The 107,276-nt window shown below is 36.0% G+C and overlaps 2 protein-coding genes and 1 long non-coding RNA gene across 3 annotated transcripts; 1 reads left to right on the top strand and 2 right to left on the bottom strand.

The window, feature by feature from the left end:
- The first annotated feature begins 9,115 nt into the window (after positions 1–9,115).
- Positions 9,116–9,997, top strand: LOC123677124 (thrombin-like enzyme ancrod). Its single transcript, XM_045613633.1, has one exon. The coding sequence runs from the start codon at positions 9,116–9,118 to the stop codon at positions 9,995–9,997; it is 882 nt and encodes a 293-aa protein (XP_045469589.1).
- A 13,202-nt stretch (positions 9,998–23,199) lies between these two features.
- On the bottom strand, positions 23,200–94,923 carry LOC123675872 (RNA-binding protein MEX3B). The gene is made up of 2 exons (XM_045611412.1): positions 94,303–94,923; positions 23,200–26,420 (listed from the first exon to the last, which is right to left on the bottom strand). The coding sequence occupies exons 1-2, from the start codon at positions 94,565–94,567 to the stop codon at positions 25,414–25,416; spliced, it is 1,272 nt and encodes a 423-aa protein (XP_045467368.1). The 5' UTR covers positions 94,568–94,923; the 3' UTR covers positions 23,200–25,413.
- A 9,534-nt stretch (positions 94,924–104,457) lies between these two features.
- LOC123675873 lies at positions 104,458–105,746 on the bottom strand. The gene is made up of 2 exons (XR_006746822.1): positions 105,454–105,746; positions 104,458–105,041 (listed from the first exon to the last, which is right to left on the bottom strand). It is a non-coding gene; the product is annotated as an uncharacterized LOC123675873 (long non-coding RNA).
- Positions 105,747–107,276: the final 1,530 nt, after the last annotated feature.

Here is a 107,276-nt window from a genome sequence, read left to right on the forward strand (position 1 = left end):
GCACCATTTCTCAAGAAGCAACCCTTGAATAGGGTCACAAAAATAAAATTTAATTATATCCAAAAGGCCAGTTTATACAGCAGGTGGAAGTAATCACATTTCTTTGGAACGAAAGAACTGAAAGATTAATATATCCTGGAGTATTTTAAAATATTCCTTTAAAATTTCAACTCTGAAGATGGATCTTATATCTCTCTGAGCACTTTCGTTTCGTTGCAGAGTCTGAATGCGTTGAAGTTCAGTAAAACATGACGAATGTAGAGAGAGCAGAAGATAACGTCTTATAATATTCTTGAAGCCATCTCAGCTTCTGGAGTTCATTAGAACTTTGGAATTGGATAGGGAGTTTTAGCTAGAGACATTCTGAACCTTCTGAAGACAGGGGTATTGTAGATCACCAGGTCAAGGTGCTCTAGACACCCCTAATTTTGAAATGATTGTAAATAATTTATAACTAACCTTGCCTTTGAAATTGATGTGAAAATTTTATGTCATCTCACAACCTGTGTAATTATTGGATCCTTTCGATCTCAATGTGATCTAACTTCCGATTTGATGCCATTTTATAATAATCGTTCAAGAAGACTTTTTTCAACCCACTTTGCAATTTTTAAGAGAACTTAGGTATCAATGACTCACATGAACTCCACAAACCCATAGAATAATAAACATAGATAGAGGGAGTATACGCAATTTTTACATGTCCCCAACATGGTTAGATTACGTTGTCGGATTGTGATATATTTCAAATCCACAATTTCATTATATCGTTATGAATGTACATTATATTAAATGAAATATATTAATTTGAGTGATTCTCGATTGAATATGCAAATTTTAATATTTGGAATCCGATATTTTTTATTAATTGTCGAATTTGTAATAAGCAGAAAATTTAGTATTTTCTGTATCTACCTATCTATACAAGGTTTGGCAACTTTTGCTCTCCTAGTGTCATCGGTTGTTTCACGTCGTTTGGCGCGCTTGAAGTATGTTTTCTGAATTTTGGATATATTTAGGTATTTATTTCAATATATTTTGAGTTAATATGAAACGTTGATTCACTATGGGACATAAGAAATGTGTTCTTTGTGGAGAAACTTGTGAATTGAGTGAAATATCGTACCACTGATATGTTTTCATTTCCGCACACTTCATGTCAAATTTGATAGTTCATGTTGTGGACAAAATTTGCTTACTGAAAATGACATAATATGTTACCTCTATCTATGTTTATTACACTGAGCAAAAACCGGACATCATACCAATAAAGGTTTTTGTCAAGATGTTAAGTTATTGAATAAAATAAGGGAATTAATATGTAGTCTCCAAGAGCGCAATTGATGGATAGCTTAACGTCAGTATTCTCATCATGTTTTTTCGAAATCCTGCTTGAATTTTCAATGGTTTTGATGTCGTTTTTAACACGAATTTTACACGAACTATGAATTGTTATTTTATATTTGTCGTGTGTTCAAACTTCGTTGTCTAGTAAGGGAATTTCAGAATCCCTTTGAGCTAAAAAAAATGAATGGTACATTTTCTGGCTCGATTTTTAAGAGAAGTAATTTGGTGGAAACCGCACCACAATTGAAGAGAAAATTGGAAAATGGTGTGAAATGAAAAGTGACGAAATAATAAAGCGATCAAAAAGACCTATCTCACTACTATTCTCAAATATGATAAATGCAAGAATAACCGAGTTTCCTTTCAGAGAAAACCCGGGAAAATGAGCCAACATCACCAATTTCCACGGATCAAAGGAAACACAGTGGAGAGCTTTCCTCGTCTCATCAGAAATCTGGCGTCTAGACAGCCGCTGCATATCAATATTTCGAACAGAAACTTCCTCCAGAAAAAAGTAAAAAAAAAACTTTCTAATTTGAATTTGCAGGTGTATTCGGCCCTTTAGAGCCACTAAATGGATACAGCTCCTTTCATACAAAATCCTAATGAAAAGTCTCGCCGTATTGCAAGCAAGGGAACCGTTGCCATGACTACGCTGCAGCGAGGTTGTTCTGGGGTTGCTCCAGCGAGCTGACGCTTTGAGGGGCAGCTCTGCAAAAGGGAGGAGGCAGCTTCCAACGTTCGTGCTGTTTGGCCACATCGGCAGCGCGTATTTCGAAAAAGGTGGTGTTCCTAAAGAACTGACTAACATCTAACTAACTAATAACAATTTATTGTAACATCGCAGTTGACTTTGAATTATTTTGTAACGTCTATGACAATTGTATTTTTAATTAAATTGATTTGACATTCAAAATGTGAACCAATAATAAGAGCCAATCTCATTCTACACTGTGTCTGTGTATGGAACAAATTCATTTTTAGCTAAACAGACCATTTTAAGAATAAATCGTGAAACACGTCGATTTTTTATTTTAATTTACCGTATTTTAAAATAATAATTGTTGATTCCAATTGGTACAGGGTGGACAAAAATACAATAGTTTTGTGTGTGCTCATAAAGTAACACGTAACATTCTTTATTAGTTAAATTGACAATATTATCAAAGATACTTATTGTGATGCGGTAATTGGTTTGAATGTAACACCCTGTAGTTTGACATTTTTAGATTAATATAAATGAGCTGTTTCCAAAAATATTTGGTACTTGTGGTCTAGCAGACAGAATATGAAAGAAATTATTTCTTATTTTTATACATTTTTATTAATCTGAAAATGTAATAAACTGCAGGGTGTTACATCCAAACCAATTGTTAGTATTTTTGATATTATTGTTGTTAATTTAACTAATAAAGAATATTACGCGTTACTTTATGAGCACAAAACTATCGTATTTTTGTCCACCCTGTACCAATTGGAATCAACATGTGATACATTTTTCGAATCAGCTCAGCTAGAGTAATCGGAAAATTGAGACAAAATGGGGATGTTCCATTAAAAAAAATGATGGTGACGTCATTACTCGAAAGTAATTCACCCTGTATATTAAAATAATATTTTAAAACACGGTGAATTAAAATAAAAAATCGATGTGTTTCAGGATTATTTTTTAAAATGGTCTGATTAGCAAAAACACTTTGTTAAATGAACAAAATCTCAGAAAATACGAATACATATTAATAACGAGTGTTTTTTTCGAGGTATATAACTTTAAGTTGGCATTTCTGTTCAAGATGGCGACTCACGTCTGAACGACGCTTGCAAATAGTGCAATTTTATTTCGAAAATAATGGTTCTGTGCGAAATACGTATCGTTTAGCGATAAAGCGCACTTCTGGTTGAATGGCTACGTCAACAAACAAAACTGCCGCATTTGGAGTGAAGCTAATCCTTAAGTGTATGTCGAAACACCGTTACATCCAGAAAAACTGACTGTTTGGTGCGCTTTATGGGCTGGTGGAATCATTGGTCCGTACTTCTTCAAAACCGATGATGGCCAGAACGTTACAGTCAATGGTGATCGGTATAGAGCCATGATTACTAACTTTTTCATTCCTGAATTGAACAACCATGATGTCCAGGAGCTGTGGTTCCAACAAGACGGCGCAACATGTCACACAGCTCATGCCACAATCGATTTATTGAAAGACACGTTTGGTGACCGCCTAATTTCACGTTCTGAACCTGTGAATTGGCCTCCAAGATCTTGTGATTTAACACCACTAGACTACTTTCTGTGGGGCTATTTAAAGTCATTGGTCTATGCGGATAAGCCACAAACCCTCAACCATTTGGAAGACAACATTCGCCGTGTTATTGCCGATATACGGCCACAAATGTTGGAAAAAGTCATCGAAAATTGGACGTCCAGATTGGACTACATCCGTGCCAGCCGTGGCGGTCATATGACAGAAATCATATTTGAAATGTAAAGCCACAAGATTATCTTGCGGATAAATAAAATTCATGTCAATCGAATAATCCATCGTTGTTTTATTGCAATTTAAAGTTCTATAGCTCTAAAAAAAACACCCTTTACATAATAATTAATCTTCAAATTTAGATATTGAAACTGAGGTATCTGTAGTGCCTTGATGATGAATTATTCGAATAATACGTCAGAGAAAATGAAATGAACTTTTACCTATGAAACATCATTGCGCTCCGGGCGTTTTCGAAATACGCCCCCTGGCGCATTTGGCAACAAACTGCGTTGTCGTTTTCCGTCGATCATCTATGCCGATTCTAATCAAACATACCGCGTTGGAATTTTCGCCCTTTGCGAAATACCTACGAATAGAAGCTGTGAATTTACGAAGTAGCTAAGCACCCCGAAAGGGGAGGATTTTAACGTGCCTGGAAAGTATAACAAGTTCGAGCATACTTCATCGAACACCAATATTTGCCTATTGGCTCAAGTTCTCCAGCTTCAAGCTTGGACCCACCAGTTCCAAACTCCCTCGGTTGAACTTTTAAAGAGGATTGTAGCAGTCCCTCTGGATAGCTGGAGTTAGAACTAAATAAAGTTTACTCAAAGATTTTTTTGAAGATTAACAATAACTAATAAATTAGGGACTAAATTTCAATCGTTCAAATGAAGAATTAGTTTCATTAGTGAGCAATTTTATTTTTAATGTTAAGACTCTAGTCTAGACTATATAAAAATTTGCTTTTCTTCAATAGAAGGTTTTCCAATGAGAGGTTTCATTATCATAGTGAAAATGATAAATGATTTTTGGAGAAATAAATTGATGTTCATTGAATATTAATTCCATCTTTGCTCTTGAATCGATTGTGGGGCGTTAGCATAGACCTCATTCTTCAAGTGGCGCTAAAGAAAAAAGTCTAAAGGTAGTAAATCACAAAATATCAATGGTCAATTATGATCACCTTTTCGAGAAATACCACGGTCAGGAAACTTTTCTAGTCAAATTGCGATTGATTCGTTGCTTATACGTGCCATATTGTTCAAAATAAACTTTATCTACATCAATATTTTCCAGTTCCGGCCATGAAAAAACATTGAACATAGCTCGGTAGGGCAATCCATTTACCATTACAGTTGCACCAACCTCATTTTGGAATAAGTAAGGTCCAATCACACCACCAGCCCAAAGACAGCATCAAACAATGACACCTTGAGATTGTAGAGGCTTTTCAACAATCATTCTTGTAAAGGGTGTATTTTTTAGAGCTATAGAATTTTAAATTGCAATAAAACAACGATGGATTATTCGATTGACATGAATTTTATTTATCTGCAAGATAATCTTGTGGCATTACATTTTAAATATGATTTCTGGCATATGACCGCCACTGCTGGCTCGGATGTAGTCCAATTTTCGATGACTTTTTCCAACATTTGTGGCCGTATATCGGCAATAACACGGCGAATGTTGTCTTCCAAATGGTCAAGGGTTTGTGGATTATCCGCATAGACCAATGACTTTACATAGCCCCACAGAAAGTAGTCTAGCGGTGTTAAATCACAAGATCTTGGAGGCCAATTCACAGGTCCAAAACGTGAAATTAGGCGGTCACCAAACGTGTCTTTCAATGAATCGATTGTGGCACGAGCTGTGTGACAGGTTGCGCCGTCTTGTTGGAACCACAGCTCCTGGACATCATGGTTGTTCAATTCAGGAATGAAAAAGTTAGTAACGTTCTGGCCATCATCGTTTTTGAAGAAGTACGGACCAATGATTCCACCAGCCCATAAAGCGCACCAAACAGTCAGTTTTTCGGGATGTAACGGTGTTTCGACATAAACTTGAGGATTAGCTTCACTCCAAATGCGGCAGTTTTGTTTGTTGACGTAGCCATTCAGACAGAAGTGCGCTTCATCGCTAAACAAAATAAAATGGACATAGTGCGCGGTACGTATTCCGCACAGAACCATTATTTTCGAAATGTAATCGCACTATTTGCAAGCGTTGTTCAGGCGTGAGTCTATTCCTTATGAATTGCCAAACCAAACTGAAAATAAATCACTTGACAGCTGTTGAATCGGTCGCCATCTTGAACAGTAATGCCAACTTAAAGTTATATACCTCGAAAAAAAAACACCCGTTATTTTCCTAGCCCCAAATGCGACGTTGCTGGTCGACCTGCTTGAGTTTCTGTGTTAACTGATCATTTAAAGCCTTAAGACCTAAATCTTTATGAAAAATAGGAAGTTCCTAATCTAGTTTGTGGAATGCCTGATTCCCAAGATCGACGAGGGAGGACAAACCTTGATTTTCATCAACACAAATGTCAGCAGCTGCAATGTTCTCAGTTGTTCTTGACCGATGCACACTGTTTCGGTTCTTCACATCATTAACTCAAATTTTGCCATCAGTTTCACTATTGCCGACAGAGAAGATGCTTCAAGACAACCCAAAAGTGATTTAGTTTTGTGAATTGCTACTGCAATATTTTTTTCATGTTTGTAGTGAATAATAACAATTTCAGTGCGTGGTTGAAACGAGTATCATTCCATTTTTAATAATGCCTTAGGTTTTAGTGTCAAATGTCAAAATATGACAGCTCCAAAAGTAACAGTCGCCCAGATATCGGGATATTCGAAATGAAATGTTCTCTTGTAGGAAAACCAGTATTCCTAGACGTCTTTCACAGAAAAGGAATCGGATAAAAAACCTAATAATTCAATGAATCATTGTATTCTTGTTCTTGTTCACTGAACGAGCGCGTAAAATTTTCTGACTTGATACTTACTTAATAGAATGTAAATTATCCAATGAAAATTTAAACGAACGCTGTATGGTACGGTATGATAGGATTTCATCATTTAGAGGTGTGTAACAGACTCAGAGAAGAGAATAAAATTGACTGAATTTTATACCACATTGTTGGAATTTATAGTTTGAAGAAGAAGCATAGAATTTCGTATTTGTGTGGATATCCGTCCATTCAATATGTTATATGTCCATTGTTGTTAAATTATCCGAAATGAATTCAAGATAGTACAACAAAATTCTTCAACTACGCCTCTCATTCCTGACCACCATCCCATGAAAAACGCCATCAACACCCTGCAGAGTTATTCGAAACCACTCAGTGACACACGAATTGTTAAACGGACCAACTCATGTGAATCCCCGTCACTCTAATCTCCCGAAATTCCTCAGTGGCAATAAACGACGGGAAAATGTTTTTCTCCTTATCTTCGACGTTGAGAAGGATCAAGTCATTCCTTCCAGAAGTATGCGATTTATTTCCCTTTTAATAACCGCCCCCCTCTCTCCCATACAAGAACTCATGCTCCCTGATCACGACAACAGACAGAAAACCCATTATAATCCCCTCACGTAAGAGGGTTATGTTTCCCTCCAGTCTAGTCCATCTTATTTCCTTAATGCAATCCTTCAACCTTTCAGTACGTAAGCCTCTACACGCAAGTGCTGAGGTTGGGTGTATATCAGGACGTAATTGGGATTTTGGATTCATATAATGGAATTTCTGAATTATTTTCATTGTGCCAACCTTCACGCACATAGAGTTTGCGTGCTCGTGGCTATAGCACGCTCGAGTGCTGCTTTTCTTCTTTCCAGGCGTGTTTCGGTAGAAATTCGATTCCGTTTTTTTTTGGGATCATCTGAGAGGGTGAATGAAAAATATGCTGGCACTGTCGTAAATTGTAAAAGAACAAAAAAAAGGCTTATTTGGAATAAGGAGCGCGTTTTAATGTTGTTTTGGTATCAGTGAATATCTGACATGAACGTCTAAAGCTAAAGTGAACAAAATCAAGTACTTGGGATGCTGCATCACTGACAGTCTAGACATTGAAATAAGATCAAGAAGAGAGAATGCCAGAACAGCATTTGAGTGAATGAAGATACCTCTAAGTAACGGTGATCAGCATCAATTGCTCCAGTTCATGATAAAGAGAAAAATAGAGAGAAAATAAGAACCACGAAGAAGACAACATTCTTGGATAAAGATTACAACTGGATAGGGATGAATGTCTAAACCTTAGTTCAAAAGTCCCAAAAGAGGGATGAATTTGCCATGATTGTCACCAATATTCATTAGAAGAGGCACTTAGAAAGAAGAATTCATCTTTATGTTGGGTGATGATAAAGACAAATGTATATCAACTAAAACTATAAAAAATTTCCTGCACTCTGCTATGAGTGTCAAAGCTAAAAGGTATTGAAGGCATGAAAAACGCTGATGAACTAGTGAAAAGGATCTCAAGGGTAACATCAGCTAGAGCTGAACCCTTCTGTGGGCATGGCAAAAAAAAATACTGCAATGAGAATTCGGAAATAAGGAATCTTTTGTGATGAATATACTCGGACTCACTCAAGCTGAAATATTATTGGTCTTTTCTCCATCCGACACAAAAAAGCTGCTAATGGAGAACTGTCGATATACCTTCTGTATCAAAAGCAAATAAAATCAAATTTGCAGACACTATAAAATGAACACATACTGTACAAAGGACCAGATTTGGCTAGCCTAACAACCAAACTTTTGTATAAGCTTATAAATTAAATTCTCACTAAGTCAAAACTGCAATGGATGCTCTTAGATTTGCCAAAATCTATCTCTGTGAGAATTGCTAAGCAGAAAATCTCAAACTGGTCGTAGATCTTGAAGGCTGCTTCTATCCAGATACATAAGAGTACCTTAGACTGTATTTGCTAGGGTTGCTAGAAATATTTCTATTTTTAGTGATTCCATAGCCAAAATACCATTTGAATTTCAATAACATTTTAAATTTCAAGTTATATACTTCAAGATGAGTTTGTTTTGGTTTTTAGGGAATATAGATGAATTCTAATTTTTTTGCTAAGCATAATCTCGCTGTCCTAAAGCTACTGAGAGAAGAAGTTTTTCTATAGTTGAAGTTTTGTATTGTTCAGTGATGAAAATTCTTCTTCAAACCACAGAGGGTGCAAGTTTCTTCAAAGAATGTTAGATAATCTTTTCTGGCTAGTATCTCAGCTTGATCAATCAGTTCACATGAAAGATATTTTTCGTTATCTTGTAGAAATAACCCAGGTTAATCTTGAAACTACTTATGTTGAAGCTCATGTTGGAATCAATATTATTTTCTAGGCAATAACGGGAATGTATCAAGCAGGGCTGAAGATTTTCCAAGCCAGAAATTATGGAGTTCTGAAGAACTCTTCATTTCAACGGGTCCCCCAAAATAATTATCTAGTTTTATGACAATTACAATTATTGACAAAATTTAAATATGACATTCAAAAGTCTATGTCTTAAACATATCAAACTATATATTTACTCAGTCCTTATACTCAAGATCTCAGTAACAGCAACAATATCAGAAAAAAGTACAAGTTTCAAATGCAACGTATCAGACTACCCATTCTTAGTCCTACTCAAATCCAACAACCCAACATCTTTTTGTGGAGGAGCACTGATAAAGAACGACACAGTTGTAACAGCCCCATACTGTACCTCCAACTTCATACATTCACCAGAAAAATTGGAAGTGCTATTCAACGTGTCCAAGGACTTCCCAAATGGAACCGAAAGAAGTAGAGCAGAAAAAATTTTTTTGTATCCCAAAACCGACAAACTCCCAGTCGATAATATCGCAGTTATCGGTTTGGAAAGACCAATTGCTGGTGGTAAACCAATTAAACTACCGCAGACCGATTCTGGGAACGGCAGCGAAATTTGCGACAGGGTCTTAACAATGGCTTATACCTACGAAACAAATATGGAGAGCTGTGTGCTCGATCCACAGCTTTACTGCCTGAATTTACCGATCGTTAACGAAGACGAATGCCGACAGATGAACAGGAAAAACACAGATGCATTTTCATGTAGATTTCCCGGGGCCAACGGGTCCGGGAAATCCTGGAAGGATTATCCAGGATATCCGGTTTTTTGCGGGGATACTTTTTACGGTGTTGTCGCCAAAGCGGACAATTTCAGTTTGTCAGATTTTGCGAATTATCCCATCAGGGTTGACTTCGTTATTGACTTTTTGCATCAGAGAACTATGAGGAGGAGAGTGAATAAGTTTGTACAGAGGAAAACTAATGGGTCTTGCAGTTTTTTTGGAAGCATCGCGGTGTGTTTGTTTCTGATTTGTTTTTCTTTGAGATGAAGAAAGTTTCGCAGAATGATTGTTCATTTCGAATGTAACATAATATTTCATTAAAATTTTAATGCATTTGCCTTCCTGATGTATAATTCAACGATAACTAGGTCTATCTACGATCAGAATCTGAATTAGAACTCGAAATTTGTTAAAAAAAAAATATTTGTACAATAATTGTTATATTTTTTGAAATATGGGTCATAGCCCCCTCAAACAAAAACGTTTTCTATAGATTGAGCTATGATCTAAAAAAAATTGAGGTTTCAGGTCCGTATCATGCCTCAAAGAGAGTTGGAAGCATCGAGAATATCATTAAAATTTTTTTGAAAATTTCAGTTTTCAACCTATAATTTCTGAAATAGACTAATCGCTGAACTGCAAGCATTTGCGTGATCTACGTTATCGAATCAATTGATATGATGGTATAAAATTCACATGTGGGAACTTTCGTCAAAAAAATTTTTTTCAAGGTGTAGGTATGGAAAATTTGAGACAAATTTTTCGATTTGAAAATTTGCGATTTTTCGATCTAAAAATTTTCGAGTAAGAGTGAAATTTGGCTAACTGAAGATTGTTTATTCCAATATCAATCACTGATTCTTCGTAAAACTGACAGTTCATGAAAATTTCAACTCGAAATTTGGGAAAAATTTCCTAAAATACTTGCCACATCCCCCCATCAAACTAAAACGTTTTCTATAAATCGAGCTGTGATCTAAAACATATCGAGGTTTCAATTCCATTTCTTTCTTCAAGGAGAGTTGACAGCCTCGAGTATATTATCAACATTCATTTATAAAATTTCAGTTTTCAACCTACAATTTCTGAATTAATAGATTAATCGCTGAACTGCAAGCATTTTCGTAATATATGTTATCGAATGAATTGGTATAATGGTATAAAACTCTCATGTGGAAACTTCTGTTAAAAACAAAATTTTCAAGGGGAAGGTATGGAAAATTTGAGACAAATTTTTCGATCTGAAAATTTTCGGGTGAGAGTGAAATTTGGCTAATTGAGGATCGTTCAATCTGATATCACTCACCGATCATCCGTAGACCAAACAGTTTATGAAATTTCCAACTCGAAATTTGGAAAAAACCGTAAAAACTGAATCTCTACACAATAATTGTTAAAGCTCTTAAAATACTGGCCACAGACCCATCAAACACAAACTTTTTTTTAAGATCGAGCTGTGATCTAAAACATATGGAGGTTTCAAGTCCGTATCATGCCCCAAGGAGAGTGGGCAGCCTCGAGAATATTATCAAAATTTTTTTGAAATTTCTGTTCAAAAACCTATAATTTACAAAATAATCTGAAATATCCCTGAATTGAATCGATTGAGATGTTAGTATAAAATTCCCATGTGATAAATTTGTATTTGTATGGAAAGTTTGAGACAATTATTTTGATCTAAAAATTCTCGACTAGTTGGGGTTAGATTTCTCTTTACAAGCAAGAGTCGTCTATGGTAATAAAAACATCGCTCCAATCGGAAAATCCCTTCAGGAAGACAGATTTCCCCGTATTCCTAATCGATTTCCGCGAAAAAGACGACTATCAATACAACTCGGAATGGGTCATTGACTCAGAGACAGCTGCACCTTTTCCATTTCGGTTCAGTGATGCATCCCAGCTATTATATTCAGAACATAAACGCATAGTATTTACCAGTCTGGTGGATTTTGATGCTGGGAAAGATATCTTGACTACATTCAAACGAAGTGTAATGAATATTCTCAAGGATATACCTTCTCTACGCGAAATTCACTTTGAAATTTCGCGCGTGGATATATAGTTTCAATCCTTAAGCAAAATTTTAGTGAATAAGTACTTATAAAGGGTGTTTTTTTTAGAGCTATAGAACTTCACATTGCAATAAAACAACGATGGATTATTCGATCGACATGAATTTTATTTATCCGCAAGACAATCTTGTGGCATTACATTTTAAATATGATTTCTGGCATATGACCGCCACGGCTGGCTCGGATGTAGTCCAATCTGGACGTCCAATTTTCGATGACTTTTTCCAACATTTGTGGCCGTATATCGGCAATAACACGGCGAATGTTGACTTCCAAATGGTCAAGGGTTTTTGGCTTATCCGCATAGACCAATGACTTTACATAGCCCCACAGAATGTAGTCTAGCGGTGTTAAATCACAAGATCTTGGAGGCCAATTAACAGGTCCAAAACGTGAAATTAGGCGGTCACCAAACGCGTCTTTCAATAAATCGATTGTGGCAAGAGCTGTGTGACATGTTGCGCCGTCTTGTTGGAACCACAGCTCCTGGACATCATGGTTGTTCAATTCAGGAATGGAAAAAATAGTAATCATGGCTTTATACCGATCACCATTGACTGTAACGTTCTGGCCATCATCGTTTTTGAAGAAGTACGGACCAATGATTCCACCAGCCCATAAAGCGCACCAAACAGTCAGTTTTTCTGGATGTAACGGTGTTTCGACATACACTTGAGGATGAGCTTCACTCCAAATGCGGCAGTTTTGTTTGTTGACGTAGCCATTCAACCAGAAGTGCGCTTCATCGCTAAACAAAATAAAATGGACGTAGTGCGCGATACGTATTCCGCACAGAACCATTATTTTCGAAATAAAATTGCACTATTCACAAGCGTTGTTCAGGCGTGAGTCTATTCATGATGAAGTACCAAACCAAACTGAGAATAAATCACTTGACAGCTGTTAAATCGGTCGCCATCTTGAACAGTAATGCCATTTTAAAGTTATATACCTCGAAAAAAAACACCCGTTATATAATCATTTCGGACATATCCTATACCTTTTGTATTCATACATGTAAATCTGTGGTTTTGAAGGATAAATATATTTTATCATTATTATTATAGTTTCAAGCCTATAGCAAAATTTGAGTGAATAAGTACTCGTATAAACATATGCTGTCAGTTTTCATACACTGAAAACAAAAATTCGTGTCACTCTACGAACAAAAATTTTTTTGTTGACCAGTGTAGTTGAGAACGCCCATAAATCGATAAAAAATACAGTCTCCAGTGTCCCTTATCGCACATAACTTGAGAAAACCGTTCCCGGGCTGTCCAAACTAACCATTTTTTCTCCCTTACGCGACAAATAGATTATAAACGAGCTGTGATTCCGCAGGATGTAGGATGAGGACCCCGGAAAAAGAAGGTGATATTTCAACAATAAAGCCATCTGCAAGGGCAGGTTATTCCGGTCCACAATTCACACAGTCCCACGAGCTTTCGTCTATGAGAAATCGCCATCAACGGATTCTCACTATTCGAAGGATTTGCCCGTTTTGAATCATTTTAACTTGAATAGTCTAATTTATAACACATTTGAACAGATAATAATGAGGCAGTTTTTCGTGGAATATCATCATCATATTATTCAAAACTTTAACTTAAAGAACATCTGTCTATTATTAATTATTATTAAAGGAAAGAAGTACTGAAGTGAAGTCAAAAACAATTGACTCATTTATGACGAAAGTTCAAAAGCTCCTGATTCCATATTTAATTTTTAAGGGTGTTTTAGGCATTTCCTTTTCAATAATTTTCTCGATATTTTTGTGGTTTTGATAATGTAAAATGTAATGTTCATTGAGCTTGAAATCACTATTTATCACATTTAGTTTTGTGTTCACGTAATTCTTGAGTTTTTTTGTTGATATTCTTAAATTTTTCATGGTTCTTGTTTTGCAGTCAATAGTTCTGCAAGAGGCTTTTTGCACCTAAATTCAATTTTTATTTTTGGCAAAATCTGCAGTTTTGAAATAGACAGATGAACAACGTTGGAACTGCTATATATACGGAACTCTCAGTCAGATTTGGTCCATATAAAGGGAGTTTTTTTTAGAGCTATAGAACTTTAAATTGCAATAAAACAACGATGGATTATTCGATTGACATGAATTTTATTTATCCGCAAGATAATCTTGTGGCATTACATTATAAATATGATTTCTGGCATATGACCGCCACGGCTGGCTTGGATGTAGTCCAATCTGGACGTCCAATTTTCGATGACTTTTTCCAACATTTGTGGCCGTATATCGGCAATAACACGGCGAATGTTGTCTTCCAAATAGTCAAGGGTTTGTGGCTTATCCGCATAGACCAATGACTTTACATAGCCCCACAGAAAGTAGTCTAGTGGTGTTAAATCACAAGATCTTGGAGGCCAATTCACAGGCCAAAACGTGAAATTAGGCAGTCACCAAACGTGTCTTTCAATAAATTGATTGTGGCACGAGCTGTGTGACTTGTTGGAACCACAGCTCCTGGACATCATGGTTGTTCAATTCGGGAATGAAAAAATTAGTAATCATGGCTCTATACCGATCACCATTGACTGTAACGTCTGGCCATCATCGTTTTTGAAGAAGTACGGACCAATGATTCTACCAGCCGATAAAGCGCACCAAACAGTCAGTTTTTCTGGATGTAACGGTGTTTCGACTTACACTTGAGGATTAGCTTCACTCCAAATGCGGCAGTTTTGTTTGTTGACGTAGCCATTCAACCTTAAGCGCGCTTCATCGCTAAACAAAATAAAATGGACGTAGTGCGCGATACGTATTCCGCACAGAACCATTATTTTCGAAATAAAATTGCACTTTTTGCAAGCGTTGTTCAGGCGTGAGTCTATTCATGATGAATTGCCAAACCAAACTAAGAATAAATCACTTGATAGCTGTTAAATCGGTCGCCATCTTGAACAGTAATGTCAACTTAAAGTTATATACCTCGAAAAAAAATACCCTATATTAATAAAAAATAACCACCCCCAACTCTCAAAGCCTTCACGAGAAGGATCCATAAGCATATGAATATCCAAATTTATGCCCATCAAATAAATTAATACAGCCGAACATTGCCTCACTAAATTTCATCCCCTTCTCCCTCCAGAGGCATATATAATTCAAAGAAGAAAAAATCCACCCCTGCCTATAAAGGTAAGATCCGAATTTAGTTATGAGCTCGATGGAAGCAGTCTCCCCTTAGGTTCTGAAATATTTTATCCATTATGAAAACGGGTTGGGGCACGTGCTTCCACCCTCAGTTTTCGACCACCTTAATTTATTAGCATTTTATTCGGAATCGTGATAATCCCTGGCAAGGACAGGCCTACCAGGTGACTTCAGCGACAGGAGCGTGACCAATGAACGTAATCAGGATTTGGTCCTGGCACCGCTTGATACCAACGATGGTAACATCGGGTTATCGTTCGTTTTTGTTTTTTTTTTCATTTCGAGACAGTAAGGGTTTCTTTTAACCAATTTGGGGAGGAAAGTTTCAAATCGATCAATATCAGAAATTCAATATCTTCATATTGTTTAATGGATTCAGACTTTTCTTGATGGAAATTCATTAAAAATTAAAATAGAACAAAGTAATTTCCACAAATATTCTTGGATACTATTTAATTATATTTCATTTTGCATATTGTAACATAGGATTTTAAATAAAGTGTGCGAAGTCTCAAATAACCAGAAAACAATTCTTCATCTAGGTTAATTACAATATTTTATGCTGTTTCTGAAGTAAATAGGAATTGGGATTCACGGCTTGACTTGATATTCAAACTACTTGACTTGATATTCAATTCAATTGACTTGGTCTTGACTTGGAATTAACTTAAGTTCAAGTCAAGCAATAATTTTTCTATGTCAAGTTGAGTACTTGATTTGACATTGAAAAACTACTACTTGACTTCTTTGTAACGTCCTATTTCCCAGCTAAAAACACTAGGACTTAATTGCTCTGACAAGGCTTTTGTCATCCTTATATCCGAGAATCCAAGTTGGTCCCATTGGTAATAAGATTTAGCATTTGTGTCCTTTCATAAAATTGCTACCCTTTCAATTGAACCATAGAGTAATAAACATAGATAGAGGGAGTATAAGTAATTTTTACATGTCCCTAACATGGTTAGATTACGTTGTCGGATTGTGATATATTTTCAAATCCAAATTTTACTATATCATTATGAATCTATGTTATATTGAATGAAATATATTTGAGTGATTCCCGATTAAATATGCAAATATGAATCTTTGGAATCCGATATTTTTCCTAATTGTCGAATTTATAAGAAGCAGAGTATTTATTATTTTCTGTACCTACCTGCTGAAATCCAAGGTTTGGCAACTTTTGCTCTCCTAGTGTCATCGGTTGTTTCACGTCGTTTGGTGCGCTTGAAGTTTGTTTTCTGAATTTCTGATATATTTAGGTATTTATTTCAATATATTTGAGTTAATATGGAACGTTGATTAACTATGGGACATAAGAAGTGCGTTCTTTCAGACGAAACTCGCGAACTGAGTGAAATATCATATCACTGATATGTTTTCATTTCCGCGCGCTTCATGTCAAATCAGATAGTTCATGTTGGGGAAAAAATTTTTGCTCACTGAAAATGACATATGCTTCCTCTACTTATGTTTATTACTCTGAGGATTGAACTGAATCTGAATATATCTCAACCTTTTCTGTATCGGATTATGAAGAAAGATTTAAACATATTACATAATATTTATAATACTGAAAGTGGCCTGAATCGATTGAATTCGATAGTTGAATTTTATAATCGAATTTATATTATAATTGAGAAAATATTCCATATGCACACAATGCCTGTTATTTTAGAATTTTGAGCAAGGAATGATGATAAATACATGTTCAAATTCGATTCTGTCCGTCCGACAGTATACACAATAACTTTCTGACAGAAGGACCTAGAAACTTGAAAGTTCTAGGTTATTTATAGATCTTGAATGCCGCAGTGTGTGTGCAAAATTTCGTAACCAGAATCATTCAAGAAGAGTATCGAAAATCTACTTGTACCTCCCTTCCCTCGAACAGATGTTAGAGTTCTTCAAATGACCTTGTACCTACTGTCTTTATCTTTGTTCTTCGATATTCGAATTCTTAGATATCTAAACTATCGATATACGTATCGTTGCAAATAATGTAAACGATATTTGACGGTTGGTAGGTAAGTGCTCAAAAAATAATGTTTCCACGCTCACGATAGAACGAAAAATTAGGAATGTGAAATCAAATCTAACTTTATGAACTGACTAAAAAGAAGTCTACATATTTCGATGGAATATTCTTGGAAAAATTTGTTTTGCTTTCGCTCAGCACTTTTAGCCCAGGGCTCAAGTTTTGTGTCCCAAATTTCACCAAAGAAGGCGAACAAATAATAACCTTCGTTTCCTTTGCAGCTGCACTTTCAATAATAAGGAATTCCAAGTTGAGGACAAACTTTTACATCCTTTGTTGAAGGGCTCTCAAAACGAAACTGGAATCCATTGTGAAATAAGCATACAATGACCAAAACCATTCGTAATTTCTTCTCGAATGAAAATGCCTACAGAAGCGTGTGTACCTTTTGAATTGGGGATATCAATCTTTTTTTCCACTGGAAGAATTTCTCCTTTTCAAGAGGATTATTGCTTATATAATCCAGTTTTGCGAGATTCATTGTTGGTTTTATTGGGTAGTCAGAAAAGAATATTGGGGGAATATCAGGAAGTGGATATTCTGGAATTTACGATGAATGAGCTTTACAGCAACATTATTAGAGGTTGTTGACTTTTATCCAGTTATTGCGTTATAACGAAAATGGTTTTTACTAAGGAGTCTGTTGGAATTTTATCACAAATAATCTTCCAATCAATTTGTTTACCCATTCGAATAAGTCCTCTATGAAGTATGCAACAATTTTGGCATTTTAGTTGACAAATTGCATTTTCCACTGACACATTGAAAGATTATAACGGGTGTTTTTTTTCGAGGTATAAAACTTTAAGTTGGCATTAGTGTTCAAGATCGTGACCTATTTAACAGCTGTCAAGTGATTTATTCTCTGTTTGGTTTGGCAATTCATAATGAATAGACTCACGCCTGAACAACGCTTGCAAATAGTGCAATTTTATTTCGAAAATAATGGTTCTGTGCGGAATACGTATCGCGCACTACGTCCATTAGCGATGAAGCGCACTTCTGGTTGAATGGCTACGTCAACAAACAAAACTGCCGCATTTGGAGTGAAGCTAATCCTCAAGTGTATGTCGATTGTCGAAACACCGTTACATCCAGAAAAACTGACTGTTTGGTGCGCTTTATGGGCTGGTGGAATCATTGGTCCGTACTTCTTCAAAAACGATGATGGCCAGAACGTTACAGTCAATGGTGAGCGGTATAGAGCCATGATTACTAACTTTTTCTTTCCTGAATTGAACAACCATGATGTCCAGAAGCTGTGGTTCCAACAAGACGGCGCAACATGTCACACAGCTCGTGCCACAATCGATTTATTGAAAGACACGTTTGGTGACCGCCTAATTTCACGTTTTGGACCTGTGAATTGGCCTCCAAGATCTTGTGATTTAACACCGCTAGACTACTTTCTGTGGGGGTATGTAAAGTCATTGGTCTATGCGGATAAGCCACAAACCCTTGACCATTTGGAAGACAGCATTCGCCGTGTTATTGCCGATATACGGCCACAAATGTTGGAAAAAGTCATCGAAAATTGGACGTCCAGATTGGAGTACATCCGAGCCAGCTGTGGCAGTCATATGCCAGAAATCATATTCAAAATGTAATGCCACAAGATTATCTTTCGGATAAATAAAATTAATGTCAATCAAATAATCCGTAATCCGTCGTTGTCTTATTGCAATTTAAAGTTCTATAGCTCTAAAAAAACACCCTTTATTTGCAATATTTTTTTGTGGAAGTTTGTTCGAAACTATTCTGTCTTCATGAAATTGACTTCAGTTTCTATCAGATTCCTTCAATTTTAATTGAATAATTCCAGAATATCGGATGAAATACCCGAACGAATGGCAATTGTTGCAATAAAAGAAACACAATATTGCATACAAATACATTTTATTATCATAATATAATTCACTAAATATATAATATACCTATAATGTATATATTCACTGGTGTATGATAAAATAAATTAGGTAATATAATGGTTTTTTAGCAACATTCAATATATGTATTTAGTATGTAGAAAGATAATATTGAGAAGAGATTATTAATATTACTTCCCAAAAACGTGTACTCGTACAAAATACTATACGCATAATATTAAGATTATGCAACGAGAATACTTATTCGTCGATAGATATTAAAATATTTTATCGGGTATATAACACCACGAGGGAATTTTTATTTCGATTTTAATACTTATTAACATCCTCACAATTAGATAAGTAGGTCATTTAAAATGAAGAACCTTCCTAAAACTTTACAGAGTGTCTATTCAACAAACCTCCTAACAATTTAATTTATCTAAGTACTCAAAGGAGTTCAATTCTTGTTGCAATTTTTTTCTATGTTATAGATGAACCTCTGAAGCTTTGGGAAAGTTCGAATCATGGAGTATTTTGTGGAAATACATATTGTTACATATTACACATCATAAACATTCACAATTTAATAATATTTTTTCGAGAACACGTTCAGTGGAACTCCTATTCATGATCGAAACCATCATAAAATCTAATAAAATGAATTCATTCAAAAATATACTCTAATATACATTTAGCCGAAAATTTGGAAATCAGGTAAGCGATAAAGTCCAGTAAGCGAGCTCAAACAAACTATTAAAAGACTTCACGACATACTTATAATGAAATATATCAGATGAATTTTTATATTATTAATTTTATTACGAGATTATCTTGACGCACTTTTAAAAAATCTCGATCAAATATGAAAATATAACGATTTGACTGTTTTTTTTTACGGGTTCTATAAAATTACTAATGTGATTTGCATAGTGCGCATTAAATTTTAAGGATAGACACAACCTATTTGGATACTTAGGTATATATATTTTAAGTACATCATGCAAAACTATATGTACGTAACCCTGATACTTCTCTACATACTAGCTTCATCATAAAGAAATGTAGTCAGATGATGAAAGCTATAGTTTGATGGAATATGAAAATTCATTTGATTTAGCTTAGCTTTCACTACCAGAAAAGAAGATACAAGTTGATGCCAATTCCCAGAAAAAATCGACGCAGTAAGAAGAAGATGGAAACAGGAAGAAAAAAGATGAAAGCAAAGTACTTTACTGATCAATTGGTCACCTGAAGGTTGTAAATATTATCACTTTGCTATGTGGAATAAAATTAAGTATATTGCTGTTTTACACTTAATATAATAATACCAGTTTTTGAATCTAATTCTTGATTATTGCTTCGAATATACATAAAATTATAACTACATAGCAAATGTTTAGTAACTTTTCACTTTGGCACCAAAATTACAATATCAGGTTTTTAGAATACATATTAATTATGTCGATGTTTGATACTGTTCCCCGAATTTTAAATATTCTGTCTTTGTGTGGCCATTTAAGTAAAAACTTGTAACTATTTGATCTGATTGAAAGCAACAGTGATGATACAACTTACATAAAGCATTTAAATATTTCATATTATTATTAAATTTCAAATTTCAATATAGTATACTTATCAATATATTGTGATAGAAACCGTATCTAAATATCTCTATTTTTTTTTTAAATTTCAGTAACCTGGAAAAATATGCACAATCACACTCAAATCTCATTTTCAGCTACGCTTTACCGCCGTTGATTTTCAACTGATTGAATTGAAATGAAATCAATATTGTTTTTTGGAGACTTTCGTTCTTTTTTGTTCCGAAATAACGTTAAGTCAGTCTTACGAATCACAGTGAAGCTTTGATATGATCAAATTATTGTGCTAAGTTTGTTCAGCTTGCTTCCATATTCACCCCACATCTGGTTCTTATCGAAGCAGATTTTCTTTTTACTCTGTCAATCTCTCGTATTGAAATCGTTAAAATATTGATTGGTCTTTCCAAACTGTCCAACAGTTGATATAAACTGATTTATTATCTTTTGATGTGATTATTTCCTTTTGTTCAACTATTTATTTTATGGGGAAATGATTGTCGGTTGTAATTCTCTCTTATAGTTAACTCATGTTTTTCATCCAGTATATTAGTTTATTAGTATTTTTTTTAAACCTTCAATAATTATTAATTAATTATTAATATTTTCGCCTGAATAAACAACAATCAAGGAATCACATCATCATTGAAATTTTAACCTGAATTTTTTCTATTGATGTATTTAATTTGATTTAGTTTATTATAAACTAATTTATTCAAAATTTGTCAATTATTATTGAGATAGTTAAAAAGAGGAGAGATCAACTGAATATCTGCAAGAGGTTGAGAATAATTTTCCTAATAGATTATCTAGGCGTCAATGTCCTAGATAAAATTGACATTAGCTTCGTATTATATCAATTGTGGACAGCAAATTTATATAAGTTGAAACGAAAAATATTTAATTTAAAAATCAACAGCTGTAAAGCCTTTTCCAACGTAAACATCAAAGAATGTGAATTTATTCATAAAATTACGTTGAAACCAATAACCATACATACAATTATTATTTTATAGAAATATTTTCAACATTTTTTGCAGCTATAATAATATATAATAATTTTAGTATAATATCATATTTTATAAATGCTGAGCGGGTGACAGCTCGGGTCGTAAGTTGCCTCTGATAATTATTATTGATCTACTCTACCTTGTTTAGTATAAATTTGAATATTAAAGTTAAATTTATAGTATGTCAACTATTTTTATAGTTATTTTCGATACTTTATTGCTTTGAGTTACGATTAGAAGACAAAATTTTGATATAATATACTAAATGCTGGTTGCACTCTCTCGATCAGCTGTTAATTTTTGGAAATAATACCCTGATGGTCCAAAAGTAACGCGACGCAATGATTCAGACAGTTTCAATAATATTCCCGCTTTTAAAAACTTATCTTGTAATGGATTTGGTGATATTTCATTAGATCGATTTGTCTGGATTGCTTTTAAAATTTGGCCTTAGAGAGTTCCATTTGGGACGAGGTTTGATGACAGGATACAAGAGTTGAAACTCGCTTTGAGATTACTCAACCTACATATCGGCCTAACGAGATCAAAATACAGTCAAACCTGCGACCCTAAGCTTTTGTCTTTTACAGGAGGCTACAAAAAGATATACTTTAGTAATATAAATATTTTTCATGTAATTCATTGTTACAATATAAATACAGTTTCATCTAAAAACATCTATATGTAATTTGTTTATCTATGTCAAAAATTACCTTCATATATAATTATGAAATATAGATATTATTACTTAAACGTTGTAGTTAGGCCTGTATATTATGTTTCAAAAATATGCTAATATACAGTGTGATTTGCAATTTAATGTTTTCGCAGTCAAATTGTGAAGATGGCGCCACTACTTGTAGCAGCGAAACAATGAATACGCGATTAGATACTTCCTAATAATAATAATAATTATTGCAGCGCCTTTCGATCTACAGCATTCCCTAACGTTCCGTTGGCAACACTTCTATTAGTTCTAAGTACTAGCTGTCAGTTGAACAAATGACACCAACATAAAAAACCGAGGGATCGCGTGTCTTTTGGTAAAACTGGTCGGGTTGTGGGGATAAGTGTTGCCAACTATCAAAATCTTTGAGTTAAGCCCCGGCGCTATAATTATGAATATAGTATTACATAAAAACATCAAAATACAGCAATGAAAGAGCCGATTAGACTATCCAAATTCAATGAGAACTCTACGTATTTGCGATCCATTAAAAACAAAATATTACTCCGTACCGATTGGTGCAGAGTAGATGATTTTCGGGGTGGGGAAGACTTTCGTTCGAAACAAAACATCGGTCGTGCCCTAAAGTGCGACGTCAGTAAACTAATCATGCTTCTAGACTTATTTCCTAACCTCAAAATTCCTAGTAGACGTCACATCTTTTACCCGAAAATATAAAATACCTCTAGCTTCAATCCTTTGAGCAGTTTCGTCAATCATTTCAATGGTTATAGTCTATGTTTACATTTTAATAAAATATCTTCATATGCGAATACGGGGGTATTAAAATATAAAACGCGACTTTACTATAAGAGATGTTTCTCGAATGTGCCTCATGAGCTACTTCTAACACTACAGTACCCACAAAGCATACAATGGAATGATGTACAACACCAAACAGAACAACTCAACAGTGATCACATGGAACATGCAGGACGGGGGGAAAAGAATGTTGGAGAAAAAAAAATAAAAAAACAAAAATATAAATCACGAATTTTATTACAATATTTGGTAGCAATTTTATTAAAAAGTCAATATCTTAAATATTCGCTAGTTATCTAAGATATGGTCGAAGGGCAAAGTTTGGTTTAGTCTTATGTGGTTTCTTCATAGGATAAATAAAAATAAATACCAGCTTTGCCTTTTGACGTTCGTTAGACGATGACCGGAAAGCGAAAATTTCTTAAGCGTAGGTCAGTCGTATCATAAAAAATTCGTACTAATTTATAAATTTCTAAATAGAAAACACACTTATACATTTAATCTTCAAAAAATCAATAGAAAAAGACAAAAAAAATCACCTTTTGGATTGTTTCATCATTTAAAATATCAATATAAATATAATTATTAATCAAAAATCCAATTAAACTATTTCAAACAGTCACTCTGCACACGTGTGTGAACATGTACTTGTACTAACATTAATAGTTAAATATCTTCACAAAAATATGTAAAAAAATAAAATAATAATAATTAATAAGGTTCATCTGGGGTAATCCAGAAAATATGGTATTAATAGCTATAAAACAACAACTTATATACAGTCCTACTAATAAACAAACGAAGTTCGAGATAACGCTGCGCCTTCGGGTGCCTCTGACTGACCACGCAGATAATATTAATAATAATAATATAAAATATATAAAATTTATCTAATAACGACAATTTTAATTGGCTGAATAAAAAAATAAATAAAAACAAATATATGTTATCCTAAGTGATATAATAAGATATATTAATTATATAATCTAAGCAGGACGTCTGTCGAGGGCAGCCGATCAGTCAGCGTTACCAGTGGCGTGCAAAAATGGAGTTTAAAAAAAAGGATATAAGTAAATGTTGTCCGCAAGAAAGGTACATGAAATAAAATTGAACGAAAAAAAGAAACATTGAAACGGCGATCCAAAATAGCGATGTGTGAATACTGAAGAATGAAAAAGAGCACGAGAACGCAGGTGGGGGCCACGCAAACCTAGGATGACGGTGAAAATAGATAGTTGCGGCAACACCCGAAAGAACCCGAATATCTTTTTAGATGAAAATAAAAAAAAATTAAATAATAAAAGTAGGTGAGTAATGGAAAATTCGAGCCGAAAGGATGCATTCTTTCGAGTGGGGATTGTGTCTCTGCCCCCGCAAGCCCCCTAGATGGGAGGGGGGCCGGGGACAGAGGGAAAACTTTTTTCAGCAGCGTGCGCTAACCTCCGACTTTGACCACCAAATAGAGTATCTCTCATAACTTATAGGCTATAAGAAATATAGTTTACTTAATATATTAATATATGTATCACATCACATGACATAACAGAACAATAGCAACAAGAGCGATTAACTAACAATAAGGGATATGTATGTAGTTATTATTGGGGGTGGTCCCATGGTCGGAGCTTTCACGACGTGGCAGTTCAGATCACAGCCGATTGGCCCCCCCAAGAAACCCGCCGCTGCATACTCTCGTTTGCTCGTCGCACATTCACGCGAAATCCACCTTTTCTCTCTTCTCAAAACCTAAATATGCTCACTGCCATATTCACGTATATTTTTTCATTTTAAGGTTTTGCTATATTTTTATTCATATATTATTTTTCAACTTTAAATATTAATATATATAATATATACTTAAATAATATTTTGAGAATTGCTGATTCAGACTTTAATAATGTGACACTTCACATGGCAAAACTTAAAAAAATATATTTAAAAAACAACGAAACACTTATCATCGAATATGTATAAAATTTACATTTATTTTTACGTTAATATAGTGTCGCGTCAAGATGTCTTTTTTTTATCAGAGGAAGGTGGCGAAAATTCATTTCGATTTCTCAAATACATATAAAAATACAAAATAAAAGGAGGAAAATAAATCAATATTCAATTCTTACACTAAAAAACAGTGATATAATATTCAAGAACTGGCATATTATGTTGACTACGTCCGTCCCGTCGGCAATGCTTCGAAGCGCACAGTAAGATCGTAAAACCCATAAAAATCTAAAATAAAAACAAATATAAATTCAACACAATCAAAGAAACTTTTCTCTAGGACTTTAGCATTCGTTGTATTCCGGTGCGGATCGAAGATTGCCGTGCGCGGCGGAGTTGAACACAGGGCGCGGGTCGCGATGGCCCAAGGGGAATGTGGGGGGGTGTAGGGGTAGGTAGGATGAGCGACGAGATCATCGATCGGCCAACTTAAGGGTTGGGGGAGTAGATGCGGATGGCTTGGATGGCCCTTATCGAGCAGACGGGACAAGAAGAATCGCTGCCTTCGCAGACCCTCTTCGCGCAGTCCATGCAGAAGAAGTTGTGACCGCAGGGCACCAAGGCGTGGGTCACCTTGCCTTCGGAGCACACCAGACACTTCGAGGAACCTAACAGAGAATCGGAAGGACTTGCGCTGTTTGGCGGTGAAGGTCTTGACGTTACTGAAGCAGTAGGATACGACCAGATACTCGAGATAGCGGTGGAACTATCGAAACTAGGGGATTCCCCAAGACCTTCATCTCTGTCGTTCGAACTCCAGATGGCGCCAAGGTCTCCTCGACCTCCTGCATTTGAGGAACTGCTAGAACAAGATCCGGAGCTTGAGAAGGCTCCAGTGCTGCCTGTTGACGAAGTCATGGTCGGAAATGGATCAGTCGCTGAATCGATGTAGTTCATGATCGAGTTGAGGCCAGATTTGTAAAGGGAGGTGATGAGGTCATTGTCGTCCAAGCCTAGGTTTCCCAAACCGTTCAAGGAGCTTCCGGTGCCCGTACGCATGGCTATGTGTGCCTCGATTTCCCTCTTCGCAGCTTCGACATTCTCTGGCAGTCCGGTGACTTCAAAAACTGGTTCCTTGTCACGGCTGGGAGTCACGATGTAGGTGTGGGTCTGATGTTGGATTCGCTTGATGGTGGCGCCTTTGGGACCCACTACTAAGCCTACAACCCTATATGGTACTCTGACCTGAATGGTGATGTGACCTGGTACATTGGCAGGTGGACCAGGAGGTGTACTAGCACCTGAACCCAATCCGGCTAAGTTGTTCTTTCTGGAAGCCCTGATTTGCGAGAAGTGTTCGGCTGCGGAGAGGATCTCCCTTTTGGCCTTGGCTACATCCTCCTTGCGTCCGGTCACAACGAATACTGGCTCCTCTCCACGGACTGGCGTTTTGATGTATGTGTTTGTCTTGGCTCGTAGAGCTTTGATCTTGCAACCTGAAATGGAAAGAGGGAGGAATTAGTCAATGTAATCACTTAGAAAAATGGTGTGATAGTTTGAAAGACTTTGAATGTTCAGTAGCCATCAGTCGAAAGTCTTATTAAATTTTAGGGTTTATCTTCTAAACTGATTTTAATATAAGGTAATCATTGAATAAGTGAATTTATCTACTCCTATTGAATTATATATTTATTATTCAACTGCTTTTGAGCAATTAATAGCATCTATTAACGAACAGCGTGAGTTATAATAACTCACTATAATAAATCGGAAAAGATGGATCTGTGTTTCTATACTTCTCTGCTTCTATTCGATTGGCCGAAAGGGAACATTCCATTATTGTTATTGAGGGGAGGAATATCCGACGGAATGTCACTTTAATAATTTTGACGTTTTCAAATTAAGTTGACATCTAATTATTGTGATTTTCTGCTTAAAACGATTAATTCAGACAGTGAAGATGATATATTATACATACATTTCCAAAAGAGGAACAGCTAATGTTACCATACAGAATTACTCGCCCGAAAAAAATTTAAAGGAGAAATTTTCAAGATATGTGTAGCAGTAAGCAGTAAGTCATCGTTTACAGGGAACTATTAAGGTTTTTCAATAAAGTTCTATCTCTGTACTCTGCACAAAATTCGAGCTAGCAGAAGCTAGTTCGAGTGTGATTGGCGACACTAAGTTTCCATCTCTCTTGTACTCGGGATCGAGCACAAATGTTTACTTTCCGTTCCTTCTGTCTATATTCTAGGGCTGTATTTTTTCTTAGTATTTATTGATATAGTCGTAGATAAAGTATAGTATTCAACTTGCGGTAATGGTCATAACTCACTTGATGAATTACAGCACTCGCCTGCGGCTCGTGCTGCAAACTTCATCTGCGTGAGTTATGACCTACATTACCGCTCGTTGAATAATATACTATTTTTTCCTCACCTTGATTAACTCTTTCTTTTTTCTAATTTTTATATATTTTTTTGCGTAGAATGTAGTACATGTTAATTTTTTTGAGTTTTATAGGTTTTGCCTCAAGTCTTCATCCTTTATAGATAAATAAATATAAATAAATAAGTTATTGAGGTTCACACATTTTGAGGGGATTGTGTTTTCAGAACCATAGAATTTTATTTCTGATAAAATGTGTTTTTTCATAGTTATATGTTGTTAAAAAAAACTTCAAATCCTTCAAAATCCGCGCAGTTTTTCCTCGAAGTCGACGTCCTCAGCGACTCCTTCCAAGGTCGCGGAGCAGCCAGCGGAAGAATGTGGACTTTGCGAGTCACGTGTCCGATCTGGTCGACGTCGGCAGAATGCACTTTCGGCCGTTTTTTCCCCAGAAAAATCGTCCGCGGAGACGCGTGAACGTTAATTAATATGGCGATGGAGGTGTCGGCACGTCTGCGTTCGACCGACGCCCTTCAACCAGCGGGTCAGATCAGCGTCCGCTTTCAACCGGCCAGACTGCATGCGAAACTCGCCGAGGATGCACCAACATATCTCTGTCCGCTCGCCGGGCCGTTCACTCCGGTTTTTTTCCGGGCGGTGATGGTCTCCTCCGCATCGGATCCCGCCGAGATGAGATAGACGCTCTTTTCGACACCTTCCCGCTGAATTCGCATCGTTAAAATGACGAAATGCTGAAAGTACTTCTCTTCGTTGAAAGTTGGAACTATTGTAATATTCCTAACTTCTCCTGATCATTCAATAGTTCTGGCAACACTGCACATTATTTTTATGCTCCATAAAAATATATATTTGCTCTATTAATTGCACGTTTTGGTCACTCGCTCAACACTAAATTCTGCACAAAGCTTGACATGAATATTCTAAAGGGTGTTTTTTTAGAGCTATAGAACTTTAAATTGCAATGAAACAACGATGGATTATTCGATTGACATGAATTTTATTCATCCGCAAGATAATCTTGTGGCATTACATTTTGAGTATGATATCCGGCATATGACCGCCACGGCTGGCTCGGATGTAGTCCAATCTGGACGTTCAATCTTCGATTACTTTTTCCAACATTTGTGGCCGTATATCGGCAATAACACGGCGAATGTTGTCTTCCAAATGGTCAAGGGTTTGTGGCTTATCCGCATAGACCAATGACTTCACATAGCCCCACATGGCGGTGTTAAATCACAAGACCTTGGAGGCCAATTCACAGGTCCAAAACGTGAAATTGGGCGGTCACTAAACGTGTCTTTCAATAAATCGATTGTGGCACGAGCTATGTGACATGTTGCGCCGTCTTGTTGGAACCACAGCTCCTGGACATCATGGTTGTTCAATTCAGGAATGAAAAAGTTAGTAATCATGGCTTTATACCGATCACCATTGACTGTAACGTTCTGGCCATCATCGTTTTTGAAGAAGTACGGACCAATGATTCCACCAGCCCATAAAGCGCACCAGTCAGTTTTTCTGGATGTACCGGTGTTTCGACATACACTTGAGGATTAGCTTCTCTCCAAATGCGGTAGTTTTGTTTGTTCACGTAGCCATTCAACCAGAAGTGCGCTTCATCGCTGAACAAAATAAAATGTACGTGGTGCGCGATACGTATTCCGCAAAGAACCATTATTTTCGAAATAAAATTGTACTATTTGCAAGCGTTCATGATGAATTGCCAAACCAAACTGAGAATAAATCATTTCACAGCTGTTAAATCGGTCGCCATCTTGAACAGTAATGTCAACTTAAAGTTATATACCTCGACAAAATATACTCCTTGAATTTTCTATGTTCCTGATGAAGCTATAGACATGAAATTTTTGTATCAAAAACAAAAAGATTATATCATCGCTATTGGAAAGCCTATTACTGAATTTCCTTATAAAGTAGGAAGCAGAGGTGAACTATATGAATAAACGTACAATGTATTTAACATGTATAAGGCCAGACAACCTCGCGTACCAAGACAACACGTACGTTCATTCGCACCTTGAACAAACGCAAACTGCTCCGGAAAGTCGTAAACTCATTAAACCAAGTATTACCTCCTCCTCCATATCCACAATCTTTCTTCCAATTACCGCAGTACACACAGCAACGAAAAGAATAAATCATCTCAGCTCGCGAAGAGAATTATTATAATACAGAATGAGCTTGTTTTTCGTATTGTCGATAGTCACAGTGCGATGGCCAGGTACATACACACGCGGTGAGACCTTGGCTAAGGCAAGAATGGTAAAGGCAACGAGCAAGGTATGGATTTATTGCCGTGCATTGTTCAATGGCGTAGATCGCAAGGGAGATAAATGTGCCCCAACTCATTAACTATTAATTTAGGGTCCATTTTGTACTCGACTCTGACGTCTTGCGTTTGAATTGAGCAAGTGGCGCGATAAAATCGATTGTTATGTATTGGGTATTGGGGACAACGTTAAACAGGGTCTTATTGTGTTTATGCGCAGCTAATGATTACACTACAAGGATTTTATCACTCTACAAAGTGTCTTGGATGAACCAGTACAAATTTAACGTTTTTATAGAAATTTAAGTCTACAGCTTGATCCCTTGTTGTAAACTCAGCAAATTTTTTTTTCACTCTCTCACATCCTGGCAAGAATTTTCATTTAATTGCACTTTTAATTGACTATTCATTATTAGTTGACAAGGGTATAACATGCCTTAAGGACTTCCGACATCGCTGATCAGCAACCCTTCACATACTCAAACAATTTTCAAAAACGCTTCGATTTAAATCTTGAGTGACCATTCACTATTCGATACAAGAGAGTTTGATCCACTATAATTCTTCATCGATCTAGAATAGTCGTTCTGATAAGTCTCAAGCTTGCACACAACGTGCCTATTCCCGAATCTGCAAAACATCTACAGATATCGTAGGTATATGAAATAAAAAGAAATGGTCCCAAATGAGAACCCTGGGGTACTCCAGATTCAACCCTGAAATGGAAGAATAAGCATAATTCATAATGAAGTAGTGAAATCTATTGCACAGATATGATTTAACCAAACTCAACAGATTTGATTCCACGTCATAATCCGAGAGAACTTGCAAAAGTGTTGTATGATGCATTTCCTCGAGAGTTTTGGATGAATCAGTGTAAACAGCATCCTATCATAGAAATAGATGATGGTAGGAACAACTCAATGGAAAAAATCAAGAAATCTCCAAGCTGATTGAGAATAAAGGTGGTTTGAAGTTTAGACATAGTTTTCTCAAAAGCGTTAGTGGCCCTTCCACGCCACTGGTTTCTGGGGCCGCTGGCGTGTTGGACTGCAGTCGGTACGTTGCATACGGCCGTTTCCTTCAAGATCTTAATTGTAGCAATGGGACAATGATACCTTGTTTGGTCCTACAATGTGAGATCACAGATCGCATCGATCGCTTAGCATGGCAATTAATAGAGTTTTAGTTGAGTGCATCCACGCCCAAAACGGACTGCCTGAGGCTTCAAATTCCGGAACTGTGTTATTTTTATTCGCTTCGGAGTATCGATGCACCCCATCGGGATAGATGGAGATACAGAAAAAGGCTACGAGGTCTCGACAAAAAGTATCGTTCCACGAAATACTCACACTCGATTAACAGAAAATTGCTGGTGAGCTTTTTGTTGGTTCTAATTAAGTGGATGAGCAAAATAGCCTATTTGAGCGCATGTTCTACTTAAAGGAAGACTATAATTTCGTCACGAAGAGTTTCAAAGAATAAGGTTCGACGAATTCGTCCTCAAACTTTGATTAACTTTATAGTGTATGTGAAAAGTTGTGGTCGATTTTTACTAAGCTAAGTTTCAAAGTTCTTTTTGTTTACTATGAGCTAGACCTTTTTCCTCGAACCGTAGGTCAGCTAAAAATCCTCGTTTTTGGGTAATAATCACTAGGATTACTTCAAACGGAAATAGCCCATATTTCATCAGATAAATCCCCATATTACTGCTCCCAATTCACTTGGAGACCAATCGTGAGAAATGCCAATCGACACCAGAATATCGCAATCCTTGATTAACAACATCCTGCCTTGTATCTTCCAGATGGAATCTCTGGAATCGCCTCACAATTAACAATGAGATATCCTATAGTGTTCTTTCAATAATTTATCAGCGAAGCATTCGACATTATCATTAACGATTGGACCAATTAGCAATACCCTTGTTCGGTTGCATACCCATAGGAGATTCCTGGTAACTGTTATCCAAACGCAAGACGAATATGCAGGAATTATTTAACTAATACGTTTAATAGGGTTTACAAACGCTGTTAATTGACAACGGCCAACTGCACAGGATGTGTGTACAGTGTCCTGATATATGTGGGAGCAGGGTCTTCCAAGAACATTAGTCGAATATAGGATATGAGAGAGGAATTTCGCTTGAATAATGTGTTCTATTTCAATTTGTGCATTATCCTAACGTAGATATGTTTTTTCAAGATTTACACACACTTAGATTATCAATGAACATTTTCCATTTGACGTAATGAATTAAAACTAAGGTTAATCTAGGCTGCTGTTACTTTTGAAGTTGTCATCTATCTCAATCCTCTTTTTTTATTACAAAATGATGAACCCGTTATTGAGAAACCCCGTACATCCAAACTAAGGATTCACGGTTGACTTGATATTCAAGCTACTTGACTTGAGCTCGACATGAAATCAACTCAAGTCAAGTAGTAGTTTTTCAATGATAAGTCAAGTACCTAAAGAATAAATGCTGGACTTGGCAAACTACTACTTGACTTGAACTTGAGTTGATTTCAAGTCAAGCTCAAGTCACGTAGCTTGAATATCAAGTCAAGTAGCTTGAATATCAAGTCATGTAGCTTGAATATCAAGTCAAGTAGCTTGAATATTGAGTCAAATCGTAAATCCCTAATCCAAACTTTGCTCAAACGGCTTCTTGAATGAAGCGCTGGGATGCATAACCAAGGAATTCAAGAAACAATCTGTGGCAAATTTTATGGTAGGTTGGAATATTTTTCCAAGAACAATTCCAGAAGTTAAATCTCACGAAAACTAATTACCAACAAAAGAATGTAAAATTATGATGCGAGGCGAAGAGAATTCCTTTACACGTGCCACAGTTTTGCAGTGTATGCTTTCGACAAGTTGATCCGGCTAACCCAATCGATATTCGGATAATTCCATCTAATTGGCGCTTATTGATAGCAAATTATTCACAGATATCTGCGATAAGTACTTCTCACGGAATAATGCCTTGTTTACCCAACATTACAACTGAGCGTTATCATTGAACACAATTGATTCGTAATCTGCTACGTTCTGTCATAACCACTCTCGGGGAATGGCCGTATTTCATAGTTTTACTGCCAATTACAATTGTTTATAGGTTCGGATCGAGATTAACAGGTGCAATGCTCCAAAAAAATCAATATAAACTTGCCAATCCCGGGGCTAACCATTCGTAGTTCAGCTCTCCACGAGAATAATAAGTTAGATATTTTATGGGTGCTTCGATCGTCCTCAAAGAACAACTATCGCGAGAGAGTACCGGGTGGTTCGTTAAGTCCAGACATTAACGATAGATGGCGATAGTTCAATTACGTCCGTTGGATCTGATGGGATTCGAAATACTAATCATAATTTTTCAATAGTCCATTGATAATCATAGTATCTATGTGATTTTTCATCTATTTACTTTATTTAAGGTGGTACTTCATCTTACAAGAGAGCAACAAGGAGGTTAGCAACTTATAATCTAGAAAAAACGCCAAAAAATAAAGCCTGATGGAGACACAATAATTTGAAATTTTTGTCCACTTATTCTAGTTTCTTTTCCAAAGTTGTGGATTAAATTGGCCCTAAAATGCAACCTTGGGGTAACCCATCGCTTAACTATGTGGTTCCAAGGAACTCAAGAGACAAATACGTTGAGCAGAATTCAGAATTGCCTGTAATATACTAATCGAAAGTTAAGGTACATAGAGAACTAAATGCAATGATGCTCATTTCGCGATGGGTCCATAATATTGCCTTCTGGTGCCCCATTTAACATTTCGTATTTCGTGGAAATCATTTGCGAGAGACCTAAACGAATTGAATGCTGTTATAGATTTAGCAGATCCTTAAGTGAACTGTCTTGAGGTAGTTAAATGTTAGCTGCCTTGAATTAATCAATTAAGAGATAATTTCAATTTTCATAGCTTATACTAGAGAAAACTGAATAGAATGGGACCAATAATGCAGCCTTGAGGAATCCCACGAAATATTTCGAATTCTGTGGATAACGTATCAGTTGGGTTGAAATTTAGCTTCTCTACGATCTATAATAGATGGAATCGTTTGAAAGTTTTACTTGCTGTGAATGAGATAGGAAAAAGCTAATAGATAACATCGCAGGGTAGTTGAACTTTTACCTATAAAAGCTTGATATGCAGCTCATTCTGGAGCGAACTAAAATGAATTGGCCCAATAGTACAGCTTCTCATTGAAGTTATTTCATTTTGTTGAGAATCCATCATATAAGTGACATCTTAGGGTTCTATCAATCGAGTAATTGAGCAGATTCAAATGTAAACAGTATTTAAAGCCTTGCAAGAAAAAAGTTGAACTTCTCTACGATGTTATCGTTGTTCATTAGCTTTTTCTCATCTTATTTACACCAAGTAAATCTTTCATCGGCTGTAATGGTTTCCTGGACGAGCAGATTCCCTATCAGCCGATCTGAGACTGTAAACCGAGAGAAAAACCCCAAGAAATCAGTTATCCACAGAACAGCATTTACATACGCATTTATTAAGCGATTATAATTGGAAGTTATGCTAATAAGCAGCTTAGATTACAGACGATCGGAGTGGGATGACAGTTGTACCGTCATCGGCGTGTTCCATTGAGTACCCAGGAGGCCTCCAAAACGTAATGAGCTGCTGCTTGGTGAGAAAATCCACGGTCCGTAGCAATCGCGTTGCGGAGGTCGTCTTGGCTATATTAAGAACCGACAGAGTCGCATTCTTCGTCTTCTTCTTGTCGTTTGTGTCATTGGCAGCGGATCGACCTCCAACGCTCGATGGTATAAAGCTTCGATTGCGTTTTAATTGCAACTTTAAGTACTGCGATTCGATGGACGATACCATTGACTTATAACCGGGTTGGAAGAAGAAGAAGAGAGGAGGTTTTTCGATGGTTTTTATGGGACGTACGCATGAACGCACTGAATTAGTTATGGTAATGAAGGTGTTGATTTTAACATTTTTTGTCTGGATTTTCTAGGTTACGTTTGTCATTGATTCGTTCAAAAAGATGTTTAAGCAGAGTTTTGCGGGCCCATGTTTAAAAGACTTTTTTTCTCAATATTATACGAGGAGTCGTTCGTTTGTACCTCCACTTCATAAACAACTGTATACTGAAATTCACAAAGCTTTTGTCAAGAAAGGAGAAGAAAAATATAGAATTGATAACAATTGAAAGATAATAAAATCTCAACCTGTAAAATGTAAATTTGCATCAAATTAAACCGTTTTGAAACGGTTAAGCTTAATACTCGACTTTGAAAGTAAAAATCAGTGTGATGAATTTTTATCTGTTTTCCACGCCACTAAATTCGTTAATATTACCCCATATTTCAAATTTTCCATCTACATTCCCCAAATATTCCCTACTTCAATACACATTAAAATTTTGAGCGATTCCCAAGTTTTAATATCAGCTATAAAACACTGAGTATCGTACAGCACGTCCTCTTCTATTTCTAGTCTAAACTCACGAGACAGGAATTATTATTATATGAAGATAGATATTCTCGAACTGTCAGGGAAAACTACAGCCGAGGATACGTCTAATATTAGACGTCGAGAAGATAGTCATTGTTGTGTTTTGAACTCGAAATATATTGCAAGGAATGTTCTCCACTGTAAATAAAACTCTTCCAGGTTCTGTTTGACATTTCGTACGGTATAAATAACGAAAACGAGGAGATATGAGGCATTATAGCCTTGATCTTGCGGACCTTGGCGATCATTCAGAAAAAATAGATATTCTCAAACTTCGGAAATAATATTTGAAAAAATTTAGATTGGAAAAACGAAAAAAGTATAAAGTTTCTTCAATTGGATTGTAAAAGAGTGACAGGCCCCAAATGATCCCTAATTGTTGTTATTTCCCATCCGATGAAAACATCAAGGGACACACGGTATAACTGGTAAATAATATCGCGTGATCACATCGTCGGTTGGTTTAATGACAAGGTTTCGTGGTGCACCTCAAACGCGCCATCTAGGTTCGAGATGTAAGAGTATAAATAATCTCCGACTCCTTACACGCTTGTCGTCACTGCCTCATATGTCATTTGTATTTTTTTCTTCTTGGAGTGATTCAGAGAGAGGGATCGATGAACCGGCTTGGAGGAAAATTGGAGAAAAAAGAAGCTTGTTCGCATTTGAACTTCCTGTTTCTTTATATTTCGGCCAGCTCATCATATAATTCGTTGAAAATGAAGATTTGACATTTGACATGAGATCACATGGAACATAGAACTTTAGAAAATGAGACAGCTCCTGTCACAAATAAATTTTTGCATTTTCAGAGTAATTTGTTAGTTTTATTACTTATGGCATGATTTAATGATCAAAAATTCATTAATATTATCTATTCATTATTACCATCCCTGGAGCTTGTTGAGAAAGGAAGCTGGTGGACTATAATTGTTACTAGGTCCGTTTTAATTGATGAATTTGAAACTCAGTAATTGGTAATTATTATAGTGATCTTGTATGGACATATTTAATTGGAGATATACATACTACCCACATTAGACGGAAACTAATGAGACTAATATTTTTCAAAAATACGCCAACTTTGAATATCAGGTATAACAACTGTCTTAAATTGACATTTTGCTTTGTTGGACTGAATTACAGCATTCTCAGAGACTTTTAAAAACAATCAGTAATTAAAATTGACTAAATTCCACGTGTGCTCCTTCAGATATAAGTAAATGATTCTTTTAAATCTAGTTACAGATCAAGTGACAGTATGTTCATGTTCATAATGATATTATTGTGAAACACGATATTGAATCCCAATTTTGTAGTTTCCGAGATTGATTCTTCTCAGAAAATATTCATATTATTCAAATTAAATATGATCTGAATATATTCAAAATTTATCTATTCATAAAATGTATACCAGTATTATAGAGAATCTGTTCAAATGAATGATTTTCCCAATTTGCAATTTTAAACAGCCAGTGGTTGGATTATTTACCTAGAACAAATATTTATCATCGGAAATACCTTTGTTAGAATCTAAAAGTGCAGAATAATCATCCATTCAATGAATTCCTATGATATTCGAGCACTTTCGTGATATATTCTGTACAGCACATGGAAAAATCTATGTGCTATTATTACAAGGTGGCATTTACCCTAAAGATATTTCTAGACACTTCTACTAGACGTCTGCAAACAAGCAGGCACGTATTAGAGATTATCCTTCGTGATATGCTGTGTTTCAACAAGACTCGACTTACTCAACTGATGGCTCTTGGATATACAGGGATATATTGGGGGTACAAACCTGGAACAAAAAGAAAACATTAGTGAACGTTGTAGGAATAGAAATGAAACTTATGAAATACAACAAAATTTCTCAGAAAATTGTCTTATTGAAACTTATATGAGAACGAATTTATTCCGAAAATTGTCAAGTTAAAAATTATGTATTAGATATAATTTCACGTCTTGGAAATATCGAAAAATCTACTGTTTTCGTCCCATTTTTCGGCGTTCAACTAACAAACAGTCCAGAAGAGTACCGGCTTGTGTCAAGAGCATTTCAGCGCACGTTTATTCATGTGCTCAAGGAGACCACAGAACTGCTTCAAATTCATATAAGATATAATCTATTGTATTGTAGGTTAGGTTAGGAAGATAAGGGGTTCTAATGATAAGACCCTCAGAAATTCAAAGCCAGAATTTCAACTCTTTCTAGTATTTTGCCGCTGAAATATTACTTTTTTGATATTCTGTTAGAATTTTTGTTGGTCCTAGAGGAACCATGGAAATGGGACTTGACATCGTTATTTTATATCTAAATGAAATACTTTTATCTCGATCGAATCTGTCGTTGTGAAGTTATCAACGAAAATATTTTCGAAATGTCATCTTTATGGAAGTCCTAGCTGAATTTTAGCCATTAAGAGGAAACAGAATCACGTGACATTCCTGTGATCTCTCAATAATTTCCCAGAGGAGAAGGGACAAAACTAATGTGCGGTGTTGCCGGCACGATTTAAGTAGTAGTTAGGAATATTACAATAGTTCCAACTATCGTCTGAAGTTTGTACTTTGAGGCTTTTTACATTTTCACAAAAAAAGGAATATTACAGCGGCTTTTTCGCCCAGGAAAAGTGTAGTCTGACAATTTTTTTTTCTCTCCCATCCTCGTGTCAACATTCTTGGTCGTCTCGGAAGAGATTTCCCCGTGCCGGACCTGTGACAAAACATAAGCCGGTGGATAGGAGCTCGACATACAAGATGGCTGGCCTGACGCCAGATCTGTGACATTTCTAAGCAGGGCATAAAGGGGCTCATTCACGTTGACATTAGATGTACGCACGTTAATTCGTTAAAGCGGCCGCGCAGGTTCGTTTTCCTCCATTTCAACCTACCCTATTTTAGCAACGCGCCAACGTCGAATCCAAAACCAGGGTTATTGAACGGAAAAGCCGCGTTAGGCGCCGTTCACCCTACCACACACACACACACGCGGATTTCCACGATATTTATTGCTACACGCAGTTTCCCACGATTTCAGCGGGGTAGAGAGAGAGAAAGAGCGGATCCTGTATTTTCTCTGGAAAACGAAATACGTGACTGGGGTCCCAGATACTCCTCCCACGGTTGGCCGCATGATTTACTGCAACATTCTCCCTGTTTATACGTGGGGAGGGATTTATTACTGCTACAATTTCGTTTCCGAGCGCTGGATCTCGATTGATAACAGATTCGAAGCGGTCTGAATCGAAACTGAACCTTGAGGGACGCCGGGATTGAGGGTTACGTCAACCCGGCTTCGTGCTATGTATAATTCAAAAAGGAAGGGGACCTCAACAGAACCCTGGGTGACGCCGGGATCGAACTCTTACGTCTACATGGTGGAATGACAAAGGAAGTGTTCTGAAAGAAATTTTTTCTACAAAGATCAGTAAATTATGTTCAAGTTTTATTTCACAGCTGGCAGAGTCATTTACCTAGGAGAGGAAAGCATATTTAAACTTTCGAACTTTATTAATGATGATAATCAATACTAAAATTGCCTTTTTTTTGAGGTGGTACTACATGCATTCTAAATACTTCCTAATTTATTTACTAATTTCAAACAATTTGTTCATTGTTGTTTCTTATAGGAACGATGGAAAACTTAGGCAGCGTTCATAAATTGTTTTATTCAAATCAGTGCTCATGTTTATGGACGACATTATTGAGTTAATCCACTCACTCGTAGTCTTATTGTAGACAAATTTGAAAGTAGTGCTAAGTACGACACAGTTTGATACGTGTTAAGAAAATTCACTTTCAAATTTGTCTACAACTAATAGACCAGTTTCGACCCAAAATTTGTAAATCAGAGGCATTCGGGAGAAAATATGCCCTGCTGTTCATACATTCTCCTAGATTTTCAATGGATTCTCAAAGGTCTAACAGAATCAATATAAAAACATGGAACAATCTATTCTTTCTTCAAAATGCTTACAGCATTCACCTCTATCACACTTCAAAAGCATCTCATAAAGGTCTTACAAACCTCCCCTTAAAAAAAAATTTAAATAAAGGTCGATGAGAATCTTCAAACGTTTCCTCATCATATCCAGCTGAGTGACACACTCGTGTTTCAACACAATCTTCATCAACTCTTTGTTGTGAATACAAACGTCAGTCTTATAGGTGTCTGGAAGTTTTTCAACATCGTTTCAGCTCAAGACATGGCATACGCTAGTTCTTAATTAGTCTCGAACATATCTAATTTTGCTTGGTTAAGCTTCGATTTGACACTCTCCACCTTTTGCCTTTTTACGCAAGAAAAAGTTCAAGAAAGGGGTCCTTACATAACGCAACGAGGAATGTATGTCACCCGATAAAATATTCGATGTAAGTAAGTGATATTTAAAATTCAGCTTGCGCCTGTCCATTCAGATCTTTTGCCATGATCATGGGTGCATGTGATATTACTTACATACGTGTATTTGCTGATGTAACTTTGGGGGGATTATGATGTATAAACCGAAGAAATATGTTGAAATTAGATGGTGTTACGCTTTTATTCTCCGTCACGTTGTTTCGCCTATAAAGGTGTTGATAAGTCAATTAACCGTAAGAAACATATCAGCAGTTAATCAATTTTATAGGTTAAAATAATGTCCAACTGATTCCATAATCCACTTGACGGTGAATTGGCAAGCCAAGCAGCATTGGACGAGGTCATCATCTGGATGGGTGATCGCCTCATCACACGTACCGAGTTCCACGAGCATATTTTTTGTTACTAGTTAAAAATCGCTCTGTATGAGATTTTATGGACTCGTCAGTTCGATTCTGAAGAAATAATTTTCCGGAAGCATTCTAGATTAGGATCTCTCTTCATTTGTCAATTTCCCACCGTAATGATAATTTCGCTTCGACCTCAATAAACGAAAAAAACAAACATGCGATGCAGTCATTAGGAGTCAGGGGAGTACCTGTTCGATACCAAAACGGATAAATGTTAATCAATAAGTTTGCAGGAGAATTTTCCGTAAGGGATTTTCCATCTGGTTTTCGTGAAAATGGCACAACCTCATTCTTTGATGAATCGATGATCTACGAAGTGGTATTTCCACTAGAGCTTTTTATTTTTAGAACGGTAAATTTCACATTATCCGTTTATTTATTCTTGTAAAGAAAGATCAAGCTTCAAGCCTAATTTTGATCATGTCAAAAATAATAAGGGGTTTTTAAAAGGAATGATACAATTAAAATGGTAAGAATGGCAACATTGCGTATCATTTTTTGACATTTCTTACGTCACTTGTGTTCAGTAGCTTATACCTTAGTCATGGAAAGATATAGTCTTCAACAACATTGAAAAATTGTTAAATTGTTTCATAGAAATCCGTGCAAATTTGAGAATATTGAGAGAAATAAAAAAAAATGGACATTATTCAGTTAATCGACTCGGTAGGTGTATCTCAAGACACAAATTCATCCCTACAAAACCCACTGCAGACTCTTTCTGTAATTCCTCGAGCTCTCTAGTCGAAATAAACATATGAATCTGTGGATTTTAAAGGCTGAAAAGACCAAGCATCTTCTGGAACCCGCTCATCTTTCCTCCTTTTCACTCAAATGCATCCTAGAAACTCTTCCTGTGTCTATTTTAACAGTTGTCACATTCGAACTATTTAAAAATCCCGCAACCTCTGATTCACTCAAAGATATTAATACAACCGGCACAATTATATCACTAACCGCCCGGCTAGCGTTAAACTTAATTGTCAATATTGTTATTTCCTCGTTGCAGAGGCGGCTCTAGCCTCTTACGAAACCACTGTAAGGTTTATAGCCGAAGTGCACTAAGGAACACATAATGATTTCTATTCGGTTTTATGCAACGCATGTTGAACAATGAGGAGAAAATGATTTATTGGCATTCGGGAGAAATCATTCGGATGTGAGGAATGAGCTAAATTGCAAACTGAACTTTATTCCATCAGTATGTAGCAGATAATCGAATAGCAGATTATACATAAAAAATTGGCACAGGAGCGCAATTTTTTACAATAAATAGGTCAATTTTCAAAATAAAGCTACCCACACACCCAAAAATCAGTTCGGACAAATCTGAAATGTGTGCCCCCTTTAGAATTTTCTTCCAACGTCCAAAACCTCCATTTTCCGAGCGCCACGCGTGCCAACCGTTGAGAGAGAGAGTTGGAGCGGGTTTTCCAATTGTATGTTACGCGCCGTTAACGTTTATGCTAATCTCGCATGTTCCTAAAAAAAACTCCTTATGAATTCACCCCTTCCGCTAGCCATAGCATGTGGTACAATATCGGATCAAGGTTGCGTTTCTGATCTATGCAGGGCCGATAACAAAAAGGTTCCGTTAGTAGGGCGATCAGACCTTCTTGTTCCAACTGAATTTTCCGATAGCACGTGCTGTGCCTGCCGGTCCGTCGAAGCGTTGCTTAACAACGTGTTTTCAACGTAACTTCGTTTGTTTTTTTCCTGGATGAAGGGGATCTTTATTTAGATCTGGCGACCTTGGAGCAAATGACATTTTAGTCTGCTGCTGACGAACAACAGTATCACTCCTTTAGATTTGTCAACAACCACATTTTCCTTATACCTATCTTTTCTATTCTATTATTATTTCAACTTTTACAATCAACTAATAGATTCAGCTGACGTTTTCCTTTCGAATATTTAGCTTTCATTTCGGCTCTTTAACCTTAGAAAATATGTCACTTAACTTTACGGCACCTGGAACAGCTGTATTGGTGATAAATTGCCTTATTTCTGGGAATCTCAGAATTTCCTCTGTAGTTTCTTTAATTTTCGATTCTCAATGTTTTTTTTTTCGTGTTTTTATAATGATACCTATATCTTTCCTCTAATGCAACATTATAAAACAAGAAATCAAGATTATCATCTATTCATTTTACAGATATCAAAGGTTATTTCTGAAAAGCATAATATCTCGAATGACATTTCCACGTTGAGCGTTTCAGTTTGATTTCAAACCCTGCAAAATGTAGCGATGTCATCCTGCAGGAATCTAATTCAACATTCGTCGACAAAGCGAAAATATTCAGCATCAAAGAGCAAACTTTACGCCTCACAAGCGAAGAATTCCAACTCGAGCTCATCCTGAACTCGAGCGACGCAGCGCAAAACATGCTGACAAAGCACGGTGCTATCCAGACGCCGTCTTCTCGCGAATATAAACCGCAGACATCTGCAAAAACCGTTGTGTACACTAGCGCCAGCCCTCATTTCAATATTAATCCGACAACGAACCCCGGACCGATCGACATGGCAGAAAAACGGAGGAAAATCGATGAAAAATTACTCGGCTAGTACACACCATAAAACGGAATCAATCGCTGCTCTGTACGCCGCCAGCACGTAGTCATAGTAACTGCTGCAATGCGCGCTGAGGGTTGCAGACGTCACGTGAACCGTTGCAGCGCTTTCAGCCCCAACGCGGAACTGAAAGCAGCGGCGGCTTCGGAAGATTTTCCAGCCAGTAGAACGAAAAGGGTAAACCATAGAGTAATAAACATGAATAGAGGAAGTATACGCAATTTTTACATGTCCCCAACATGGTTAGTATAGTATAGATTACGTATTACGTAGATTATAGTATAGATTACGTTGTCGGATTGTGATATATTTTCAAATCCACAATTTTACTATATCGTTATGAATGTATATTATATTGAATGAAATATATTTATTTGTGTGATTCCCGATTGAATATGCAAATTTGAATATTTGGAAACCGATATATTTACTAATGGTAGAATTTATAATAAGCAGAATATTTATTATTTTCTGGATCTACCTGCTGAAATCCAAGGTTTGTCAACTTTTGCTCTCCTAGTGTCATCGGTTGTTTTGCGTCGTTTGGCGTACTTGAAGTTTGTTTTCTGAATTTCTGCTATATTAAGGTATTTATTTCAATATATTTTGAGTTACTATGAAACATTGATTCACTATGGGACATAAGAAGTGCGTTTTTTTGGAGAAAATCGCGAATTGAGTGAAATATCGTATCACTGATATGTTTTCATTTCCGCGCGCTTCGTGTCAGATTTGATAGTTTATGTTGGGGACAAAATTTGATAAAAGAAAACGACATATGCTCCCTCTATCTATGTTTATCACTCTGCGTGATAAACATAATTCTATAGATGTTTGAGATCTATTTCAATTGGAATAACATTAGTGATAATGTCATATTTACACAAACGAATTTTTCGTCATTTGGAGTAACTAGTTATTTGTGAAATCACATCATATTTAACAACACTCGCTACTAAACAAGTAGGTCTTAATAAATATCAATTTTAAGGAACTTCTCGTAGCAGAAGATGTAGGTTCTGACTTCAATTGTGAGCATTATTCTGATTGCTATGTAAACATTTGGATATATTCTTCCAAATTATTTCCTTTACTGGATAGCTGTTTTGTATCATTGACAGAGTTTAGTGAATTGAATTTTTAAAGCTCGAGTTCTTCATAATAAGGATATATGTCGTTGTCTTCAGCTTCTCGAAGTATTGTACTCAATTATAACAATAGAAATAATTCTTATCATGTGCAGAATTTTTTGAACGATGAATGAAATACATACTTCCTAAATCTCGAGCTCTACATCCATAAAGTTGACTCTGCGACTCTGGATAAATAACAGGTTTTCCAATAAGAATGATACAATTTAAAATTGTTATAATGGCAACACTGTGAATAATTTCGACATTTCTTATGTCATTTGTATTCAGTAGGTTATGCCGTTTAATCATGGAAAGATACACGCTTCAACAACGTTTAGAAATTGTTGAAATATTTATTCAAAATCAGTGTTCAATCGACTCACTCTTCGTCCCCAACATCGCCGACGGTTAGCGCCGCCACTGGCAGGAAGAACGGATGTGGGGGGAGGGGGTTGGTTTGGGAACCGGCCGCAATTCGATATCAACCTGAACAATGGATATTTCATGTGGAGGGTAGTGGCGTGATAAATATAAATTGGGGGGGATGAGAGAGGAATTAATAATGGGAAGAAGAGGGGGAGAGGGGTTGTTGAGTTTTGGAGGAATTTAATTTACTCCATCGATGCTGGGATGGGGTATCCTTTGAGAGGTAACTTATTGCGTTGGATGCCTACGGTATTGTTGGGTGTTATTTCATGATTAGCGTTGCGAGTAATGAACGAAAAGGCTGGGAATTTTGCACAAAGGGTTGTTATTCGCGCATCTCGCTGAATATCGAATGGCTCGAATGTACACGTTAACAATGTTAAGATTTTTTTTTTAAATAGATACAGTTTGTTCCTGAATTAGAGTCACAAAAGAAAACGAAAGATTTTACGGATTATTGTAGTTAAAACCTGACATTTTGGTGGTTTAAGCTATTAGCAATGCATTATTCTAACCAAACATTCAGGAATATACTGATAAAATTGTTTCCTCATCGATAATACCTTGTTCACATTGAAACGTCAAAATTTTACTTTGACTTTGTGATAATTGACAGTGCTTCGAGGTTTATTGAAAAATGAACACCAACCTTTCAGTGCAATCACCTAGAAGAATATTCAACAATTTGAATAGTTGAAAAAAAATCTTTCCGAATACAACTCGTTCTTCAAATTTTATCCGATAATTTTTTATTTTCATCACTCAAACTTGTTTATTTGAGACAAAAACACGAGTTTGGATAAGATCACTATTCCTAACGGACTCATGCTTCATCAATCCATTTGTTTTCATATTTTCACCAAATAAACAAGAGAAGAACTACCAGTGTTCAATCAAAAACATTTCTAGAGGAAAGAAGAGGTCACAATCCCAAAAAAAATTTCAAATGACAAAAATTTCAAATTGGAAGATCTATGCCAAATTTAAGTTGAGATTATCTTGAGAAGGAAATGTGCTATGAGAAAAAAAATCAAAGACCCAGTATATCGGAAACGAAATTTGGCGGGACAATATTTATAGGACTTTTTCTTTTTAAAATAGTCCGAAGGATCGGTCATTTTCATTTGTATGTACTTCTAATTTAGCAACACCTGTGTGTACAAAATGGCGAATGCGCCGGACTTCGATTTGTTTGAATACTTCCAATCCAATAATTATCACAAATCCTATTTTTTTTTTCTGGTTGAACGAACTTATTACGAGTGATTGATACCTATAAAACACGATATAATCAACTCATGTACAGACAAATACACCAACTCAATTAATTACCTACTCTAACGAAAATTGGTTTTCATTGAATACAAAGAAGTGTATATGGATTCCAAATAATCCCCTTATCATATTGAAAAATCAATCGACAGCCAAACGAATCCCTATAATTTATACGTGGGGTTAAATCCATATGACATTTTGATGAGCAAAGGTGTGACTTCAGTATTTCTTTCGAATTGGAATAATAAATGAGAAATTTAAGTTCGTTTATGAGAATCCTTTCGTTGGGAGACAATTTTTAGAACATATACTACATATTTGGCTTTAAATTGTGAGACGGAGAGGAGAGGAGAGTTGTTTTAATGATTCATTAATTACTTCTGAAAAGAACTACTCAATAAATCTTATTATTAAATATATAAATACTATTTACTTCAGGTGAGTTAAAAAAAATGCCTAATTACTTAAGTGGAAACAGAGTGTACAAAATGGTGAAAATAATATTAGACGAAAGAAAGGTTAAAAAGTGCAGATATGTTAAAATTTGTTTGATTTTTCAATGAAATTTGTTTATTTTTGTATTTATCAATTCATTTTCCTGAATAATTCAATATATTATAAGGTGTGTGAATAAGTCTTTCCCGTTTTTTTTCAAATTTTGAGCCTTTATTGTGAAAAAATGGTTACAAATGAATTATTGAAAGTATTGGCCATCGCTAGCTACAACTTTTCCCCATCTTTCTGGCAACATACGAATCCCGTTGCGAAAAAATTCGACCGGTTTGGCCTCTATCCAGTCATCCACCCATTTTTTGGCTTCCTCGTAGGAATGGAAGTGCTGGTCAGCCAGGCCATGCGTCATCGATCTGAAGAGATGGTAATCAGACGGAGCAATGTCTGGACTATACGGCGGGTGGGGTAGGACTTCCCATTTGAGCGTTTCTAAGTATGTTTTCACCGGCTGTGCAACATGTGGGCGAGCATTGTCATGTTGCAAAATAACTTTGGATCATTCCCATGGCTTTCAAACGCTTGGAAATGGTTGTTCGGTCAACTCCCAATGCTTCAGCAAGTTCTTCTTGCGTTTGACACGAATCTTCATCAAGCAAAGTCGCCAATTCTTGATTTGCGGCCGCCCGGAACGCTCCTTGTCTTCCACGTCGAAATCGCCACTTTTGAAGCGTCGAAACCATCCGCGAACACTTGAATCATCGACACAACCTTCTCCATAAGCTTCCTGAAGCAATCGATGCGCCTCGGCAGCAGATTTCTTCAAATTGAACCAATAAAGTGAAACTTCCCGCAAATGACGTCGACTCGGCTCAAATTTCGACATTTTCACGATTTCAAAAATTTATGATGCGAAAAAATTTCAACTAATGTGTTAGTGAGGAATTGTTGACAGATGAATAAGCTTTGATTATGACATATGTAACCATTAAATACTCGCACAGTATTGGTGGCGCCATCTCTTACAAAAAACGGGAAAGACTTATTCACACACCTTATAGTTTTGATTTCTATGTGTAAAATTTGGAAATTGAAGTTAGTGTAGAAGTAGTCTTCTATTGGATGATTTGCGTGAGTCAGAATAGTTTTTTTCATGACGTATTCTATTTGATTTCTGGCGAATAATGCTTGAGACATCGAACTTTTCGAATAGACTATTTTAATCTTTCAGTGAAACTAGAAAAAAAGTTGCTGAAGGCTTCTTGTTAGTTTTTTGAATCTAAGTACCAACTTTCAAGTCGATATAATCGCTATTTTTCGAGTTATTGGAAAAACATCATTTCAGGCGCCTATAACTCCGAAACCATTAATCGGATTAGAACCATTAACAAAGTCAACATGCAAGAAAGTAATGTTGTATTTAAAGTCCTCCAATAGGCAAGATCGCCTCTTCCAGCAACCCCAAACGTCCCTGGACTAGACCGTCCGGAGCGAAAACGACGCCTGGCGTCCCTGCCGTCGACCCCGGTAGTTCGATAAGAGTCATTGCCATCGCAAACTAGTTCCCGAATTCGGGATCAACGAAGGAACGGAGCCAAGGGCGTTTCACCCTCTTCCGCATAGGCTTTTTCGATCGAAAACCGCACAGGGGTGGAGGAGAGAAGATTGGGGGTTGAATTCAGCCCCCAAGGGGATGGTTTACGGGGGTGACGAGTTTTGGGGTTTTAATAATTCAACTGTTGTATTCTGGATGAGGTAGCGGAATTGATAAAGGTGGATGTGTACGTGTATGGGCAGCCTTATTTAAGGGTTACGTGGTGGAAACATGCACATGAGAATAGGAAATAACTTGAGAAATAGTACGTTTGGAATGCAAGAGTTATTCATTAATATAAAATATGAAACAATAAACAGGAAAAAATCACGAAGAAAATTCAATATTAATAAGATAAAAACATATAAACAGTCCAATGTAAGGTAATGAAAGTAAAAATTTAATTAAAGTGGAATAATCGTTCAAATATTCTTCATATATGTTTCCATAACTGGAATTTAAGCGTACATATCTACTTTGAAGATAAGTTTCTGTTATTAAAGCAAATAGAAAGAAACACAAAGCCAACCCACATCTCTGTGAAGCCCCTCAAAGACTCCACCACCCTTCATGTCATCTACCAACCCTAAAGAAATCCAATCTCATTACACTACGTGATTAAATTAGATCAAATGTCTTAGGTGTTGATTAGAGAGCCCTAATGGTCGGTTTAGACCCTTCTAACTATTGAATTACGTCGTCTTTGACCTGTAGTCACTTTTGAAATCTGAGAACGATCTTTATACTATCGCAAGGATATACACAGCGAAAATTTTACTACCAACGAAAAAAATTGGACGCACTTTGCATTTAATCACCCACAAGGCCAACAATCCATAAAAATTTTATGAACCAGAGTGTACGATCGTACAGTGAACATGTGTAAGCAAATGGAGTTGTATTCCATTAAGAAAGTATAACTATTTATCGAGTAAGTCTACTTCCTGGCTAAGTACAGGGTGTACAATAAGTAATCACATGAATTTTATTTAATTTTGAACGAAACCTTCAGTATTCACAAATGAGCACTGATTTTGATAAAATAATTCAACGATTTCTAAACGTTTTGAAGCGTGTATCTTTCAATGATGAAATATCATAACCTACTGAACACAAATGACATTAGAAATGTCAAAAAACAATACATAATTCTCCTTGTTTGTGTACTCAATCAACACACCATATTCTCACTTGAATTCAAAGTTATCGCACAAAAAATGAAGAAAAACCATGCGTTAATAAAATTTGGAATTATATTCGTCCGGGATCATAAACCCGAAATTTTATACATAATTAATGACTCGTATCACCTTCGCCAAGACCTGAATAGAAAACACCCGACAAAAAATAATTCCTAGTACTGAATGGATTAGCAATTACAAATCCGAGCTCGAAGGACCACTACTACGTCCGTCGACAAATTGTAATTCTCATTTTGTCGGCAAAACTCGAAGGCGATCTAATAATAATGTACATCCTTGAACCAAGGATTCCTGATCGCGCTGCCAAATATTCCACCGTGGAACTGGACTAGAGGAATTATGTAAAATGTTAACAATGTTAGCCTTTTACCTAATTGACACCTAATGATCCGATTGGATCAGATTCGCAAGTTCGTTGGCCGCTGAATCGATTCAGAATTATACATAACGATTCAATTCGAAAAGGATCGAGTCGAATGCCTTTATCTAATAGGGATAGATATCATTGATATTAACCGATTGAAACACTCGCAAACAGGTATTCGTCGCTCGAGGACTTCCTCAATGTGTTTTATGATCATGAATGATTAGAGACCCACGAAATTATCTAATCATTTTTTTTTTTTAATTGGCAAAAAAAGCGGAGATGGCATTGTTCTGTCAAGGTCGACCACAAAAAAACCGGTCGCGAATTCGTACATAGAGAAAGCTACAAGTCGGTCAATGGTGCGTTTGATCTGATTTTCGAAAAGAGAACCACCTGAAATATTACCTAATTTTGAGCCAAAAAAAAATTTGAGAACTACATATTTGATTTGACGCGTGGAAAAATAATTATCGACCGTTGCCTTATCAGGTAAATCAGGTGGCCGTTAGATAAGATTTGTTAGGAATTCTTTCAAAATGATAGCCTTGTTATATGGTACGGTCCCGTGCAAAATGCATGAATTTTCTTTTCAAAAATTTGCGTTTTTTCGAAGAATTTGCTGTTTCAAATGCCACATACCCAAATGATCTTCTTTATTTATGAATTTTCTGACAAAAACAATAATCTTAACAAAACTGCCAGCATATCCCGTTTTCCATTCACGTGATTTTGATGAAGTATATTCAACAATCGATACAAATGTTTGATATTTTATCCATAAATCACAAAAAAAATTAGATAATTTGACATAATGAAACAAACTGCATAAAATATGTCGCTTACATCACACGAGACTACAGAGAGGGATTTTTTTTTTAATGGCATATTTCTAATACTGCAAGTATGAGTGTAGGTCGGTTCTAATCATAAACAAAAAATGTCATTATCCACAATATCAACAGCATAAAAAGATAATTTTCGGGAAACACATGATCGTCAGATTGAAAAAAAAATGTCGATACATATTCCCAGAGAGATAAAAACATTGTTTATTCCCATTTCAGGACATACAAGCATCTATAAACCGCGTTAAACTTTACCTGATACCTCTGATGTAATTCAGTAAACTGCATAATTAACAAGTCGTATCACTTTTCTGAGAACTAACATCAGCACCTCATTTAGAGACTGATAAGCTACTTTCTGAATCATTCCTCACTTACGTAATTGCACAGTCAAGAAGTTCAAGTACATACCTGAAACAAAAGACGAAGATTAGTATTCTATACAGGAAGTGTGATATTCTTAGTTTTTGTTGCCTCATTTCAGATGTCAATATTGGTGTTAGGATAAACAGGCTTATTACACGTTTTGGTTTGTTTCGTTTAAGAAATCTAACAGAAAGTAAACACAACATGTGGAATTGAAAAAAAACTAGAAAGAATTAAAGCATTTTTAATCTGTTTCTGGATAGAATATTAACGCAAACTAAAGCATAACGCGATTTTTGAGATCTTATAACTGTGAATCTATTAGAGTTAGGATTTTGCAGTGGAGATTTTTTTTTTTGCTATCGTCTATCTATTATATGTTTTCATTTTCATTATTGTACATAGTTCAGTTTTTCTTCAATCCTTAATTTTCAGCCTTTGAAATTCATAGATCGAATTTAAAATTTACATGCTATCGATTGAAAAAAAATACTTCTATATCTCCTAAGGTTTATGATTGGCAATGATAAACAAAAATCGCGAAAGAGCCTCAGAATTCCTTGTTGTTGACAATGGACCAGTCTGTTCTACCTACTCAAGAGAAGAAACCGAAGGCAACAGTATCGATCTCAATAGTTTAGTGTTACAAGGATGAAATTTATAACCGTATTTTCGACTGTCTGCCATTTGACTCCCCTGACCGAGTTTTCAAAGGAGCATCGGGCAATCAAGTACGAAAATGGACTTATGTAAGTGTGCATTGTCGAACAAAGACAAGAGGTAGGTCTGTACAAGAACCCACACGCTGTTACGTGACAGTCTACTCGATACTTATGCTAATAAAATGTGAATTATGGCCAGGTGGACAACAATGGATGCGACAACGTTAAAAAAAACACAAAAATCGATGTCTTCATCATAATGAAATTTTCAATTTTTTTATTTTTTTCGACCTCCGATTTCCACCATTTTTTTCGGGTTTTCTATGGAGCTGTGAGCTATTATGATAGTGCTGACGTAAAGTCAGGACTACACAATTTCAACGCCTTCGGTTCAGTGCTCACGGAAATATTTATTAAATTTTTTTTTTGATATTTGCCTTTAATTTTTTTTTGTTTAGAATTTTTCAAGAATGTTGAAAATTCATTCTCCAAAAGGTAATCGGGAAGAATTTCAAGGGGTTTGATTACTTTCACTCAACGATTTCAATAACAAGCCTCCAATCTCAAAGCATCCATAGACGTAGGAAGCTTCTAGGGGACCTAAAGAGATTTCCCACCGAAAATACACGCCAATGAAAGCAATCGTCATGCTTTTGAACACGAGTTCGCAAAATCTCGAGTAGGTATCAATTATAAAAACCCAACATTCCATACAGATCGAGTGAATGAATTCTCAAACTTATGCAAAACTTCCAACCGAGAGTCTAAATCCAATACTTGTCAGAGATGAAAAGAGTGTGCTGAAACTTTTCGCGCTATTGAAAATGAATGCATCTAATTGGGGGAGGAAACGGAAATCTGCAAAGCTTGGAAACTGGGTCAATTTTCCACTTCACCTCAGAGCGCGAGAAAATCGTTAGCAGATACGAGATGGAAGACTATAGGTGGAAAACCAGGCAGATTGAGATCATTAAAATTTTCAGCAGCTGGGATATTTCCCAGATTTTCAAAACATAGTTTTTCTCTACCGTTGAATCTGGGGTTATTCCACCACGGTCCAGTCTGAAATATTTCCACCACGGTTGGGTCCGAAGTGGTTAGTCCGGTTCTGGCAAATATTGAGGTTCAGGAGTACCTTGAAGAAGTTGAAGTCTCTCGAATGGAATGGCCAGCAAGAAGTCCAGTTCTCAATCCGATTGAGCAGGTTTGGGACAACCTCAATAGAAGGCTGAGAAGTTCAGAAAATCATCCAGCTACTCTTAATGACTTAGGAATCCAACTCAGAGAAATCTGGGAAGGATTAGATCAGAACATTTTAAGATCACTCATTTTGAGTATGAACCGTCGTTGCCGAGCTGTAATTAACGCAAGGGGTGGAAATACCAAGTATTGAATCACTTATAAGCATTCCAGTATTTTGAAAATTGTTTATTTATCTTTTTTCACATAAGATTCGGTGAAATCCTGAATTTTTCTTCCATTGAATGTGTTTTGTTTCGTTCAAAACCTTCCCGAGAGAACATAAAAAATAAGTTATAAAGTCAATGTAGAGTTAACTTTCATTAAAATTGAGATTTTCAGAATGTGCGTTAATTTTTTTGCGCAGTGTATTTCCACCACGGTTGGGTCCGAAGTGGTATGTCCGGTTCTGGCTAATATTGTGTGGGCCCGCTAAGTCGCGTGAAAATAGTTGGTAGATGTTTAATCAGGAGGAAAAAGGTTCTCATTAAAATGGAAGTCATGATTGGCATTGAAAAGCGCTTACTTCCCGTTACGTGTTTGTAGATTAAGGAATAACACGCCTGGAAATTTACAATTTCATTTGATTTGACTATTTTGCTGATCTCAACAACTTCTCACTTTCCGAAGGATCGATATTTTTTCAGAAACACCTGCATAAACTATAACAGCTATCTTTTTTATAACCTACGTATCCTTTGTCCAACCTCTTCAGCAATGATTCAGAAGCATTCTTTACCAAAAAAAAAACAGTCATAAATTCCCTTTCCTCTATTTATCTCTACTCCTACTGTCTGTCTGTGTGTGGTCCGAGTCGAACAAAGCAAACAGAAACATTATCGACTCTGATGAACCGACAAATAGCCCAATAAATGGCGGCTTTGAAAAAGGGTACAACAACACGATGAACGTTGTGAAACACATTAATATCAGCGACGTTCAATCTTTTCCAAGAATCTTCGTATCTGTTTCCGTTCGGAAGTTTAGCAAAGGACGAATTCATGGTTCCGGTTTTGTTCTTATCGATCTGTTCTTTTTTTTTGGGAATTGGTTTTATAATCGATGTTATTATCTTGTCTCTATGGTGTGGGATAGTGTGAATAGTTTCCCACAAACCGAAAACTAGATTGCCTATCGATATTTTCGCATCGGCGTGTTTCCTCAAGGTTTTTCGGGATTTCCATTTTAGAATATCTTTTGGTTTATTCCTGAAGATAATTCTTTGGAATCGCTGTAAGAAAAAGGATTTGCTTGCATAGAATTATCACAGTTTACGTATGGAAAATCCGTTGAATTAATTCAAATGCAGAATTAAACACTGTAAAATTCATAGTATGGTTTTAATTGTTAGTCATCTACCTATATCAGTATTATTTATATGAAGCAATCTGTTCTGAAATTCAGTACGAATTTCAAAAATTTGAGCAATTTATTCGTTACATTTTCCTGATAATTTTCTGGAAATTTGTATCGAGGAAGAAGGCGTCTAAAAAATGACCTTGGATGTTACCAAATTCAATTTGAATATCTCGACCGCTTTCAGAACAATGAATAAATAGTCAGCTTACAAAAAAAACTAGAACACCTCTCGATTCTCAGAATACGAAGCATTTTCAAACTGCCATAATTTTTTTGAGCAGTATCCTAACATAAAACTTTGAAATCATCAATTTCTGGACAGGACGCAATATAACTCAGCCGGGGAATCCCCTAGGTCAAAAACCAAATTGCCGTTCCAACGCCTCTGATAAGACAATACCAATCAACGTTGTCCCCCACGTTGCAACCAAAGTCCACTTAAAAAAAACGCACAGGGTAGTAAACACATCCAAACGAATAGGCATTAAGGTCAGAATGATACAAATTTATTAATATACATCTTAATAATAGTCCCCGATCTCCCGTCCTTGTCTCCAACACTTCCACCGCTTCGTCTCTCTCTGTCTCACTCCTTTCCGTCGCATCTCAGGGGGCCTTGAGACGTACCTAGTTCAACATCCGTAGTCGCGGCCTCTGTCATAAGAAAGAGCAGCTAACCTTCTCTCACGGTTTTTTTTTTCGTTCCTCCGGTGTGTCTACTGTACCGGGACGCCATTTCACTTTCGTTTCGTTCGCTTTTTATCGCGCTCATCAGGCTATTACGGGCGGGCGGATGATGTTTGGGACACTTCTGATGGTCTGACGCTTTTAAAAGTGTCCTAGGCAGGGTTTTTGGTGGAAGAGGAGGGAGATAGGCTTGAGAGGATGTCCGTTCAATCAGACAATATCAAACGCTTAGCAGATCGGGTCTATGTTTGTAATTGGTCTATGCAGGTGGGGAAATTTGTCGGTAGAACGGTTTTCAAAGCACACGCAGAGATACGTGTGATTTTGAGTCCTTTAGACAAGTGTAGCAAACGCTATTTTTCATTATACCTACACCATCACTTCATTAACAATGTTGGAAATGATTTTAAAGTCAAAATACGGTTTCTTCCAATTGTTGACCCTTTTGACAGATCATGTGATCGATACTTTTAAGATGGTCAATAACCAAGAAGATCTAACATTCGAAATGTTCAAGTCAGCCGAAAATGTTGAATCAATATTGATACCTAAAAATCCAGACCGTCGGCATCGTATTGCAAAGAATACGAATCTTGAAATTTGAATTTTCGTACGCTTCAGGTTTATTTTTTTGAATAATAAACTTTTGGAATCATAATCATACATTTTGAAAGAGCAAATAATCATAATCTATAGAAATTGACTATATCTACAGAATCATATAATTTCAAACGTACAACGCCATGATTTTGGTAAATACAATATTTTTAGTCCCAAAGCTATGGTTAGGAATTTTTCAATAATCCTTTCTGAATATATGAGTGTTAGAGCTTCTTGTAGCCCATTTTCTGAAACGGTCGACCAGTCCATGGTGGCCACAGGTCCTATTTCGTGAGTTAGCTGACTTCAGAGTCAACTTCGGACTGAGGGAAACTCAAATCTTAGATGTCACCAAAGAATTCGTAATTATAGCAAATTGAGACAAGCAAGAACTAAAACTAAACAAACAATTAAAGAGCTCCACCTCAAATTGATGAAATATTGACACCAAACGCATTGACTTACTTAAAACCTACCAAAATACAAGAAGATAGTGCAGACTGGCAGCTCAGACAGGTGCACACCAATATTTCAACATTTTCCCTTCAAACTGGCTAAATCATCGCAATAACAAGATAATCCACCACAGCCTCCTTGTTAACCTTCCCCACCGATCTTCCTGACCGGCAGATTCCTGAGAGATGGTCAAACACCCAACTTAAGATTCAACGACCACGTTAGAAGTCGAAGGATTTCTGCATCTTCCGAATTCTCCAACCGATCGTTATACAGGATGAGTCACCGTCTGAAAACTTGTATACATGTGCGGGACATCCTGTCTTTCGTCGATGTTCATTGTAATTTCAAGCGAATAGGTTTCCTGTCGATCCTCCGTCGATGTCATGGATGCTCGTCCAGATGTGAATTTTTTTTCAAAGTTTGTAGAAACGTTGAAGCTCGTCCGATTCCCTTATTAGGCGAAATGCAAAAGAATTCGTCATTAATTTCTACGAATCTGAGACTAACAAACCGTGGAACCCTGCCCGAATTGGGATGGAAGTTAGAACTTTACCCCGGCAAAAAATTCGGTATACATGCAAGCGAAATTGGAAAACTTTTTAATTGGTCCGGATCTGTTCAACCATCTCATCTCGATCATTCCGAACCTGGCTAGATTGAATTAATAAAGGGGTTTGAAATGGGGAGGGTGGCAGCTTTTTGTTGATGGATACCTTAATTGAACTTGGATATAATTTGGAAGAATTTGGAATGGCTTTATGTTCAACTTCAGAGAACGCTTCAATCAAGAGATTGAACCAGCATTTTGCGACAGTAACAAGAATCTGGCAGGCCTCACAAGTCAAAAAATGAAGAACGTTTGCATTTTTAATGATGATGACCATTCTCGTCTTTATAGCTTCGGCAACAGACAAAACTACATACTGCAAAGCAAAGAATTCGTTCTGGATATTTTATTCTTTGGTGAGACTAGTTAGAGGATGGTACTGGTCCCGATGACAAGTGGTTTCAGGAATATGGCGCCATTTGACTTATCACTAGGGAAACATTGCCGGTCTTGTGCAAATTCCTTGTTGATAGTATTATCCTACATCTCTAAACTTTTAGCGGTGGACTTAATCTGAAGGTACATATTTCTGCCAATAAACCAACAACTATTGAAGAATTGATGAGCAAATCTAGACGTTGCTCAAGGCTTCTTTGCCTTTGCTTCAAAGCCTTCTTCCAAGTTTAGTGCCTCGTCTAGTTGCTCTTTTGGGCATTTCCAAGGACGTGTTACTTAAGTCCTTTCATTCACTCGAATACTTATCTAGCATACTCTATTCTTGATCTCATTCAGATGTCTGGGAGTAGAATATCAGTTATCTAGCATCCCAAGTATTTGATTAAGTTCACATGTTTCTAGTAACCTACTCTTTCCTCAAAATATCCTACAAAATATGTACTACGTAAAAATCAATGAGTTCCCAACTTGTCCCTGTCAAAACAAGACCAGCTACGAGCGCCATCTTCGCAAAATCCACATTTCAAGGCTTTCTGAAGGCACGGTTGAAGAGCCACGGCTTTCCTTTGTTATTTCGCAGGTCCTTCATCAGACTGCTAAAGAATAATTGAGTGTACTTGCTTCTTATGATAATCGCTTTGAATAGCAATCCAAACAACTTCCATTAATGGTCACAGAGTCGTTCAATATTACGCTGTCGAGCGTAAGAACCCGAGAATCGGATAGACCGACTTGCAGGTTGACTGCATTCCATTTTCTTCGTCATTGTCTTGCAGGCACAGAGCACCATCTAGCCGTTTCACTCTGGTCAGTGACGTACTCAGCGGTTTGGTCTGGACAGTGTGGGTGAAACAGAACCAGAAACACCCACAGCTTATAGATATTCGGTTATCCGAATTATGCGCTACAAATGTTGACATTTGATTCGCTTGGTTTCCTGTATTGGGTGTGATGGTTGACCTTGGGGTATAATTGGTTATTTTGTTTATTTGAAGATAAAAGTTGATTACTTCTGTCTTCTTTGAACTTTTTTAATATCTGCGTATCAGCTTCTTCGTAATCTTTTTTTGATATATAGATCTCTTGCTGATCTTCTTCATCTGTTAGACGTATCAGAGTTTTGCGTGATAGGTCTTCTTCAACGACAATAAAGGTGTTGGATATTCCTATCTGAGGACTGTCATAATGTGAACTTGAAATTTCATTAAGAATCTTTAGTTCAACCTATAAGTCAACTTCACTCAATGAGTCCTAAGAGTGGCGCAAAAATGTCACCGAAGATGCCATACTGCTTCTTTTTCTTGTTGGTCCCAAGTATCAAAAGACGCCTGCCTAAATTCAGCTGAAAAAAGTTAAGTCTGGATGCAGATAATGAAATTGAAGTGACGCTGAATTTGTGTTTCGTGTGTGAGAAAAAACACCGTGCAAGCAAAGCAATGGTTCGGCAAGTGGTGTTCAGACTGCTCCATCGACAACAGTGGTTAAAAGAGTCTCCAGAAGAATAAATTTGGCTCTAATAAAGATGTGATTGCCAAAGTTAAACCTCCTTTCGACCGCAAAGACGAATCTTCCTACAGAGAGCATTGAAGTACATGTACTCGTATCATTCTTGAAAAACTATTTGAAACGTAGATTTAATTCTGGGGGTCTATTGCAATTAAACTAAAGATGATTATAAGCTCATTATATTTTCAAAATTAACCAAAAAGAGATCCAAATTTCTGGACAGGACTAAGAAAAAAATATGCAATTGGAAAAGAATAAATTTGGCGTCAGGTCTTTATCTTGATTTGGGCAATTACTGTTCGTCATCCACAAGTCAACAGCCATAGTTAATGACCTCACATCTCCAAAACTCAGAAAGTTCAACAAAAATGTTGCTCGAACACATTTAGGCGTTTCACTAAGGAAACATAATTTTTCTTCGCTATTCGCAGACCCTGACACAGAAAACTAACAGACCAATAACACAACCTTGGGTAACCCCAGACGTCACCAAATACGACGATTCCAAACCTTTAAATCGAATTAGTATCGATCCTCCTGAATCCAGCTCTGTCATCTAGCCTTCACTGACCCATAATTTGTAACAATTGCATAGCATCGCCTCTTTCTCATGCACTCTGCTGTGGCCATGCCCGCAGTCGACGTAGGTCGTTGATTGGGCCGCCCCGACAGCCATGACCTACGATACTGTTCAATGACTACTATGATGCACCCACGCATTCATATGTTTACAAGGCGCACTTGAAAGAAATAGTAGAAACCAACCGTCTGGTAGTCTCCTCATTGACTACGTGTCGATATTGTGGATGTATGAGGCGTACAAGTTAAAAATAAAATCGATAATTCGAAAATCAAGGAGGTAGCATGTGTATTTTTTATGAGGCATGTGTAAGGCGACTTGTTTTGCTGTTTACGAGGTAAAACGAAGGTTTCGCCATCGATTTGAGTGCTTTCCGTATTTAAACATTTTAAACTACAAGTATTCAGTCGATACGGGAATATTTTTCACCAATAAATGAAGATTTACTTAAAGAACAACACCAGAAGTCATCATCATCAGATCGCAAAAAATTTAAGGTTAAAGGAAAAGAGGATAAATCATGGTCGAAGGACCATTTGGCGATTTTCAGATGACTGTATCAAATATTTAACACCCCTCCATTCTTGTAGCAATAATGACAATAGAGACAAAAAAAATTCGGGTTTCGAAGCATTCATCGAGTTGACGTTTTTTCTATGGCATAGGTGCAAGAGGACCTTTGTCGGGTGGTTCCATGGTGCCAGATTTCTTCGGGTTTTTGGCCCTTTTACCTGCGACTTTGTGAAGGGTCTGAGAATCCCCGGTTGTTCTCGATTTCAAGGTTGTTTTTTAATTGGGATAACAGAGATTGATGAGGGAAAAAAAGATGCGAAGGATCTTGGGGTGCGTTGGGATGTTCTAGAAACATCTGCGATTCTAATGGTGGTTGAATTCCAGGCCCAGCAGGTTGACAAGAAACAAGAAATTTAGAAACACTGAAAATTTATGTTTATTTAGGATTTCTTAAATAATCTCGAATGAAAATTGAAAACACAAAATTAACGTAATACAAGAGAAAATAAACATTTTCATCTGGGTTGTGTAGAACAATAAATAATAACAAAAACTAATTAGTCAATGAAAGGTGAAAATTCATATCTTCTGTCGTAGATAGAACAAAGGTTTTGCAAAAAACACAATAAATGAATTTTCATTGTACCTAATTGCAGAAGGCCGAGATAATTACCAGTGGTAGCGACTCAATAAATTATTCAAGCTTTTTTTTCTCGTAGAATTTAACTGTTACGTAATCTACAAATGATGGTCGATAAATTTCGATGATTTATATTCGCTTAAATTAACACCATCTCGTTCTGTGCATAAGCATGAAGAAATTCAAGTGTTGCATTCGCATACAAGATAATTAATTGGTGATATTTCATCTGATTGAAATCTGGATCCATTTTTTGCATTGGCGAATCGACACTGAAGAATTCTGCAAATATTCACGAAGTTTAATATCACAACACAACTCCGAAACTGTTGAGAGCACAAGAAGAACTCTTTCACCCTTAAAATTATAATAGTTATTTATGCAACAAGTGCAAAAGTGAATGTATATTGCACTGGACTTGAAATTGTCCGACGAGGCCGTTAGGCCGAGTTGGACAACACGTCGAGTGCAATAAACAATTTTTGCACGAGTTGCATACAACATTTTTTCTACGTTCATGCTGAAAGCAAAAAATGATTTATTGAGGTGCGGCACTAGGTGTAGGAAAATGAAAAGCGCAACTTGAATACTTTATTATTAATATCGATTTGCATTGAAACAGGAACTAATACGTTACGAACAATTTAACTCAAACTTTATTTTTACCCTCAATGTTGAAAGTGAATGAACAATTGGTGCAATTTTCAATATGAATATTTCGTAGTGAAGTACTTTTTAAATCCACTTCTTGATTTGTTACTGCTGTAAACGTACTAGTACTTGGTAACTGTACATCGTTATTTCCTTCAGGCTGAAATATTTGTTTTGCAACACTGACTTTGTTTGCATGTGATTGAAGTAGAATGACAGATGAGTGCAATAAAAACTTAATCGCAGTGCAATAAAGAACTTCTTTTTCCACTAAATATAGTTCAATAGTGTTTTGCTTTTTGCATGAATGTAGAAGAAAAAAATTATGATGCTTGTTCGTTATAATTCGCTTTTCAATTAATTTTTTTTTTAATCAACAGATTCCACCATCAAATATGGGAAATCAATTTGGACAAGTAGAAGTTTCATCACTGCCCTATAATTGTCTAAAATGTGTACATGTTTTGTATTGCGTATCAGAGCTATCGAAATTATTCATACAATGACTAAATAGTTCTACCTATCATTTGAATATTTTGAGTTACAAATAGGCTCACATCCTGAATTTCAAACTGCCTAGATGAATACAAATTGTGTCTGTAACACAGTGATTTAGGTCAGTGAGATCTTATGTTTATTCGATTTTTACTTGGAGATTGATTTCCTATTTTCGAACCTGTAATCTGATTCGATTTTTCAAAGATCATTATTCCATTCTAGGTATAAACAGAAAATTACTGGAAGTATTACAAGGGATTTTCCTTTATCTATCACAACTCATCGAGATGATACAGATATTACAAATAACGGGTTTTCCAATATGTGTACGTTTTTTAGGAACTTGTTTTATTAAAATAAATGCACATTTGTGAATACAGAAATTCAAAAGAATTAATCGATGACATTATTGAGTTTTCTACAGACTTGAAATTTCAGTATGTTATAGACTCGCTCTTAAACTACAAAAAATGATTTTATTTGAGGGTTCTAAGACTTTAGTTTCGGAGATATAAATATTCTTGTAAAGGTCCAATTTTTACCGATTTTTTCGAGTTCGATAGTTCGAAATTCGCACATATCAGAATTCTGAATTAAATTCTATGGTCTATACCTGTGGTCCGATAATTGATGAACCACAGAATATTGTCGTTGCGGTAAAAGAATCAAATTACGAAATCGTACCTTGGAATTTTAATACGCAGTCTTTATTATTGCAAAACGCTGTGAGGCTAATTCATTAATTTATTTAGGAGTTATAGCACATGTAAAAATAACCTTCCCGATACGTTATTATTAAAGTTGCGTAAAAAAAAATGTCGGAGAGGACAACGGATGGAAATTCAGCTGTCACGGTCTAGAATAACAATTACCAACTTGGTGATTATATGTTAACCAGCTTCTCAGGTTCTAATGGTTATGTTTTAAGTTCCGATAACTAGTTAGATGTAGACGTTACCACACTGGACACAAAATATTGGGACAATTTTTTTTTAAATAAATAGAAAAAAAATGGACTAATGACAAATCCTCCCAAATGATTCAGTGAACCAATAAAAAGTGGATTTATTAAATTCCCATAAATATTTCCTAAAAAAACACCAAAGAAAATAATAAAATCACTCAGTGACGTCACTTGGAAGTATAAAAATCAAGTGACATATACGAAGGCACTGGTTTTCAATATAGATTCATTCGTTTTTTTTGTGTAGCAAATTTAGATGTGATATGCTGAACTTATTGTTCAATTTTGAAATTGACGGAGATTTATTTCGTTTTTAAGATTAGAATTTACTTCAAATACTCTCTTTTGGCCTTCCTTTTGAAAAAATGAAACTATTATTATCGACTTTCAATATAACTAGCATAATTTTTCGAAGGAAATGTCGAAATTTGCAGAACACATAAGTTCGCAAAACCCAGATGTGAATTATTTGAGTTTTAAGAGCTTTTAGTTGATACTTGACAACATATTTTTGGTAAAATTAACATCGTAGTTTATCGTGCTCTGCTCTATGTCAATAAAAAAACCATACTTTTCAAAATGTCTATGGAAATATTTTCCATGCTATACAACAAAGGAATAAATGTTTCTTGATGAATATCAATACAGATTCTTTGTTTCCACGAAGAAAAATATTTTTTTTCAAATAAAGAACTACTTAAATATATGCACATACTTTTAAAATTAGTACGTCTCGCAATAATATGTTATTTCGACATTATTTCGTTGAATTTCTGAAATCTTGAAATTTCCAGAAGGTATCGATTTCAACGACGAATTTTGCAGTCGGTTAACGACTTTGCGAAGCGGCAAGATCAAATGAGAGCCCATATTTCGGCGTTTCTTTGTTCCCCCAACTTAAACCCAAATAGAATTCTCTAAACGGGGTCAAGAGCAAAAAAACTCAGATTCTTTCATTAGAGTCGGAAAATAAAAAAAAAATCCAGAATGCCTGGGAGCATGAACTGCATAGCTCGATTTGCAATGCAAATTTCGTTTTCGGCATTGTGACTGATCTCGCTTTCGAGAAAAAAACGCAGAGGCAATCAAGAGATCAGAGCGCCATGGAGGACCAATGGACCACCGATATTTGAGAGTCTGTTGATCCCTATTTGGCCTCAGGTGAGGCAAATAACTCATAGAGAGTTACGATTTCGCCTTTTTGCCTGGGCTAAGTATTTTGTTTCGTCTTTTCTTGTTCCAAATCCAACAAGAGGATCTTCTACCTGGGTCCCAGGTAAATATAGAAAATCTCACGTTTTTAGGCACCAGATAAGATAGCGTTGATCTTTTGTTGAACGCTCACATGCCCAATCGCCAATTTACAACTTTGATAATTGGATCAGTTGGAAGACAACCTACATTATCGATCCTGTGAGCTATTGTTCGAGTTCGAGGTAAAATCTTAGTTGTTAGGAACCCGCAAGAAATAGAGGCAAGTGATAATTAACGTAATACCCACTGTCCTTTTATCTTCTTTGTATTTAGTGATCTTCGAGTCCGCAAAAAATTTTTGGTAAAATATTGATATATCAGACTATATCCCTCAGATTTTACTGAAATTACAAGGGTATATGAAGTTAAACGATGAATTAAGTTAGGTAACACAAAAAAAGAACAATAATGAAGGTTCTTCTAATCTGAACATCTCTGAACCATAATAGATCTTTCAGACTTTTTTGTTCCCTCGAAACAATTGTTCCAAAAAACTTATAAATTCCATTCTGTTAAAGAGTATCAAATTAATCTGAGTTTTAATAGCATGTCACTTTACAGGTTAATTGGGTAATTATATTCCATTATGACAGTTTGAAGGTTCATGCAAAATACTTGAAAAAATTATTTGAATAGGGAATACACAAAAGCTACTTAAACATGAGTCTCCTCATTTTGTTATGTTTTACTTTATAATTGCTCATCTCAAACAATTTCTAATTGAAAGTTTTCCTTCCACGTCAAAGGATCACATCATACTTAAACGAAGCCAATTCAAAATACCTACTAGCTAACTACATTCAAGTCATACGTTGAAGTTCTGAAAAGTTTGATATCTCGACAAACTTTCGCAGCACGAGTATATAAAAGTTAAGGATGCCTTCTCGCTCTTTTATTCTGTTTACAAAAACCATTTCCTGTGTGTAGTTCTCCAGGGCTAGGACATCTTACATATGGAAAACTTTATGGTGGAGATAGTCAAAGTTCGAACTTCTGAATTCGAAGAAATGCCTTCCGTTGGTATGTTACATTTAAGAGGTTAATATTGACGTTCAGAGAATTGGTTTATGCTGTTTGTTATGTTCCAAGAAATCGTCTTAGAATTCTTCCAATTTGAACAGAAAAATCCCAACTTCAGACTCAAAGCATTAACAATTCTACAGAGTCCTCGATTCTAGTTGAAAGCACCTTCACCTCAATAGTTTTTAATTCATCATAATCCACGTTTTCTTTAAACTTTTCTTCTAGAATAACAGGAATATAATTGCGGATGAAACAAGATCAAAACGCGAATATTTCGGCAAATTGCAGACGTGGGATTTAGATTAAGGTTATTCTTAATAACGAAATCATTGGTTATGAAGTAAATGATACCGACAGACTTGTAATTTCGAAGAAGTACAAAATAACTGGGTTTCTATAGCAGAGAAATGATAATGATAAGGGACGAGAGGCATCAATCTCAACGATTTTTTTTTTGCCTAAATCACTCAAAAAGAAGACGGATGGTGTACAGATGTTTCTGATAACGGAAGACTTCCAAATGTGAAAGAATCTTGATTTGGTTCTGTTCTTGCCCAAAATATTGCTCGTAGGAGAGGACTAGGCCAACATTCTTAGTAAATCCAATCTGATAATGCTACAAAATTAGTTTTTAGGCTTGGCGTTTTCCATCTGCAATGGCATACCTTCCTCTTAAAATAGTTATTTATGCAACAAGTGCAAAAAGTGAATGTTTATTGCACTCGACGTGAAATTGTTCGACGAGGCCGTAAGGCCGAGTTGGACAACACGTCGAGTGCAATAAACAATTTTTGCACGAGTTGCATACAACATTTTTTCTACGTTCATGCAGAAAGCAAGAAATGATCGGACCAGTTTTGATTAAGGAGTTATTCTCGGGAAGGCATTGTTTGTTTATCTCTGGCTGCTAACATTAATACAAAATAATATAAAATATGTAACTGTTTAAAACGTATTGCCAATCTCATAGCATATCTGATAAATATGTAGTGGGTTTGAACGTTTATGTTTGTCATGATGACAGCACGTTGAAGTAGAATGACAGATGAGTGCATTAAAAACTTTATTGCACTAGTGCAATAAAGAACTTCTTTTTCCACTAAATATAGTTCAATAAAGTTTTGCTTTTTGCATGAATGTAGAAAAATAAAATAAACATCCAATGATATCTCTTATTGAAAAACTCTTTGTTCGTCTTGAGAAACTGATATTTGCAGCATAACCAAAAGATTCTACAGAAAATTTGTCATAATTTCATTTCACAGCGACGGTATGAAAAATTTGGAAGTCATGAAATTATGTTGAAAACAGAAAATTCCAATTCTCAAATATTGAAAGAAATATCGACAGATTCTTTATTCTGCACGTTTCTCATCTCCAGCTAGCTGCAATCATCCTTCCATTGTTGTCCCAAATTGGCACCATCGAATCTGGACCGCGCCAACGTATCTTTTACCCACTCTCCTCTCGTGATAAATAATACAGGGTAGAAATAACAATGATTCGTCCTTATTAGAATCTCATTAATGAAATATCCTTTTGTGGATTCCGTGTGCCCCAATACTTAACTTAATAGAGGCTAAGAACGGCAGTCGGCGCCCATTTCGCGCGACTATCGTCCCAAGCTATCCGGCTCGAAGGACCATGATCGCTTGTCAGCCGGCCGACCGGCAGCTGGCCGGAAGGCCGCCATGTGATACCACAAAGAGCAGCGGCGGTCTGTTTCGCAGCTGCCACCCCGAAATCTGCCGGTGGTGGCGGTCTTCGGACGGTGAAGAGTTCCGAGAATTCGGGGCCTCGATAAAAGGAGGATAAGAGGCTGGTTCTTGCGCTTACCTGCAGCTAGAGCCGGGGTTGTCTTGGACCTTTTCGTCCCGGGCGGTTTTCGGGTCTTAATTTGAGGTTAGGGATGGCGGCGTGTTGGCAAAGTGAGCTCGGATCACGCTAGGTAAATGGACGGTTCGAGAATATCGCAAGAATAACATCTTTTGGTGCAAATCACCATCTTTCGATATCTACTCGACGTTTTGATGGCAGATTTCGGTTGGGTTCTTTTAGGGTGGAGTGATTTGATTGACAGATGGAATGTTAGGTAAATAGGTACTCTATGGTTTATCAACTGGTACAAAAATAAATAAACCTTTTTGCCATTAGAATTTCATACTACACTTTTTGGTTACCAAGAGAAAAATTTCAAACAATTCTCTAGAAATCCTCAGGAAACTCCAAATTATTATAAAGATCCAGTAAACTATGATGAATAAATCAAATATAAGTTTTGGTACTTATTGACACAATCAGTAACGAAGATTGATACAAATTCTATGAACTTTTATAATAATCTGAAAAAAGTAAGGCTACAAGAGAAACCCTGTTTCTTGAAAAAGCCTATGTTAATAGGAATTTTTTTCCTAAAATTACCCAAAGAATCTCTCATTTTCCTCTGTATTTCCAATTGAAGAATACCCTGTATATAGAAAGAAAAAATCGAACTATCCAAGCATGCATTTATTATTTTCATATGCGTTTTAGTTTCCCAAAAAATTTTCCACAAGCTGATAAATAAATGTGTTGGAAGTATTTTTCTATGTATTCGTACCACTTTAAAACAGAATTAGGTTATTGTGATAACGATTTGAAGGTTCACGCGAAATTTGGTAAGAAAATGTTTTTTCTGTACACCAGTGTCTCTAAAAATTATGCCAAATCTTGGAATTGAACAGTTTCATAAAGGTTTAAAGGTTACAGAAGCAATTAATTTTCGTTGGTAGAAGAGCAACGAATAATAGGAACTATACAGGATGTTTCCACGATAACTTCATTCATCGTACAATTTAAAGTGATGAATTAATCCAAACTACGAATCCCGAACACGAAGATTCGAACATAAAAAATCAATTGCACGTCGAGGTAACATAAAATGACTCGCAAAATCGGCAATAACCAACCCATATGTAACACGAACCATAGAGGAAAATCGATATTCGACAACCTCGACAACAGGAGACCTACAGCAAAGGCACATGGAGGTATATGGAACAAGACAATATCAAATTCTCCCTTAAACATCTCTTTCGCTCTTTTTGCTAATGAAAACCTCCATGGGACACAGGATACTCTACCCATGACAACCGGATGTCTAAATCATCATTGGCGCTGTGGTTTTCGATAAAAAGACTATGTGAGTGTGCATGCAGGTCGACTCTTCTAATTAACATCAGCATTGAAGTGGCGGAGACTGACTGGTTTTGTAGTTCAACAGACCCAGGCCAGAGCCGGACCCAAGGTTAATAATCCACCAGAGGCGGCACAATAGAAAGAAAATGGCCTAGTCAACAAATTTGATTTTGGATTGAAAAGTCCCCGGTCTGATGAACAGATGACGGTGCTAGAATTAAATCCTTATGGATTTTAGTTAGTACCAACCCTCACACGATACGTGTCAAAATTTGACAGCAGTCCGACCATTAGTTTGTAAGATATTGCGTTGTGAGTATAGCTACTTTTGTTATTTGAAGAAAGATGGAAAAAATTTCGTGTGCTGATAAAATATTGCTTTTTGAAGGGAAAAAATACAGTTGAGGCAAAATCTTGGCTTGATGAAGAGTTTCCGGGGTCTGCACCAGGAAAATTAACCATCATTGATTGGTATGCTGAGTTTAAACGTGGTGAAATGAGCACAGAAGACGGCGAACGCAGTGGACGCCCAAAAGAGGCTATCTTCGACGAAAATATTCACAAAATAATTTTGAATGACCGTAAAGTGAAGTTAATTCAGATATCAGCAATAACATGTAAATGATTCTGAGCAGTGTTTGAAGCTTTTTAAGTTTTAAGTTTTTTGCGTCGATATGTGACAATGGATGAAACATGGTTCCATCATTTCACTCCGGAGTCCAATCGAAAGTAAGCTGAGTGGACTGCACATTATGAACCGAATCCAAAGCGAGGAAAAACACAAGTCAGCTGGCAAGGTTATGGCATGAGTATTTTGGGATGCGCAAGGTATAATATTCATTGATTACCTCCAAAAGGGCCAGACCATCAACAGCGATTATTATATAGCGTTATTTTGTTGTTTAAAGGTTGAAATCTCTGAAAAACGGCCCCATTTGAAAAAAAAGGTACTGTTTAATCAAGACAATGCGCCGTGTCACAAATCAATGAAAATAATGACAAAATTGCATGAATTGGACTTCGAATTGCTTCTGCATCCACCGTATTCACCAGATCTGCCCCCCTGCGACTTTTTCCTGTTCTCAGAGCTCAAAAGAATGCTCGCTGGAAAGAAATTTATCGCCAATGACGAAGTAATCGCCGAAACTGAGGCCTATTTTGAAGCGAAAAACAAATTGTACTACAAAAATGGTATCAAAAAGTTGAAAGATCGCTATAATGAGTTTTACCATGGTACACCGAGGATTTTTCAATTGACCTGTTATGGATGCCAATAATAAAAAAAAAGAAGAATTTCAACTGTCAAATTAAATAAAAAATAATTGACTGCAACTCGCGTAATGATACCAATTTATTGGCGAGCCACTGGCACATATGACAAGCCGCCACTGTAATCGACGTGAGAAGCTATCTATGGATATCATTATGGTGGAGTACTCCAGGGTCACCATGAGCAAGAGCTCCATGTTTTTTTGAATGAACACGAGAAATACTCGTTGTCTGAATTGCGCCTGGTAATTTTTTGAATGGAAGTAGAAGACCTCTGTACGGATTAATGTAAACTTGATACATTGTGATGTCGACGTCCTCCCATGTTTAAAATAGATCAACGATGTCTTTGACATTGACTGCAGATGCTCGAGAAATTTCTACTAATCGAATGTTTCCGTTGAGTGGTGAAACAACGTTCGAAAAATAACAAAGCTGATATAACGAATTTTCACGATAAAAGTTTATTGATCCTCCTCAATGCAAAAAAGTGGAAAATATACACTATAAGGAGATTCCTTGTTTAAAATTTAGGTAGATATTTTTAACTGAACACCTGATCAATGTTATTAAATAAATTGATTTCAATTCGACATCGAATTACCAATAATAAAATAGTATAGTCTACCTAAAGTCAACTAAAATCAATATCCGAAAAGGAATCGCATTTTTTGCGATTGAGTTTTAGTATAATTGTAAGTGTTGCACATATTTAAATCAGTCAACCAAAGAATGTAGCCTGAGAATCCATTTCAATAACAATTTCGAATCAAATAACTTGCTTGGAGAAACTGCCAGTCGAACCATTGGAAATACCTTCGAAAGATTATTGGCAGACCTGGTTGTCATCATATATACATCGAATAAATACGTCACAGTAAAGCTTATGGACTTATTATACGGAAATTCATCCAAAAAATAACCCACCAGAAGTTTTATACGCTGTAAGCTCGAAACTAGACCACTTATTCGATAAACAGTGACCTAATTAAATTTACAGGTACCTAATTTGCCGACATGAAACCATAGAAAATCGTGACACATACAGGTTACACCGCCATCTATAAAATTCTCCAGAGCTGTCATACCCTTCCTCGAAATATAAGAAGTGGAGACGTTTCAAACTAAATACGTGACCTATGGATGTCCCTGGAACATCACTCGAATCAGTATCCAATTCATTCCGAATAATAGACGTCATTTTTCCACCAGAGAATTTTTTGAATCATAGAGTCGTACGTCAAAAGCGACGAAGGCATATGTATATGGCTAGACCTATAATGGATAACACATTGAAGCAGCTGCTTTGTATTCTATAAACGTAGCGCCGTAAAAAGCATGTAATGGGATTGAGGATTAGGAACCATAACTTATTTTTGACGTTATCGGTCCCGACTATTATCTGATACGAATGCTACGATGATGCACAGATAGATGGACCGGGAGGCTGGATTGGTGAAGACGAATTGCTGAATGTTGAATATCGGTGATGAATCGCTTTGGAATTTCGAGTTTTTCGATATACTTATGGCCAACAAAGGTTTGGAGTTCAGTTTGGAGGTTGGTAAGTCTGGTGTGATCTTTTTACATGAATTATAAGGTATTTTTTTTAGGTTAGATTGAAAATTAACACGATTTTTATGTTTTTTTGGGTATTTGAGCTGGGAATACTAATCAGTTGATGAATTGAAATCTAGTGACAGAAACTACAACTGTCTACAATAATACGCATAAGGAGCTTCATTTTGAATAGTTCGCTATCTTGTCAGCTGTCATCTTTTGACGTTTGACAAGTAAAAACTACGCCATTACTAAGGATAGAACTATACACGCTTCAACAACCAATTGAAATTGTTTAAATTAGCTACAAAAATAGTGAGAACTTTGCAGTCACAGTTCGCAAAAATAAAGCACTTTTGGTCTTCGTGAAGCACCTTCTAAGCCGGCAATAGTGGAACTGGTGGAAAAATGAGTTGTTGGGACAACTGAAAATATTGCTAGTGTAGCTCATAGTTTTCGAAAACTTAGGTTTGCCGATTTCTCACCGATATGAAGAAGATATTGAGGTTGACGTTTGTTATCAATAAGACGGCGCTACGTGCCATACAAACAATCGCAATTTTGCAAGAAAAGTTTCCTTGCCATGATATTTCTCGAAGAAAGAAAGAAGTCTCTAGCAGATTCCGTCTTAGAGTTATTATATACACGGTTGCCGAGCGGGCATAATTGATTTTGATCTTGAATTCTTCATTTGGTAATCGAACCTATTGAAGATCAAAACTCAGAAATTGTAGAACTTTGGCAGAATCCTGAAACAACTTTCAAGTCCACGAATTACAGTGAATTGGAGAAACGAACAGAATTTTGGAAGAATATTTTCGTGTTGTGCTATTTAAAGATTCAATTTTCAATTTAGGAATTGAGTTCGTGTTCTTTAACGAAATAAAACAATTCAACACTTAAGAAATATAAAGAAGTCAAAGATTAACCTTGAAAATTCAGTCTACTCTAACCAAACCTAAAAGATTAGGTTAGTCATAGAATATTCTCAAATCGTGCTGACTGACAGTCATTCTGAAGCGAAGAAAGCCGAATAAAACCTTTGTGTTCTTGACGCTCTCACAGCCACATTCACTTTTCATTAACCGAAGCGACATCATTCATACAAACCGCCGATTAACATTTCAATGGTAACAATCTACCTGGTCAAACAGCCAGCAAATGAAACAATCATCAGAAAACCGGATCCCCAAAAAGAATGAATTTTTTAACGAGACTCAACATTTTCTCGTCAAAAGACAACTTTTATCAGCCGGTATCTGAATATAATGTAGAAACATTAAAGGCAATCTTGGGACAACATCGTAAGAATATGAAGTAGGCATTGACACATGACCGCGGCTGTCATGTCCGGTGGTCAATGAGCTCGGGACAACCTGTGCATAACACAGGAAGACGACTATGGGAACCAGCGGAGTGGAGAAGGACGCAAGAGCGTTGGCATTTCTCGCGACTCCTTCGCAAACATATTTGCTTGATTTAGAGCCGATGGCCATGTGATCGATGTCTACCGCAGGCATTTCCGAACATCGACAAGTCTGTGACCGCGACGACTAGACGAAATAGTTCTGTGACTCCTCGAGGCTGGTTGAACGTTCCTGGAATCTGAGGAAGATCGATGGGGATGTGTGTTGGAATGAGGGAAAACCTCGTGTGAGAGATTGCTAGAATGTAGCGGCATACCAACATTCTAAAAAGGGAAAAGATGCCGAGAATTTACGTCAAAGTTTCGTTTTGACATTTATTCGGAATTCTGTGGCTCATTTGGTGAAGTCATAGACTCTTCGTTCTGCTTTGGTCTTAATATCTGACAAATAGAATTGAAAATTCAAATTTTATTGTTCTATGGTCGGTTTCTTTAGCTATTTCCATAAGAAATGTCAATTTTTACCATTCTACTAAGATGTCTAAAAACCTGGTGTATTGACTGATTAGATTTTGTTTCGCCAATTTTGAGAATATGAGTTAAGCTTCGTTAAGTCAACTGCAGGTAGCGCTATCAACAAATTAAGATTCTTGTTTTTATTATTTATAAGTTCTGTGCCATTATGAACCTATATGCACCGTATAGGAACCATACTGTGCTATATGTATATCTTTCATTATAGTTCTATAGTTATATTCTATGCATCATAATACCAACTGACAGACAGATTCTTAGATTCTATTTTCATGGCAAAAGTTCAAAATTTAAAAATTTAAATGAGGACAACAACTTCTATGCATCATAATACCAACTGACAGACAGATTCTAAGATTTTATTTTCATGGCATATAAATTTGCAGGTTCATTGAATAATTCTAGAATTGAAGACTGAAAATAACATGTTAACGAAATTGAACAAGCATTTTTTCTTTCCGCTTCTAATTTTAGATTCCACACTCCCCAAATCAGTATAGATTAGAATGTTCCAAAGGTCGTGATTGAAAAAATGAGCTATTTCACCTAAAATATTCATTCGTCCTTGATACCCACCGAATAACACATTCAAAGTACGTTGGGGACTACATCAATCGATTTAATTTAGAAATCAATGTAGAACTTACGTGAATAGAAGCATAAATCCATTGTACATACCTGCAACAGAAAAAAAAATGTATTAGATCTCAAACTCAAAAACAGATTATGTTCTATCAGATATACATTGAAGCAGAGATAATTATTCATTAGATTGAGGCAATTATCCTCATTTTTAGAGTCATTTTTTATCTTTTCATCCAATCATTAATGGATGTGAATATTTCAATATCACTTAGTATATTAGCGTAGTTTTCCATTCAGAAGAACGCCGAACAACTTAAAATGAGGGACAACTAAAGTATATACATGTGACTCAAACAAACAACAAATATTTGCTTAAACCATTTTAAATTTTCATAATATTGCAGCAGAACCGTAATAAATTAAAACTATTTACATTCCGGACAGCGCTATAACTATGTAGGATATAACTTTTATCAAGAAAAAGAAGTCTCCGTTGTTAGTTTGATATGGGTGAAAAAACCAAGTACGAAAACAAGCTAATCTAGACAATATAAAGTTCATAAAACTCGAAACACTCTATTTAATAAAATTGCGAGGTTCAAGAAACAGGTAAGAGAACATTATTCTTTCTAGTGTCATGAACTGGTAGCGAATTAGGTTTTGAGTTCCCTTCAGATGTATTTTTAGAAATAGCCAATTTGTGTTTGTGCGATGTGACACTTCCTGCATGTTCTGCCAGGGTGTTGGATGATCTATAGACCCATATTCGATAATGGTGATACGGAAAAGCTTCGAAAAATGTAGATATAACCTGTCAGAATGATATTTGATGAATAGTCTTTTTCTCACGAAGGTTTATCTACTTTGTCATTTTAAAAGCACTGGAATTCTGAACTTGGAGGACTGTAATGTGATTTGTGATGGGTTTCCACGAAGACCCAATTTTTAACTTTGAATATTTTAGACGGAAATGAACTTGACATTGAATGATCATTTTTCTGATGAAATACTGACTTGCTTATGAAAATCGAGAGACAGTTCTTGAAAAATGTACAAATATTAGTCGCAGGAAGCAGTGGAAGAAAATTATAAAGGATTTTCTAATAAGAGGTTTCATTTCGATATTAAAAAAAACACCAATTCGCACATTTGTGGCTGTATGTTCTTGATAACTTCACGAATTTCATCTTCATGGTCTTGTTTCATTGAAGGTTGCATGTCAAATTTTCTGATAAATGAATTTGAACAAACGTCTCTCCCAGACTTTTTTGTTTTTTTTTCAATTGATCAAGTTGATCAAGAGTGTTGTTTTTCATTATGAATTTTCCTCAGAGTAATATGTTTATTACTCTATGGAATTTTTCAACTGTGAAACCCAAATGACAACCAGTGACATTTCTATCTTTTTGAACGCAATTTTATAAATGAAGCGCCATGAATCTTTCCAAAAATGCCACGACATCAAGATAAAAGCACTCGCGCAGACAACAAAGCCAGTTTTCATCATACCCAAAGTATTAAAAAGTCTCGAGAGGTGATATACAGGATTATGTTTGCTGACGGTTCAAGAGTCCACCATTTTCCTGGATTCCTTCGAACAGATGTTTATAAGGTACATAAAATATTGATAAACCAATCTGAAAGTAAACACATATTTTCTACTATGCTCATCTCAGCATGTGTTCATAATGGAGATTCTGTAAACCTGAGATTAAGCCACTTCCGCTGCCAATGTATTTCTCACAGAAAAAATACGGGGTTGCCAGATGAGGGTTGCGGAAGTTGTGGCGACATCTGCAGGGTGCAAAGGGCACGAATGCGGGTGCGTTCTAGAATTAATCGAAAATGTGGATTCTAGGAAGGAGTTCAAGGAATTTTACCATTTAAATGTTTTAATGAGCTAGACTCAACGCCTCAAAATAAATTTCCCTTCGAATGATTGAAATTAGAGAAGTATCAAATATATTCTGCCAATCGAAGGCAACTGTAATCCAATTAGTAACTCAAAAAGTTGGATCGCGCACAATTGCGAAACTGTAGAAAAGCTTTCAAAGTTCTTTTAAAGAGGGTGCTTAGCTACCCAAAAGAAACTAATCTTTCGACTAGATACTTTTCAAAAGTTTATTTCACAATTTTGATTGAGATACTCTCATGTCTTTTCATTTTTAATTAGTTACATTTGTCTGAAATCATCATAATATGGTACAACAATCCATTTAGCAAACGTCTTCTGAAGAGCGTATAAAACGATTCGCCAATTTTTTTTATGACCACCGTGACATCTTTATAAATCACTAGTAGGCTGGAATCCAATATTTATATTCTGATCCTACCACTAGATTGATTGCTCCATATTGAAAACGTCGTAAAAATATCGTAATGTCACTAAAGATTCCTCTTTTTCCTCGTGGTGAGATTTATATTGTATTCGAAGAGTTAACCTGATGCAGAATGGATAGTTTTTGATTTATCATTTCTGAAAGATGTTCCATGCACTTAAGAATTGTTTTCTATCATGTAACAAACCATTTTCAGTCAGCCACATGTCAATTGGAGTCTTTTTCTTGAAGATTTCGAATTTGAAAATAATGATCTCATTGCTTCATGAAATATGTTGTTGGAATTACACAAACTGCGCTCAATTATCTAGGTATGAAGTCAAAAATGCGACGTTGTCGCAATTCTATATTTCCCAAGAGCCGATAAGTCAGCAAAGCTCTTATCCGCGCCAGATATTTCGAACTTATGAAACCGTCTTATTTTTTCGAAAAATCAAGGTAGTGGGCGTAGTTTCTGGAAAAATCGCATCTGGGACATTGGAAACAACGCCTATGTTCAACAATCTGTTGCAATTCTCTTCTCTCACTCAAACAATAAATCCGGTATTTTTTAAGCCAAAGACAAATAAACAGACAGACGGTGTTTGGAGTGCATAGCGAAAGTACATTTCAATTAAGTGTTATCTAATATCTTGGCAAATGTGTTATCAGTCAATGTTGCACTTGAGGCACCGTAAATATAGGTACAAAGTTGCATTAACCGCGAAGAGATAATCTATGAAATTCTCGTAAAACCGATATTTTTCAACGAGCTGACATTTCAGCCGAGAGTACCACAACGAAATACTCGAGTAGCAACATAAACTTCTTTTGAAAAGTTTTCTCTGCAAGAAATGCCGGGAAAAATCAAATAAAAGAACGCAATATAACTTTATTCGAATATCTCCCTCCTGTCAAAAATTCTATGTATATGGAGAACAATTATAGAAAATTACAGCGATAATTGCTTTGTAGGAAGCGAAACAGCACTGCGATAATTGTTCTGTTCAAAGATGCATAGTTTCTATGCATCTAACACAGTTAGAATCTATGGCAATTCCATTCTAAATCAGTTTGACAAGTAATGTAACAGTTTATTCGGGAAATATTCCCCCGAATTACACTCGTGCATCAAAATGACCACATAATTCCGCATTCCAGCGTGTTTTCTTTGAAAAACTGCTTTCGGTCATTTTCATTTTTGGAGAAAGAGCCCTCCACCTTCGGTGTCGGCCTCTTTCTCCATCGTTGTTTTATTGCAATTTAAAGTTCTATAGCTCTAAAAAAGAACACCCTTTATCTAAACAAAATAAAATTTTTCCAGCTGAAATTCAACCTTTGTTAAATTTTTTTTTGTGTTTTGAAGATATGAAATTTTGAAAACTGATTTGGTAGACGTAGAAAATTTTTATGAATAATATCCGGAGCTATCCTTTATTTCCTCCGATTCAAATTAGATATATCTTGTTATATCCAGTGTGGTAACTTCTACAGCAGCAAACCTACAATGTCAGATTACCGCTGTACAACACTGTAAATGTGTTAAGAAATTGAACGGCAAACGTCACTTCCAATATTCTCGAGTATTGTTATCTTATCTGAACAAAATGAGGTCGTCGTTTCAACGGAAGTGGAAGGTATATACTTAATTTATTTCAATAAAATTGTTGTTGATGACTTTGCCTCCTATGCGGTGACGATGTTTCCTTTTTCGCTGGTCCAATTACAACGTTTAAGAGTATATTAACTCCGCCGTTACCCCAATTAGCAATTGAACGAGGCACTGTAGAATATTTCGATGCGTTCGTTGAATTTTTCTAGGCAAATAAGGTAAACGTGATTACTTTATCTGTATCAATATTTTCATTGGTTATCTCGCTGTCAATCGTGAGGTTTCCAACACTGATTTGGCCAAACTGCGACGAATTACACAATTTTTTTTCTTAGGTAGAACGATATTGGCTCAAGGCACTCTCAATTTGAATATTCTCTCTAGAAAATTTGGGCATTTATTGTTTAGACCCAGAACTTATAGACTGAAGTGCCACTGATGGAATGGTACTGTCAGTACTTATTAAATAGTCGTCAGTACTTCTTCTAATTCTGCATGTTATGGTCAAAAACTATGTAGAATTATAAAAACAATAGTAGAGTAATCGAGCAGTAAAATAAGTTCTCAAGTTCAAACTAGTAGAAGAAAATGTTCTTTTTTCGCACAATATTGAATTCCTCTCAGAATTCGGCAGTTGAAATAACTTCAGCAGAAGATTAAAGAATAGGTACGAAGTCTCCAGCAAATTCATATTGTGTTGATTCATGTTTAGATCTAGGTGGCCTGTTAATTATCGTAAGTTATTGCACAAGTGCACCAAAATTACTGATAATTCTGCATGACAGCGTGTTGTCATAAAAACTACATGAGTTCATTTTCATTTTTGGAGAATGAGCCCGACTCCGAAGGTGGAGGGACCAATGATTCCACCAAACAGTCAGTTTTTCTGGATGTAACGGTGTTTCGACATACACTTGAGGATTGGCTTCACTCCAAATGCGGCATTTTGTTTGTTGACATAGCCTTTCAACCAGAAGTGCGCTTCGTCGCTAAACAAAATAAAATGGACGTAGTGCGCGATACGTATTTCGCACAGAACCATTATTTTCGAAATAAAATTGCACTATTTGCAAGCGTTGTTCAGGCGTGAGTCTATTCATGATGAATTGCCAAACCAAACTGAGAATAAATCACTTGACAGCTGTTAAATCGGTCGCCATCTTGAACAGTAATGCCAACTTAAAGTTATATACCTCGAAAAAAAAACACCCGCTAGTAAGCATCAAACTGAGAACGAATATCTGTTAAGAGTTCTACATAATTGAAAATCTTCCTGTATGAAAATCTGTCGAGCTGACAAAAAATTAAATGAAAAATTCAATTTCCACAGAGAATCACGACGAGCAGTGGAAGAAAATATCTACAATATTAAATTCCCAGCCTCCCTTTTTGCTCCTATTTGCTCTAGTTTTTTAACGAGACAAGGACGATTGAAATTTCTGATTGCACAGGGAAGGAGGGCCACTTTGTATTCAGAATTTATATTCATCATCTTAGTTGGATGGAAAATTTATAATCCAGAATATTAAACGGGATCTCTTCTGTTTCCCGATAACGAATTAGAAAATGGTTTCACTACCGCAGCTCTTAACTTAACCAACTCGGTGGAATGCAAATTGGCTGGGATATTTTTCGATACGCTATCTTGACTGGAAGCCAATTCTGATTGGATTTTAATCCTAGGGGAAATCCCCAATCGAGTTTAGATCCCCAAATATTCAAAACTCGAGGGAATATTCCCGTTTGATAATCTAGGTATTTTGCCCACAATCCTAAATGCCAAGCTCGTAACAAAAATATTGTCTTATTCACTGACATCCTCATAGATTTTCCATACACGATGACGTCAGTTTGAAGTAAGCTTGTTCGTTATTAGCATTTTCATTCCTTTGTTTTTAGTATTTGCTGCTACATATTCTACTGAAAAAATGCTAGTTATAAGAGTGAACAGATTAATGTTTCCCATGGAAAAGTGACTGAGAACTTAAGGCATTTAAAACAACGTTGAATTCTAACCTCAATCTGATTACTATAGTAAAAATGTAATAATTGAACAATGAAATACTATCGAATGATAGCAAGCTCATTCAACATACACTTGATCTACTCAAAAGATATTCGATTGTTGACATATTCAAGTGTCGTCAAATTGGGTGAATTTGTGTTTTGGCAACCTCTTTGGAAAATGTTTCAAATAGCCTATTTAATGAAAAATTCATCAGACTTATGTCATAATGTTGTGGAGGTTTGGAATTTTCAATATTGTCACTTTAGTTTTTTTATACAACCATTTCATTGGATTTTTGACGTTAAGTGTAAATGCGACGTTGCCACCTCTATCGAAAATTCGTGATTTCAAGGAAGCAACTAGTTTAAATAATTATGCGGGTTATTTAAATAACTATAATAATCCGAAGTAACCCGTCCGTGAAAGAAAGAATGAGATATAAGATGATTCGCAAATATTTCGAGTTCGACAACACTCTAGAATCCAATATAGAAGCAAAGACTACCGAACCGTGAAAAGTTCTGGCTTAAATTGCCGTGTAATCCACAACAAAGTTACACAATACAAAATTTCTACAAGATAATCGACCTGACGATGGCAATAAACTCCAAAAGAGTGAACTTGAAAATATTAATTCGGAGTTTCGTCATGAAAGATTGAATCATTATGGCATCGTTCACCTTCAATTTATGTTAATCAGGAAATTAGAACGATACAAGAATGGAGGAAAACCTTCATTTTTAAATGCTGCAAAACAGAATCGGTTAAATTCGACAATGTTTAAGGTTGATGATTCTATTCGTGTTAGTGGGAATGTTTTAACCTTTGCCCAATTGGGGAAACTTCACGTTTCACGCTCAAAGATGGAAATCGTGTTGGAAATTGTGAAAAAACTCTGAATTTCTATATTTGCATTTCAGTAGCTTCTTTAAATTTTACATTTTGAAAACTGTTAAGATTCTTATTGAAAATGAAAAAATTCGAGTGAGCTCTTATGTAATTATAAAGGGTGTTTTTTTAGAGCTATAGAACTTTAAACTGCAATGAAACAACGATGGATTATTCGATTGACATGAATTTTATTTATCAGCAAGATAATCTTGTGGCATTACATTTTAAATATGATTTCTGTCATATGACCGCCACGGCTGGCTCGGATCTAGTCCAATCTGGACTATGTATGTGGCCGTATATCAGCAATAACACGGCGAATGTTGTCTTCCAAATGGTCAAGGGTTTGTGGCTTATCCGCATAGACCAATGACTTTACATAGCCCCACAGAAAGTAGTCTAGCGGTGTTAAATCACAAGATCTTGGAAGCCAATAACAAGTCCAAAACGTGAAATTAGGCGGTCACCAAACGTGTCTTTCAATGAATCGATTGTTGCACGAGCTGTGTGACATGTTGCGCCGTCTTGTTGGAACCACAGCTCGTGGACATCATGGTTGTTCAATTCAGGAATGAAAAAGTTAGTAATCATGATATTCCGCACAGAACCATTATTTTCGAAATAAAATTGCACTATTTGAAAGCGATGTTCAGACGTGAGTCTATTCATGATGAATTGACCAACCAAACTGAGAATAAATCACTTGACAGATGTTGAATCGGTCGCCATCTTGAAAGGTAATGCCAACTTAAAGTTATATACCTCGAAAAAAAACACCCTTTGGAAGTGAAAAGTGGAAATATTTTTTTTTATGAATTTTCAATAGAATAGTCGGGCTTTTAATTCTTTTTATGAATATGTAAATATTCCTTTTGATGCTCTTTCGGTGTAAAACTCGTTGGAAATGATGAATGAAGATCATTAAGTGCTAAAGTTTACAAACGAATTCAAATTAATAAGATATTCAAATTGCCTATCATTAATCAAAAAAAAAATCAGTGGACAAAGATGTGGTACTTCAGATTTCAAGTTCACGTAGTTTTAGTATAATAGAATCGATATAGATCGAACTATAAACGAACATGGGAAGAAGCTTTCCATGAGCAAACTCCTCGTGTGGATCGGCCTTAACAACCGTACTAAATCACTCTTAATTGTAGCGTATTTGTGATATTCAGAACCTTCCATTATAACCCGATTTATAACCCATGTTTCCCCGATTCGAACTAGATGCATTCCAGCAGATTACGCCCCTATCTTCCATTCTTGTTCTAATTTTACTGTGCCCAGACACGTCATTATGGAACACAGAAGGCAATTCAGCAAATTGCCATTTTCCAATGCCCGACACGACATCGAAGTCGATCAAGGTGAAGACTGAAAAATATCGCCAGATTATGTAATTCGACTTGTTTTCTATTAAATAATTAACGAGAGAAAGTTTAAGTACCGCAGAGACAACGTAGGAGTACACCCATTGGTACTGAGCAATGGTTTACTTTTCCTTGTCTTTAGGAAGAAGGGTGTGCTTGAGCACAACGATTTATGGCGTTTTTGAGCTTCTGTTGGGAGATTCATAACAATTATCTAATAACAAGAAGCTAGTAAAAGTCGAATGTATGTATTTTTCAATGCTGGTATTTATGCAGCCAAATTCAAATGATCAACTGAGAAATATAAGCTGCCAACTTTCAACTTGAACGCAAGTTTCTCATTGTAACTTAAGATTGGCGTCACAGGCAGATTATGGTCGATATAATCGTCCATCTGAGCGTACAATTGGTAAGACAGTGAAAAATTTCGAAGATACTGGATCTGTCGAGATCCAAATTTATATATTTCCCGACGCGGACAATATTTGGGCCTCTCTTACGGCACGCTAAGGCGTATTTTGCATTTGGATTTGCAACTTCGTCCTTACCGAGGTTCTGCTGACACAAGAACTAAAGTCAGCTGACTATGGAATTCGCAGAAAATATGCCAATTGAGTTATTGAACAACAACGTTTGGATGACGATTTTTCGCATCGAATCTTCTTCAGCGACTACGCACATTTTTCATTTGGTGGCTATGTAAACGAGCAAAATGTAACTTATGGGGCAGTAAAAATTTTAACTGCTAAGAGACCATTACATCCACAAAAAATCACTGTATGGTGTACAATTTGGTCTGGTGGAGTGATTGGCCCGTTCTCAATGATACCAATTTTTTTTGGGCTTGAAATTAATGAAATGCAATTGGAACAGATGTTGTTCCAGCAAGATGGTGCAACAAGCTACACTACACCACTCGTTTTGGCTTTATTGCAAGACAAGTTCTCATTTTGGTTATGTGAATTGGCCACAAAGATCTTCTGATTTATTGCCTTTGGATTTTTTTTGTGAAAACCAACATGCGTCAAGTTATGGGTGAGATTTTGCTAGAAATGTGTCGGCGAGTCATCTGAAATAACCTAACAAGGATCTAGTCCTATGCAGCCACATAAAAATTTGGATTTTCTGGTGGGTCAAACTTGAAATATCGATATTTCAAGTCGAAGTCGAAACGGCCAAAATTCCTGGTATCGAAATCCAAAGCCGACTATGCCAAATCGAAATTTCAACTGAATTAATCAGAATCCCGAGGAGATATGCGACCCCATCTCTAATGGGCATCTTCTGCGGACTGGTAGCGGTGCGCAGAAACCCGCAGAAAGGATTTTTTCCTCTCCGCAAGAATTCCACGGATAATTCTCGGAAGGATTTCGTTTTTTAACGTCTGGTCTGGGTGGTTGGCCGGCTCGGAAGGAGCAATAAAATGGCGACCAGATCAGATTGCGAGCGCGGTCGGACGCTGTTACCCGATCTACCTCCTTTGTCTGGGCAAAGAACACCGAATTAAACTCTCTTGTGTTATGCAGAACTCCTAACGCGATGAAATCGTCCATAAAAATGGGATCGTCATTTTTTACGCCTTTGTTTATCGATCGCCAATGCCCCCGGCTGTACAGGATGCCTCTCGGGGCTGCATTCGCATCGCGTGCGGCGTTGACGATCTACGAAAATATCCGACAATCCCGGAATTTTTCGTAGATCGTCAAGACCAGCTTTTGCGAGTCAACAGGAACGACTGGACTGATTTTTATGGCCTTCGATTTGTTCGATGAGTCCGAGATTTCAACTTTACTTTCAACAAAGTAAACATCATGTAATATTGGTCGAAAACGCAAATGTAATTATGGGAGTGAAACGAAAGCCGAAAATCTGTCAAGACGTCTGCTGGTCCATCTAGTTGTTGATATAATCCTAAATTAACAATAACCGACAATAACGCTGATGAATAAACCATATTATACATAATAAGGCATTCCCATCAGTGAGAAAATCAAGAAAGACAACATGCTAGTTGAAAAACAGATTGAACAACAAGTTAAACACTCGAAATGCCAAAAATAGGTTGCAAATTATTGATAATTTCAGATTTTATTGGAAAATTTGGGTTGTTGGGAAAAGTTGTTGATGTGAAGAATCGAAACCGTGTGCGTCGCTCAAGAACAACTGATAATGTTGCTGCTGTAGCCCCTGTGTGTGTTGTCGTAAACCCAAGTTTTTCGATTCCTTGTCGATTGCGCTACCCAGCTATATTTTATGTTTTTTTTATGGCTGGAATTGGAAGATATTGATATGGGCGACGTTTATTTTGTAAAAACGGTGCTACGTGCCACACAAGCAACGAAATAATCGTAATTTTGCAAAAAAAAAATTCTGGGCGTGTGGTGAGGTGATCACAAATGGCCATCGAGATCTTATGATTCAACACCTTTAGACTTTTTTCTTTAGATTTTTTTCTTTTTTAGATTGAATTCGTGAAGTTATCGAGGACATTTCAACTTTAAAGTCAGTGGATCTTACTAAATTGTAGAAATTTTCAGTATTTTCATCAATGAATTTCCCGGTAATGACCGAATAAATCAAATATCTAACTACCAGACGACTTCTTCTCTCTTCTGACCGATTTCCTGCTAATTACCAACTTCTAATCAAATATGAAAATGAGTAGAGCACAGTCTTCATATCGTTTAGATTTGCGTCTACACACTATCAATTAAAGCACTAATGAAGATAACGAGGCCCACTGACCGATTAGAAGTAATTTACGTGAAATTGTTGTTGATTAAATACTCATATTTTCCACTGATCTGTAAGCCAATGAAACCATAAACTTTTCATGGTTATCACTAGGAAAATTGATTGGAGCACGATTACATTTTGGTTCGTTGTTCCTGATGGAAAATTTCAATTCTCCTGTATATATACTTTCGGTATCTTTCAAGAAGTTGACAACACAAAATTTCAGACAAATAATTCCGAAATCATTGGACGGATTCGGCCATGCCCACACTTTCCAATGGACGTTAGCCATAAGTGTCACTGATGTAACTGAAATACTCGAAGGTTGAAAATTTCCGTTAAAGACAATAAGACATCTTGAGTGGCACTCCGAATGCTTCTCAGGTGTTTTTTAATGGATTATTTCCGGTAAAAACAGCACCTGACACAGTACGTTTTATACGATACCCTCCTCGATAGAATCGACTGTGGCAAAAACGTAATTTTCTCAAAGGATGTTAGTTCCAGTGATGATTCATAACGTCAACACCCTCGATACTTGCCTATGAATCACGAATAGGGCAAGATCTATAGGGTTGATGATACAATCCCACCCTATGTTTAGGGTTGTAGTTTCTCATGCTAGTAGGATCGACTACTTGTTTGAAAACTGGAGTTTAGCAGATGGATGGAATATTGTTTTGTTATTTGTCACAAGGCCAGCTGTTAGATTAGTCTCGTTTTTTATGTGCTAGAGAGATATTCTCGGATTTTTAGCCATTGAAATATGTGATTGCGTTCTTAATCTACAATTTTTTAATTACTTAAATGATTCCTAAGGAAATAGTACTCCAAAAATGGTTCTTTCTAGCAAAAAGGATTGTAACCTCAATGCTTATGGCCTAAAAGTCATTCAAATTTGACATATATCATTTGATTGTTAGTTTCGGATGAAAACTGTGGATATGCATGATAATATGACATTTTCATTCTTTTGTAAGCCGAAAATCAGTTCCATTTAACATAAATGACCAAAAATAGTATCAATTCATGAAACTTTAATGTATCATTTGCGTATCGCAGCTGTCACGAAGGCAGAAACCTATAAACGATTCAATTCTATGTTCCCATCGAAAACATCAGGCGCGAACACCCCATATAGAAAATTCATCGATATATTCGCGCGGATGTAAAAACCACAGATCACCGTCTTGAAATATAGTCGTCAGAAGGCAGTGGTCTCGCCAAGAAAGGAGCATCAAAGGTTCCGTCCCCAGGTCCGATCACAGACGCACATGTACGTCCACAGAACATCCACGGTGTACGTGGTTTAAATGTCGATGACTGATAATGACATTGCGGACGGTTCCATTCTATTGTTGGGAAGAAATCGACAGAGTGTATACGCTGAGACGTCTCTTTCTCTCTCTTTCCTCCTTTCCTAGTGAATAACCGGCGACCTTGGAAGAGCACACTGTGTAAGGTCAAGGAAAATGTTACGCTAGGCTTCTTGTCGCGCTCTTCTGAATACGAGGTCGGTCTCAGAGGGAAACGCAGTTTTTCGTCGTACCTGAAGATGTTGAATACACACGCGATCCCATCATATACAGGGTCAGTCGGAATCCGTGACATTTCAAAATAAATTATTAGTCCGGTTTGTCATCCAACATGCCAGCCGGAAGATGGGTGGGGACCTTTAGAACACAGGAGGTGATTTTTCCAAGACTTAAATTAAATTAAGAAAAATGATGGGGTCAATTTTAAAAGACAAATATAGCAATAGATAACAGGTGTTTGTATGGTTTAATCAAGGTTCTGATATTATTCGCAAGCAGTACAAATTTTAACTGGAGATTATGCAAAACGATCAATTTCGGATTCTCCCAAGCACACAGTAGGTATCTAAACACCCTGTACAAGTCTGATTTTTCAGACATTTTCAAAATATACAATTAAGTTCATTCGATACATCAATAGAGAATATTTTCAGTAAGCATCAAAAGTGAAATTGACGTCATCAGTGACGTCACGTGAAAGTATGAATAATCAAGTGCCATTTACAGAGCGTTTGTTTGCAATTTTGATTCATAAGATAATTTTTTGTGAATTCAATAGAATGTCATTGTAAAGATTGTTTTGATTGATTATATTTTTGAATAGCAATCTGTTTGAATGCATCTTTTGTCAAATAAATTTGCCTATGTTGTTTTCTAGCTCATAGATATGATTTTCTAAAAACTGAACGGCTTGTGTACAATGATTATAATATAGTGATTTCCTCGAGTTTAATCTGAACATATTGTGTTGCACATTGCAATAGAGCCCCACTATCAATTATAGCCAAGCACATATATCAATCCTCAGACCAAATCGAATTTGTGGCATTAAACCGAATCAATCAGTCTGATAATGGAACTGATTGAATTTTGGGCGAGGACAATCGTCTTGGATTCGATTCGACTGTTCTATTCAATACTCGGTTATACGATTATTTGCCTACGTGTTAGTTCTAGTTAACGTCATTGTTGATAAAACTGATACGGCACCGTGTTTCGGTAGTTGAAATGGTAACAAATATCGTGAAAGATATTTCTATCTTTCTTCGAGTTGACTTCTCTGAATTTCAATCGTAATCTACGCTGAGGAACATATGGGACCGTTCTGGAATGAGCATCTGATTGAGTTCGAACTTTTTTGACATGATTTTATACAGGGTGTTTCCAAATTAGACGTGAACCTTGGAGGAGGTGTTAGTATGGCTCATTTGATGTCGTTTGAACCATACTTAGTGATTACCAAAAATCAACAGTTTACGAGATATACGAGTTCTTTTTTGATTATAATTTTGGATTATTTTCGTGGCCAGCGAAAAGTCAGGATTTAACACCGTTAGAATAGAGTATAGATGAAGCAGCGAGATTGAGAGTAAATTTCAGGCGAAAAGTAACAACTGAAGAAATAAAAAAAAGGGCACGTGCTTGTATAAGGAATGGTGGTAGATGTCATTTCAAACATAATTTATTAATACATTTTCTACTGAAATTTTGAGTTTAATTGCAATAAAATAATATTTAATTCATTACTTTCTTTTTTCTGCTTCTTTCCCCTTCCAATTCAAAATCATCTGAAACAAAACTATTGCCTGTATTCTCACGAAAACTTTTTCAGGAAAGATAGAAGAAATTTGCAAATTTTCAAAATAATTTGGACATACAGAAATTGCAGGCAAATTTATATTAGAAATTTACTTTTCTTTTCTTCAAATACTAACTTTCAAATCATAGAAATTCTTATTCATCATTTAATACTTGAAGAATAAAATGAACAATCGAGATTTATTTCAAACAAATTCGCGAGTTCCTATCGAAGTCTTACTATTCCAGCTCAATTAATTTGAATCATAAACCAAAACAATGAGAGTCTTGAAATTCATTAAAGAACGCATGTTCCACTACTTGAGTACCATTCAATGCTTATGACGTATACATTATGATTGCGTGGGGTGCCTCATGTATACATAAAATGAATACTCATATAGTTTTTCCCAACAATGGTCAATTAAAGAGTAGATTAAAGGCGTAAAAATTTAACGATGTTTCTTACCTTCCGAAAAAAAAGCGTTATCAATCTGACATCAGACCAACAAAATATTATTATTATCGGAATGTCATCGAGATCGAAATTCAGGTTTCAATCGAAGAAAGATTCGTTTTTTTATGACGGGAATAACTATCAAGAATGGGATATTGATGTGAATTAATCGAGATTGTATAAAAACATCTTTATGACGCCAATATATCTAACGAGCCCGAAGATCGGGCTGCAGCATCCTACCTGAACAGAGTATAGAGTTGAATGAATCGCTCCGCAGAATAGAATTGCAATATCATGATACTGATGGCCAATAAAACTTCAAATGACTTGCCTTGTTGAAGCCGTTAAATTTCATTTTAATACGGGCCTTATTCACCGAACGATCTATTTATAACAGGGGATAATGCCCAGATTTTCGATTTTGAGGGGTTCACCACGTTGAATATTTTAGAGAATTTTTCGATTTTGAAAATTCTGAAGGAATTTGTTTTTTTTAGGTAACCCCTAAGAAATTCAATCCTAGTTGACAATTTTTATGAAATTTGTTTCCATCGATTTTTGATTGCAGTTTTATTTATAATTATAGAATATAGCATCCCTTGATTTCTCTTAAAAAATGATTTTACATTTTTCTAAACTACCAGTGCTCCAGAAAAAAAAAATTTCTGGAGGAAAGAACAAATATGACCTGTGTGTTAGCACTCAAAATTATTATATCAAAAGTCTTAAAATTGAAAAATGTGGAATGGAATTTTTGGCACATGTTTATAGGACCTTTTTCTTGTAATGATCAGAGGAATTTTCGTTTGTACAGGGTGGACAAATTTCGATGTTTTAGCAATACAACTTTTAAACCAGAGGAGATAGACAAAATCTGATACCCCATTCTCCGTCTCTTTTTCTGAGAAACTAACAAGGGTAGTATTCATTTTTGGCCTCCTTCTTTTGTTTTCGAGTTATAAGCGAAAATTGGAAAAATGGCGATATCGAAAAACATTTATATCTCCGCTAATATTGATGATAGAGCTCTGAAATTAAAACATTATATAGGCACTTTTTTACGTAGAATCCAGTGGCGTGCTCGTATTTTCAAAAGGGTTTTCAATTACGAAGCTATGACCCAAAGTTATGTTTTTTCAAATGGGAACACTAGATTTTTGTGCCATTTTCTGAAAGCTTAATTCTTCCTGATTTCAAAAATATAAGTATAACATTGTATGATTCGGATTAATATAAATAATAGAAAATGACAAAAACCTCTTTTCGCCTTTTTCTCTAAATGCCAATATTTTCACCTCTTGCATGATGAACGATATGAAAAATTATTTAAGAATTATTCTATAGCAGACTAACCCAAACCTTTACCTAGGTTAACTTAATTTTTTTATAATTCAATTATGTAACTAGAAAAGGAAAATTGATCAAATGTTTTTTCGAGTCACCTACTTTATTACCACAAGTATGATTTTAGATCATATAATAAAAATAATTAAACCTTAAGAATCTTTCGAAGAAAAATTGGCCATCACGCTTTCCCGATTCGATTACCTTTGATTTTTTCGAGAAATTATCACCTAAATTATGAAATAATTCTCCACAACCTGTATATTATCGTTAGGAATTCCCGCTGAAACAATCAGATACAAATTTTCTCCGCATATTTACCAGGTGAAACACACGATGGCAACGTCCAGTATTGACCCGGCCACAGACTCTCTGCATAACCAGACCATGCATCATTCTCGTGAAGAAAAAATCGATAACCGATTTCAATATCTTACAACAACGCCGCCTCACAAATGTATTTATGTTCATTCCAAACTTTACTACCCTGTCTCAAATGAGCAGAAACGTATATAAGGCCTTTGTAACCATATATTGCAGTGTTCCGAGGCACCTCTTCGCTTCCTTTTTTCATTTTTTTTTTCTTCCGTTGCGTGTCGCTATTTTCACCGCTCCATTTAGTTGAGATTCGAAGTCTCGAGAGTCTGTGCTGAATTTTCTAATTGGCATTTAGTTAGTCGAACATCTCGTTCAGTGAATATCTTCGGTGTTGAATATGTCGGAGAACCAATAATTGTGGTAATTATTTACTATTGTTATCGAGGCTATTTTAAATGGCTTCCACACAGGAAGAGGTGGCTCAATCAGCTCTACTGAACTGCATATATTCATCCATTGTATTCGATGCTCCAAGCATTAAAAAATTCTATCGGATCACAGAAAGAAAATGAATTTTAAAGGTATACACACCGGCAAAATTTAACCGGAGTTTTTATTTCATTTTCTTTTGAATACTTTCGCCCTTTTTCAGCAATTATTTATCTAAATTTAGCAACAATTAAAAAAAAAAAAAATTGCTAAAATCCGCCAAAGGGTTCAAGAGGAAATGAAATTCAAACTTCATGGAGATTTTGTTCGTTTCCCTAATTATGAATTTTTTATACCGATTTCTAATTGAACACCCTTGATATCCTGTATATTATTCAAAATCTAGTTGAATTGAAAATTCCAACGCAATATTACAACAAAATCTCGACAAAGGAAAGCTGTGAAAACAACGAAACTTATCATATTCTAAGATTGCGTAACAAATACCTAAACCGAAACAGTTAGCACTATTTTGAATCACTTATTTTCGATATGTTATCACGGCCCATTAAGAAGAAGTATTAACTCCATTAGCTAATGAGAAGATATGATTTTTTACGCGCACCGATATGAACAAAAATTTCGGGTCTTTGACATTTACGAAATGTCAACCAGAACTTTGGAAGCGTAAAGTTCACAAAAACGTCAATCACACTTACACTTTCATATGTGAGTTCTTCATTAATGTATTCGTTAGAGATAATAAAATCTGATGATTTTATACTTCGATATCTTGATTTTAAAAATTTTGATATACAAAATATTGCATCCAAAAGTTTGAGAATGAACTGCAACATCAGGAAAAGCAACTTCTTCTGCTATATAAATAAGATAAAAAATCAAGGGGTTTCACACATCTGCCACTCCAATCTTCCAAGAATATTCCCAGGTATTTTTTACCTGTTTCGACCAACAACAGGGTGGTTCAAAATATAAGGGTAAACCATAAAGACCTTTTTCCTCGAAGATGCAAGGAACAAACCGACTAAAGTACCGAAACATCTGCCTTACGTCCTGAAAATTTACACTACGAGTTTCAAAGATGAAAAGGATGTTGTAAAATGAATCACTTCGGAAAAAAGTGCAAAAGAGTCAATTGAACTTGAGAATATGGTACCTAATTGGTATTACACCATAAACGTCCAAAAGTTAGTCACAAAGTCAAGTGATATTTGGAACGTAGATGGTCTGCCCAAAAATATAATAAATACTTGTCATACTTTGCTTTGTTGAGTTCAAACAAAAAGATTAGACGTTTGTGAAGTGTTACTGGAACAAAGAGCAGCAAATCACACTTGAAAAATAGTGTATCCTTGAACTATTCGGGATAACAACTTCAAAAAATGGAATTTCCTTAAAGGAAAACTTCTCGAATACTCGGAGGAAAATCCATAGTTGAAGTTCAAAAAAAACTATCAGAATTGAATTAATCAATTTTAAGCGTAGAAATCAATGAAAAAATGAAGAATATGATTGATATCTCGACTGTCCACTTCAGTCCTGAACTTGTCTGAGGAATGTTGAAAAAAATAAAGGAACTCAAAGATAGACCAGAATGGAAAATTCCAGAAATACTGCCTGGATCTGAAACACCGTCGAATTTTACGAACACACCGAACCTAATGGACCGACTACACGTACAACGCGTGGGAATTGGCCCATGCCTAACCGAGCGCGAAAAAAAAATTTTTTTTCGTATCCCGTACCTTGCCAGTCTTCAATATTCAGGCATCGTTACCCCCAAAGCTTAATAAGGTACGTTATTGGGATTTCACAAAGGGCGAAACCCAATACTGCTCGCCTATCAATCGATATACGATATCATCCGCAGGATGTGACCCCACACTCCGGAGATCCATTTTAGAACGGTTCGCTTTTGTTGCTTTCGAGCACATCGAGGGGTTTTCGAGTCGTGGAAGTGTTTTCTTACACGGAGATCGACAGGAAGTTCGAAATCACACGATCCAGGGAACTTCGAAAATTTCGTGCTAAAGGTTCCACACGCGTCCGGTCGTGTCCGACGGGCGCCACCCACGGTTAATTCCAATTGAAATTGAATTGAGAAGGGTGAAACCCTTCCTGTGATTAAATAAATGATTATTCAATAAATATATAACAGATATTTCCAATTTTATAACTACGTTATAGTATTGACATCGAGAAATAATAAATTTCTATTTGATCCCTTAATTTTTCGGAAATTCGAGTGATTTTCTAGAAAAAAATTTGGATAATCATTGAAAATTGACAATCTTGTACCGAGTTTTTCACCATAATTTGACCCTCCCTTTAACTTTGTTACTGAAAGAGGTACAAACAAATGTTTTCTACAAAAGTTCCCCAAAATCCACTAGTGTTTTTTAAAATGATCTCACAAAATGAAAAATGTATAAAGTGGGCAACATATTGATGGCAACTTCATTTTTTCAAATGGAACACCCTGTATATTTTTCTATATTTGACTAGCTCTTTTTCCCCTGATTTCGAATATATAACATACGATTTCGTGAAACTTTTGTAGAAACATTTTTTTTGTACCTCTTTCCAAAACAAAGTTGAAGGGGGGGTCAAATTATGGTGAAAAACCCGGTACATCTCTAGAAGAATTTCACAAACTAAGCGAAATAAAATTCTCACAAAGCTCTCATTCATCACCTGTACCTACGTAGCATTTTCAAGCACGAGCAAAATTCCTCACGAATCAAATTGATGAATGTCCTTGATAAAGATTTCCCGAGTGTCTAACCTTGCAATATATCTCGGAGAAGTTTAGGAGGCCTATTGCCAAAACGCGATTTGTCGAAAACAACTCCTCAGTATGCACAACGTGACAGGAAACTATATGAATTACATCCCAACGGTCCTTGCCAAACGTATTTTCATTAATATTTCAATGGCTTTACGAGCTACCAGCCCTCTATTGATTTTACAACAGTCTAGCCGGTTCGGCAACTACGTCTCTGTTACATTCTACAGCCCACGGTGTTGTCAGATTGATGAAACCGTCAGGAGAACAAACACAAAGAAAATTCACTTAATATTCCGATAAATTATTACATATTTCAAAACTAAAAATCCATAAACTACAACAACGAACTTCCAGTGTCCTGAAAGCCCAAAATTTGAGAAATAAGTCAAAAACTGAACGTGAAAAGGTTAACCTAACCAAATCCGATTATTTTTTATGTAGATCTCCCTCTGAAAGAGCAGATCCGGCACCACCGGCATCCATTTCCACCAAGTTCAATCCGATTCTATGGAAGTGTTCCTAAATTAACTGCATCTAGTGAACGCAGGATCAAAACAACGTTCGAGGTTAGGTAACGAAACCATGATGTGGTCTTATCAGATTCTATTTGCTCATTTAATGTGATGCCGGCCTTCTTGTGTTGAATTTCGCATCCTTACTTATACCCGAGGACGAATGTAAATTGGCGCACTGGAAATTCAAAATTCTAGTCTTGACGACGAGTGATACCATAGATAAGAATGATAACGAGTTTGGGTGGCAATCAAAGAATTGTGAACACGACAAACTCGTTACAAACACGATTGAGGTTATGTGTGGATAGACAGATGTTCCAACAGTTAAGAACGGCTTAGTCACTAGGGTGAAACACAGGGGATTTGCTTCAATGGTCTCAGACCCTATACAGTCAATATTTCAGGACTTATTACTGTCAGTAAGCAGCACATTTCGAAAAGTACGTTAAGTTTATTAGTACAAAAATATCTGAATCTAAAATACTAATAATGCGAAATTCACAGAATTTATCAACAACATTCAACGTCTTCAATATTTAAATAATTTGTAGTTCCATAGATTTTTGGCCTTTAAAATTCATGGATGGGATTAATCTATTTGAACACACTCAGTTGTAGAAAAAAACTATTCTATCCAGTGGCGTACCCAAGGGGGGATAAGGGGGATATATCCCCTCCCCAGAAGGAATATCCATTATATGTAACAACCTCATATATCACAATCTTATTATGAGTAGGCAAAATTCTTTGAAAAACTTCTTCCAAAGAAGGAAAAATTGAAAATTTTTCTTCTTTATCCCCCCCAAAGCTTATGTCTGGGTACGCCACTGATCCCATCATAGTTTTTCCTACAAATGAAGGAGCCAGTTGAATTTTTTATGATCTTCAAATTCAAAACAAGAAATTTCCGATAAGTAAAGTACAGTTTTTTGTGCGAGCTATTACAAATAATACGATGAAAAAAGTAATATCCACTGACAGCTAACAAAAGTGAATTCGTTCAAAAATCGTCATTTATACTCTGAAACGAAAACTTTTATTTTTACTTTAATTACTTCATAAAAAAATACCTATTGACGTTTTACATGTTAACGCAGTCAAAATACAGTTCCAATGTGGAAATATTCAATGCTTCATGAAAAATTGGCAGCTTTTTTGAGTCAGCAGTTCGTTGAACATAATAAATCACCATGCAGAATGTGAGGATTATTTTGGTATAAGCAGTAATTATCGTGATTCATCAAATTGACGCTCACTGGTATTCCCTTTAAGCTAAAACGTGAGGTGAATTGAAAAAGAAACAGACCTCCAAAGTTGCAAATTCAAAATATCGCTTCGGCGACTAATTTCTGTTATTTTTACATGAAAACTGTTATTATATCATTTTAGTCAGCAATTATTTATCTAAAAATAGGAATATTCGAAGATTTGGTTCTTTTTCAACTAACATTTCAAAGTTTTTAATGCACTTTTGCAATGTTTTGCCAATTCGGCATAATCAAAATGCAGTTTCTTATATTTTGGTGAAGTTTCTACAATTATTCAATTGATTCTAATAACACCATTATACGTCTTTTATATATGTTTTTAAAGAATGATTATAACATTGTAGTGGCCTTGGAAATATTTTAATTTAGTTTTGCCCAATTGGAATGTTTCAAAAGCCACTACAACTTTACAACCATTTAGAGAGTCAAATATTATCTGGGAAAAGTATTAAGAAACAGAATAACGAAATTTGAATCAGCAAAATTTCATTTTTTCCACTCAATTACTGACACCCGTTGAAAATCCGATAAAAAGATGCAAACCCTTTGGTTGCACCCTGAACCTTCACATGCTGCCGGGTCAAGCTGGTAGCCAAGGCCAGGAAACCTTGCAGGTTAAAAACTGCGGACGTAGAGTGAACTCCTGACCAAGATATACACAACAGGAAAATGTTTACATTTACAAACTGCCAGGTCTCATATTCAGTCGCCTTTGCAAAAAACGTCGATACCAGGAAACAAAAATCCAGCTACAGACGCCGTTTTAAGGCGCCGATATACGTTATTATTTTTTCAATATTTTGTAAATATTGTCGATGATAAGGAGTCTAAAGGAACCCACCTTGTCTTCCAACGATCTCAGCCACATGTTCCGAACTGGGTACTGGAACGCACTCGGTCATATTCTGGCTCTTCTTCGACCTAACTTCCTCAAGACCGACAAGGGGGTTGACGAAAGATGAAATGTCACCAGGACTTTCAGTCTCACCTACAGAAGACAGGGGGTCGGTGAAACCGAGCATGGAAAGCTCCAACGCGAGCTGGAGAGCCCTCTCGTCACCGATACCGCTGGAACGTTCCATATCTGAGAACAAACTGGTCGGCATGTTCACCCTTAGCACAGTTCAGGAGAAAAATCTGGCGGTGCGGAAAACCTCTAGAAACACGACACTGTTAAATCTCCGTAAATCTCTCAAGAATCGAACGGAGTCACTAGAGACATATAAAACGGTTCTGTTTTTGTTAAAAAGTGTTGCACTCGTACAAAAATATATTTAATTTCAAAGTATATCTCTCTATATCTTGGGTTTGACGAAATTAATGATGGTACAAGCAGACCTATCCCGTGCTTGCTTGTAACTGACTGACGGAGTTAGCCGGTAGCGTGGTGCTCGGGAGGAGCCATGTGCGCACGATTGGGAGGAGTGCGCGTGCGCAAACGGGCCGGCCGCCAACTTTGAAACCTCTCCCGCTTTTGAGCGTTTCGCGGAGCGAAATTTGTTTATAACAAAGGAATAAACACGTGCTGACGAGGTACGGGGGCCAGGTGATGTTGTAATTTGGTGGAAACGTGAGGCACCAGGTGGTTGGCGACGTCTTCAGGAGGTTCGGTTTTCTCGAGGTGGAAAAGCTGGAGGTGGTTTTTTTTTGTGTTGGTTCGACTGGGGTGTTTCCGGTCTTGTGGAATGTTGGTTGGAGAGTTGGAACTGTATTTTACCGAAAATTGTGCGAATTTATTGTAATAGAATGGACTGTATTCATTGGATGACTTGATTCGACGTTTAATATTGTTAAACCAAGAGGGTTGATTTTTTTTCTGATTTATTTAATCTTATTTCTAACAATACCTGATAATAGTTATTTATGCAATAAGTGCAAAAAATGTTGTATGCAACTCGTGCAAAAATTGTTTATTGCACTCGACGTGAAATTGTCCGACGAGGCCGTTAGGCCGAGTTGGCAACTCGACGTGTTGTCCAACTCGGCCTAACGGCCTCGTCGGACAATTTCACGTCGAGTGCAATAAACAATTTTTGCACGAGTTGCATACAACATTTTTTCTACGTTCATGCAAAAAGCAAAAAATGATTTATTGAGGTGTGGCACTAGGTGTAGGAAAATGAAAAGCACAACTTGAATACTTTATTATTAATATCGATTTGCATTGAAACAGGAACTAATACGTTACGAACAATTTAACTCAAACTTTATTTTTACCCTCAATGTTGAAAGTGAATGAACAATATGAATGAACAGCATATCTGATAAATATGTAGTGGGTTTGAACGTTTATGTTTGTCATGATGACAGCACGTTGAAGTAGAATGACAGATGAGTGCAATAAAAACTTTATTGCACTAGTGCAATGAAGAACTTCTTTTTCCACTAAATATAGTTCAATAAAGTTTTGCTTTTTGCATGAAGGTAGAAAAAGAGCAGTTATTCTTGGAGTGATTTGGAAGAGAAATAAAAAAATTGTCTTCTATGCAAGTAACATTTTTTCAAATTATCAGAACAGGATTTGATTTTTTCAAAACGGATTTTTCTGATAAAATCAATCGTTTTAATTTTTTGCAAGAAATTCTGAAATAACTTAGTTTTTCACTCATGAACAGGGGCGTACCCAGGATCAAAATTAGGGAGAAGGGGCAAACCATAGTCGATCAGGTTATGACATTTTATAAAATAATAATAAAAGTCTCCAATTTCATAACTTTCAAAAGTGTAAGTATTTTTTTATTATTCAAATAGTAATTCAAAGAATTATATGAATTCCTGCAACAAAATTCAATAACGATTAATTTTTTTGCTTCCAGAGGGGCTGCTGCCCCCTCTGCCTCTCGCTGGGTACGCCCATGCTCAAGAATGCAATTATAAAGGATTTTCCAGTGGGAATTTGAAATAGTTATGTTGACAATACTATGCGGTTTTTTTTTTGACATTTTTAGGTAATTTATATGTTGTAGGTCCTTCTAACAAGGAAAGTTACACGCTTCAACAACGTTTTGTAGTGAGTAGATTAACTGAATAATTCCGTGCATGAATTCATCTTCAATTTATTTCAGTAATTATAAATGAACACATATTTTGATAAAACAATTTCTACACGTTCTTGAAGTGTGTATCTTTCCATAATTAAATGACTCAACCTAGTGAAAACGAAATACCAATATTACAAAATTTGTAATTATAACTGTAATTCAAAATTTCCTTACAACTATCAAAGCTTTGACCAATATTGTTTTCATTTTTATAGCATTGTATCGTCAACTGATTTTCTGGATAAACTAAGCAACATTGTTGACGGTTAGTATCTAGCAGATAAAATCCCATAAGCGCATGAATGACGAGCGATCAAAAGATCCTGAAATTGTTTTCATGAAATTCTCAGTTCGTTACCAATACATATCTTCACAAAGAGGTTTTATTATTATTTTAATTTTATCTTTTTATTGTAACCATATGAATTGATGTTCGCGTGGTTGAAAAGTTCAATGTAACATCACAAATGTTTGATAATTTGAGATAATATATGAGATAGAGGAAACTAATGAACCATAATGTGAAGTTTATAGTGTTTTCATTCGATTATTAGATTTCTTCCATTTTAAAACGGGAAAGAAAGAATTTCGAAAGGTTTTCATATATATTTTCAATGAACGATTTAAAATAATTGAAAATAACGCGTCTAAAGTTCCAAAACCACACCTATTGAATAAATATCCTGTTCAAGCTCCGTACATAATTGAAATTAACGTTGAAATATCGACTTTAACCAATCAACTTAACTCTATGCATTCACATAGCACCGGACAACATTTTTTTTATTCGCCCTTTCGAATGTATCATGCAGATAGTCAAACGACAGCCAGGTAAGTAATCACGATTGCTAAATGGATTTAACATGTCTATTCGACAAAATTGGCGAGAATACCCGATTAACAATCATCTAGCTTCAAACATGTTACAGAGTACTATTTATAATTATACAAATCACGGACCATATAATAGATTAGAAGATATCTATGGATCTTTTGAGTGAGTGACTTTGCCAACCTTGGATCAGTTGAACGATCTCATATTTCGACGAATTGTTACATAGCTGATTGGAAATATACCTGGACTTCATCATTTATACCACCGGTATATTGGATAGATTGGAATAAAAAAGTTTTCGATAATTGTTTCTGACTAAATTTGGGAGGTCTATGAAAGGACAATTACCTACCTTTTAAATCTACCTAGAATCAAATTTTCAAAGAAGTGGTCCTTGATCCTTTCTAGCTAGAAACAGATTTTTTTTCTAATTTTTTGGAGGTCTGAAATTTCATTATTTATGGATGTACAGGGTGGTTCAGATTTTAGTTCAATTGCTTTGGCAATTGTGTATTTAGAAATATATCCTAACAAGCTCCGTTTCAGAGATACAGGGTGTTAAAGTTCAGAAAAAAACACAGTTTCTTACTCATAACTCTAGTATTACCCCTAGCACCCCTACAGCTACGCCTCTGTATAATCTTGGTTGAAGGCATTCACCTTATTTGAAACATAACATTATTTAGACTTCAATACATACCTGAAAATGATAATTATTTTCACTTATAACTTACAGTTTTCTACTTATAACTCTAGTATTATTATACTCGAGATTTATAAGTAAAAAACTGATTTTTCCAAACTTTAACACGCTGTATCTATAAAACACACCTTCTTAGGATATATGTTTATATGAACTTCTTTCATGAAAAGAGTTTATAATTAAATAATCTTCATATTCTCAAAATCAACTGTACCATTTGAGCAAAGCTGGATTTCTGTCAAAAAATCTCTTGGTTGCAAATATTCAGAAATAATATCCAAAAGGATCACACCTTGGGTAGTGTGAGAACAATGTTGTCCTTTATGCTTCCAGTGAATAAGTTTTAGTGGTAGTTTCTCATGGGAATATCTGTTTTTAAAATTCAAAATCACACATAATTTGGCACGTATTATTTGTAAATATATCTCTCGATCTGTTCTAGATCTTTCCAAAGGTAGCTAAGCATGAACTAGAATATTACCTGATTCAAAGAAAGAATGAGCCAATCCCCTTATTATAGGAGTGCACTGATTTTTACATGAATTATGTAAGAACCATCGAATGTTCCAACAGCTGCCCATGTACCAGCTGCCTTGCCCTGATAGAATAGAAACGAATACATATGAGAAAAGGGATCAAGTTTACCTGGAAGATTTCAGCAGATTCCATTCTTGAGATGAGATTTCAAGAATCCGAGCTTTGTTGGATTTCAAAGAATCGTATTGGCGATGCTTTGAAACATTTTGAATGAAGGTAAAGTAAATAGACGGCTAGTGTCTACAGGATATTTACTTTTTCGGTGTTGTATTGAAGCTGGAGAAATGGACCGTTTCTACTGAAACCGTTTTGAAAATTCAAAGAATGACGACTGCAGAAGAATTTGCTAAGAGCTATACTAAGATGAGCCTCACTGCACAATATTTTTTTCGGCATTATCGTACTTCTTTCAAATTCTTGATAGTACCCATGTTGTTAATCGATCAATATTTTTTTCGAATTTATTTTAATAGTGGACAAACGTTCTCTTATATGAAGAACATATAATAATAAACAGTCACAATTTCTAAACGTTATTGCAGTGTCTATCTTTCCATAACCTAAATGAAACCTACATATGACAAATGACATAAGAAACGTCAAAAAGTAATACACAATGTTGCCATTATAACCCTTCAAAATTGTATCAATTCTATTGGAAAGTCCCTTATAATTTTCACATTTTTTTTGTTTTTGATAAATAACAATCTATGTGGAGATAGACAGCATAACATCTGTCAAACTCACACCAACGTATATTTTACAACTTGACAGTTATTGTCAAAGTCTGAAGAATTATCTATCCTAATGGCCACTGTCAGATGATATTAGCGGACCCAAGATATTAGTGGTAAATTATCTCTTTTCTGTAATTGCCAAAATACCTGATTCTCTCACCGCTCACCGATTTATCGTAGCCCTCACAGTTTAAGAAAAAACCAAACTCGAAATTCTAGAAAAATCAGTGAAAATTGCTCTTCTTCACAAGAAACGTTATATCTGCTGAAACATTGCATACCCTTCAAATAAAAACGTAGATCGAAATTCGGCTAATCAGAATCGTCAATTCTGGCACCACTCACCGATTTAGCGTAGAGCTCACAATTTTGAGGAAATTTGAACTCGAAATTTAGGAAAAAATTGAATTTGCCTCGAAAAATCTTCATATCTCCTAAATTATTCGTCACAGACCCCTCAAATACAAACGTTTTTTGAACATCGGGTTCTGATCTGAAACATAGTGAGGTTTCAAGGGCGTAGCTTACGTCAAGGAGAAGTTGCAGCCTAGGGAATGTTATCAAGTTTTTTCTCGAAAATTTCAGATTTTTACCTCTAATTCCTGAAATAATGTACTCATCACCCAACTGCAAGCATTTTCGTGATCTACATAATCGACTCGATCAATAAAATGATACAACGCTCCCATGAAGGAACTCTTATTTTTTTTCAATATTCTAAGAGTTAGGTATGGAAAATTTTACGAAAATTTTTGGATAAAATTTTTTCAGGTGAGATTGAAATCCGGCTAACCAGGGATCGTGAATCCTGCCACCGCTCACCGATTCTTCGTAGAGCTCACAGTTTCGAGGTAAATTTGAACTCTAAATTTGGGAACAAATTGAATTTCCATCGAAAAATCGTTATATCTCCTAAATTATTCGTCACAGACTCCTCAAATGAAAACGTTTTTTGAACATCGTGTTCTGATCTGAAACGTGGTGAGGTTTCAAGGCTGTAGCTTACGTCCAGGAAAAGTTGCAGCCTCGGAAATTTCATCCATTCTTTTTTTTCAAAATTTCAGATTTTCACCTATAATTTCTTAAATAATGTATGTAACTTATATACCTTTGCAAAAAAAATTAAATGATGAACAACTCTAAAATTCTGCGTGAGTCTGGAAGACAGTTTTGCCAACATACCGATAAAAATAATTCCTACAGCGGTCTTTTTAACTAAATAATTTATGATACAAAATTTATCGAGCCATAAAATTTTTGTAGTGTGTTAAAATGAAATTAGTATATCCTTCAATTCCGGTGGTCCCAAAATTTCGATCGTTCAACTGATTGACGTCCAAATAATAAGACTTTGGGTGAAATCCGCAACCTTTTTCGCATTCTAGACCCACAAGGCTGACCTGCACCCAACCTTTTTTTTTTTATTTATTCTGTCCGAGGACCTTTCTGTTCAGATCATCAAGATTCCTTCCATCAGCCTCCCAATGCCGAGTATCATCTGTTCTTCCACCGGTTCCTTCTAAACTTCGCGGTGATTGTTAACAACTGCCAGGAGAGAGAGGGAAAGAGAGACCTCTTTTTTGTATTTTGCCTTGATGATGCGGTTTAAACTTATATATACCTGGGCGGGCATTATCCTCTATCGGGTCCAACGCAACTCGTGTGAATTTCCTGTCGAAAATTGTATATCGGCCTGTGAGCCATTGTGATCGATGCGCCAGATCGGTCGTAGGCCAATTTCTTTGTTTGAAGAGGAGACGTATCCTCGATTCATTTAAATATGGTTCCGACCCTTTTTTTTCCGATGTCATATGTGAGGAGAAACCCCTCTTTCGGCACAAATAAGATTGAGCTAATTGATAACGAAACCTTGATCTAAAAAAGTAGTCTTATGTGGTTGGATAGAAGGAAATCATTTGAAATGAACCATTAGGTCTAGGAATATGTAGAGCAGTGCATTGGTTTCGGTTTAAGAAGATAGGTACCAGAAGACTAGTCGGCAGACCCCCTAAGCGCTGGGAAGACTCCTGGATATCTACATCCACCAAGGACTAAAGTGGAATATACAAGCCCTAGGCTTAAATTAAGACGAAGAAGAAGAAGATAGGTGGAGGCGGCAAGGTTTTTTGATCCCAACTATGAAATTGCTAACTACGGTAGGAGACTGTGAGGTCTCTCCCGAGGTCAGCACCTTGCCGTGGTGGAAGGCCTTGTAGCAACTGCCTGCTGTAGGAAACGAAAATGCCGATGAACTTGCAAAAGTGCATCAAGGTTAACATCTGCTGATCCTGAGGCTTTCTGTGGGCTAGGAAAAGATTAATATAAGGCAATGGGAGTTGAATAACAGGATAATCCAATAGATACACACTTCTGGACTTACTCAGTCCAAGAAATTCGTGATGATTTCACCTACCTACGCCTGAAAGCTCTTGAAGCTGTCACGAGCTGAGCTTCGGGTGATGGTGAGACTGTGAAAGGAGCACTGTCGATACAAACATCATTTGTACCGTATGGGAAAGAGAGCAGATGAGATTTGCAGGCTCTCTGGATCAGAAGCAGCAACAGCTGAACACATGGTATGCAAGTGTCCAGAGCTGGCTGGCCGACAAACCATTCATATAGGGAAGCCGATCCTGGATACCCGAGAGGTGACGGCCAAGGCCCCTAAGGATGTTGTCAGTTTTATCAACGTCATTGACGACCTCCTTGGGTTTCCATGAATGAGTAGGGTAGAGAACAAAAGATCTACATGGTCGCAGTTCCCGGAAGGCTTACCGAGCCACAACGACCCCAGTTCAAATAATAATAAAAATAACTGCCTGCTGTAAAGTAGAAAGTGAAACTAGACTGACTAGAAAATGTCTCAACCTGCTACATTCCCCATACCTCAACAATCCCATGTTCCCCCAAACCCCACATTATTGACAATACCTTTCCCACTCCATGAAACATCTTCAAATCTCTACTACTCCAAGCGACATAATCTAGCAGAATGAGCAACACTAGGAGAAAAGCAGAGCAGCCAGCCAGCTGGCTGCTGGCTGCCATAAGGGTATGTGGAAACTATCGAAAGGTCTAGAAGAACGCGCATAAGAGGCCGAGAAGGTAGCAAGAAGATGCCAACATTTGAAAAAACTCCCTTCTTATAGCTGCTTGTCACGAACTCAGGTGAATCTTATGCTGTAAGGATTTGTGTTAGTGTGCTTGTTCGAAAGACCCTTGGGACGAGACCAGGGTTGAAAAGATTAAGTTTGAAGGGAGGAGACATGCAGACCAAGTTAGGCTTAAGTTCTTTGAGAAAGTTAGCTTCTAAACCAAATGGACCATCTGTAGATAAAATTTACGGGCTTCTTGGATCAAAGAAAAAAACAGCTGAACATAGACTGAGTATATGTCCAGAACTGACCAGCCTTAGAAGCTCACTTCCAGACAAGTTAGATCTATATCCTAAGGAAATCATAACCGAGGCTCCCATAGATGTTGCCAGATTTGACAAAGCTGTTGGAATGTTGCTTTTGCTTAGCAAAGTATATAGAGAACAAATGATTGAACTGGTTACAGTTTCGAGAGGCTGATTTCTGGAAAACCTAAACAAATTTTTAATCTTTAAGTTTAAGTACTTCTAAAATAGAAGAACTTTGAATTAAGTCGACGACAGGCCTTTAGGAATAAACAGTGTGCAAATTAGTTTTAAATCCTAACAATGTAACTGCATGTCATAAGGTTATCTGCAAATTTTTCTACACTATTTACGATATTCTGAGGACTTATTGGTTAGGGTATTGGTCAAACTCTTCACATTTTTTTTCAAGTCACAATCGAATCGATTAAATTCTTAGAAGAGCAGAAAACCAACTCACTTTAAAGCAGATTCAAATGACTGGAGCAGGTTTGTATTATGATTTCTTTCCTTTGCCTACAAATTTGATTGATCTGAGAAATACAGATAAACATTGCCGAGTAAGAACTATTGAAGATATCAAGATTCGAAATTATAAACAACCAATTCGTTGAAAATATTTACTTGAATGAAAATTTGTTTTTTTTGTACCTATGCGAAACAAAAGGATATGTTTTTTGGAAACGGTGTCTACACCACCAGTTATGTTACAACGGAACTATAGATTATTCTTCATAAAATTGCTTTTTTCCAGAATGAAGGACAAAAACCTGCTGAGGCACTCCTTTAATGAGCTTCTTACACTAAACGTAATCCAATTTGTGTTTACTCATAATAAAACGTTAATAAATAAACACTGATCATTTGTGAATTCTTCATCAGATTAGTTTTCTGTGAGATGTTCAATAATATCAATTGAGAGAATGTAATGTTTGAATTTTAAATATTCAGTACCTCAAGAGGGATATCATCACGACGTGAAGTTATGATATGGGTAGCGCCATCTGGGAGAGAGGAGTGGTATTTGAGAAGATTCATGTTCTACCAATATCTCTTTTATGTTCGACGAAGTGCGCCCTCTCCCTGAGGATTTCAGTGTTTCATACAGGGATCACTGATGGAATCATCAGTTTGACACTCAGTGATCCTTGCCAAAAAATACACATTCGATCCCTATAGCGGAGCTTAGTGATTTTGTCTTGACTTAGACCATAGAATCTATTAATAATAAATTAATGAAAATGTTCGATTCCTCTCTTTACTTGATATCTCTGCATCACACATATTAGGAACTTGAAATCTCAAATTTAATGACGTTCATCACAACCAACATTAACAAAACTGAGTTTTTTACCTGATAATTCTGTTGGAAACATTTGAATGATAAAGGCCTTAAAAAGAAGAATATTGGGAGAATCCAGTATTAGTCTCTTACTTTATTGTATCCTGTTGGCCTTTTTATTCTTCCCAAACTCCCCAAGAAGAAAGAATTACCATCAGTGAGAATTGAAAACTTATGTTCCAACATGGTAGGTACCAGCACAGAATACTAATAATAAGAAATGCAATCTCCCTACTAATCTGTGGAAACAAAATAGCCGCCATCTTGATTAGGTCCGCACTAGCGACACCAACGGGCAAAGTGAGAAATAGGCTTTCTTCAGGGCGGGAAAATTTGAAATTACCGCAGGAAAGTTTGAAATGTCAGCGGCCTTTAATTCTACTAGTAAAAAAAAACAAAAATTGATTTCACTCTATATTATTTGACTTCTATCTAATATTTCAATGGACACACTACATGGAACAAACAGAAATACAGTACATAATTTATAATATTGTTGGTTGATAATGACTGTACGATTGAATGAAATTAGCAGGTAAAGGTCAAAAATTAATCATGGAAATCCCATTTATTAGTTGCCGACCAGTTTCGTTATACCTTCAGGGCTCTGAAAGAAGGAATACAATATTAAATATAAACTTAAGTCTATGAAAGTGTAAAAAAATTATCTATTTTGATGTTCTCTGGTTTCAAAGCAATTGCAACCCCTTCGTATTTTGAAAAATGACGAGCTTTTTGTGAGAGGTCTGCGATATATGGGATTTTAAAGTATGTTGGCTTCACGTCGGCAACTAATAAATGGGTTTTCCATGATTAATTATTGACCTTTACCGGTCAAATTCATTCAATCATTTATAATTCTGTTAAAAATTGATGATATAGTAATCAAACAGCCATTTTAGGATGTACATAACCAATGGAGTCGTCCATCGAAGATTTGAGGCACTCATTTCAATCCTTAGACTAGACCAAAAGTTGTGCAGACCTGTAAACAGATATTAGAATGTCAACGAATTCATTCAACAATTTTATGATCAATAATAAGTTTTTTTTTTTTATAGGTGAAATATCTTGCATCAATTGCACAATGCAAACACAATAAAGCTTTGTACAGCTGCCTGAGAGGATCCTTCCTCACAGGAGACACTGCAAGGGTCCGCACTCAAACAGTAGTGTCAGATTCTTACTGACTAAAAAACACCATCGGTAAAAAAACAAATCTCTAATAAATATATCACAAATAATAATTTTGGTATTGAAATTGAATTGAAATGTTGAGTTTTTTTAAATACCAAATAATGTTTGGTTTTTCAAACTAAAAACAAATAACATAATATAAGATCAGAAGATTTAAAAATTTTTTTTATTGCACAAATTGATTTTTTTTTAATACTCACAAAGATAAATAATAAAAATGTTGGTTTTTCAAACAAAAAATAAATTAACATAATATCTAATATCAGTCTTAACGGATAAAATTTTTTTTTTTCAACGAATGTTGAATATTTTTCAATACTACTATCCGAAAATGTTTGGTTATAACTGCAACTGTCGAATGTCAATTTGGATTTTGGAACATTATCCTTCTTATCATGAGCGACAGAGATAACCATACATCTTCTATCTCTTTCATTCTCTGTTAGGTAGGCGCATAGAATATTTGTTTCCAATTTAGTACTACGAGTTTCACCCCCCTGGGTACCAGTATCCATCAGCTATTATAGGTACTTCTAAAAAAATAATAATTATAAAAATGTATTGGATAATCAATCATTCAATATCAGCAATACCTATAAGAAATAGTAATCAGAAACTAATAAAATAATAAAAATAATCCAAGCTATTCTCCAGAGCAAGCAATTCGAAACAGAGAATTTCGTCTTTTCAGGATGCGCAAAGTAGGAAATACTATAATTCATGATGATACGCTACGTCATGGTTCTGAATAACACAAATATACTCTATGACCTTAAACCATATTTTGCATTTCCAAGCCGTTTTCACTTCGATAAGTGAAGAATGAAAAAAAACCGAAAAATATAGTAAAGACAAATTATCACAAAGATTATATGAAAAAAATCAATAAAACTTACATTTCTTTTCGAAAATTCTCTTCAACAAGGCATAACATCCGTCATTTGGAACTAAAGCACGGACATCTGAGATCACATACTAATTTACGTAAACAAGCTCAGGTGATTGCGCGTGATGAAAATTAAATTTCCAGCTGCACCCTGATAAATAGATTTTTAAATAATTTGCTCCAACTTGAATCTGTGTTCAAAATTAAGCTCTGATCATCAGAACTAAAGAAATTAGAAATTTTTGAGAAGAATATTGCAAAAAAAAACACCCAATAAACGGAAATAGAAAATGCACTAGAATATATTGTGCTCTTCAAAAGTTAGGGAACTTGAGGAAAAAATTGATATATATTTACTCTTTTCAAATCATTGTTTTAAGTAGCATAGTAAACTAGGAAAAAACCACAAAAACTGCCTATGTGTTTTTATGTACTTCACGGGCGTAGCTAGGTTTCAGTTTCGGGGGGGGGGGTTTAAGACAAAGGCGTATACAGAAAGAATAATGGGAGAAGCAACGTGTATCGCTCAATCCTAATGAATACAGTGTCTAAAATTTTTGCGAAATTTTTTCAGTTTTTATTTTTGGCCAACAGACTTTGAAATTTTTTTTCCAACTTAACCATATCTATAAGAAATTATGCACGAATTTCGAAATAGTTATTCCATAAACACGCAAAATTTCAATTGATCGAACTTGCAATCAACGAAATATTGCGTGTTTCTTTTGCAATATTCTTCTAAAAATTTTTAATTTCTATAGTTTTGATGATCAGCGTATAATTTTGCACACAGATACATGTTGGAGAAAATTAAGTTAAAATCAGGGTGCAGCTGAAAATATTTTGCTCATCCCGCGCAGTCACCTGTGCTTATTTACGTGAATTAGTTCCTGAGTCACGAATGTCGTGCTTTGTTGAAGACAATTTTCAAACAATAATGTAAGTATAACTGATTTTTTTCATAAAATCCTCCAGAAAATTTGACTTTACTATATTTCACGGTTACTTTTCCCCTTTTCACTTCTCGAAATTAAGCAAAAACTTCTTGGAAATGCATAACATGGTATAAGGTCATAGAATATTTATATTTGTGTTATTCAGAACCATGACGTAGCATATCATTATGAGTTATAGTAT

This window comes from Harmonia axyridis, chromosome 3, assembly GCF_914767665.1.
Source record: "Harmonia axyridis chromosome 3, icHarAxyr1.1, whole genome shotgun sequence".
In the NCBI taxonomy this organism is placed as follows: domain Eukaryota; kingdom Metazoa; phylum Arthropoda; class Insecta; order Coleoptera; family Coccinellidae; genus Harmonia; species Harmonia axyridis.

Excerpts from the sequence above, each read along its gene's own strand:
- LOC123677124 (XM_045613633.1), top strand. The coding sequence starts at position 9,116 with ATGACATTCAAAAGTCTATGTCTTAAACATATCAAACTATATATTTAC.
- LOC123675872 (XM_045611412.1), bottom strand. The coding sequence starts at position 94,567 with ATGCCGACCAGTTTGTTCTCAGATATGGAACGTTCCAGCGGTATCGGT. Across the intron at positions 26,421-94,302 it reads TGAGATCGTTGGAAGACAAG|GTTGCAAGATCAAAGCTCTA; the intron begins GTGGGTTCCTTT and ends TTTCCATTTCAG.